General features: G+C 40.9%; 1 protein-coding gene and 1 long non-coding RNA gene across 25 annotated transcripts; one reads left to right on the forward strand and one right to left on the reverse strand.

The window, feature by feature from the left end:
* Positions 1-45,070: 45,070 nt before the first annotated feature.
* On the reverse strand, positions 45,071-59,927 carry ARRDC4 (arrestin domain containing 4). Of its 3 annotated transcripts, none has more exons than XM_072797541.1 (8): positions 59,897-59,927; positions 53,528-53,594; positions 53,153-53,300; positions 51,097-51,199; positions 49,832-50,088; positions 48,962-49,124; positions 48,250-48,404; positions 45,071-47,869 (listed from the first exon to the last, which is right to left on the reverse strand). In XM_072797541.1, the coding sequence occupies exons 1-8, from the start codon at positions 59,910-59,912 to the stop codon at positions 47,813-47,815; spliced, it is 966 nt and encodes a 321-aa protein (XP_072653642.1). In that variant the 5' UTR covers positions 59,913-59,927; the 3' UTR covers positions 45,071-47,812. The 3 variants fall into 3 exon arrangements, with proteins under 3 accessions (XP_072653642.1, XP_072653635.1, XP_072653648.1); XM_072797534.1 differs by lacking the exon at positions 59,897-59,927 and adding an exon at positions 57,998-58,302; XM_072797547.1 differs by lacking the exon at positions 59,897-59,927 and adding an exon at positions 54,399-54,690.
* On the forward strand, positions 58,620-116,883 carry LOC140616803 (uncharacterized). 22 transcript variants are annotated; one of them, XR_012017185.1, is made up of 10 exons: positions 58,620-59,139; positions 59,617-59,752; positions 69,735-69,914; positions 72,416-72,904; positions 76,893-76,948; positions 79,244-86,108; positions 86,498-86,591; positions 88,234-88,318; positions 103,377-103,412; positions 106,402-106,805. It is a non-coding gene; the product is annotated as an uncharacterized lncRNA (long non-coding RNA). The 22 variants fall into 22 exon arrangements; XR_012017146.1 differs by lacking the exons at positions 79,244-86,108; positions 86,498-86,591; positions 103,377-103,412; positions 106,402-106,805 and adding exons at positions 63,309-63,497; positions 64,353-64,452; positions 64,592-64,676; positions 92,252-94,242 and having other exon boundaries at positions 58,655-59,139; XR_012017196.1 differs by lacking the exons at positions 103,377-103,412; positions 106,402-106,805 and adding an exon at positions 116,007-116,883.
* Positions 116,884-144,179: the final 27,296 nt, after the last annotated feature.

Raw genomic sequence — 144,179 nt, forward strand, 5'->3', positions numbered from 1 at the left:
TGTGACTTTGGCTGGAAGCACACAAGGCAAAGCGTGGCAGTAAAGGCACAAGCCCCAACTTTTTCCAGCCTCCAGAGGAGGCTGTTCCTTCCTAGAAGCTGGTCAGAGATCAGAAGATGTTGAGAAGAGATCAGGCGAAGTGAGAGAGTGAGTCATGTGGATACTGGGGAGAGTATTCCAGGGCACGAGAATGCAAGTGCAAAGGCACTGTAGTGGGGACATGTTTGACATATTCAAGGAACACAGAGAAGCCAGTGTGGTTGAAATGGAGAGCAAGAAGAGAAAGGTAGGAGATGAAATCAGAGAAGTGGGTGATCAGGTCTCATAGAGCCTTAGAGACAAAAGCAAGAACTTTGGCTCCTGCTCTGAGTAGGAATGGGAGCGATTGGAAGAAGCCATTCCTAGATAAATGGCATGATGTGACCTGCCTTTTCAAAGGACCACCCTCTGAGTGCAGGGAAAGGGCAGAGGCAAGGAGACAAGTTTGGATGCTGTTGCAGTAATGAAGGTGAAAGAGGCTAGTGCCTGGGGCTGGGGTGGCCGCTGTGGAGTGGTGAGAAGTGGTCAGGTTCTGGAGATATTTTGAGGGGAGAGACAACAGGTTTGCTGGTTGATTGGCTATGAGATAGGAGACAAAGACACAAACCAAGGGTAGCTCCCAGACTTTCTCCTGAACAACCGCAACAGTGAGGTTGGCATTTCTTTAGGTGAAGAAGAATGAAAGGAACAGGTTTGGTAGCTAGCAGAAGACATTGGTTTTTGGATACGTGAATTCAAGATGCTTGTTAAACAGCAACGCAGAGATGTTGAATAGATGATTATATGTGCCAGTGGCGTTGAGTATTGAGGTCTGGGATGGAGACAGACCTTGACAGCATTTAAATGCTGTTTAAGACCATGAGACTAGCCCAGGTCACCAAGGGATTGAGTGGGAACAGAAGAGGAAAGATGTCTGAGGACTCATCCTGAGAAAGTAGGTAATTAATTCACTTGGTTGATGAGGAGAATCTGGGAGAGGAGATGGAGAAGGGATAGCAGGTGAGAGAAAGGGATCTAAAAGGGAAATGTGCCCTGGAATCGAGTAAAGGTGCACATCTATAAAAGAGAGATTTGTGCTACTGATTGAGAGATGAAGAAACCTAGAGACCAAGACCTGCCCATTGGAGACTATTAGCTGGTGGAAGTGACTGGTAACATGGATGGAGTGGTGGGGGAGAGAGTAGGGAGAAGGGAGGAATTGAAGACAGGGTGTGCAGCCATGTCAGGTTGTACAGGTGAAGTACTTGGGTGGGTTGAGAAAGGGGAGAGTTTGTTGAATTGACTCTTCTTTTTTTAAGATTTATTTATTTGAGAAAGAAAGAGTAGGGGGAGGGGCAGAGGGAGAGAAACTCAAGCCGACTCTGTGGAGCATTGAGTTTGAAGGGCTCAATCCCATGACACTGAGATTATGACCTGAGCCAAAATCAAGATTTGGATGCTTAACCAGCAAGGCACCCCCTGAAGTAGCTTCTTTTTAATGGGAAGTATGACTATGTGTGCAATGCTGTAGGCTCCATCCTGGAGGGAAGTACACATTGATAATGTAGGAGAGACACCCTAGACCAGGCACACATTGAGCTAACTAGCAGGCTCCACATTTAATGAGAAAAGAGCATGGGTGCTGGTCTAAATGGAGAAAACCTCATCTCCAGGGTGAGGTATAGGGGCTAGAATAGCTTATAGGTTTATGAAATAAATGTATTGATTTTTAATCCCTCTGAGGATTAAAAAAAATGTTGGATTTGGAGTCCCTGGGTGGCTTGGCTGTTAAGTGCCCAACTCTTAGTTTTGGCTCAGGCCACCATCTCAAGGTCATGAGATGGATCCCAACAGGCTCTGTGCTTAGTGTGGAGTTTGCTTGAGATTTGTTCTCTCTCCCTCTGTCTCTCCCCTTCTCTCTCTAGCTTTCAAATAAATTAATTAAAGAAACTAGGATTCATGCTTTGTAATTTATAGTAGAATAAATTCCAGATGTATAAAAATTAAGTGCTAAAGAGTGAAATTCTAACAGTATTTTTTTTAAAAGATTTTATTTATTTATTCATGAGAGACACACACACACACAGAGAGGCAGAGACACAGGCAGAGGGAGAAGCAGACTCCATGCAGGGAGCCCGATGTGGGACTCAATCCCAGGTCTGCAGGATCACGCCCTGGGCTGAAGGTGGGGCTAAACCGCTGAGCCACCCAGGCTGCCCAAATTCTAACAGTATTAAAAGAAAGAAATTTTCAATGTAACTGGACTGAAAAGCTTTTTGGAATTCGACATAAAAATGACAATCACAAAATTAAAATGTTGGTTATTTCAACCTCACACAAAAAGAAAAATTCCTTATAGCTAAAAGTGATCAAAAACTTCAAAAATACAGAGGGAAATGTATATAATTCGAAGACTGATGAATAGCTAATTTCCAAAACATATGGAGATTTATAAACAATAAGACAAAGATGAATAACCCAAAGGGAAAAATACCCAAAGGTATTATAAATTGGCATGACTTGGATGGAAGACAGCTTGGGAGTATCTTTCAAAATTAAAAAAAATTCATATACCCTTTGTCCTGGAAATTCCATTAGAGATTTTTTTTTAACAGTTAAGCCCTATACATGTAAAATGATGTTTATCTGGCATATTTGTGGGAGGATTCCTTTTAATAACAAAATTTAGAGGAACCTCAAAGATGGGCTATCAGTAGGAAACAGGTGTTACGAATTTATGCAACAGCTATGCAAGGGAATACTATGTAGTTATTAAAAAAGAATAAGGAAGCTTTTAGGTACTTAAATCTCTAAAATACATCGTTAGATTAAAAAAAAACAAAAACAAAAAACCAAAGAAAAACAAGATATGGTAGCTCCTGGGTGGCTGAGTAGGCTAAGCTGCTGACTCTTGCTTTCAGCTCAGGTCATGATCCCAGGGTCCTGGGATGGAGCCCCCTAGTGGCTCTCTACTCGACGCGGATCCTGCTTGAGATTCTCTCTCTCTTTCTCCCTCTTCCTCTGCCCCTTCCCCACCCCTAGCTCCACACAACGTGCTCTTTCTCTCTAAAAAACAAAACAAAACAAGATTTGAAACAGTTATACTATATCCCATTCTTTGTTGTGGGAGCAGCATAGGAGCAAAAATAAACAACCAGCCTGATGGGAAATGTGTCAACAGTGAGGAATCTCTGAAGCCATAAAGCACAAAGGGCAGGATTAGCTACAATTTTTTTTTTAAGTTTATTTATTTATGATTGGCACACAGTGAGAGAGAGAGGCAGAGACACAGGCAGAGGGAGAAGCAGGCTCCATGCCCCGGGAGCCCGACGTGGGACTCGATCCCGGGTCTCCAGGATCGCGCCCTGGGCCAAAGGCAGGCGCCAAACCGCTGCGCCACCCAGGGATCCCGGATTAGCTACAATTTACAGAAAAACTGAGGACACACAAGTCCTAGCAAGTGGAAGAGAAGCCATCCTGCAGAACCTCAGACTAATTCCAATCTTAGAATTCAAGAGATAGTGAGAAGAATTAAGTACTACATAGATAATAGGTACTTAATTGAACAGTTATGGAAGAGCTGTTCCAACCTCCCATTTTTAGAGAGGCCAACATAGGTGTCTGTTTAACAATAAGCCAGGGTTAAGACTCTTTTATCTTGGAGTGCTGATAGGAATTGAATAGAACTTTTTTAACTGGATGAAGGTTATTAATCAGCAAGCTACAGCAAATATCCTATGCACTGATAAGATAGTAGAAGTTTTCTTATTAACATGAGAAATGTCACAAGTCCCAATATCTGGTCTACTCTGGGACATGGTACTAAGCCCTGGCTGATATAATAAGTCAAATTTTAAAGAGACAGCTATTAGATGCCGAAAACAGATAAGACTATCATTAATTACAGATTGGTTATAACTTCTTGAAAAACACTTTTTGTGCGGGATGAGCACTGGCTGTTATGCTATATGTTGGCGAATTTAACTCCAATAAAAAAAAATTAAAAAAAAAAACACTTTTTGTATTTAGCTGTTAAGGTACTCTCTTGTTAGAGAGAGTCCGAACATGTTTTCAGTTTTAAGTTCTGTGCTGTTTCTAAGGAAAGTATTTACGCATGGTGTTGGAACAAATGAGAAAATACAATTAGACATCTATTATACAATGCACATCTCTTTCTCCTCTCTTTCATGCATATACACAAACACAAACATAAACATATTGATGGATTAAATGTCTGATTATGAAATAATCAGTATTTGGAAGTATACTTCTACAATCATCATTTATCTCATTTTTTTCAGACAGGGAAAAAGTGGGAGACTGACTATAAAAATACTGAAAAGTTCTGTACTCTCAAAAATCTATTGAATAAAATAAATGACAGCAGTGGTCTGGGGAGAGTTAGGGCTATTGGTTGGTTGCAACTGATTAATGTCCATGCTAGATAAGTAATGTTTACAAATCAATAAAATGTTGGACAATCTAGTAGATAAGTGGACAAAGGGTATGAGTGGGAGACACAGAAAAAAGACAAATGTTAAACTATGATATTTTGCTCAGCCTCAGTGGTAATCCAGAAAATGTACATTACTGCAATAAGGCTTTAAGAATATTTTATTTTATTTATTTATTTTTAAAGATTTTATTTATTTATTCATGAGAGACACAGATAGAGAGAGAGGCAGAGACACCGGCAGAAGGAGAAGCAGGCTCCATGCAGGGAGCCTGATGTGGGACTCGAACACGGGACTCCAGGATCAAGCCCTGAGCCGAAGGCAGGCACCAAACTGCTGAGCCACTCAGGGGTCCCCTTAAGAATATTTTAAACACATTTTGCAGATTAAATACATCCATCAGTAATGATGTGGGTAATTGGCTCTTTGATAAATCACTGGTAGCAGTATGAAATAATAGGAGTATCTTTGGGAAGAAATTTGAGATATTTAAGTATGTTCAAGTACATATGCTGTTTGACCAAGTGATTCTATTTCTAGAGAGCTAACCTATATAAACATTCATACATGTTCTGCAAAATATATACAATATCTCTTTTTATTATTTGATTAATTAATTTACAAAAATGTAAACAACTTAAATGCTCATTAATAGAGAATGATTATAAAAATTATATTTTGTGTATACCATGGGCAAATCCAAAGTTAATGCTCTTTTTTTAAAAACATTTATTTATTTCTTTGAAGGAGAGAGTTCACACACAAGTGGGGGAGGGGCAGAGGAAGAGAATCCTAAGCAGACTCCCACTGAGCATGGAGCTAGACCTGGGGTTGATCTCATGACTCTGAGATCATGACCTGAACTGAAACTGAGAGTTGGACACTTAACTGACTGAGCCACCCAAGCACCCTGCAAAGTTCATGCTCTTAAACATCATATATACTGCCTCTCATTCTACACTGTTTTTGTACATCCCCAATAATGTCTTCTTAATGTACTTAATAAAACAGTATTTAATGAATTAATCAATTAATTCATCCATCCATTTATCATTTCTTCCATTATTTTTACAATTATGCATTTGGGCTGACTAGGAACCATGCAGTCTGCTATGCTCTAAGGAACAATAAGATTTTTAAAAAAATATGGTCCTTGCCCTCAAAAGAAGTTCAAGTGCAGGCATGTTATAAGAGCTTACTATCACTTCAGTTGTCATGTTGTTCCTGTTCCAAAATGCTAGTTATAAAGAATTTCCACTGGAAATATCTTTCCTAGACAACTTCTGCAGAGTGGATGAATTAAATTCTGTGGGGTTTTCCCCCCCTAATTAGCAGTATAACCTTGCATAGGTTGCTAAACCTGTCCTGAGTTCTTCATCTGTGAAATGGGGTGATAATACCAACTTCGTAGTATTTTGGGAAGGATGATGTGAGCAGTGAACATGGCATGTAAAAGAAATTAAATAAATGAATAATAAATGTTTGCTACTTGAAGTGCTACCACCAAGGAATTTATATTCCAGACAGTAAGAAGGCAGGTAGGGAAGCAACTTCAGAATTGTGTAAGAAATTACCATGAAAGAGATGAGTATACGTAGAAGTGACATTAAACATGTTTAGCAATTTCATTGACTTGGGCAACAACCAGTCTGTGCACGTGCATTTCCATCGTGACCAGCAATGCTGATGCAGGGCTCTGGAATCCCCTTGATGGTCCAAACATCAACCTTTTAGCAGCTGGATCAAGGGCAGGTGAGATGGGGAGGCTTCCAGAGGGAGAGACCAGGGAAGTCATGGCTATGGAAGCATTCTGGTGGTCTCTTCAGGAGGTTTAGCACAGTAGCTATTTTTAGCAGATACAGAAGTATTTTAATAATCTAACCACTAGAGAAGAATATTACTAGTTAATGCCAGCTCCGTGGGAAAACAGAAGAGGGATATGGACACTGGGTGCAATCAGAGAACACTTCCTGGAGGAGGAAATTCACTATAAAATAAAACTTGTGGAAGTAGTGAATGAATTCAAAAGGCATCACCAAATTTTTCTCCTCCAAGTCTAATAAAAGGAACAAAGAAGTAAGAAAAATCATGAAGTTTTAACCAACAGTAACCAAATGAATAAAGGAGTTGAGCTAGAACTTGAACCCAAAATCCGATGGCTAAGGAGGGCAGCAGAGATCTCTGGGGGCTGTTCCCAATGGCCTCTCCAGCCCTTGGAATCCACGGTGCTGAGCTGGCCAAGACCCAAGCAGTCTCACTGTGTACCCAGATCCTCAAAGAAGAGGATTTATACATTTCCTTTAGATGAGAGAAAAGTATAAATGGTTGCTGGAGAATAAAAGGGGTGGTGGAGGGGGAACAGGAAGCATGAGCAAGATGGCTCACCTTGGCCAAAAAGTGGGCATGGCAGCTGCACAAGGAGATATTCCCAATGGGAATGGGACTACCCCACCTAGATGACGTGAGTTCTGGGCAAGAATATTTCACAGATGTTTGGAAGAAGACCAGAGTGGAGGCATTCTTCTAAAAAAAAAAAAGAAGAAAAGGGAAAAGCAGAGAGCATCCATGGAGCATTCCCTGCTCGCTAACATTTTCTCAGTGTGGAGGAAACTAGTAGGTGGAATGGGAGGTACCCACTCATCTGTAAATCACAGCTCAGTGGGAAGATAGTAACCCACACATTACCAGAGCAAATAAATGCCTGATCATAACTGGACAAACATAAGTCAGATGGAAAATACATTATGGTGAGCATATCAATCTGCTTGAGGTCTTTCAGGTGAAAAAGTACTTTGTGTGGGAGTGGGGTATACAAAAAAAAAAAAAAAAACCCCACAAAAACCACCATGATATGAAAAAAGCAAGAAGATGCCAAACTAGAAGAAAATATGGAATGGAAGACAATTTTTAGCAATAGCTTTATGCTATCCAGTGCAATTTAGTTAGAATAAAAAGTTGAGTTTTTTTCCAGATGAAAAAACAGTTACAAATACCCACCATTTGCTTCAACGTGGATGGAACTGGAGGGCATTATGCTGAGTGAAATAAGTCAATCGGAGAAGGACAAACATTATATGTTCTCATTCATTTGGGGAATATAAATAATAGTGAAAGGGAATAGAAGGGAAGGGAGAAGAAATGGGTAGGAAATATCAGAAAGGGAGACAGAACATGAAGACTCCTAACTCTGGGAAACGAACTAGGGGTGGTGGAAGGGGAGGAGGGCGGGGGGTGGGGGTGAATGGGTGACGGGCACTGAAGGGGGCACTTGATGGGATGAGCACTGGGTGTTATTCTGTATGTTGGCAAATTGAACACCAATAAAAAATAAATTTATTATTAAAAAATAAAATAAAAAACAAATAAACAAACAAAAAACAGTTAAATAAAAAAGATAACTTCCAGATCTAAGAACACAAGCCAAAACAGTTATTATATGAGCTCAAATAGAAATTAGATTTTAAGAATGAAACTAGAAGCTTCAGACTAGGAGAAAACACTTGCAAATCACCGATCTGATAAAAGACTTGTACCGAGAATATGTAAAGAATACTCAAAACTCAATAGTAAGAAAACAAACAGTTCCATTTTAAATGGGCTACAGATTTACCTAAATAAAATGAAAACCTATATTCACACAAAAGTCTACACATGAATGTTTATAGTAGCTTTATTTGTAATTGCCCGCAACTGGAAAAACCCAGATGTCCCTCAACTGGGGAGTAGATAAACACACTTGCACGGCCATAAAATTCAATAGCACTCATAAATAAAAAGGAACAAATGACTGGTACATGCAAAGTGAATCTCCAATATATTAGGCTAAAAATGAAAGAAGACCAAGTTTTTTTGGTCATCATACTATATAATTCCATTTCTATAACATTCTGGAAAAAGCAAAACTATAGAGATGGAAAGCAGATCAGTGATTACCAGGGCCTGTGGACGAGGATTAAAATAACTATCAAGAGACATGGATACATTTGGAGGATTATGGGATGTTCCATAACTTGATTGTGGTGATGGTTATATTACTGTTTATCAACATGCAGAATTATACATTAAAAAGGGTAAATTTATGGTATGTAAATTATATCTTAATAAGAAAATGGAAAGAACTTTAAAAGGTAAATAAATTAAGGGCCCCTGGGTGGCAGAGTTCTTAGATATCCGACTTTTGATTTTGGCTCAAGTCATCATCTCGTGACAGTTGTGGGATCGAACCCCAAGTCAGGCCCCACACTCTGTGCAGAGGCGGCCTCAAATTCTTTCTCCCTCTTCCTCTGCCCCTCCCCCCTCACACACAAAGAAACAAAATCTTTAAAAAAAAAAAAAAGTAAATAAATTAGGAACACCAAAGAACAGTGAGGAGTCTGAAAATTAACTTAGTGATGTGGAGAAAAGACGTAATATAATAACAGAGAATGCAGATCATTAAGAGAATAAAATGTTGGGAGAGGCTTTCAGTTTGTGGTTCTGCATGTGAGGAGCTCAGAAGTCACCACTCTATCCTAACAAGTGAAAAACCAAACCAGCTGAAAAACTGACAACTCTTCTTAGATGTGTAAGAGAAGTGAGGTCATAGGGCAAACTGCTCCCCCCGCAAACTGAAGAGACCAATAGGCAAATACAGAGAATCACAACTTACTGGAGCAGAAATGCATGAGCAGAAAGCATGACAGGAACCAGTGCTGGGTAGGAAGCTTGAACTTTCATTAACAATTGCTGGAGGCTCAGTGTGGACAAGTCAGGGAGTTAAAAATCCCAGGGGGATGCAGTCACAGGGTGGTCTTCATGTTCCTGTGACTTTTTCCTCTGGGAGTTTGAACCTTTGTGAGGTTCTCACAGTGAAAAAAAAATTATTTATTTGAGAGAGAAAGAGCAAGCATGAGCAGAGGGAGAGGCAGAGAGGGAAGCAGAGCAAGAGAGACTCTCTCAAGCAGGCTCCCTGCTGAGCGTGGAGCCAGACCTGGGGCTCAATCCCAGGATTCTGAGATCATGACCTCAGCCAAAACCAAGAGTCAGACATTCAAACAGCTGAGCCACACGGGTGCCCCTCACAGTGAATATTGGGGAAAAAAATCCTCCCCCCCCGCCCATGCTTCTGGCAAGGAGGGAGAAAGTAACCATTTAAAATATGCCAGAACATCTGTTCTTGTTAACAAGAACAAGGTCTGCTTTCAGGAGGAACTAGTTAGTTAACCAGAGCCTAACATGCTGGTATTTCATCAGAGCTTACCCGACCTGGAGGAGTGGAGTACCTGATTCCAGACCACTATACCCATCTTGTGCCGCCTAAGGAAGGGGGCACTGAGAAATATTTGTGAAGTCCACGGTGTATAGGTACAGACTCGCTACAAGACTGAGACTTAATCAGAGGACTTAGAACACTTCGCCTCCCCCAACATCTCATCACCCTGTTACTAAAGGCTTGTTGCCAGGAGTTCCTTTTACCTGGTGCATCATGTCTGGCTATCAAGACACAAATACAAGACATACCAGGAAGCAAAAAGTATACACACAGTTTGAAGAGACGGAACAAGCACCAGAACCATGCATGGCAGGGATGTTGGACTTAATATACTGGCTATTTTTTTTTTAATTTTTTAAAAAAGATGTTACTTATTTATTCACGAGAGACATAGGGGGAGACGCAGAGACACAGGCAGAGGGAGAATCAGGCTCTCTGTGGGGAGCCTGATGTGGGACTCGATCCCAGGACACTGGGATCACGACCTGAGCCAAAGGCAGATGCTCAACCACTGAGCCACCCAGGCATCCCTAGACTGGGAATTTAAAACTACTATGATTAATACGCTAAGGACTTTAATGGATAAAGTAGACAGCATATGGGAACAGAGAGGCGTTGTGCATAGAGAGATGAAAATCCTAAGAAAGAAACAAAAGAGAAATGCTAGAGATAAAAACCACTGTAAGATGAAGAATGCCTTTGATGAGTTTAACAGTCTGAATGTGGCTGAAGAATGTTTGAGATTGAGAATCTATCAATAGACATCTCCAAAACTGAAAAGCAAAAAAGCAAGAAGCCAAAAGCCAAAACACCATACCAGAACCAACAACAAAAAAATTCCCCAAAGACAGAAAAAATATACAACAGAATATGCAAGATGTATAGGATGACTGCAAAAGGTATAACATAAATGTAATGAGAAAACCAGAAAGATAGATGGAAAGAAAGAAGAAAGAAAGAAAGAAAGAAAGAAAGAAAGAAAGAAAGAAAGAAAGAAAGGAAGGAAGGAAGGAAGAAGAAAGGAGCCAGATAAATACTTGATACAACAAAGACTGAGAATTCCCCCCAAATTAATATGACACAGCAAATTATAGATCCCAGAAGCTTATAGAAGATCAAGAGGAATAAATGCCCCCCAAAACCCTAATAAATTAACAGCGAAAAACTCAAACTATACCAAAACATATTGTATTCAAACTACAGAAAATAAAAGATTAAAAAAATCCAGAAAAATAAAAAATAAAGAAGCCAAAAAATAGGTGTTTTGTTTTTGTTTTTGTTTTTGTTTTTGTTTTTACCTACAGAGGAAAAAAGGTAAGAATTACATCGGATCTCTCAGAAACCATGCGAACAAGAAGAATATGTAATAAAATATTCAAAGTGTTAAGAGGAGGGACGGCTGGCTGACTCAGTGGTTGAACATCTGCCTTCGACCTCAGATCCTGGGGTCCTGGATTGAGTCCCACATCAGGCTCCCCGCAAGGAGCCTGCTTCTCCCTCTGCCTGTGTCTGCCTCTTTGTGTCTCTCATGAATAAATAAATCTTTAAAAAAATAAATCAAGTGTTAAGAGGAAAACCCCCCACCAACTCACAGTTACGTGCCCTGCAACATTCCCTTTCAAAATCCAAGAAATAAAGACTTCTTCAGACAAAAATTGAGAGAAGCTATTGCCAGTAGACCTGTTTTGCAAGAAATGTTAAAGGCAGTTCTTTAAAGAAAAGAAAAGCAATTTAGGTCAGGTTCCTGGTGGTAAGGTCTAAGGGAAGGGGTGGCAGGTGCTACGTCCAGCCAAGGAGGTGGTGAGAAGCCCCTGTAGCAGCCCAAGAAGTAGGTTAAGGAGATGGATGAGGAAGGTAAGGCATTGAAGCAGAAGGAGAAAGAGGAGCAGAAGAAAGTTGAGGAGTGAAAGCAAAGGCCATGGGGATGGTCTCCCCTCCCCCGGCCACAGGTGGATTTAAGAAGTCTGGCAGAAAGAAAACCATTCCTTGTGTCCAAATCGATGTTGATCTATAATCCCACTCCCGTTTAAACCTCTGGATTCTCTGTCATACCATCTGTTGCCACCCGTAGCTAGAATGAAGTGATGTTTTAGATCCTGTTATACATGTAAGAATTAACTTTTGTAAAAAAAAAATTAATCAATCATACAAAAAAGAAGAAATAGAAGTCAGAAATCCAGGTCTACATAAAGAAAAGCATCAATAGAGGAAGAAGTAAAAGTGAAATAAAAAATTATGCTTATGCATGCTTACATAGAAGTGAATTGAATTACAGCTGTAATTCAAGGGACAGAATGGAGGAATTAGGAATATTTTGGTATTATAAGGTACTCACACTACCCCTGAAGCAGTATAGTGTTATTTGGAAGTAGATTTGGATTAGCTATCACTGTATGTTGCAAACTCTAGAGCAATCCTTTAAAAAAATACAATTGATAGGCTAAGAAAAGAGAGAAAACTGAATCATATAAAATTATCACTTCAAACTCCAAAAAGTCAGAGGAGTGGAAGACAAAAATAGGAGCAAAGATCAAGGCAACAAATTGAAAACAGTGAAAAACATGGTAGATATTCATTCAACTATATCAGTCATTACTTTAAACCTGAATGGTCTAAATATACCAATTAAAAAACAGAGACTGGGGCAACCCCGGTGGCTCAGCGGTTTAGCGCCACCTTCAGCCCAGGCTGTGATCCTGGAGACCCGGGTTTGAGTCCCACGTTGGGTTCCCTGCATGGAGCCTGCTTCTCCTTCTGCTGTGTCTCTGCCTCTGTCTCTCTCTCTCTCTCTCTCTCATAAATAAATAAAATCTTTAAAAAAAATGGAGACTGTAAGGTGCATCAGGAAACAAGACCCAACTATATATTTTCTACGAGGAATCCACTTTAAATATGAGGAATCCACTTTAAATATGAGGATGCACATAGATTAAAAAGTTCATGGGTGGAGGAAATTTTACTATGCTCACACTATCCAAAAGAAAGCCAGAGTAGCGATATTAATTTCAGACAGAACAGACTTCACAGCAAGAAAAGTTATCAGCAGTAAAGAACAATGCTGCTTAATGCTAAGAGGGATCAATTCTCCAAGAAGGCATAATCTTAACATGTATGCACCCAATCACAGAACATTGAAATATGTCCGAGAAAATGATAGAATTTCAAGGATAAGGAGATGAATCTAATGTTTTAGTTAGAGACTATTGAAAAGATGTTTCTCTATATCCTGTGTCACCAGGAAATCTCACGTTAAAACTATAATGAGATCACTAAACCCATGTTAGAATGGTCAAAATTCAGATCATGGACAGCACCATATATTGGTAAGGATGTGGACCAACAGAAGCTCTTGTTCATTGCTGGTGGGAGTGCAAAATGGAACGGTCACTTTGGGAGATAGTTTGGGGGTTCATATAAAGCTGAACATGCTCTTTCTTACCATAGGATCCAGAAATCTCAGTAATTTGCCCAAAGGATTTGAAAAGTTATGTTCACACAGAGACCTGCATGAGGACATTTCCAGCAACTTTCTTCATCATTGCCAAAATTTGGAAGTAACCAAGATGTCCTTATGTAGGTGAATAGATAAATAAAGTGGCACATCCACGCAATAGAATATTAATCAGCACAACAATTGGGTGAGCTGTCAAGACATGAAAAAGTATAAAGAAACTTTCAATTCCTGTTACTAAGTGAAAGAAGCCAATTTTAAAAGGCTGCATACTATATGATTCCAACTATATGACTTTCTGGAAAAGGCAAAAACACTGACTCATACAGAGTCAGTAAAACAAGGCAAAACAAAACCAAAACAAAAAACAAACACAACCAGTAGTTGCCAGGAATTAGAAGGGAAGAAGGATGGATAGAGATAGCACAGAAGATCTTTAGGTCAGTGAAAGAACTCTGCATGATACATGGTGGATACATGTTATTATAAATTTGATCAAACCCAAAGAATGTAGAACACCCTAATTTAATCTATGGACTCTGTGTGATAATCATGCTTAATGTAGTTTCATTAGTTGTAACAAATACCAACAAATGGTGGAGGAGACTATCTATGCATGTTTGAGGGAAGGTATATGGAACTTCTCTGTACCTTCCTCTCAATTTTTCTGTGATCCTAAAACTATTCTAAAAAAAAATTCTTTTAAAAATAAGCAAATATATAAATGAGTGAATGAATAGATAAACCTTTAAACTAATACATTAATATAGAAATGATTCAACTAGGATTAATTCATGCCTGGCAAATGGAAAAAATATATATATATACAAGATAGCATGTAATACAAGAAAAATTTCCCAAAATAAACAACAAATAACTACATATATATGTATATATATATTTAAAGCTCTAGAACTCTTAATACCAAGACCTATTCTATTTGAGCGTTTGAGCTTTATAAATAGGTTTTTATCATGAACCCAAGCAAAGAGTAAAAAAGTAAGTCTTTTTTACAAAGAAAAAAAAGTTAGCCGGGCTCAGATTTTTCTATAATTATATTCTGTGCTAGAAAAATGTGGAGCCCTAAGGCAAAAAGAGTCCCCCAAAGGGTTATGCATCACCAAGTTGCCATCCAAATCTAAAGGTAATAAGGAGATGCTTCAAACATGAAAGAACTCAGAGAATATATACTAACCATTTTGAAAATTAAAAACAACAATGGCATGAAAATCCTGTTTGAGTGGTGTCCAGCTAAGAGGTTAAAAAAGGGGTAAGAGATCATAATGGAGAAAATAAATGTAGGTAGTGAACACAGAATCAATGTAAATTCATCATCAATAATTTTAAGAATTGTGGGTACAGATCATGTTGGAACCATTATCCATCTGAAAATTATTTTAAAAGTGATTTAGAATAACAAAAATTTGTAAGTGGCAGGGAGAATCTTAACACACATGCGAATAGTCCCAGTCTAAAAATCAAGGAGTGAAGATGATTTTTTTAAATTGGCTCCTACTTTTACTTATTTCTTCCTTCAATCTCCATTTCTTATTTTAGAGGTTTTTTGGAATTCACACTTTTAATGGGAAAGAGACATTTATTTCCAGGAAAGTGTTCCTTTAGTTACTCTTTTTATTTTCAAACTCAACTTGAACTCAAACAAAATTAAACATAATAATTTTAACAAATATAGAATCTAGAGAATGTTCCCATGTTCGTTACAGTATTTCTGACTAGCTAAAGATCCTTCTTGCTCTGTGTCCACATAGAAGGATGCCTGTTATAATAATTATTACAACAACAAGGGTAATCATAGTTAACATTTGGTGTATGTCAAGCAAAATTCCAGGTGTTCTAACATAGACTGGCCCCTGTATTCTTGATCCTGCATTTCGGATGAGGAAACCAAGACATGAGTGTGCCCAGCCCACGAACATACCATTGGACCAGGAGTCAGCGAGAAGCAGCCAGACTGGCTTCTAAGTCCTGCTCTTTGCCACCAAGTTGAATGATTTCCCTAGGATTCGTGGTGACCAGTTCTAGAAGGGATTTTTTATACTTTCATCTTTGTATGTACTTTCTCCTATATTGTTTGAATTCTTCTTAATAATGACAATGAGTTTAAATTTAAAGAGAATATTTTTTCCAGGCACCTGCATGGCTCAGTTGGTTAAGCATGGGACTCTTGATTTTGGCTCAGATCGTGATATCAAGGCCTGCATGAGGTTCCACCCTGGGCATGGAGCCTGCTTAGGATTTCCTCTCTCCCTCTGTCCCTCCACCCCCTCTAGTAAATAAATAAATAAATAAATAAATAAATAAATAAATAATCAATGAAAGAATATTTTTTCTTTAACATTTTTATAAAGAGTTGGAAAACAGTTTGATGCAGGCAGGACATAAACTGGGAAGTAGAAATGTAGATGGTTTTGTTTCTTTGAATTTGCCTACATCTATAATTTTTATTTTTTTGAGTATTGAAGAAAATTGAATAATTTAATTCAAAATGAGACTGGATCCCTCTTAGGCAGACAAATCAAATAGTCTTTCTAATTTTTATATTGATGGTACTTGATCCCTTGCCCATGAATATTTTTCCAAAATTCACTTCTTGGAAAAACACTCATTTCTGACTTTTCCCAAAGTGCTCTGGAATCAACCAACAAAGAGAGTACTACTTTTAAAGAGAATGGGTGCCAATAATTACAACAAAATAAAATCAGAAGAGAAATATGCCTATGAGAAAAAAGGCATTATTTTTAAGTAATTGTGTTTGGAAGAATTAATGTACGGCCTTTATAAACTTCACTATGGAGATTTTTAAGTAAGATTCTGTCCCCAGCTCTCTGTTCTCTGTCAATCTTACTGAGAAAATTTATAAGGTGTCAAACACTACCGTGGAACAGGACACACAGTGAGCCTTCATTGAACCTGCACAATTACAGTTGTTATTCTCATGAGACAGAAGAAGAACCTGAGAATCCGAGTGGTCAAGTGCCAGACCTCAGGCCAAGTCTACTGGGTCTCATCAGAATGGTGTGGCTGAAAACAATCACTTAATATGTCCTGCGTACGCTTCTTCATTTAAAAACATCATTAACTTCTGTCAGAAGAGTCTATAATATATGTTTGCTGATCTTATCCTATATATTCAAACAAATAATAAACTTATACAAATACAATATATTATGGTCATAAGAAAATGGCTGGATGGATTCTCAAGAAATTTGGGGAGTCTTTGAGGCATGTGTTTACTTAAAATATAGGCACTCTAGGGAGCAGGAATGTGATTAATTGGGGAGCATGAGAATCATTTTGGAGCAGCTTCAGCTGCTGGTTGAAAAGAGCTTATCAAATTTGTGGATTGCATTTTGAGACCATATAACTCGAAAGCTTTTGGAACATAACAACATTTCTTTTAGATTTCTTGAAGGGCTCATCCCTCCAGCTCTGTTGATGCTAAGGCACACCAGGAACCCCATGTGACCCCTGAGCTGGGCCATGTTGGACATGGCAGAAGAAATAGGCGGTGATTTCACAGCCAAGCCTGTACAGGAAGTCAAGGGCACAGACTCCACCAGGAGCAGGCACAGTTTGGAGGCCCAGCTGTGTGGCAGCTGAGATTTAGCTGCTTAATGATTCAACTGGGCATACTGGGGAGGCCAGCTGGAAATGGCAATAGGAGTAGCTAATACAGTGGGGGCTCAGTATTGGGGTCCAGGCCTCCATGCCGTTCCCCTTACAAGCGTGGACGCCTCCAATCCTGACATCAGACCAATGAGGTAAATGTAATTATCCAGTTATCCCCCCTGAGCAAACAGAGATGATGGAACACTTTTCCCAAGGTGATAGCGAGTGGCAGAGGCAGCAGGCAAACCAAGGCTGGCGCAAGGGTGTGGTCTGTAGTGTTAATCGCATACTTTTGAATGCCTGCTCCACCACTGCCCAAATGTATGGCCTTATCAATGACCTTAACTTTTCTATCACTTAGTTTTCTTGTCCATAAAATGGGCAAAATGATAGTATCATTGTTGCTGTTGTTTTTTAAGATTTTATTTATTTATTTGACACAGAGAGAGAGAGAGCACAAGCAGGGGGAGCTGCAGGCAGAGAGAGAAGCGGGCTCCTCACTGAGCAGGGAGCCTGATGTGAGACTCGATCTCAGGACCCTGGGATCATGACCCGAGGCAAATGCAGATACTTAACTAACTGAGCCACCCCAGTGCCCCTGACAGGACCATTGTTGTTGGGCTGTTTGAGGGTAAAATGAATAAATAGCAATAAACCCCTACATGATGGCTGGCACATGTACAAGCCCATAGGATGTTAGCTATTATTACTATGCCATGATATTTCATGGTGCCCCTTATGCTCTGCTTCTTTGAACATTCCACACAGTGGCGAGAAGATACTAGACGCTCAGGAAAAGAGAAGATTTGATTGAGTTTTCAAATTCTTCTTTTTTAAGAAAGTTTTTAAATTCCACTTAGTTAACATGCAGGGCAATACTAGTTTCAGGTATACAATACAGTGATTAAGTTTTCAAATCCTATACTGATTTTTTCAATTATGCAGGGCCTTAATTTAAGATCCCATTATTAAAAAAAACACCAGTCACTTCCTTACATGTCTCTGACACCAATACCCAGATGATGAATGGCAAAGCTCAGAGCAGGTATGTGGTTGGCAAGCAGCAAATGACCCGTTGGCCATGATGATAGGATTTCCTCGGAATTGGAAATGGCAGCGTGCTTGATGACTAACCTGGTCCCTCCCCACTCTGTCATGAGTACAACGCCTGGGATGCTCTTCTGTCTACACCACTAGTTGTGTTGCATAGTCAAGGCTTCTTGGTCTTCTCTTGGAAGTTACTAAAGACTCATGACATAGGGAACATTTCCTGCTAAGCAGGGGTGTGTGTGGGCCACAAGTATCAGGAGCATGTCTTTGTTGAGCTAACCTGACAAGTCAGGTAACTTTTTGGTTTGGCAAACAATTACCACAGTGGTTGTTTTTGTTCTTGCTTTTCCCAGAACAAAAGAGGATTTCTTCAGATAAAGCGCCTCAGATTCCTTGCTGTCTTGCTATCTCCATTTCTTTACCAAATTGACCAAAGGGTGAAGTTTTTCTTGTGTCCTCTGGATCTGGTCGATATGACTTGCAAATATTTCTTCCTCATTACCTGCTTGCTTTTCACACACACGAAATCAGGTTTTGGGGGAAGAAATGGCCTTCTTTCACTAAGCGGTAAGGACAGAGATGAAAAGATAAGGTCAGTATTACAGGGGAAAAATACTACAGGAGGTTTGTGAGCTAATACAAAAATATATGTATTGTTCTCTGCCCCCTGGTTCTTGATACTGAGCTTCTAAATCCCTTGGTATTTTCTAGGTGATAGGAATACCTTTTGATGACTCTTGGTGGGCTCCTGGATAGCTTCAGGTTGAGGGCTGGTCACCAGAAATACCAAGCCATGCTTAGAAGCTTGGGATTGTATGTAGGAGGGAACCTTCTATGCTCTGAGAAGGGGGTGGGAACACTAGAGATTGAATTAATGATCAATCATACCCATATGATGAAACTTCCATAAAAGTACCCACAGTATGGGATTCCGAGAGCTTCTGGGTTCATGACCACATCCATCTACCTGGATGTGGACGATGCCTTTGTTGGCTAATTAGCAATAGGCCTTGTGAGCAGATCATTCCCTCCTACATACTAGTTGAATCCACCTTTGTGGGTGAGTAATAGATGTGGTTGGATCCTGTGCAATTATAAGTTAATGAGTGCCATGCATCATGCTGTTTGGGTAGTTTCTTCCCCAAGGCAGTAGGCATCCTTAATCTAGAAACTTGATTCCTTAATCTAGAAACATCCAAACCTATGTGTGAATTCTTGCAGTCCAAAGCCCCATCGACTGTGGCTTGTGGCCAGGTGGGCCTGAGTAGATTTGCTACCTTTATCACCCAGAATATTCCCATAGTACACTGACTGGCCTTCTTTCTTCTTTGCCTCTTTAAACCTACCTGCTACAATTCAGTCTCAATGACACCCTAAATGGTAAATCTGACCACACCTGCCTCTGTGCTGACCTGTCTTTCCACCTCACCAGCTCCATATTTCTTCACTTCATGGGCTATGTTTCTGTAAAACCGAGCTACCTACTTACCCCAAGTTTTCATATCTATTTTTAACCTTGCCTCTTCCTGGAATGCTCATCTCCCTGGCCATCCCCAGGCTAGATCATATTCATCATTCAGGTATGAGTAAGGACTCAGGTGTTACGTGCTCCAGGAAGCTTTCCTGAAGCACCGGGGTTAACCTGTATCACCCTGGGTATTGTTCTATGGTAGTACCCATCTCCAGATTCTGTGCTTATGCCCATCTTCTAGATCAAACTGTAAAATCCCCTTGGGCAGGCCCTTTGTCATATTAATTCTGAAGTGCCCACTCCTCAACTGAGGACCTGATGCTTAGTAGACATTCAATGAATGTTTGCTGAACCGAACTGGTTTCTGACTCCCATACATTCTGATTATATCCTTGTCAACAAATCTCTCCCTACTGCTTGCACAGCTTTTGGCTTTATGATAAGGTCAAATGGGACAGGACCTGGGTCTAGGCTTAATTTCCCTCTAGAACACAGCATCTATGCTAAGCATAACATGAGGTGAGTAACTTTCTTGTCTTTTGAGAGTGCGAGCAAAATACTTGAACTTTGTTTCCTCTGGTTGTCTGGGCGCTGACAGATGGTTCTCTGTTGCTCTATGCAGATGTCCTGTGGTCTCCTGGGCTTTCTGGCACACACCAGGCACAGGACACATAGAGCCTTTTAGAGGTTCCCCTGGGCCATGGTAAATAGCCTTTGAGTGTGGACAGCAGCAGAAGTGGTTCCGAGACTGTGCCTGAGTAGGAACATTTTAATAGGGATCCTTTGTCCCTCTCCTTATTCCTCACTTCCCCTTTCTCCTTCTGTTATAGGATTTCTGCCTGATGGAGATTGAAGGGATGGTGGCACATCCAGCTATTATTGGATGTGCAGACCTTATTAGAAAGAGGACATTGGATAGTTTCTGGATGTGAACAGCAACCCCCCCCACCCCCCACTATTATCAGCCCAAAGGATGCCCTGGAAACTAACAAAGAAGCCATGCCTGCGGCCTTATGATGCTCACTCATAAATACACATGCATCACGTGCACACACACAACCCTTTTTATTCTTGGCAACCCGACCCATCTCCTTGAGGATAAATGATGGGGGGTTGATGCCCTCTCATGACTAGCCCTTTAGACAAGTAAGAGAATTGTTTTCATCTTCATTGGCTCCTTTATTGTAGGAAAGAGGTGAAGCCTGTCATAGGTCAGAGAGAACTGGGCATGGGGTTAATTTCCTGAGTGGCGAGGCACCTGGGTGGCTCAGTGGCTGAGCATTTGCCTTTGGCTCAGGTCATGAGTCTAGGGTTCTGGGATTGAGTCCAATATCAGGGTCCCCGCAGGGAGCCTGATTCTCCTTCTGTCTATGTCTCTATCTCTTCCTCTGTGTCTCTCATGAATAAATAAAATTAAAAAAATAATTTCCCGAGTGGCTCTTATATAAGGAGTGTGTGGCTATCTCATCTTGAAGTTTCTTTAGTCTTTGAGTAAGAGATGATTAGCTGGGAGAGGAGGGGCAGTCAGGAGAGCAGAAGTGATGGACATTTTAAGGTGAAGTAGAGCCTCTTAATGGAACTTTGTGGAGTTCCAGAAATAGTCTAATGGATATTCTTAGGCTGGGTAATAGTGGAGTTGGTTGGAATAGACCAATATATTATGGGTTTGGATCATTTGTTCCAAGACTTTCTTCATGTTCATACTGGGTATTCCAGGAAAAAGCCAAAGGAAAGTGCTGTTTTATTTCACTTCCATTCAGGGGGCAGGGACTGGACCTGGTAAGGATTTTAAAATCCACAGCCTTAGACACGAATGACCCTTTGGAACCGGGCCCAGCCATGTCGACGTGCTTGCACACACGGCATCCCTGTGTGTGTGATTTGTCCATGGACCGTGGCCACTAGGTGATTTTTTTTTTTTTTTAACAAGATGATGAGCTGGATTCATCTGGCAAATGCCATCTGTGGCTCTGATCCATTGGAGCCTTCACTGAGAAAGAAAAAACTTAGCTCTTATCACAAACATACCATTTAGAGTAGCTGGTGCTTCTCTTCTCCCTCTCCTGTGATTTTGTTAAAGACTGTTTTTAATCAAAAGTAAGGAGCTCTAAATTAGAGAGGCCTTTTCTGCCATAACAAAATTCTCAGAAGCCACTTCTGCTAGAGCAGTTCTTCTTGGGAGTTTTTCAGCCGCCTCCCCCCGGGTTTCATGTAGAGCAATGAGTGTGTCGGCGCTGCCCAGTGTGGCCCTGGGCTGAGTGTCCTCCCCAGTCCCACCAAGGCGGAGCGATCACCCATTAAATCCTATTCCACTTCCTAAATAGCCCGTGTGGAAATCGATGGTGGGCTCTTTGGGGGAACGGCAGAAATTGGCTTCTAAGTCACAGCAAATGGTGTGTGTCACGGCACAAAGGTGACCGCCAGTCCTCCCCCACCCGGTGAAGGCGCAGGGGACCTGGCCTCCTTCCCAGAAGACTGGTTGGAAAGTTCCCCCGTGTTCCAGCGCTCAGAGCATGAGGGGAATTCTCGGAAAGCCGTGCAGCACAATGACAGGCTGGCAAATTCTTCAACCTGAGCTTTGAGAAACTAGGGCCATCGCGCAGAGCCCAGTGGGGTCCTGGATCTGAGGAATGCTGCGGGGCCGGGAAGCAGCTGCTGGGCGGCGCCTGCGGGGCTCAGCGGTGGAGCGGCTGCCCTTGGCTTGGGTGGTGATCCCGGGGTCCTGGGATCGAGTCCCCACTCCCGTATCCGGCTCTCCTACGGAGCCTGTTTCTCCCTCTGCCTGTGTCTCTGCCTCTCTCTGTGTGTCCCATGAATAAATACGCAGTTTTTTTTTTTTTTTTTTTTTTTTTTTAAAGCAAGCAAGCAGTTTCTGCTGAAAGTGAGCACCCATGTTCTGTGCAGTTTGTAATCTGGCTCTGCAGAGCATTCCAGGAGAGGGTGGCAGGACTGAACGGGGTCAGTGGGCCGGCAGGAATTGTTTAACCACCCAAGGTTATGGTGCTCCCAGTTATTTCCGTGGTGTTCATTTAAAAAAGAAAGAAAGAAAGAGAGAGAGAGAGAGAGAGAGAAAGAAAGAAAGAAGAAAGAAAGAGGAAGAAAGAAAGAAGAAAGAAAGAAAGAAAGAAAGAAAGAAAGAAAGAAAGAAAGAAAGAAAGAAAGAAAAAGAAAGAATCCACTTTAATTCTTTTTTGCCTTAGGAAATGAAGAGCCATGAACATTTTTCAAGTGCCTGCTTGAGGCCCAGAACTGTGCTAAGCGCTAGGGAAGGGAGGAGGATTTGAGCAGTCTCAGCCCCAGACATGGGGCACAGGGACCTATGGGTGTGCTCACGGTGCCATCAGGGCCACCATAGAGGGGCGTCCTACTTGGGCTAAGTGGGGACCCAGATGCTTAGAGACCCACCAGAAGGGCAGGTGGGAAGGAAGGGACATTGCTATTGACTCAGTCATCATCTCCCAGGGCTTCCCAGCAGTCCTTCTAGCGTCGGATGGCCAAGCTGGAAGAACTAAGCTGCGTGTGTTCTGATGTCAAGTGAGAGCTAAGTGGCCAGGATCTCAGGCCCAAGTGATGGGATGAGGCGGGCCAGCTTCAGGTTCTGGCCCTGGAGAGAGGAGACCTCAGTTAGGAGACACAGGTCCCCTGGGGCAGACCCGGAGCCGAGCAGTCCTCACTCTCATGTCTCTCTTTACTACCCTCTGACTCCTTCACCCAGTGAGGAAGAGTCCAGCACTGGTCCAGACAATAGTTCTCGGCTTGGGCTCAGAGAAGGAAAGTCAACCCCCCAGCAGGCTTGGTGAAGGCTGCTCTTGGTGGGAGGCCATCAGGATAGAGAGGGGACCTGCTGGGTGGTGAGGCTGGTGGAGCACGCCCTGTCCCCAGGACTTCACATGCCTGATCACATCACACACATGTGTATTTGCTCTGTTCCTCAGCCTCCCCCCAGGCTCATACAGTGAAGAAAAAGAAGCAAAGGATGTGTCATGGGAACACTGGAGGCCAACTGCATATCTAGCAGTAGGTGCTGGTTAAACAAATTCTTGTACATTCTTAGTCCAGACTACTACTCTGCCATCAAAATTATGTTGATGAAGAGCCTTCTAGATTCCAGCACAGGGACTGACAGACGCATAATGATTGAACACATGACTAGGTTCCTAATAGGATCTCAATGATTTCTCACCTCCTAGTTTAAATGAACAAAATATGAAAATATTAATTTATCTCTGAGAGTGGGATTGTTGGCTTTTTTTTTATACTTTCTGAATTTGATATGCACAACTGAGGTTATGTCATTTTTAAAAAAAATATCTATTTGAGACAGAGTGTGTGCATGGTGTGTACATGGTGGAGGAGCAGGGGCTGAGGGAGAGGGAGAAGCTCAAACAGACTCTGTGTTGAGAGTAGAGCCTTATGCAGAGCTCGATCCCAGGATCATGACCTGAGCTGAAACAAGAGCTGGATGCTTTTTTTTTTTTTTTTTTTTTTTTTTTAAGATTCTATTTACTTATTCATGAGAGACACAGAGAGAGACAGAGACACAGGTAGAGAGAGAAGTAGGATTCCCTCAGGGAGCCTGATATAGGACTTGATCCCAGGACCCTGGGATCACGGCCCGAACCGGAGGCAGATCCTCAACCACTGAGCAACCAGGTGCCCCAAGAGCTGGACACTTTATTGACTGAACCACTCAGACATCCTGGAGATTATATCATATTTTGAAAATAAACAGATCCTCCAAGCCAAGCAGCAAAGAATACTTTGGTCTTGTGGATAATCACTAGGGGTTAGATCTCCCACAGAGCAAGGATCTGTGTCTTTCCTCCTTCCCCTCAATGCCCCCCAGTCCTCCACCACTGCCTTTTCATTACTCCCTCACTAGACCTGAAACCAGAGGAAGGACCACATGCCGAAACACAAGCCAACTGGGAGTGAACTTGTACTGAAATTGTCTGGGGCCCTTTCCGTGCTTATTCCCAGTCTTTCTGGCAGGGGGCTCAGCTCTTTAAGAGCTCATCCAGCCCACAACTGTTTAGCAATCTAAATCCAGGGACAGCTCTGGTCATGGGCAGTTTCCTTGCCCTCATCTCCACCTCTTCTTCCATTTACTAAATAGCATCTCTTTGGGGTTCCCTCTCCTGTTGTCTACATGGTCAGGGAGGGAGGGGGAAGCCAAACTAATGTCAGCTGAGCCTCCACTATCTCATACAATCCTCACAAAAACTGTGTGGGGATTCTATAGAAAAGGAGAGGAGTCAAGCTCAGAGAGGTTAAGTAATTTGTACAAAGTCACACAGCAGTTAAGGAGCCCAGCATGGCCGAGCTCATGTTTTTTCCTATGACGTTATCCCACCACTTTAGAGGAGCACAAAAAAAGTCAAGTCCTTTTATTCAGACCCAGCTTTTTATTCCACTAACTTTAGTAAGATATCCAGACATAGAAACTCTCCAGAATTTGAAGATTCATCGGGTTTAAGGAGGATTGTTGCTATTTGGGGTTCTAACAATTTTTATTTTTCACGGACAACAAAAAAAGCACTTAAAAATCCCAAGACTTCGTTTTCTTCTGATCTTCACCTTGCTTGGAGACCTCACCAGCTGGACATGTTCCATGAGAGGTCAGGGATCATCTTCACAGCAGAAATTCTGTAAGCTGACCTGAGTTACAGGAGCACAGGGACCTACTTCTGTCTCAGGGGAAAGCTGCTTGAGTGATGGCCTTCCTGCTTCGCTCTGGGCTCTAATCTTCATTTCCTTTTGCCCACTGCTCTCTACTATGGTCCTCCCCATCTCAAAACTTTGTACTTGCTCTTCTTGCCAAGAGTGCTCTCCCAGCCAGCCCTCCCATGGCTGGCTTCTCATCATTGTGCCCATTTTGGCTGACATGCCATCCTTTCTCAGAGGTCTTCCCTGGTCCTTATCTATAGGAGACCACATTCAAAGAGCCACTGTCTCTCTCAGCCTCCTGCACATTTTCTTTTAATTACCAACTACAATTTGCATTCTTTCATTTAATTGTTTGTTCATTTGTTTATTATCTGAAGAAGCCATAGTTCGTGATTGTTTTTGTCTCTATAGCAACTAGAGCAGCACCTGTCATGTACAAGGCACTCAATAAATGTCTTCCTGACTTTCTTTTTTTTTTTTTTTTTTTTTTTTGAGTAGGCTCCATGCCCAGCATGGAGCCCAATGAAGGGCCTGAACTCACAACCCTGAGATCAAGACCTGTGCTGAGATCAAGAGTCAGATGCTTAACCGACTGAGCTACCTAGGTGCCCCAATACATATTTTCAAGTGAGTAACTGGGATCCAGAAGCCAGTGGGAATAACTTTGTGCCTACAAAGGCAGCCTCCAGGCAGAAATGGTGATATATGGGTTGAGGCAGCGAGATGAGAGATAATGAAACCATAACACCCTTATCAAGAAGCTTAGAAACAAGGTCACCTTTTATGTATCCAGAAACACCCACTCATTTCTTCTACACCTTGTCTTCCATCCCATCTGAGATCTGACACTGAGAGGCTTCTCTCTGCTACCCCTAGACCTCAGGATCACTTTTTTATTTTCTGTATAACACCATGGCACCAACAGATTTGTTTTATACTGGAATCCATTTCTAACACACTCTTTTTTATTTTTTAAAAAAGATTTTATTTATTTATTCATGAGTCACACACACAGAGAGAGAGAGAGAGAGAAAGAGAGAGGCAGAGACACAGGCAGAGGGAGAAGCAGGCTTCATGCAGGAAGCCCGATATGGGACTCGATCCCAGGTCTCCAGGATCACACCCTGGGCCGAAGGCAGCACTAAACTACTGAGCCACCCGGGCTACCCATCTAACACACTCTTTTATCTCCTGCCATTTAGTGTTTTCTTTGTTAAATACTTAACTTCTTCCCAAATATCAGATCCTTGGGAGGTTGGTGCAGGTTTCCTGACTTGACATCAACCCCTTCTGCTGTGAAAGTCGAGCTGATCCGCTTTCCACGATGAGACAAGAAATTATTTAAGCTGGAGGGTGGCCCAGTGACAATCTCTGTGCCATGTCCCATAGAGAAAACTGAAGCTGAAAGCTGGTAACAGGTGACAGGAAGACCTGCAGATAGAAAGTGACCTGAATTCTGAGAAACCAATAGAGAAGGGGAAGTCTGGGACAAGCTGGTGTTCCTCTAAAACCTGCTTATTGTGTGAAATAATACACTAGGGAACTAGTGTGATACCCAGAAATAAGCAAGTGCAGCGCACCCAAACAACGACACTCCAGAGATCTGTAAAGGCATCAGGAAAACACATAGGCAATGTGGCAGATGTGGACAGAACCCAGTCTTGGCAGACTAAGTTTTTCCTGCTTGTTTCATTGTCACTGTTATAGTTCTTGTGGACCTATTAAACTCTTATCGAGAAATCAGAAATCTTTTTTTTTTTTTTTTGAGAAATCAGAAATCTATTGAATGTCTTCTATTTGAAAACTTGCCTCTGAGCATCAACAACACCAGCCACCATCTGATAGACGCCTCTTTAGGCTGTGGTAATGCTGTAGTGAAAAGCCAGACATAGCTCTGTCTTCATGGAGACATGACCTTCATCCAAGGACAGAGGTCCTCCAGGTCTGAAGTCTGTAACTGAGGCTCCTCTGTACAGGATAGTGGAGTTCCAATACACTGCAGTTTGCAAAGGGGAGCATGACATCTTAAAGTTCTAATGCTTATATTCTAATGCTTATGTTCATCTCAGCAAAAGATCTCTACAGAGGCATTTTATTCCCCCCAATAAAGTCATCACATCATGAGGCTCTTTGGTATAAATATTGGATTAGGATCTCACTAAAAACAAGATCTCAAATGGAACAAGACATGAGCATTCTCTAGCTTCAGACCTTACTGCAACTACCTCTCCTTTTTGATTTCTTACACTTTGCTTACCAGAAGTCTATGCTGAATCTAAGAGTTTCCTTCATAGATTTTAAGAGTAAGAGAATTTTTTATTTTTTAAAGGTTTTTTAAAAGATTTTATTTGGGGATCCCTGGGTGGCGCAGCGCTTTAGCGCCTGCCTTTGGCCCAGTGTGCGATCCTGGAGTCCCGGGATCGAGTCCCACGTCAGGCTCCCGGCATGGAACCTGCTTCTCCCTCCTCCTGTGTCTCTGCCTCTCTCTCTCTCTCTCTCTCTCTCTCTATGTCTATCATAAATAAATAAATAAATCTTTAAAAAATATTTTATTTATTTATTCACGAGAGACACACGGAGAGAGGCAGAGACATAGGCAGAGGGAAAAGCAGGCTCCCTGTGGGGAGCCCGATGTGGGACTCGATCCCAGGACCCAAGGATCATGACTTGAGCCAAAGACAGATGCTCAACTGCCACCCATGTGTCCCTAAGAGATTTTTAAATGCAAGGACTGAAGAGCCATATAAATTTTTCCTTTGACAGTTTCCACTATTACCAACAGCATTTTTGGGTTTCAGAGAGATATTTATTTGGACACTAAAAAAGGAATGTGAACCAGGAGAGAAGAAAATGGTGTAGTAGAGCAAGCGGAGGAGATGCACAGGGAAACCTGAACTCTAATCCTGGCATCTTGCTGGCGTGATTCAGGATGGTGCCACCTCTCTGGGTCTTTGCCTTGTCTGAAGTGAGAGGTGCTCTCTGGGGTAGTGTGCTGAGGTCACTAGGTTCTATGAGCCTGGGAAGGGCAAAAATGTTTCACACACAGTCTTTGATGTTGTCTAGATGATAAGCAGCAGATCTTCACCAGACAATCCATTTAATTCAAAAAATAAAATGGCTTTAAGAGTTAAAAGTATCACAATAATGATAATATTTGCCAAAAGTTTATAATGTGCTGGGCAGCATTGGCACAGAGTCTTTTCTTTAAATTCCATGACTCCCCAACAGCAAAAGTAGATTCTGACCTTTCTATTTTTACACGCCGGTGGAGGCTGAGGCTCAGAAAAATGACAGCAATGACCAGAAGTAATAAAGCTGGAAATTGGCAAAACTAAGCTCAATCCCAGGTGTCATGCTGCAGCTGTTGGATCCCGAAAAATGGAGACTGTTGGGAACAGTTTGTTTTCTTCCATGGATGGTCTCTGTAGGTGATTGAAGGATGGGGGGAGTTTTCACATGCAGAAACAGCTTCATGGACCCATCCCACAAGAAGACATTTACTGGAGGCAACCTGAGGCGCTACCTTGCAGCTGACCCCCAGGCATCCATAACCACTCCCCTCTAGGACCTGGTGATTTGACAAAGGCGCCCAGACATCAGCCTGTAGCCAAGTGACTCATCTGTGTCTGCCTGTCAATGCCATTGTACTCAAACATTCTGGTGGCCTGATTTAATTGTCTTTTCATGTCTCAAGGGACATGCTTTTGCGATACAATGTAAGATATTTTTAAAAAATCAGATATTGCTGAAACTGGATAGCATTTGGGAAAAGCCAGGGATCTCTGGATTTGGGAAGATCCAGGGTTCTCTGGATCCCAGCCCTGATGGCAAATGATTAAGTGGAAGTAAAGCCCTGAGAAGAGATTCTCTAGGAGAATCAAAAGCCTTAAAACATAGGAGTGGCTTTTAGAGATCATCCAGTGCTGCAGCCATTAAGAGTTCAAACTTGAAAAAAAAAAAAAGTTCAAACTTGTACTAAATCATTCATTCATTCATCAAACATTTTCCATGCTCTGTGGTAGGCTCTAGGGAGTCAAAGATGAATAAAAGTAGTTGCCTACTTTTATAAGCGGAGATAACCACTTATTAGTACACTCTCCTTAGGTTTTTCTGGAACACAAGTTTACAAGTTGTGTTGCATGGTGCATCTCTTTCTTTGGAATCAGAATATCAACCTTGAGTTTAAATCAGGGCCTCAGCTTTCTTTCTAGTCTGAACTTCAATTTTCTCTTCTGTGAATTGGACATAATCATTTCTACTTTATTGTTACCATTTTGAGGATTAAGTGAGACTCTTTGTGTGGATATACAGTTAACACTTGAACAATATGGGGGTTGGGGAGTAGAAAGTTTACATATCATTTTGACTCCCCCAAAACTCAACTCCTAATAGCCTACTGTACATCAGAACCACAACCAATAACATAGTCATTTAACATGTATTTTATATGTTTTATGTATCATATGCTGTATTTTTACAATAAAGTAAGTTAGAGAAATGAAAATGTTATTCGGAAAATCATAAAGACACAACACATTTATGGTATTATACTGCATTTATTGAGAAAAGTCCACATATAAGTGGACCTGCACAGTTCCAACCCATATTGAAGTGTCAACTATAATTTGTCAATGATTTAATGTAAAGGATGACAAATAAATTGGATGTGTTTTGGGGCTCCATGAACAGATTTCCTTCTTCCTTCCATATTCCAGGATCTTACTTAACAGCCTTAGAGGCAACTGGTGTTTTTTGTTTGTTTGTTTGTTTTTTAAGTCGGTTAGTTGAAATCATCCCTTGCCTTTGTTCCTAAAATGAGGCAAACTCCATTTTTATTATTTTCTCCAAATTATCAAGCTTGGGAATTTTTACATGAGTTACATGATGACAAGCGTTTAGTGTTACTCAAACTTAAAATGGCATTTCAAGGATGAGACAAGGGGGATTTTTTTTTCAGATTTTATTTATTTATTTTAGAGAGAAAGCATGAGTAGTGGCGGTGGGTATGGTAGAAAGAGAGGAAGAGAAAATCTCCAGCAGACTCTGAGCTAGGCAAGGAGCTCAATCCCATGACCCTGAGGTCACAACCTGAGCCAAAATCAAGAGTCAGATGCCTAACTGACTAAGCCACCCAGCTTCCTGTAGGGGAATTTTGAAAACTTCATCAGTGTAAGAAACAAGCAAGGGATCTTGAGGATTATGGACAGAAGCCTTCATGAACACCTTCATGACTAGTTCTCCTCACTATTGCCCCAAACAGGTACAGACTTGTGTGAGAAAGCCACAGACTGACTTAGATTTCCTGACAAGTGCTGAATGGCTTCCCATGTATTATCAAGGTCTTACCCAGTTTCTAGTGCCAACAGTAGGAATTTAGCAAGTCCTTCTGCTTATGAGAAGCAAAAGGTCAGATGGGCTTGGTCTAACTGGCTTGCACTCTGCCAATGAACATATTTGGGAAAGGCTGGCCATGGACCAAGCTGTGCTATTTGTCCCAGAGCTGATCTCCTGACCTCTCTGTACCCTGAATCCTCACTGAGTGCTCCTTTTGTCTTTCTCATCCCCTTTTCCAGTCCTCCCTTCCTTATCTTTCACCTTGTCTTACTTTGAATAGATGACCCATCAATGCCCCTCACACTCCTGACTTAACCACTTTGGCCACCTATATTGATTTTTTTGCATCCAAGTAGTCTTTAAACCTGCAAAGCCCAAGTTCTATGTCTAGAGTTCTTTCTACATTGGCAGAAGTGGTCTAAGGCAGAGTTTCTTAAAATTCCTGGACCTGCTGGGATGCCTTGGTGCCTCAGTCAGCTAAGCCTCTGATTCTTGACTTCGGCTCAGGTCATGATCTCAGGGTCTTAAGATCAAGTCCTGAGTCCTCAGGATGGGGAGTCTGCTGGAGCTTCTCTCTCTCTTTCTCCCTCTGCCCCTCCTCATACTCTTTCTCTTTCTGTCTTTCTCTCAAGTAAATAAATCAATCTTAAAAAAAATCCTGGACTTGCCAGAGACCCCCTTTTGGCAGGCCTGAGTCCGAAGACTCATGGGGTATCCAGGAATCTCTCCTTCCAACATGTACCCTGGGGTATTGTGATGATCAAGTTTGAGAAATAGCTAGAATCCCCATGGGCATGGGAAGAGTTGATAATTGTGTTATATTTGACTTCTTCAAATACATTTGCATTTTATGTTAACAAACTCCAAACTGCTGCATGGCTGGTTGCATGGGTGATTTGATCAGCAAGTAGTGGCCTTAATGGAATGATAAGAAATGCTGTGCATATAAGTTTGGGAAAGGTCTCTGGATGCTGACACTTCCCAGGCTTTCACCAGGTCTTATGAAACATATTTTGGGGCTCTCACAGCCATAAGGATGCATTTTCAATGGTGGCAAATTAGTCATCTTGGAATATAGAAGAGGAGAGATTTATGTTCAAGTGTCTTGTACCTTGTTCATATAAAAAGATAAAAAGAGGGATCCCTGGGTGGCTCAGCGGTTTAGCACCTGACTTCAGCCCAGGGCGTGATCCTGGAGTCCTGGGATCAAGTCCCACATCGGGCTCCCTGCATGGACCCTGCTTCTCCCTCTGCCTGTGTCTCTGCCTCTCTGTCTCTGTCTCTGTGTCTCTCATGAATAAATAAATAAACTCTTTTAAAAAATAAAGACAAAAAGAGTGGAACATGTCAAAATAATTAAGCTTAATAACAGTAGGGACTTCCACATGCTCCACTTACACACAGTGCCTGTCATGCAGGAAACTCAATAGAGCAAATGCAATGAGTGAATAAACAAATGAATAGCCACTGCATTCAGGGAATGTGACTGTGGCAGTGTTCTTTACTTCTATCTGCCTCTCTGTCTTCCCAGCTACGTGATGTTGGGAAGAACTTAGCTGGGATCAGAAGAGTGGAGTGTAAACTTCAGTCCACCGTCTATGGGACAGACATTATCTATGGGAGTCCTGGGCTTCACGTATAAAGGGGAGGGGTGTCTCTAGGACATTTTGGGGGCTAACTGAAACAATGGATTCCAAAGGATTTGTCACCTCCTAGCTCTTGAATAGATGTGAAGGATTATTATATGTTTTCTCTAGTTAAATCAGGACAATTCGCTACCCCATGGCACCCCATCATTACTTCTCAGTTACATATTCCAGAGGGGCATCTTTTAGAAGGAATCAGTGCCTAAGATCTGAGAGGTACTGGTGCATATTTGCTTCTTTTTCATAGAATATGGACATTTAGTCTATTGCAACCCCAGAGAAAAACAAAAGGTAAAGTCCAGTATTAGTGGTAGAAACAGCCAGAGAGGATGATGTGCTCTGTGACTTTGGACAAATTCCCAGATATCTCTAGGCCATGGTGTCCTTCCCTATAGAATGGGCCAATTCATTTCAATCATCTGCCCTTTACCTCCTATGTCTTCTGGGAAGCCCCCTGCCAGGAGATGAAAGGTAGGTCTGTCTAATGCACTGGGGATATTGGGGAAAGGCCCAAGAGTGTAATCGAAGCAAAATGAAGGTTAGGGCCCTTTAGATCCCTTTCCACTATGCACACATGGAAAGGTAAACAGCCATGACAAAGAAAGGAGTCCTGTAAGAAAGCAACAGTGGCCTTATCTATTTTTTCCTCTCTGCTAGAGTGATCTTCCTTGGGCCTCTTACCCATGTCATACATATATTTTTCTTCTTTCCCACCTTTATTTATATACCCATTCAATAGATATTTATTGAGAAGGCTGAGTTTTCCTGGCTTTCTCAACTGCACAATGGCATCCCTGAGCTTTGTGATTTCTTGTTGCTAAACTTTCATTATCTTGAGCCAAAAAGCAGTTGTTCTTGTTTCTCTGCTTAGCTCTTCACAAGAACAGACTGTTCAAAGCTTCTCAGTCATTACTGCTCTGACAAATGGCTTGTCTTTATTCTCCAGAGGACTGACCTCCCTGTGTGCGACTAGTCCAGTCTGCTTGGGGTGGCTTTAGCCCCTCAGCCTCTGGCTGGCCAACCTTTTTCCAGGCCCATGCCCAGGCAGCATGCAAGACTTGGGCTCTACCAGCTGGTCTCTTATCTTTGCACGCATGTCCTTCTTGCTCAGACCCGTGAGCCCCTGGGAGATGGTGTAGTGACATGGAAAGAGTAAAGGCTATGGAAATCATGAAAACAGGGCTTTACATGGAACTACATTTGAGAACTTTATGCAACTTCCCCAGTTCTCTGAATCTTGGCTTCCTCGTGTTTGAAAAGATAATGATGATAATCACTTTGCAGAACTGTTTTTAGGCTAAAATGAAACCAATGTAAATGGTTTGCTCAAAGAATGAGTTTATATTTGCTCATGAAATCTCCAGTTAGGTGTCCTCCCTGATTCCTGTTCTTGTACATCTAATTTCTACCCAAATTTTAAAGTTGGGGTTTTGTCAAATCAATAAGAAAAAGACACAGTTAGTAAAAATGGGCAAAGAGTGGAATAAGTGACTTCGCAGAAGATAAAACCCAAATGGCGGATAAACATATGAAATGTTGTTGGACCTTTCTAGTAGCTATGGAAATGAGCGCTAAAAAAATGGGAAATCACAGCATAAAATGAAAACTGGGCAAGTATTAAGTATTAATGAGAATAGAGGGGAACCCTGGGTGGTGCAGCAGTTTATCGCCTGCCTTTGGCCCAGGGCGTGATCCTGGAGACCCGGGATCGAATCCCACGTCGGGCTCCCGGTGCATGGAGCCTGCTTCTCCCTCTGCCTATGTCTCTGCCTCTCTCTCTCTCTCTCTCTCTCTCTGTGACTATCATAAATAAATAAAAATTGAAAAAAATTTAAAAAATGAGAATGGAGAAAACAAGGAGTCTCAAAGGATTGGAATTTCCAATAGATCATTATGTATTCCTACAACAAGCATGCATTTGTTCCTACAATAAAATACGGTGAACCTGGTCTACATATGTTAACATGGATAAGTCCTGAGAACATAACAAAGAATGATAAAGACGACAAAGAACACAAAGAAGTATAGAATAGTGTGACCGCATTAATGTATAATATCAACATACACAACACAACCTTACTCTATATTGTTTCTGAGGAGGAGATGGAGTAAGATTATGAAAACATGTACAAGATAGAGTCACACACATTGGTACTATGGACTTCTCTAGGAAAGGGTAGGGGATAAGCCATCAAAGACTTGCAATAGGGTCTTTCACTTTGTCTAATGTGTTAGGTTTCTATATGTAGAAATATCTAAAGTAGATAAAGTGAAATGTGGGTGGTGAAAAACTGGATGATAAGTAGGAACGTATGTACTTTATTCTCATTTCCTAAACTAGAAATACCTTATAGTTTTCAAAATGAAAAATAACATAACATTTTCATGACTGACACAGTGAGTTACCAAATGGAAATTCAGGTTTGCCAAGCACCGCTCTACCCAATGGATTGACCTATGCCCAGATGTTTATTTCCTAAGGTTTCCAGCAATAAGATCAGAGAGAATGGAGTGGGGGATTTTTAATCTACACAGAATCATACCTGAAGTGATCCTAAAAATCTAGGTACATTGTTAAGAACATTTAAAAAGCTTCAGTCTTCTCTACAGATACTCTGCTTCATGTAAGGTGACTGTGTGCTCCCTTTTTCTCATTTTCTACTCAACACTGACTGATATCATATCACTGCTGATAGTGCCTTGACCTTCAATGCTGAGTGCTAAAGTCATTTATAGAAACATGAAATACAGCTCTCCCCAAGGTCCTCCCCCCAGACCCCACTTCTCTCCTGCGTGGTATTGCTGTGGGTGCTAAGTGGGAGCCACCAGGATCCCATATGGTGGGCTAGGGACACTAGACCCTCCAGAATTTCTATGGGAGAAGAAGAGACGGTTAGTCTTGGGGTTATTGGGTAGTGAGGGCAGTTCAGGGAAGAGAGGAAGAAGGATCTGGATGTTCAATCTCTCTGGATTCAAATTTAACTCATCTCATCATTGAAGCAAATGATTGACGTAACTGTTCCAGATTCATCTAAGATTTATTGAACATCCATTATGGCTCCATATTTTATGGGATCTATGCTTTGCAAATGTTACCCCAATATATCTCTAAACAACCACTGAGATTGTATTATTATTTCCATTGTTCAGATAAGGAGACTGAGGCCCAGAGAAGGTTATATATTTGGGGACCCAGGAATTAAATCCTAGTCTGATAATGTTTGGTGTTGCCTCTCGTTTGGATAATTCTCCAACTGGATCTGTTTTCTCTGTTGAAGAACAAGCTCTTATTTCTCTTTCCAGGAAATATTCTTTGGTTACCTGTACACATATATTTTGAGAAGAGCATTGCATTTTTCCCTACAATGTCCCACCTGATAACTTCAGTGGACCCAAGTGAAGAGAGAATCCCTTTTGATCATTTCACCACCGTTTGCAAGTGGAGTAGGCAACTGATCCTAAGTCAGAGTCAAGCTTTATGTTGCCCACAAGGAATGTTCTATTCAGGGGCTAGCAGGAGAAAGCCATTAGAAGATTACTTTTGAAAGAGAATAACAAGTTTATGTTTGTTTGAAAATATGTGGTAGCTTATTATGGATTTATTATTATTAAAATGGTTTGTAATATTTTTCAGGGATCTGAGATAAAAAATACTTCTGTTTCATGTTGTCTTTCATTAGGGGTCTGTCCATCCATAGCTGAGTAACTCAGATTCTTCTCCGAGTCTTGCCTCTGAGTGCCCATCGTGAAGACATCAGTTATCATTGAGAACTGGCCATGTCCAGTCATACAGCCCTATGTTTAGTGCAAGAAATACCTGGTTGGACCTCTGGGAAAGAAGTGGAAGACCTCCTGTTTCTTACATTGCTTGAGCAGTTCATGCCCAGATGGCTGGGACAGGGGAGAGCTGTCCCAGCAGGAAGGATGCCACAGACGGTAGTCCCCAATTACAAATATGGAGGATTAGAAGGTGTCATTGGGAATCACCAGAAAATTTTCCATCATCCCCTTCCCATGCCTTTGGGGCCAAGAAGCTCCTGCCTAATCATGCTTTTAAAGAAATCTAGGAAGAGACTCGAGGGAATGATAAGGGTTGAGGATATTGAAGGCATTCAGCTTCTCAACACCAAACTGGTATCTTACATTGCCTTTTGTGCTGTAAAAGCCAAATGAGAGGCTTTTAAATTATTTCTGTTGCCTAGGAAAGAGAAATATTATCCGTGATGACAAAATCATCAAATTTTATTATGCACAAGTCAGTGCTATATATATCAGAGTTTTGCTTTAAAGGATATCATTTAGAAAAATGGGACAGCTTTTCATTGGCTTGCAAGTTTCTATTGTCAAAACATATTACCAGGAAAATACAATATGTTGTAAAATGATGAGGAACTGCAACTCAGCCCTATTTTGACTTTATTTATAAAAAACAAATTAATAGCAAATGAATAAAACTTTTAAACCATTATCTGAGTAATAATACTAAACAAAACAACTAATAAAGCAGCCGCATTCAAACAGCTATTTAAGAAAACTCAATGATATTTCATTCATTGTCAAACTTGGCATTTGGGCAGAATAAAGACCAAAGTAAATATTTATTGATTCATGTGAGAACACTGAAAATTCCTCCTTTATAAGTAGAATAAGCAAATAAACCATGATTTATAAAAACCCTGGCTAACTAAATCAGCTAATGGGTCTATTCAAAAAATTCTTATCATGTAAACTGTGAACTGACAATTATAATTGAAAATTACCAGTTTCTCTATGAATTTAATATACATATAGTTAACCACCTGCTTGACTGTTATACAGAGCCATTTAAACGTGCAAATGGATGTACAAATGTTTAAAGGCTTTTGAACCAAACACATTAATTGCCAGTCTGTGTTAATGGAAACAGGCAGAATGGATGCTTGCCTCTCTCTGTAATAAATATAAAAATTCCCTGGGCTTCTGAGTCTGTGCTGAGCACAAATGGAAGCCTTTTATAGGAGAAGCCTAGAAAAGATGGGGCCCCCAAACCCCAATGAAATAGGTGAAAAGGAGGCAGGAAGAAGTTACACCTGCCAGATTTATTGCGAGTGCCACGATCCTAACATGGTCCTGTCAAAGCTGGGGAACTGGTTGCTTCCTGGCTGAGCCCTGACCACTGCAGGATGGGCTGTGAGAACCAAGAGAAAGTACAAAGCAAGCCCGTAGGCACATCAGTGCCCTGTTCCATCATGATCCTGTGCTTTCCTTTAATGGCCGGGGAACCCCTGGGCCTGCCCTCCCCAGGTAATTACCCATGAGCTCAGAAGCACTTCCTCTCATGAAGGCTGTATGAGTCCTCTGTTTCCTGTCTACCTGTGGGGTTTGGGTGTTCATGGAAACCTGGCATATACTCCTCTGCCCAGTCTCTCATTCAAAGGAGTCACCGGTTGTCTGGGCCAGGTGACTTCTCTGGGAGCTGGGCATTAGGTCCCTCCTGCTGTCACACTCTGACACACCCTGCCTTTCTGTGACTCTGCCCATCTCACTGCAAATGGAGGGGACTCAGCTTGACTCTGAGCCAGAGCTCTCGGGTGGATGCAGATATGTGGGAAACAATTGGGGAGCCTTTGGGGTGGAAGAGACTCATGCCGAGGTTAAGAGGCTGCTGGGGAAGGCACATCTGGCCCAATCTCAGAGCTTTAGTCCTCAGACTCAGGTTGTCAGAAGATTCTGAGAAGGGTGCCTCTCTGGACCTTGCCAGCAGCACAGTCCCAAGGTTCCTCACCTGGGTCTTAGGGAGTGGGAATTGGGCAAATAAAAAATAAAAAGAGTAGTTTCACTAAAACCTTGGCCATAGATTGGGGTGCAAGAAGCCACGTTTGTGGGACTTTTAAAAATTATGAAATAATAGAAATCCTTCTCCACTTGGTAAAAATCAACCTCATCTGGATCTATGAAGCCTTTGGGGCATTAGAGATGATGTCAGGGTGTAGTGGGGATGGGCTTACTAAGGAAGCCTTCTAGAAAGTTCTTGGGAATAGGAGAGGAAGTTGGCAAGAAGTTGAGTGGGTGATTCGGGGTTGCTATTTTTAATGGGATCCAACTTACCCCCACAGACTGATGGCACTTGGGAACACACAAGTGAGGTGAGGTATAAATAAGGTGTTACATGTCAGCCATTTGAAAATTTGTTCCAGTGCCAGCTGATCAAACCCCAAGAAGACATCCTGCTCAATGCCGTCCCTCCCCTCAGCTTTGATCCATTTGCTCAGTGCCACCACTGCCTGGCATTTGGTTTTACTTCCTGGCTTGTTTCTCCATGGCTTTTGGATGGTCTCAAAGCATCAATGCCAATCTCAAAGGACAAAGACTGTTCACCAGTGAAGATATTAAGAAGACTGTGCCATAGGCTCTGAGGGAAGGTTCAAGAGAGGAGCCCCAGATGTCCTGTGAGCGAAGTTGTGTTGTCATGCTGTGTCGCTGTTCCTGGTGTGCATGCACATACCATCTAGTCCTGGTCATTACCCTGTGTGGTCCTTATACAGTGAGGAGCCAAGGTGAAGCTGGGCCCAGGTCACTGGAGGACCCAGGTCTTGAGGAAGCTACAAGAGGAAGAGAGGGATCCTGCAGCTCTTGGGAAATGAGGTCCTCATTTCTTTGAAGGCAAGAAAGGGAGAGAGAGAGAGAGACACACACACACACACACACACACACACACATAGATGACAGAGAAAGATAGCAGATGGAGAGGCCACCACTATGACCTGGCAGGAAATTGTGTACAGAGATCTTCTAAAGAGATGTGACCTGTGGTCCACAACCAGTCTCTGGGCCCTGGACTGGCTGCAGGCAGGCTGAGCCACCATGGCAGAATGAGGAAGGAGAGGCCACAGGGATGGGGGACAGGTGGAGACTGGACCCGCTTGTAGGGCTGGCCTCCTCACGAGACCCAGTCCAAACGCCAGTGGCCAAAGGGGTCTGGGCATTCCAGACCCCATGCATGTGTCCTTGTTCATTTCAGGGAAACACTTCTCATGGGGAGTCTTGGGTGACAGCAGGAGGATTTTGGTGCTAGAGCCTCAGACACAAGTGACAGTAACTCCATGAAGGCCTACAGCTGGTGTGCTTGGGGTTTGAAGAGCAGAGCAGGCTTTTGCCCTTGATGAGGAGGTGGTAAGGGTAGGGTGACCAGCTCTACCAATCTGTCTGGGAAGGGACCACAGGGCATGGGCAAATATGACAATTTGGTTCCCCTGGATGAGGGCAGGTAATAATCACTGAGCAGGGCACCAAGGCCCTGGCTAGGTAGGAGGAAGTGAGTCTCCGTCTCTGGGATTATCTGGGTTTAAGCATATAAATTTCCTTCACAAAAATCAGGTAAAAAATAAATTCTCCCAAAGCACAAACAAACACCAACACAGACACTTTTCCTCTTAGTGAATTTATCTGGTATATAGGAACTCTCATTTTTGCTGAGAGCAGCCGCTTCTGATTTACTCTTCAGTTTAAAGAATTTCTTGCGCCTTTCTCTTCCTGGAGAATCGTGGTGTTAGAGCTGAGGTTCTAGGTCTCAACTAGGAAGGCAGCTGTCTGGGGAAGGACCCTGTCCCAGGATCTGGCCAGTGCTATGTGTGGGTCACACGACCAGTGAGAGGTGATGGCTGAGCAAGGCAGGTGCTTACGTGCCTGACTCAGACCAGACTTGAAACAACGAGCCATAGTCCAGCTCACACCAGCATCTACCTTGGAGCCAGCTGGGGCACTTATCTTGGAACCAGGCAGGCTCATTCTTCTAAAGGGTCAAAGACCTGCTATCTATAGCCAGGTGAAGCTGGAGAAAGATGAAGGTTAACATGCAGGTTGTCAGACTCCCACCAACTCAGCTCTTCTCTGTGACACTTCTGTATTGTGATCAGAAGCACACACAAGACCACCAGAGAGCCCCTTGTTCAATGTGGACATTCTTTAAAACATCTCCCCCTGGCAGCAGGAATTATTCTTATTTTCATTTGTCAGGGGATTGTTATGGGGCTGGTTGTTCAAAGATGGCCTCAAGCACAATGCAGTTCATTGTCTTAAAAACTCCACTATCATGTGGTAGGATCCCACCACTCTCTTAGGGGAACAGCTCTTGGTGTCTGCAGCCAGCCTTGTGTGTTGAAGATAAGTTATCTACTGACATCATTACTGAGGTTTTCTGTAATGTCAGATAAGATAAAGGGAGGTATTTGTTGCTACAATTTTCCCCAGCACCAGCATTGTGTGTTTACCCAAAAGAGCCAGATGTTGAATTAAGGATGGAATAACAAACACTGAGATTTGCTTTTAAATCCACCTCTGTGGAAGTGGGTTCTATTAAGAGGTTTACAGGGAGGTTTTGACTTTAGCCTCTCCCAAAAAATATAAAGAAAATGAGAGACTTGCTTAATACCTGTAAATACACATACACAGACTTCTTAAATTTGTTTTGATTTAGGCAGGACAAGAACATTATAAAGGTGGTTAGGTAATTAAGCGGTTTTTCCACAATCTTAGTTCTCTTGGGACTGTAAAACCTGGTTTGCAATGATGCTGTCAGGCAGTGAATATTCGGCATACTTTCTTGTATGGACTCTTATGGACATCTAGAATTTTCATAATCATGCCATGAACTCCTATGGTTCAACATTAGGGTTTTGCTTTCAACTTGCTGGACTGTAGTGACTCAGGGGCTACATAAAATATGGAATTGTTTTGCTGAAAGCCTCTCTCACTCTTATCTAGTTACTCCCCATGGATATTTCAGCTTCCCAAAGACTCATCCTCTGAGTTCTTCGAAAAGTGGGATGAATTGGTGATGACCGTGTGCCCTCTCTTGAGTCCCCAAGAGTACAATACTCCCCAAGAGTATAAACAAGGCAAGTTTTCATGAACTGCCTGGCCTGGGGGGTAAAGTCCCCAGTTACGACACAGAGCATCTGTGTACGTGTGTGTGTGTGCACACGCGCCTGTTTGCATACTGTATTTTGAAATAAGCTAATTAACTACAGATCATAAACCTTTATACTTTATTTGAATAAACTCAGTAAACCAGTCCAGGCAAGTCTGAATATTTGCAGTGATAGAAAATACAAATAAGCTATCCTATAGTGAGTGAGGGCTTAATCATGCAGACTCTCAGATGGATTTTGGCATCTTAAATTAAAAGACAAAATAGAATAAACCAATCAACCTAGCATCTTCATGTTAGAGCAAATTTGTGTATGTAAAGGACACAGTAAATACTATGTCTGAGTAGTGTCACTGTTACTTTGGTTTGGAAGACATTATGTCCTTTAGTCATTAAAAAGACATGGGGAGGGAGAATAGGGGAGTGAGTGTAAAGACCATTGTAGCATGCAGTAACTTTTTATAAAAGAAAAGATAAATTCCTGGCATATACTGCCTTCAGTTTAGTGATTTGATAATTATTAAAAAATAAAATAAATAAAATATAATAATATAACATAATATAATAGATATATTAAAATATATAAAGAGGCGTTTGGGTGGCTCAGTTGGTTAAGTGTCTTGATTCTTGATATCCACTCAGGTTGTGATCTCAGGATCATGGGATCAAGCCCCTGAGTGGGGGGGGTGGGTCTGTGCTCAGTGGGGAGTCTGCTTAAGATTCTCTCCCTGTGCCCCATCCCCCCACCTCTCACTCATGTGTGTTCTCTCTCTAAAAAAATGTGTGTGTGGAGGGGGCAGCCCTTGTGGCTCAGCGGTTTAGCGCCACCTTCAGCCCAGGGCGTGGTCCTGGAGACCTGGGATCAAGTCCCACATCGGGCTCCCTGCATGGAGCCTGCTTCTCCCTCTGCCTGTGTCTTTGCCTCTCTCTGTGTGTGTGTGTGTGTGTGTCTCTCGTGAATAAATAAAATCTTTAAGAAAATGTGTGTGTGTATATACACATACACATATGTGTTTATATATATACATATTCATATATGTTATAGTATATATATAGTATATATATATATATACATGTATATGTTTATATGTATATATATATAAATATATATATATATATAACAAAGATAATAAAAACAATTATTTCCCTGAAACCTCTACTAGTGTTGTACTATTGTTATTGTTTGGGGGAAGACAGTTGGAAGAAGTTGGCAGAAAATGGCTTCTCTTCTAGCAAATTCTTGTGGATGCAGGAACCCATTGTCTGTTTCTACCTTTTGTAATAGAACTGACGTCCTTCCTTGACTAAAATAGACCTAGGTCTGAAGGTAAAGAGTGTAGACAAAAGGTGAGAAATAGAGGTGTCTATGTGCATGCATGTGTACACACACGTGTGTGGATGTTCACATGTGTTGGGGGGAGGACAATCACCAAGCACAAGGGAAGTGCCTATTGTTTTACTTGTTTCCACTGGCAGATGCTGCCTAAAGCATGTCTCTTCCAGTCCATGTAAGACATCTTGGTTTTCTGAAAATGTGAGCAGGGATGAAATCTCCCATCTGTGAATACAGCAACAGCTCCGCATGAATTCAGTTACCGTGATGTTCTGGAAGTTGGCGCTGGTCATCACTTTTTATCTGCTTTCATCCCTTTCACAGTGTATTTGTTTTCCTGCTTCCTTTCCTCCTTGACAGATTCATGTCTTTTCCTAGGGAAAAGCTTCTTAGGTTAGTGTTTAATGACTTCTGTAAGAGTTCTCCTGTCTAGAAAAATCTAATTGTCTTAAAAAGTGAGTCTACTTTATAATATTGTATCGTTAAGTATGCATTTTACAGTTAATTTTTTCTCAGCTTTCAGTGGGCTTTTCACCTCAGATATTAAGAAGCGGGACTAGAGGGACACCTTGGTGGCTCAGTGGTTGAGCGTCTGCCTTTGGCTTATGGCATGATCCTGGGGTCTTGGGATCGAGTCCTGCAACAGGCTCCCCACAGGGAGCCTGCTTCTCCCTCTGCCTATGTCTCTGCCTCTCTGTGTCTCTCATGGATAAATAAAGTCTTAAAACTGAGGGGGGTACTTGGCGGGATGAGCACTGGGTGTTATGCTATATGTTGGCAAATTGAACTCCAATTAAAAAAAAAATATATATATATATATAAAATAAAAAATTTTTAAAAAAGCAGGCTAGAAAGGATTGATGCAGGGACAGGAATAAGTAAAAAAAAAAAAAAAAAAAAAAAAAAAAAAAAAAAAAAAACCCTTAAGATTTAACTAAAAAAATACGCAGGGCAAATGCAGTTTCTTTCCTGCATAATTTGTATTAAAATTTACCAGCTGCTAATAATTTAAATAGCCCAAGATGTTTCTCATTGGCTTATAGTTTCATCACAGGTATATTCTGTTCATGTATAATGTAGTAGCTTTCTATATAAAGTATTCAATTCCTTGGCAAACTAAGAATGAACCCCTAAAAGTTTGTGTGAACCTGCATTTGTGTATTTTTGTCCATCAGAGGTAGTTCTCAAAATCAAAGCCAAAACATTTCCAAGGTGACACTTTTTCTTTGCAAATTGCAAAATGAAGTTTCAAAGCCAGTAATAGCCAAGTGGTTTCTTTCAACACATCTGAGCTGAAACACAAAGGCATCAATGCAACTCCCATTGATATTAAAGGTGATAGCCTGAGTGAAAAAGCCAATGACAAAATTATAGAGATGGAGATGTGATTAATCAGGGAGGCGGGAAGGGGAGGGTGTCCATGCACAGGTGTAGCCCAAGGGAGTTTCTTTGTGGTGATCGGAGTTTTTGTCTTGATTGTGGTGATGATGGTATGAACCTAGACACGATAAAATGTCATAGGATTATACACAAAAATATATGCAAGAACAATGACTGCATTCAAAAACTGGCCAAATCCAAGCAAGTCTTGAATTCCAGTGAATCGTAGGTAATGTGTGTCAATGTTGGTGTTGATTTGGGTCATGTTATTATAGTTATGTAAGATGTTACCTTTGGGGGAGACCAGATGATAGGGATGCAGGATTTCTCTGTACTATGATTACAGCTTATAGGTCTGTAATTATTTCAAAATATGAAGTTAGGAACAAATCCCTCTGCCGAAGAAAAGATTCCAGCTACTAATTAAACATATTTATGAAGCAATTTAGTCAAAGACTGCTATCCTTTCAGGAGGCAGGACTTTCAGACAGAAATGCAGAAGATTCTTGATTTAGCCTATTCTTAGTATCCAGTTCTGCAAGTCTTACACACTGTGTAACTTAAAGTATTACTGTTTCTGTGGCTTCTATTAAAGTAGTAGAATCAGGAAATTTTAGAGTGAGCAGAGATCTTACAGAGAATGTAGGTCAGACTTTCAGGTTACACCTCTGGGTTTTAGTATCCTCGTTTGTAATAGGAGGGCTTTGTCCTAGAAGCTTTGTTAATGTCCTGCCTAGTTCTAAATTTTAGAACCCACCACTTCACAACAGAAACTACAGAAACTTTAGTGAACTATTTAAGTTTTGCCTCAATATTTACTGCATGAGACAAACGTCTCAGTGTCGATTGCCAGTGCAGATCCACAAACTATTTAATGCTATCTCACATAATATAAACACTTGGAGAGTAAATAGGTAGGGCTCTACCACTTAGCTCAATCTGAGAATTTTCCGGGAGAATCTGAGTAGTTTTCTTGCGATGATATACCATTATATATTCCTTGTACAAGACTTATGGCTTTTATCCATTTGAAACGGGAGGTTTACTTGGGTCAGTGTCTTCCAGTACGGGCCCACTGACAGCTCTTCAGATCCACTAAAACTAATCCCGGGGAAACATGTGGCCCATAAAACACAAAAATTTCGGAAGTTTTAAAAAGTAGCCATTGTCATTTGGGAATAAATGAAGGTATAGCTCCTTCAACAACCAAGATAGCTTAGGCATATTTACTCATGTTACCACTTTTCTTCATGGAACTCTAAAGACTGATTTCCTTGGGGAAGCTGAGCCCACAGTAAAACCAGGCTCAGATGCCCCTCAGGGCCATCCAACCCAGTGACAGGATCCATATACAAAAGGATCTTAATTTAACAGCAATTACATTTTGTCTTACAGTACTGATTTCCCCTAAGTCTGTAACAATTTAAGTTATAGTCTTATAAAAACAAAGCAGAAACAAAACCAGCACCTCACAGCATTAGTGTCATCATTTTATTAACAAAAGGAACCCATGGGGTTCAAACCAGAGTACAAAATACAATCTTTATTTTTTTTCCTGTGGGTTAAACTGTTACATTTTTAATAATAAAAATAAAAAAGCTTTCATAGTTAACTTATCAAAAACAAAACCCCTGCCTATTGAGTTTCTTATTGTGCAAAACAAAAACATAAAAATTAAAGTTCCACCCATGGAAAGATTTTGTGTGCCAAAAGATGCACATTTTCAATTTCAAAATTTTTGCATCAAAAAGAAAATTCTAAGGCCACAGTTTCTTTGCAAACTAAACAACAGAATAACAAGCAAATAGCAGCTAAATTTTTATCTTCATTCCCAAGAATTCTGTTGCAATGTAGAATTTTCTACATTCATAGAATAATTTCTTGATTACAAAAAGGTATGCAGTTTCAACCTACTGCTTAAGGTTAGATATACTGATACCAATTCGATAAGGCAAATCATACCTTTTAGCTACTCTTTTAAGTGCTACAAAATCAGCTTTGCTTTAGAATTTTGTGAGCACAGTTCATGATGTCTCCATTACAGGTGATAAAACAATCCTAGGAAGGCTTCCACTGAGCAGTTGGAAGCGAACTACTTGGCTTTCCACAGGGGGCCAAATAACTAAACTTTCTTCCTTCACACCATTTTACTTTGTTTCTTTCACTTTATTTTGGTATCATGGAGATGGACAATGTCTTGACAAGGCGTGTAAACTACAACTCAGAAGTCAAGAAACAGCCAAAGATGTTTTTTTTTAGAGTAAAAACAAAACTGTTTAGATAGCACTTAAAAACACATAACATGTATAAAAATACACACACACAAGAAGCAAAATTTAAAAAAGGCACTAAGAACCAAAGCAAGGAATAAAGTTTTGTGACTATTTCAGTACCACAATTACTGGTGTAACAGATTTGCACTGTGATTTTAAATAGTGGCTTACAATGAAAAAATTGCTTAAGATGCTTGCGTGATTACAAAGAGAGGTATGTCTGGAAAGGGGAGTAGTATACAATTACCTAATGCATGTAGAAAAAAATCCCTGATCATATGGCCAGCTAACTTCTAAATACAAAACCTAAGCTTAGAAGAATTTTTGTATTTGTGACTGAATATACTGATTAAAAAAAAAAAATGACTTGCTCTGGTGAATGAAGTATGGCATTCTTCATGGGAAGCACCAGGGTTTCTTGGTAGAAGCTGCAGGACATGGAGAAAACCAAAGTACTCGGCAGGTCCAAAATTTCTATCATGGGAATCCTTACCTCCCTTCCACTTAGTGCCAGCAGTCAGGGAACCAACAGATGAAAAGAAAACCAAGTGAACATGGGACCGTGAACAGAAGGGAGAGAGGGGACAGTAAAAACACTGCTCAGACTTCTAGCAGCAACACAATCTTGTTGGTCGGAATATCCTGAGATTAAACGATAATAAAATATTGCACCAAAACAATAAAGCAAAAAAAAAAAAAAATCACAGTTTAAAAAGAATTACTAAAGGCTTGGAATTGGAGTAACAATGCAGAGCACAGTGACTGCCACTGGTAGCCTTCAGTCTCTTGGCAGGAATTCAGTTTGTCCTTTTTAAAACACATAGTTATTTGTACCCTCTTTTGATTTTGCATTTGTTTGGAAATACCCTTTGGTAGACATATACTGACTTTCATCTAATACTAACCTTATAGGTTTTTCCCTTGGTTCACCAAGGGGTTGGAGGAGAGCGCTACTGCCGATTAGCAGAAACCCCACATAAGGCTTATCAGGCCCAGAGTTGTAAAAGGATTCTGATAACCCCATTAGAGGTAGGTTAAGAAAGGCTTTTGTTGTTTTGTGGGTTTTTTTTTTTTGGGGGGGGGGTATTTTTTTCTGTGTAGTTACCAAGGCAGCCTGAGGATGCAATCTTTTTTTTTTTTTTCTTCCCTTTCTTTTTCTACTATGATCCTTGGAAAATAAAACATGGGGAAAATCAAACACATATCCAAAGTATTTAAAGGGTAAGAAGTACAGCCTTCAACAAAACGTGTTCTCACACTGAAATTTATCGCTCCCCTCTGAACTGACATGCCTTGCAAGGAACGCTTTCTTGGTTTCATAATACTGTACAGCCAATTTATAAAGTGAAACTGTATACTTCATTAGGACCTCATAAAAGGTTCTTTCAAGGACTTTAGTCCTACGGGACATGGTAAGAAACCATGAAGATGCTCAGGGGTCAGGGTCACACTTCATATTTAGAGTGGGCCTTTCTCCTAGTTGTACACGCATCTGTGTTGCTAACTTCTTCAAAATCAAGGCTCCCAAGGAGTCCATATTTCCTTAAAGCTTAGGGTAACTTCTGTTCCACCTGGAGAAACCTTTTTAAAGTGACACTCGTGTAGTGTTTTCACTCTCCACACAGACTCTGGTCCCTAAGGTCAGGTGCAGGCACCCTTCACTTACTCCATCGCCATCAGGACTTCCGGGGCATTCTCTTCATCTGACTTTTCATGTCTTCTTCACTGCATTATTTAAAAAGGACATGTGACCTTATCATAAACTGTGCAATGATCTTCTTGGCCCACTGGAAAGTTCACATATTCTTTAATTTCTATCATCTTCAATCTTGATGTTCATTTATGTTCTTACACTAATCTTCTCTCTTTTCCAAAAAGGCAGGGGTTGGGGGGGAAAGAACCCATATTCTAATTTGATGATGAACACAGTGATTTCTGAAATTTGTTCAGAGAATGAAGGACACAGGCTGGGTCTCTTCTACATCAGTAGGATGTGGATCAATCTGCAAAAAAAAAGAGCACATTGGGATTACTATTCCAACACTGTATAAATAATCTTAGTATCTACTTCTAATTATATAGTGGTTAGAAGCCAAGTTGCTATAAGCCTATTAATAAGAAGTCCCAAGGGGTCATTTAAGTGCCCTGTACTCCATGGCCACAGAAAACACTTTAAAGGCGATCCGTGGCACTCTATGTGCATGCTGTAGTTTTACAAGGAAAATATTACAGAATGAGGTAATTGGATCAGTGCTGGTCTATCATCACCAGAAAATCTCTTTAAAAATGTATCCCTTACCAGTTAGGAATCAGCAGCAGATACTTACAAAGGATTCTCTCCAGAAGGCAAACTAAAAATCTCCATTTCTTTTGTTTTGCTTACCTCTGAATAAAGAGGCGGAGGCTGGAACCTAAATTCCTGTATGCAGGCAAACACTGGGCAACATGCTTCCCCCTCACCTTCGGGGGGTTGAGGGTAAGGAGGCACATGTCGACAGAATTCCTCCTCTGACACGACATCTGCGTAATTTGGTGGTGCTGCGGTGAAAACAAGAGTTGGGTCCTCAGAAGTCCGTGCAAAAATCAATTACATCCATCTTCTGAATTCTCACCAAAACAAGAAATTCAGCTAAATCTGCAAACAACGTTTTCTCTTTCCCTCTAATGAGCAAAGTTTTATTTCCATCATGACTGAACATATTTGACTCTGGTTTTGTGAAATCACTACTGACATTTAACATATGCTGCTCTTGAGAAGTGTATGTTATAGTGCAGGTAGAAAAAAATCATTGAAATGTGGCTACAGAAAATACTGTATCCTGCTTCCGACTATTTTTCATTGTCTTACTGTTAAAGAAATGGGAATCGAGAGATGAAAACTTTATTCTGGCTCTGCCATCAGCTGCTCTGTGCCCTATCCAGCCAGGCTCTCAAAGTCTCTTCCAGGAATGCTATTTTATAATTTTCAGTACTCAAAAGAGTCAGGATAGCTGTAGCGGCAGGAGTAAGTGCCATCATCCGAGCACGCCTGGTCTTACCCGGCTCTTGGCCCTACATGTAAAACTTCACGCTGAAAGAACCTCGGAACTCCGTACCTTCAGGCTGCTCTGGCAGAGTCAGTGTCAGCCAGCTCATATCCATACTGAACTGGCTGGCAATGCTGGAGTTTCTGCTGCCAAAACCGTTAAATGGAATTGTGCCAATCACCAAGGGCAGCTCGAGCATCAATTTTTTAGCACCAGGAATGTGAATATACACCTAAAAGGTAAAAAAAGAAAAGAGAAGAAAAGAAAAGAAGGAAAGAAGAGACAAAAATGTAAGTTAAACTTCCAATTTGTTTTTTCACAGAAACAAATGTCTTTGTTGCCTGCCACCACTTCCCCAATACAACTGTAAATGATCCTGACCAAATAAAATGAAAGCAAACCAAGTGAAGAGCAGAGGAAATACAGTGACTGCTCTGTTATCGGGAGCCACAACCTCAACATACTGCATGTCAGTGAGCATGGCTTGCATAATCATTACAAAAAAATTAAGCATATCTTTTCAATATAACAAACACTTCTTTAATGAGTGTTATTTAATTAAATTTCTTAGGGGGACAGTTTTTGATTAAGAATAAAGGCCAATCCTATATGCTTCCACAGTCTGCTATAATGCTGACATAAAATGACATGGTCCTAGGTCTTAGACGCACATATTCGTGGGAACATGGCACAGTTACAGCTCCATTCTACATACTTTTCACATTAAGAAGATCTCCAGTTGGGGCACCTGGGTGGCTCAGTGGTTGTGCATCTATTTGCCTTTGGCTTAGCTTGTGATCCTGAGGTCCTGGGATCAAGTCCCACATCAGGCTCCCCACAGAGAGCCTGCTTCTCTCTCTATGTCTCTGCCTTTCTGTGTCTCTCACAAATAAATAAATAAAATCTTAAAAAAAAAAAAAGAAGATGATCTCTGCTTACAGCTAAGGAGTAGTCTACTCTGATAATGCAGCAATCCAGGATGGATGGGGTAACAGGTGGAATTTTTAGAGTCTTCCCATTCCACGTGTCAGTGCCTCCAGAAGCGATGTGGTTCCCTCGCACGTTGGCAACCATGTGCCGGACACTCTTTGTTCTCCCACTCGCCAAATACGTCTGGGTTTGGAAAATAGCAGCTTTGGGAACAATCAACCGAGAGGAACAATTCTCTATCTCTGCATAGATTGGAATGGCTTCTCCTAAAAAGAAAACAAGAACATTATCAGAGGCATTTCTGAATGTTCTCACAACCGTGGAAGAGAGCCTCTAACACATAAAAGCAAATGTCGCAATGTGACTATCAAATTGAGAACTTTGATGGAATACTTCTACTGTGAATCTGTGTCAGACATCTGTGAATTCACTGCAGGTCACAGTAGATACTATTTTCTAATTTTTGTGTTATTTGCTTTTCTAATGTAACAATATTAGGTTGCCAATTATGAAGATGTGTAAATGACAAGTATCTATAAAAAATTAAGACATACAAATAAATGACCCAGTACTATTTTAAGTATCACTAACAAACTCATTAGTGCCCAAATTAAAATGGCCCCCACAAGAGAACAAAGATGTTGTCTTTAAAAAGGAACTGATGTTAAAGCATTAATGAAACAATGAAGAGAGCAGCTGAGTTTCACATCTGCCTTACACGTTCACCATTATACCGTTTGGTACCAGATATACCAGATACATTTCCACTGAGCTGGAACCCTGGAGTGGGTGCCAAATCCACAAACGGTTGTTCCAATATCAATCTGACTGTTCAGGCTGTTACTGTTCTACACTCTTACCCCCTATACTTGCATACATATTCACAGACCAGGGTCAGAATGCCCAACAGGAAGTGTGTGCTACAATAGTGCTCTTCTGAGCAATGCTGCTCCAGCCATTCTTCTGCAATGTCAAGTAAAACACTAGCATTTTCCCACTCTTCCAGTTTTAGTCTTTGTTACTAAAGTGAAAGGACCAAAGTCAGGAAACACCAGGAGTTTTACTGGAATTTACTCATCCACTGAAAAGTACTTATGTGTCCCATTATTTATATGCAAAACAGAAAATGGTATTATCTATGTTTTAAGAGAATATGTACTTCATGAGTTACAAAACACACACTATTTATTTAAAACATACTATTTAAAATCACTTAAAAGTAGCTAATAAAATGCGTGACTCCTTCCATTTGGACTTTCAAACATTTTGCTTACCATTACAGTATCCTTTTCTTTCAATTTTGGCACTCAGTGAGACAGGACCAGACGTGAAAAACCAACAGCCAACCATTTTCTCTTGAGTTTTCAATACAGGGGTCTTGAAAATTTCAAATAATAACATGGCTTTAATTAGACTAGAACTCACAGAACTTAAAATTACATCATTCTTTATTAAATAGTTTTCTTCCAGAAAACAAATCAACTTTTTTTTTATCCTATGACATATTTTTATCATGATATGATATATTAGGCAAAATACTTGCTAAAACACAAAGCATTGAAAAAAAATCATTCTCTTTTCAGGAAAACTAAGATGAACTGTCTGACTCAAATTAGGTAGCACCATCCTATTTTATCATTATATTGCTGGGAAATGTTATACTTTCCCTTAAAGTAATAGTAAAAAATTGCAGTAGTAACTATTAACATGACAGAGTTTTTTTTCTTTTTAAGACTTTACCTGTAGGTTAGGTAAAAGAAAAAATGATATAAAATCCATCAGAATCTTCTATTTGTTTTGTCATCTAAAATGTAAAAGCAACAAATAGCCTTTTTTCTTGAATTCAAAAATGCATGACTAGGCAGAAATTTCAAGAGTCCTTAACTTAGAATGGTTTTGGCGTTTGTTTGATGGCAGCACAACATACCCAATGTAATGGACCCACAGATTATTGAACAGACCTCCCCCAACCTTCTATTCTACGGCATCAAGAGAAAAATTCAAAAGCTCAGTTTAAAAGATGCACAAATGAATGGCTCATTGCAAAACCCAAGCTGCAATATTTTTTTACCTATAAAAAGAGTATTAAAGGATTAGTCATTTCTCTTTTTGGCAAAAAAATAAAATCTCCTTAAATCATTTGCCTTAGTTTAGAAAGAGCCAGCTTCCTAATTCTAAGTAGTTTTTAAAAATATAAGACAGTATTGTCAATTTGCAAAAACAAAACAAAACAAAAAACAACCCCCCCCCCCAAAAAAAAAACAAAAAACAAGGTGTTAGGTGGATGGTAAGTAACTTACAGCTATAACTGTCAGGTGGGTGCTGGCCATTTTAGGATGTTGGCCACAAGGGGCCACACCACCAGGGCATAACTGTTATACTGCCACCCCTCTAAAAGTGAACATTAGAGTGAAGTCCATTCCATTTTGGAATGGAAATAGAGTGAAACACCTTCAAACTCCTGTTTTTTCCCCTTATCTTTAAAAACACTGGCTAGAAAAAAGAAACCCTCAATACTAAACATACATCTTTGGAACACCAGTATCATGATGGAAAGTTTAAATTATCCCAGTATTTTCTATGAAGTTAAAAAAAAAAATCATTCATTCATATTTAAATGAAGAACCATTAGGTCCTCATAGCTATCATGAAAGTACAAGGTATAATTTTATATTATTTTGATAATATGGGTTTAGATAAAAGAATCTAGCTCATTAGCTCCCATCTTGCCTATTCTGTTGTTACTTATAGCCTAATCTTTCTTATCAGCCTACAGTATTTCTGGTGATTATTAGAAGTTCAATGCTTTAATGTGGCCAAATCTGTCATAAGGAAATGATAAGAGAAAGGCTCTCCACAGCAGCTGCACACACTTACTTAATGTTAGAAAATGACATGCAAAATGGAAGGATACATAGCATAATGGCCTGAGCCTCAATAACAGGCTGAGCATGATTAATACTCTTCCATAATTACTGTTCCTCAACCTGCTATTATTGAAGAGTTTAGAATACTACAGCCCTGTGAATGTGGCTGCTCTGGTAAAAGTAACCACTCTCTGTGTGCATTATTATTATTAAGCCTTATTAATGCATTTCAAGCCTGTATAACTTTTTGGCAAAAGCAGCCCTGAACAACGGAGACATAATCAATAGTATTAACACACACAATTTGTAATTTGCCCAACCAAGAATCACACATTTATAGTGAGGACCCATGGGTTAGAAGATTGTATCAGAAAGTGACAGGACAGACCAGCACTATGCTGGCTTGATGCATACGACACTACTGGAAGGGAGGGGAGGAGAAAAAGGAAGAGGAAAAACTTACTAATAATGCTGGTGTGTTGACATCAATGTGACTGATGACCTGGAGCTCCCGCTTCACGCTCTGATCAGGTACCTTGGGTCGTTCCAAAATGGCTCTCACACAGTACTGAATACTTCCATATTTCCCGGTGAATGAGGTTACTAAAGGTCTGAAACGAACCAAATTTAGAAGTTTATTTTTCAGTTAAACACAGCTGGGAAAAAACCCTAAAATGTTGGTTTGAGTTAAATAAAAAGAACGTGAACAGGATAAGTCTATTGAGAGGTTATTCAAGATAAACGGGCATCACTGAGCATCAGAATACACTTGGTACCCTTGCATCTAGAACATACAGCAGAGAAAGAAAAATTGCAAAAGTAATATGGTTTCACTTACTCAGATGGAAGTTGAAAGCTAAATGGAAATTCATGTTTTCCAGGCTGTAGTAAGAGGATGCCTTCACCTAAAAAAGTAAATACATTTAAGGTTAGTATTAGATCAAGAATTTTCACAGCCTAAGTCATGTTCTTTTAAAAGGAGGTTTCCCTGGCTATAGCATCCAGGGTACTCCAAAAAGTACAGTAATCTTTAAGATTTAGAACATTTAAATTTCAATTGGTTTCTTCCAAGTTAAATCCATTTCAAATCATATAATGCATACAGTTTCTATCTTTAAAGAGACCAACCACACAAATAATTATCATAAAGTGTCAGAGCCCAGAGTTCTCATGTACATATATATGCACATGTATATACTGTATTTGTATACAAGAGCACATATATGTATACATACACACATATATACACACCCAACGTGTATGTACATATACACATACACACTTGTTCAACCTACTCCAGCATAAGTATACTCACATTATATTATTATAAACACAAACCAATACCATTATACTAACATTATAGCATATTACTGTACTAATATGGGATACCAAAATTAAATTGGATCTAAAACTCAAAACATCTCTTTATTTTGGATATGCCACAAAAATCAGATTCTGTATTTTTTGGGCAAAAATAGAAAAAAGATGAAAAATTTACTTGGAATATTGCGATTATTGAGTATAATACCAAACTGCCAAACCAACAGGACAACTTACGAGATAAGAGTCATGCATTTACACTTAAGCTCTACCAATTAAATGGTGATTAGTTAATTGGTGGTTAAGTTAGGATACAGAGTGGGGTCTGCCAAGCAAGGCCATGACTCCTCCCTCCTGCTCTGGGTCTGGGTCAGCCAGCTCCATTTTACCTCATACAGAGACTTAGCCCTGCTTGTCAGAAGGCCAAGATGAAGGGTGTGGATGGACCAGAGGCACTGCTGGGCCCCATGAACACACAGACGATCGGCATCATTCAGATCCAAAGCCAACTCCAGGGCTGTCATTTGGTTAGACAGCTCTGCAGAGATACTTATCAACTTCCCCTTCATTTTATGCTCATCAATTCAAGTTTAGAACTAAACTCCCTCATCAAGGGTGGCACGATTCAGAAGAAGGAAGTGCAGCACAGATGAGAAATTTCTTCGAGATTTGCTTGGTCAGGATACTAAAAATGGAGATTTCTACTGTAGCCATACATTTAAAAAAAAAAAAAAGAAAGAAAAAGAAAAAAAGACACTTAAAGGGCTAGTGAAATGGAATTTTTTTCACTTAATTATTAGAAACAAGGTAACATCTCTACCTTGCACTTTCAGAAAACAGATATGCATTATTGGCCCATTTAGTCTTTTGAATCCATCCCCAATTTTCAGCATATAAGCTATTAGGGGGGAAAAGTAAAATATTTACCACAGAGGGTCATTCAAATAGAAATACAACACAGGTGGGTGACTTGGAGGCAAAATGAACAAGTGACAGGGGCAGGAGGCCACGTTAAACCACAGCCACAGCAATGGAGGCAGTCCCCTGGGCTTGGGTGCGCCCCAAGCTGCCCTCCCTGTAAGACCCAGCACTGTTAGAGCAGTGCTATCATGTAAAAGGCTCAAGGCAACTCTCGTCCTCCTGAGAGAGCTGGGCCGGAGTTCTCATGTGTAATCCTTAGAGACTAACTGAACATAGGACAACCAGGGTACTCCACAATGTTTAAAAATGCGGACTTCATCTGAGTTCAAACTTTACAGGGCTTCGATGGCAGGCACTGTGGATACAAAGATGAGTAACGTCAATCCTCAAACAGACCGTGGGAGGAGAGGAGGCTACAGACTCCAGCACACAAGCACAGAATGCTGGAGCCCGTGGAGGGGATGGTTCCTGCCCTGGACCTGAGAGCCGGTAGGGGCGTGCGTAGGAGAGGGTTGTAGGTTAGGACAGCATGAGGCTGGGCACAATGGGCACATGTGGAGAACACGGTTACTTGGGAAACTAAGAGAAGGTAAGAGATAAAGTTCTCTCCTCACAAAGAACATAAATTAACATAAGAACTATAACATTCAAAATGAGACTTTCACTCCGTGCATAAATAGGAACAAAAATTAAGAAAGCTGATAAACAGAGGTTGGAATCAAATCTTAGTTTTCTTCCTTTCTCTCATTACTATTTTTTTTTTTTTTAATAAAAAGTTTCACAAGCTGAATCATGTGCCCATTTCTGCTTCTGCTCTCATGGCTCATTACTTCTGCCTTATATACTAAGGACTAGAATGTTCCAGAGAGGTGCTCCATTCACTAATGATCTTAGAGCCCAAGCTCCTAATTCAGGGCACTTGGGAGCTAAGAACATTATTACAGAGTCAGAGACTTGGGCTCAGGAAGGATGAAGGACTCTCATAAAGCTATACTGCTCGTGGGTGACCAAGTGAAAACAACACTCTGTCTTGTCTTTCTACCATAATTCCTCAATGGAAGAGGAAGAGGAAGAAGGAGGAGGAGAAGGAGAAGAAGGAGAAGGAGAAGGAGAAGGAGAAGAAGAAGGAGAAGGAGAAGGAGAAGGAGAAGGAGAAGGAGAAGGAGGAGAAGAAGGGGAGAAGGAGGAGGAGGAGGGGGAGGAGGAGGAGGAGGAGGAAAGAAGAAGATCAATCACAATGAGAGCAAGTAGTTAGATTAGATGAAGAGTGCCAAACAATTATCTGGGGAAATTTCCTGAAAACAGATCTCATAGACCCATTTCCCAAAAATCTGGATTTCTAAAAATCTCTTGAGGTGATTGGAATTCACCCAGGTTTGGGAAATAAAAGAACCTGAGAATCCACAACTATGTAAAGTTGCTAACTTCTTCCAAACTACAGATGTTAAGAGTGACATTTGTTCTTTTTTCCATCAATGAGATCACCTAAAACTATGATTTTTAAATAAAACATAATTTTTGCCAATATTAGTTATAGTACCTTTTAAAAAAACAAGTTAAAAATTTTCAAGTCGCCTAGGCTTAGACATTGTATCCCATCAGGATGAAAAAGCAAAATCTAACTTGTCAATCAAAACAGTACTTATCAGACTAGATTTTACCAAAGCAATTTTTTATTGCTAATCCCAGGTCCAACTGCTATTAATCTCATTTCTGTTTACTCAGTAGTTATGGGCTCAGAGATAGAGTCCAAAGTCCCAGACAAAGAAAAAAAAAAAAAAAAAAACCACCACCACCAACACTTTACTTCTCTCTTCTGTACCCTTGACTCCAGCCCGCCATGTTGACAATCTGTGCTGTCCTTGACCATGGGGGGAGGCATGTGTGGGCTGCTACTGGAAACCAGACTGAGGAAAGGGTCACCCAACGCACTGCTACTTGTGAATCCAAAAGAAGGTTTTGGTTCCAAATATATTTCTTTCTCACTAGAATACTTGGGATCACTGGATTCTCGCATATCTTGAGGATTCAACTGTGAAAAGTCTATTTCCCCATGGCAGGACCAAGCAATATTGCACATACTATTCGCTTTGCATAAGACACAGCAAAGGTTAAAACATTGATATGCTGCCTTCTACTCTTCAAGGGAGGGGAACTTCTATCATTATCTCGTTTTAGAGACAAAACCTGAAGCTGATAAGGCAGAAAGGTATAAAGTAGCTTCCACCAGCTTCATGAAGATCAAGACTAGTATTTTCATCATTAAGAAAATCAATTTTTCCCTTCTTATTATACATAATTATATAAAATCCTGTATTTTTATATACAGTGTACCTATAGATGAAACAACTATGTCATGGGTTCCCACATGAGCACTTGGAAAAACCCGACACGATTAACTGGACTTCGCAAGAGTGGACAGGAAGGGTACTCATTCCTCCAGAAACTTGAAATGCCCAGGTACCCCAACGTCTCCAAAGGCCTACTTGGGGGGAGCGGGGGCGGGGTAGGAGAGGAAATACGTTGCAAGGAAACAAAAAGCAGCAGAGAATAAAAGACAAAATATAGGGCAGAGGCAGAACTCTTAAGTGACTCTGCTCCCAGACGAGGAAAACCAAGTGTGATGGTCAAGAATCACTTCCTCTGAATTCCTACGGCTCAGGGACTACTTCCCCCTTCCCAAGATCGAGGTTCTGCTAATTCATCATGAACCAACGTCCAGGATGGGAAGAACGGGAGGCCCAGAAAACACCTGGACGGATCGGGCTCTCCATCCCTCAGGCCAGCAGGGACAGCACCTCTATCCTTAGAGCCTAGGTTTCTGACCGCTCATCACAGGTTCCCTTGGCAACGGTTCCCTCCCGCGCTGGTCCTGGAAGGTCCCGGGACGCCGGGCAGGGCCCCGGGGCTCTCCAGGGGGAGGGGGCGGGCATTGTTACCCGCCCGCCCCGGCCGCCAGGCCGAGCTCCCGCCGCCCCCGAGCGGAGCCCGCGCCCCCTCCCGCGCAGCCGGCGAGCATCCCGCCGGCGCGCCCTCCCGGGTCCGGCCCGGCCCGGCCCTCGCTCACCGGCCGGGGGCTCGCGCAGGCTCAGGCGCACGTTCAGGTACTCCACCTCCGAGGCGGCGGCCGGGGCCGCGGCGCCCGGGCTCGGGCCCCACGCGGCAGTGGCTCGGCCGTGGGCCTCCAGGCGCAGCGAGCGCACGGCCACCGGCTCGGCCGCCTCCAGCAGCACGTGGCCCGCCACCGTCTCGCCGCTCGAGTAGCAGCCCTTGCGCTCGTCCTCGAACACCAGACCCAGGCTCTTGACGCGGCCCTCGGAGCCCACGGCCGCCGCGGCCCCCGCCTCGCCGCCCATCCCGCCGGGCGATGCGGCCGCGCCGGGGCGGTCGGCGGCTGCCCGGAGCCGGCGTGGCGAGCTGACCGGCGCCGCTGTCACTGGCGCCCGCCGCACGCCGAGGGCCGCCGCGGCCGCCGTGCGGTGCCCGGTGGAGCCCCGGCGCGCCGTGGGGCCTACCGCTTTAACAAACCCAGGTGGGACTGGAAAGGGGCCGGGACAGCCCACCCCCGGCGCGCGCCCATTGGCCGGCTGTGCGACCCGCCTCGTGCCGATTGGTTGTAAAGGGCTACTGAGTCATTTCATAGGCGCTCCCACGCACCGGATGGCGCAGGTAGGCAGTGCGTGATCAGGCCGCGGTGACCAATCGGGACACGCAGGCGTACACGTGCACAGGCCGCTTATTGGCTGGGGCAAGGCACAGTCCTGGGGCCCTGGCCAATAGGGAGGCGGTGCGCGCATGTGGACAGATAGTGGGAAACAATATTTGTTAGGGAGGGGGCGGAACCGGGAATCTCCGGCTCGCGGAGTGTCGGCCGTTCCCCTGGTTACGAACGGGGGCGGGGTTTCTGGCCGAGGGGCGGCTCTTTGGCCAGGTCGTGGGGTTCGCCCTGGAATATGAAGTAGTGACTGCCAACGCGCTTGTATGTATGATTTCATCTGCAGTATTCGTGGGGAAATAGATGCCCTGCAAAATGGGACTCAGCTATAATTCTCTTGTGCGTTTTGGGGGGCGGCTGTCTGGAAACCTTAATGGGTACCTTGGCAACCACTAACCTCCAGGTTCCCCAGCCCCGCCTCTTGGGGGTTTCGGAATTCCCAGGCTGAATGGGAGCTGCAGACTGGAGGGATGAAGGCTGTGATTCTCAATCCGGTACGACCCCCCCACCCCCACCCCCACCCCCACCCCCACCCCCAACCGAGGTGTTCACCACGGCTCACAGTCTTTCCAAGCTGGGAATAGCCCAGAACACTGACTCTACCTGTTGTAAACAAGGTCATGAATCAGATTGTTTCTAAATAATATATGCTCTCCAAGTTTCTGCTCCACCCAAAAGGATTTCCTGACCTCCCTTGTCATAATCCCGGAAGACTTCCAGTCTCCTTGATGACTTGTTCTCCACACCTCCACCCCCTTTCGCCTGTCCTCATTTTCATTTTGTTCTTTAATATTCCATTCCTTTTCTATTCTGTTTTTTTTTTTTTTATACCATCGTAGCTAACGTTATCTGGCCATTTTCTAACCCTTTTAAGTCCCTTCCTTATTAAAATTCCAAGTTTGTGAGCAGTTATCACGGAATGATTGCTCTTGAATTGAGATTTTTTAAAATTTTATTTGTTTATCCATTAGACATACAGAGAGAGGCAGAGACATACGCAGAGGGAGAAGTAGGCCCCCTGCGGCGAGCCAGATATGGGACTAGATCCCAGGATCCCAGGATCGGGACCGGAGCCAAAGGCAGATGCTCAACCACTGAGCCACCCAGGTACCCCTCATATTGAGATTTAAAACCTTTCATGAAGTAGCTATTTCCCCTCCCCCCCTTTTTAAGGATCCCAAATGAAAGGTTGCTTTACTGCCTTCTTTTAGTTTAAATTACTAACGTGGAACTTTACTAAAGCTTTACAACCTCCAAGTGTCTTCATCACTTCTGAAAGGAAGTGGAAAGGGCCACAAATATCTGCATACGTTTCTGATATAGCTCTTATTTTCTCATCACTTTATCTCGAAGAGTCTCCATGTGCTATGACTTGGCCACTTTTCTTTATAACGCGACCTCACCTTGTGTACTTACTTGGATAATTTTCATCACTATCATTGGAGTGCACTGTCTGCATTGCTGTACCTTTGTTACCTAACACAGACTGTAGGACACAATCAGCACTTGACTTGATAACCTTGACTTGATTGAATCCCAACCTATACAGTATTATTTGGCTCTGCAATAAATGAATGGTACTCTGTTTCTTACTCTACTATATCTTTATCCTCTCCAAGCAGATGTTCTTCTCTATCTCCACTGCCCCCTTCCAAATTAAGTGTATGAGAAAGGGTAATGCCCCCCCTCACTATGCCCAAAAGGCAGAATTGCACATATGTAGGTATTCTGTGTTAAGAAAGATCAGGCTCTCTTTGCTACAGGTAGCAGAATGTACGGCCAAACATTGGCTTAAACAGTAAGCGTATTTCTTGTTTACTTAACTGGAAGTCCAATGGCAGGTGCTGTCAGGGTTGGTTCATTGGACTCCACTACCAGACTCAGTTCCTTTCCTGGTAGCATTGGTTACCACAGCTCTAATTACTCTTTTTTTAAAGTCATTTTTTTAAAAGATTTTATTTATTTATTCATGAGACACACATACACACACACACACACACACAGACACACACAGATGCAGAGACACAGGCAGAGGGAGAAGCAGGCTCCATGCAGGGAGCCTGACATGGGACTCGATCCAGGGTCTCCAGGATCACACCCCAGGCTGAAGGTGGCGCTAAACCGCTGGGCCACCGGGGCTGCCCAGCTCTAATTATCTCAAAATAGAATTTAAATAATAAAGTAGAGGGAGTCCATGCTCACCAAAGGAAAAAAAAAAAGTGATTTTTTTTTCTTTTCTTCCTCTCTCCTCTCAGAAAGAAAATATATTTCCTACATGCCCCCAAATAGACTTCTTATATGGTGTTGGCGCAAACTGACTCAATCTGTGCACCCATAGGTCATTAATGGGCAAAAAGAAAGGAGACCTACAGTTCGCTCAGATCGGTGATTTTTCTCTGGGGGCTAAACAAAATCATAGCTCTGTAGCAAATGGCTGTTATGTGGTCAATCTAGAGCCGTTCGACTGGCTTAAGTGGGCCTGGCCATATTTGCTATAGAGCAGAGCTCTCTCAGCCAAACCTTGAAAAAGGAGGATATTAAAACAAAAACTATTCTGCGACTAAGCACCTGATAATTATATGGTGACCCACTTCATTCACAGATAAAATCCCATTTTTATTGTGCATACATTTTTATGAGTATCCAAGTTCCGCTAGCATTAATATGGCAGCATATACCATATTAAAAAATAAAGAATCTAATCTGACAATCTTCATCATTTAATTTGTGTGTTTAGACCATCACATACAATGTAATCTCTGATATAGTTGGTGTCAGGTGTATCATGTTATTATTTGCTTGATTTGTGCCTCTGTTTCAGTTTTGCTCTTTCTTTATTCTGAAGTTCTTTCTTTTTTTTTCTTAAAGATTTTATTTATTCATGAGAGAGAGCTAGAGAGGAAGCACTAGCAGACAGAGGGGCAGAGGGAGAGGGAGAAGCAGACTCCCCATTGAGCAGGATGCCCGATGTGGGGGTTGGTCCCAGGACCCTGGGATCATGATCTGAGCCAAAGGCAGACACTTAGCCGACTGAGCCACCCAGGCACCCCTTTATTCTGAAGTTCTAAGTTCCCGTGGGAACATTCTAGGTTGAAGAATTTTCTTTAGCATTTGTTTTGGAGAAGGCCTGCTACAAGGAATTCTTTTAGTTTTCTTCTTCATTACTAAAAGACATGTGTGCTGCATATAGAATCCTGAGTGGAAGGTTCTTTTCTCTTTGCACTTGACATGTTTCATTGTCTTAGGAGAACTTTGGTTTCTAGTGAGAAACCAAGCCATCCTTCAAATTGTTGTTCCTATATATGTAACAGGTTATTTTTTCTGTTTGCTTTCAATATTTTTATCTTTGGTTTTCATAAATTTGAATATAATGTGGATGGGTTTGGTTTTCTTTGAATTCATTTTGTGTGGAGTTCTTGCCACACAAGAACTGTTTATGTTTATGTGTTGCACCAAATTTATGTTTTCTGTTATTATGTCTTCAGATTTTTTTCACACCAATCTCTTTCTCCCCTCCTTTTGAGACTTAAATATGAATATTAGATTTTTTTAAAGATTTTATTTATTTATTCATGAGAGACACAGAGAGAGAGAGAGAAAGAGAGAGGCAGAGACACAGGCAGAGGGAGAAGTAGGCTCCATGCAGGGAGCCCATGTGGGATGTGATTCCGGAATTCCAGGATCACGCCCTGGGCTGAAGGCAGGCGCTAAGCCACTGAGCCACCCAGGGATCCCCAAATATTAGATCTTTTTGATATTGTCCCATAGGAACTTGTGACTCTAAGTTTTTCACTTTTTCCCCCCTCTCTCTGATGTAGAAATTGGGTAAATTCTATTGATCTGTTTGCAAATTCACAGACTCTTTGCTCTGTCACCTTCATTGTATTATTCAGATCATCCAGTGAACTTTTATTTCAGATATTTTATTTTTCAGCTCTAAAATACTCATTTAAAGGAATAGTTTCTGTTTCCCTGATGAGAACATCTATCTTTCCATTCATAAGGAATGTCTGTCTCTTTGTTGTTTAAAGATCAAAAAGATAATAGTTGTTTAAAGATCTTTGAAAAAAATAATACCTGGGTAATTTTGAACTTAACATCTGACTACTCCTTTGAGAATCAGGCACACTTTCTAGTTTTTCATATGTTTAGAAATCTTAGATTATATCTTAGACACTTTGAATATTACATTATATTAAAATCCTCTGGAGAATGTCAACTGTTTTCATTTAAGGGACAGTGAACTTGGGTGTGTTCAGACTGTTGAAGACTCACATTCTCTGGGCAGTGGCTCCAATGTCAATTCAGTTCTCAGATCCTTTGCTGTTTGGCTCTGGATCTTTTATCCATGTGAGGAGCTCAGAATGAGCCCAAGACTTCTGTCAGTTCATACACAGAATTAAGGGATACTCATCTCCATTTCTTTCCTCTCCAGTATTTGTCCCATTTTTTTTTTTATGGCTTCCAGGGGCCCCTTTCTTCAATCCTCTGGATAGAAATTTGCTATTTCCCTAGAAGTTTCAGCCACAGATCTTGACAAGTTGTACAACTGGGATCACTCTCAAGGCAAAACAGTAAGGAAAAGAGAAAAAGGTGTGGATGCCCCTAAACTTCAGGGGTCTCTTCCATTTCCTACAGCCAGCAAGGCAAATTTTCTGCTTAGGTTTTAGGTAATGCCAATATGACCATCTCACTGCAGCTCCAGGACCAGAGCCACTCTTGGGGCGGGCAGAAGAAAAAAGGGAGAAAAAAGAAAAAAAGAAATCTAGGTGAATCCATACTGATACAAGTAAATGATTACATAAATAAAGAGATGGAGAAGAGTCATATCCTCCTTATAGCTGAATTCCCAGTAAGTGAATTTCTCTCCTTGACTTTGCACCAGACTTAGTGATTTGTTTCCAACCCAGAAAACAGATTAGCCAGATTGACATTATCAGTGACCATTACGTTGGTAACATCGTCCTCTTATAGGATGTCATGAAAACAGCACATCCCTCCCTTTGATATTCTTCCCCCAAACCCGTAACTCCAGTCTAAGCAGGAGCAAAAGATCAGGGAAACTCAAGGTCAAGACATTCTACAGAATATCTGATCAGCATTCCTCAAAACTCTAAAGGCCGTAAAGACAAGACAAGACTGAGAAACTCCCAGACATGATACTAAATGCAATATGGTACCTTGGATCGTATCCCAGGACAGAAAAGGACACTAGTAAATCCACATGAAGTTTGGCATTGTGGAATAGTAATGTACATGCAATAACACATGACAATTGTACCAATGAATAGTTGCTGAGTCTTAAAAAATAGATTGTGATAATGTAAGTTGGTAACAATGGGGTAAAGTGAGTAAGGGGTGCATGAGAATGCTAGACTATCTTTGCAGATTTTCTGGAAGTTTGAAATTATTCCAAAATAGCAACAGTGATTTTTCCCCCATAGTCTCCTGCTTGCAGGAACCCTTGTTCTTGGTTCTCTGACTACAAGATAGGGGAGCCCTATGATATTTTTGCTGCCCATGGCTGCTTTATACTTCTACAGTGGGGTCATCCTTGGTTCCAAGTAGGGAGGTAAAAGAAAACCCTCCAGAAACTCAAGGTGGCTTGCTTTTTAAGTTTTGACTTCCCTTCCTAAGGCAGTGCTCAGATACTTGCTATTCTTCTTTTCTTCCTCCTTCCTCCTCCCCCCTTTTTTTTAATTTTCAGAGTTTTAGTTATAAACACTGGCAAAGAAGTGTTCTCCTGTGTGACTCTTCATTTTCCAGCATTAGAATTCATTTTTCCTGATCCTTCAGATCTTAAAAAGGTAATTAAAATGCTGCATAAGTACCAACATACATTCCTTATCTTTTTGAAGAGTAGACTCATTCCTCTTGTTTTTGCCTCACTGTTTTTATATGGTAACTCTAATTTGTGCTCACTCATACCTTGATTTTTATTTGGAGGCTGCACCTATATGCTTGCTGATGTTTGAAACTCATGTGCTACCTGAGTTGGAAATCAAGATCAAAGCAAAGATCTCTAGGAAAAGTAAGGACCTCACCTTACCGAACATTCACTGAATATCAACATAGGGGCTCAACATGTGTAATCCCTTTAACCTTAAAACATTTCCTGTGAGGGGGCATTTTGGGATAGAGATTCAAGCTTACAGACAGGGAACCAAAGTTCAGAAAATGGAGTGCCTTGGTTCACTTTCCATTGTCACTAAGTGACAGGGCCAAGGTCAAACCCAAGGCATTCCATTTGTAACATTACTCTTCAGTATCATGTTAGGGGGAGAAGAGAAAGGAGGGAAGGGAAGAAGGATGGAAGAGAAAGGAAGAAGGAAAAATGATTAACTTATTTTGATATGAGGAAAGAAGAGTCGTTCACCACTGCCAGGTGGGGTTCCCTACCAGCACAGTTTGCATGATATTGACGTTGAGGGGTTCCCCTCTATGTTACCATACTCTCCTGGAAATGATTAGCACTGTGCTGCAGTATCTGTTTCTCCACCAGCCTAAAGTGATCCTCTACCTTCTTCCAAAAATGATTGGTGGCAGCTGGAGAGGAAATAACTGAAATGAACTTTTTTTGTTTTTTTCTGGAAGGAAAGTTTGAAGGGAGAAAGCATATGGGGAAATAGACAACTGACCTAGGACTAGGAAACAACAACAAAACAAGCCCAAAATATGACCAATAAAGGAAATGCCATGGACAAATTTGTTTGATCCTCCCATTTGTGGAGAGAAAGAAGTTCCCGTAAGAACACCAGACTTGGGGCACCTGGGTGGCTCGGTTGGTTAAGCATCTGCCTTCAGCTCAGGTCATGATTCTGAGATCCTGGGATCCTGGGATCCCGGGATCCTGGGATGGATCTAGCCCTGAATTGGATTCCCTGCTCAGTGGGGAGCCTGTTTCTCCCTCTCCCTCTGCTGCTCCCCCAGCTTGTGCTCTCACTTTCTCTATTAAATAAATAAATAAAATCTTTTTTTTTTTTTTTAAGGAACACTGAACTTTTTGCTACAGATAAATTATTTTGGATAGCAGAAAGGTCCTGCCTTCTTCCTGCAGGGTTCTTGCATAGGTAATGTAGTTGAATGGTGATAGCGATAGAAATGAGCAGAGAAAGGAGGTGTTTCCTGCAAATGAACTGATGGTAGATTATAGTTCCATTACTGAAACTGAACAGGCAAACATAAAACCAAGACAAGTAAGATAAGTAACAATTAAGGATCTTAAATAAACATAGTTAGATCCATATTGAATGCAGAATCGATAGGAAGAGCTCATCTGTGACCAAACATCATCTGTTCTATCTAGTTGTCCTTTACAACTATCCTTTTACCCCACAGGGGTCTGCTCTTAACAAAATGCCACGTATGGATTTCATAAGACACCTTCTTGCAAATATTTGGGGGCTTATGAGGATTTCTAATTGATTTCAAAAATAAAATTACCAGTGTAAATTATAAAGCGTTATTACACTGTAAATGATAAAAACTCTAAAAACATCACTTTATGAATCAAAACTGTTTTCCAGTGGACTCCAGCAGAAAGCATGTGAGTGGAGTAGAGTTCCATGCTCCTGTTTTGATCCCATTCAGACCTTTCCTCTCTGGTCTGAAGCCATAGTCACTATTCCCAGCTTAGTATTTACTTTTGCAAGCATATGTGCGTTTATATAGTTTTATATGTTTGTTTTACACAGGTATGCACAAGCACATAAAATCATACTCTAGTTATGGGCTCTGTACCTGGGTTTTCTTCATTTCCAACTATGTTGAAGCCTGTTTAATCAGGACGTAAAGGTCTGCCTCAGAGTTTTTATGAATAACCTAAGATTTCATGGTGTGACTACACCATTGTTTGTATAATCACAGCCCACTAATAGGCATTTATGTTCCCTTTGCTTTGGAACTCTTAATAGTAATTTTGCACACACCCTTCTGTAAGTCTCTGCGTAATTATTTCCCCTAAGGTAGAAACCCGACAGTGTTATTGCTGGGTCAAAGGACATGTCATTTTAAATTTAAGTAGATATTGCCAAACTACCCTCCCAAAAGATTGTACCCTCATCATCAGTGCATGGAATCACTTTTTATCTTGCCAACATTGGATAAAAAAAGCCTAAAATTTTTGCCAATCAGTTGGGTGGAAAGTGGTATTTCATTGGGGCTTAAATGTACCTTTTTATGAATATGAGTGAGAGTGAACATATTTTCATTCTATTCTGTTCTACAAAATGGCAGTTCATCTTTCTTGCTTTTTTTTTTTTTGAAGGTTCTCCCTTTACCATGATTATGAAAACTTTACCTATATTTTCTCCTTTTGTTAATTATTTTACCTTAAGCTCCTTAAATCTGAGTATGTTGTAAAGAAAAGTATTCATTTCTCCCCAAAGAGATAGCTAATTCCTCCAACATAATTTATTGTAATTTATTATTTCCTTTTCCCACTATATGGAATATTCATTTTATCACATAATGAATTGACATAAATCCATCGGTCTTTTTTTTTTTTTTTTAATTACTCTCCCTTGTACTGACCCATTGTCCCTGCATCAAAACGTTTTTGTTCATTTTAGGTTTTTCTAGAGTAATTTTTTATTATTAGTGGAGCACATAATACCTCATTTCTATTCTCTTCACATTTTACTTTGGCTATTTTTATGTATTTTATCTTTCTGAAGATATGTAAGACTAACTTTTCAGGTTTCCATAAAAAAATCTAGATATTTAATTGGAATAATGTTGGAAAAAGTTTGAATTTATCAGTTAAGTTGTAGAGAATTAGAATTATAAATATTAAGTTTTCACATCCAAGAGCTTATGTGTTCTTCAATAAAATTTTATCTTTTTCTTCATGTGGGTCTTGCAGATTTCTAGTGCAGTTTATTCAATATGCTATTTTGACATAAATGGGACTTTTCTTTCCTCCTGTACATTTTCATATTGGCTTCTGCTAGCGTATCGGAAGACTATTGCTTGTACCTGCTCCTGCACCTCCGCACTCAGTGGACTCTCTCCATCTGTTAGATTCCAAGGCTCATGAAGCCCTCTCAGGTTTTTTTCAAGGGTCAAGTAGATCCCAGGCAAACGGGGTAACTAAAGCATAACAGTATAAACATGATAAATCCTTTCATGTATTCCAAGTGTCAACTTCTCTGTGTCCTTTGGACCACTTAGGTTACAAGGGAGCACAGTATCAGGCAAGGCAGGGAAGACTTCCAGCTCCCCACATCACAGTCAAGATGGCTAGACCCCTTGGCCTTTGGCATTGGCTCCAGGGCTACAAGCTGCTGAGTGGGGCATATTATGTGATGGATGTTCAGAGGCACGTGGAATGCAGATTTTCTGCCTCATTGTGAAGGCCACAGGGGCAAAGCTTACTACTACTACTACTATTACTACTAGCACTTCCTCAGTAAAATTGAGGAAGGGACTAAGTTCTCTGGGCTTTACATGTTAAATGCCTTCTTTGCTGTCTGTGCATTTCTTGTGTTAAATGGAGCATTCCTTGAGGTGCCTAGTATACAATAGGCGTCCAGTGAGTCGGGGCCCTCGTTGTTCATAAGATGATGGTGGTGGAGACAGGGTTTGAGTATGAAAAGCCTGCTTCTGAGCCCTGGCTCTGCTGCTTCCTGAAGGCATGACCATGGACAAGCTATTTGCATTTCTTAAGCTTCAGTTTCCTCAAAGTTGGTCTAGTCACAATTAAGATCCAGGGAGAACATGTAGGTGTTCTCTGTGAACTACCTTATTTCATGCAACAGTAGCCAATGATTTCATTTCTGTCATTTCTTGCTTCTAGGGGAAAGAAAAAAGGTCCCGTTAAGATGCTGAGAAGTATGTTTTATTAGCTCAGAATAAAATCACATTTGTGGGCAGCCCCAGTGGCGCAGCGGTTTAGTGCTGCCTGCAGCCCGGGGCATGATCCCGGAGACCCTGGATCGAGTCCCACGTCAGGCTCTCTGCATGGAGCCTGCGTCTCTGTCTCTGTCTCTGTCTCTCTCTCTCTCTCTCTCTGCATCTCTATGAATAAAAAAAATTAAAAAAGGAAATCTTAAAAAAATAAATAAAAAATAAATAAAATCACATTTGTAATTGTAATCTTTAGAGGGAGCTTCAAATGTCACTTGTGCCCTGTGAAGAATTTTAGAATTTTGAATGACTGGATTTGTGTGTGTTTTATTTTTTTATTTAAAAAATATTTTATTATTATATAATATATAAATTATTATTTATTTATTTGAGAGAATGAGAGAGAGCATGAGAGAGAGAGAGAGAGAGAGAACACAAGCAGGGGAGAGGGGCAGATGGAGAAGCAGACAGACCCCCATGGAGCAGGGAGCTTGATGCAGGACTCTATTCCAGGACCCTGGGATCATGACCTTAGCTGGAGGCAGATGCTCAACCAACTGGGCCACCCAGGTGCCCTTGTATGTGTTTTAAACATGTTCTCAACTAGGCCATTTCCCACAAATATATGGAATAAGGATCCCAGGTAGTAATCCAAGCTGTGTGCTCAAATTGTAGTGTCTAATTGCTCTCACAAACCTGAGCATCACAGGACACTGCTTTTCAATGGAATAATGAGACCAGCTTACAACCTTGATTTTGTACCTCAAGCCACACCATCATGGATTACTTTGGGAAACAATGAAGAACTCTCAGTTGCATTGGGCCCAATATACTTTGAGTCTCATTAGCAGATTTGAAATAATCCATTTCATATATTCATTGCACTTAGGCTAGCATGGAGAGAGGTAGTCCAATTATTGTTAATAAAGAAAGTTAATTGATTATCACAAATTTTGAGTTGGGGTCAGGTTTTTTCAAAGAGGAAGAAGGGCAGGAAGAGAGTGAGGGGGGATATTAAGCAGGCTAAAAGCTCAGCACAGAGCCCAATGTGGTGCTTGATATCATGATCCTGAGATCCTGAGGTTGTAACCTGGGCTGAAATCAAGAGTCAGATGCTCAACCCACTGAGCCACCCAGGTGGCCCTAGTGTCAGAAGTTTTTTAAAATCGGACATGGTGGGTTGGGGTGTGAGATTAATGTTTCCTTGAAGGAAACCTTATTTGCTGAGGCACTGTTTCTACAGATTCTGCAACCAAACAGTGGCTGATACATACCTTCTAGAGGACAAGCCAGACACTAACCAGCCACCAAGGTGTGGCAACCATGTATCTCTCTATCCTTGAAAACCAAAAATGAAGAGTGTGTTGTAAAGCCATTTGAAGTAATGAATGTTTCCAAGTGGAGCTTCAAGACTGCCAATTAGGTAATTCATCACATTTGTTGCCAATACCCACAAGCTTTAAATTTGCTGCTTAGTGATTTTCAAAGATGTAACTTACTTTATGAGTTGACTGGAAAAATCCACCCCTTCAAATGTATATGAAAATGATATGCACACATGGATCAGAGGTTGACTTCCAGGCAAGTAGCTTGGAGATACTTATGTTTACTAAACACCAAGTGGCTCACCTGAGTTTTCACACCCACAAGTGGTGAAAGGCTCTGTGAGTGAGGTCAGAGGCAATGTCCCCACCCTGTTTGTGAAAGACCTTTGTCATTGATGGAGGAGGGATGACAGAGGTGAAGATTCACAGTTTATTGGCAGGTGTTTCTTAACCTTGGATTTTATATGTGTGTGTGTGTGTGTGTGTGTGTGTGTGTGTGTACATATGTTCCAGGTTTTGTGCTTAGGACAGAAACAGGATTGTATCCGAGAGAAAGGATATGAATAGAAGACATTCATCTCATACTGCCCAGGTTTGGGCACACCTGCTTCCTGTACACCGAAGCAGCTGAGAGGGACAGGGGAGAGCAGAGTAGTGATCACTGCTTACCCCAGACTCAGTTCCGGACAAAAGCCCCCTAGATCAGTGATTCTAAACTCAGGATGCACTTTAGAATCACCTAGAGAGCTTTAAAGAAATACAAATACTTGTGGGAAGGGGGCATCTGGATGGCTCAGTTGATGAGGTGTCTGGCTCTTGGTTTTGGCTCAGGTCATGATCTCAGGGTCCTGGAATTGAGCCCCAGGTTGAGCCCTGTATTTGGCTCCTGCTGGACTTAGAGTCTGCTTGTCCCTCTCCCTCTGCTCCTCCCTCCGAGTACTCTCTGTCTCTCTCTCTGGAATAAATAAAATCTTAAAAAAAAACGTGGGTGCTTGGACTCCACTCAGATCAATTGAATCACAGCCTTTGACCTGGTCACTAGTGTTTATTATGAGCTCCCTGGTTATTTCCAGCTTAAATAGCACATCTGGTGTAAGACCATTCATTCTTTCAAAGATGCGTTAGTTCTCATTGATCCCCACCAATGGGAAGCAACCCGGTTATCATCTTATTTATTTAGTCAATGGTTTGGTGAAGGTCTTAAGTTATAGATCCAAGGAAAAAATAAAAATGTATGGAAGGTGCCAGGTGTGGGTTCTTAATTTGAGGTCCACAAGATATAGGAGTTCCATAACCCCCTTAAACTGTATGCCAAGCTTTGAGCATATGTATGTCTCTATATTTGACAGGTGGGGAGATAGGGAGAAAGGGTTCATTCCCTTTAGAGGATTCTCAAAGGAAGCCACAGACAGCAAATATTTTAACTGCTGACAAAGCACCTTCATGAAATTCATGCCTACACAAAGGCATACACACACAGGTTTTTTTTTTTTAAAGATTTTATTTATTTATTCATGAGAGAGACACACACAGAGAGAGGCAGAGACATAGGCAGAAGGAGAAGGAGGCTCCATGTAGGGAGCCTGATGTGGGACTCGATCCAGTGTCTCTAGGATCAGGCCCTGGGCTGGAGGCAGTGCTAAACCGCTGAGCCACCCAGGCTGCCCCACACACAGTTTTGAAGAAAGAAAGCCTACAAGTGGGAGGGTCCCCCACACTTTTACTTTTCTCCTATTCCCACTCTCTAACTTCCCTGGTCACCAGTTCCTGGTGCCTGCGACAGCTCCCACTGAACAATTCCGACCCAGAGAAAATCACCTTTCCTTGGTATACCTTAGCATGGCTGAGTGAGTGCAATCTTCTCAAACCTACAAATGATGAAGTAGAACAAGTAATCAAGATGATCAAACAATGAAGGAAATCATAGCAGGTCACATGGAGAGTCTCTGTCTCTGTCTCTCTCTCTTAAAAATTTCAGATGGAGAGTCTTAATTCTTACTGTGCTCATGCTCCAAATTTCTGTTCCACTCCCCATATATCTTAACTGGCTTCCCCCCAAACCTCCATCTCCACTTGGCCCAGGACCCTCTTACTTTTGGCTACATGGGAACATTCTTATGAGCCAAAAGTCCCTGGCAGATCAGTAAGAAGCTTATCATTTCTGAAATGTGGGATATGCTTCATGCCTTCCGCACCTTTCAACTTCAGTCTGTTTTCAAAGCAAAAATGGAGTGAGTTCAAAAATAGGTTTGAACTCACATGCTAAATTCTACCAGTTGATAAGGGAATCCTAGCAGAACTTCTTGAATGGAAATGTGCATTTGAATCCCAAGGCTATCTTGCTCAAGTGCAGATTCTGATACCCCCTGAGAACCACTGTACATGGCAAGATCCAAAAGGATTCTGTTGAGGATGACTCTGAGGTTGGGACCCTTTGGCTCTGTCTGCTGCAGAGCTGGAGATTTGACAGAGCCCGTGACTCCTCCTGTTTCAGATGATCAGCCTGCTCCCTGCTAGAGCACTCTGCAGTTGCTGCAATGTGCCATCCCAGTGGGCTCTGTGATTTCCCTAACATTGCTGATCTCATTCTTTCCTTTAGTCCAGGAAGATGACCTTATCCCTACAATCAAGAACAGCTCACATTCCAGTGCTGCCTTCAGTCTGCTGGAGAGCCGATCTTGGCAGCTCCTTGCAAGCTCACTGCCTTCTGCTGATTGGATGGGTTTGAAGAGGAATTGCTGCTCCAGTTCATGCAGGATGACCAGAGACCTGGTGCTCCATGAGCATCAGTCTGTGGCCCTTCCCAGCTGTCTTGTTTCTTGCTCCCACCCAGGCACCTGCTTTTGTTCTCTGCTGAGTCTGAAGCCCAGTCCTGAAACCTAGATGTATTCTCACCTTCCATCTCTCGAGGTCTGCCTCTGATTCTGCTGATCTAACCCCGATGGAGTATGAAGGTGAGATGCTGACTGCAGGTGATGATGAACTTAGACACTGAGACACAACATTTTGCCCTATTTTCCCAGATTCCTGCCCCTGGGACTGATGCCAATCCCTCCTGCACCAGCATTAGCTCTGCTGCTTCGATTTGGTGAGTCAGACGTCCCTGGGTCTTGCTATTCCAGCCCTGGAAGCTGCTAGCATGTTCATTTATTGCTATTATTAGTAGTACTAGTAATAATAAAAAAGCAGGAATGATTAGCATTTATTCAGTGCCCCGTGTTGTAAGCTCTGGACTAAGCATACCACATTTGTTGTTACATTTAATTCTCAAAAGAACCCTATGAGATAGTTTCTATTTTTGTCACAATCACTCCAAAGGGGAAGCCGAGGCCCAGAAGGATTAAGTAACTTGCCCAAGGTCACTCAGATAGTAAGAGTGGAGTGAAATTGAAACTCACAGTTTTCAGACTAAAAGGCGGTACTTCTAACCACTCTGACATACTGTCTCTGCTGCAAGTGCCAAGCCAGTCCCTGATTGACAACTGCTAGAACTTCAACCTAAAAACAAAACAAAACAGAACAAAACAAAACAAAACAAAAAAAAAAAAAAAAAGGAAAAAAAGACCCAAAACTCAAAACGCTAATGAGTTTCTTTTAGAAGCTGCCTAATGTCATCGGATCCTGCAGCATTTGCTTCTGCGTCTGATTCTGCAGCATTTGTCTCTGGGCTCTGTGTAAGCAAAGTTCTCAAAAGTTTGTGGGCACACTTTCTGCATATAGATGACTATTCACAGTTTAAATACCCGAGGAGGGAGTTGATACCTTCTGTCATCCCCGATTGGTGTAGGGAATTAGTAAGGAAACATGACCAGCCGTCAGTGGAAATCATTAAGTATTTCATGCCCAGAGTGATTGTAAAACTATAGTACAATAGATGAGCTAATAGAACCGGGGCCTGCAGCTGCCATATGTCAACGGGAGGCAGGAGCCATGAGACAGTTGCCTTCCTAGCCTGAATATGAATATTTGGTCCAATTGCCAAGCACTTTGGCCTCTCCTGGCACGTGAGAGGCCTGGCATAAAGCAGCACTGCCACATGGAAATGCTGCTAAACAATTCAGCCCTTACGGAAAAATCACATTCCAGAGTGGTTTCTACAGTGTTTATTGCTGCTGCTTTGCATTTGTATTACATTTGTCCTTAAGGATGTTTAAGGACTTTTTCAAAGGGTTTTCTGCATGCTAGTCATCATCTGAGGGATCTCACGGTACTGTTTATGGCATCTTCTGGTTCCTGCTTTGGCAAGGGACACTTACTTCCTAAGCAGACCATGCAGGCCTGTGCTGAGTGCTGCCAAGAACCCTCTGGCTGCGTTCTCCGGGGGTCAGCAATAGAAACAAACTCTGGCTGATTATAGTAGGAAAGGAGGGTGCTTATTGGAAAGTACTATGGTAGTTTCCAAAAGGAAAATCTGAGGAAGGAGACACAGGGCAAGAGAGGACGTAGACAAACTCAAGAAATCTCGACATCAGGAACTAAAGCGCTGCCATTTCACATTGCTCATTGTTGGGATGAAACCATTTCTTCTTCCTCTTGAGTCAGTCAGTCAAGATTCCTGGGGCGGGGAGCAGTTGACCTTCCTTCTTTCAGTCAAGGGACCATTTTGTTGTGGTAGCTGTTTGCCAAAGTGGCCTTGGTTAACCCACTCCTCTTAATTATCTCCCTCTTGTTATCCATGCCCCCTCCTTCTTAAGTAGGCTCTGTGCCCAATATGGGACTTGAACTCATGATTGCAAGATCAAGAGCCCATGCTCTACAGACTGAACCAGCCAAATGTTTCCCTACCCCTTTGACTAATGTGACTTTGCAGGATGTTCCATCCAGGGGCAGGTGTTTATGTCTCCACCCTTGAACCTGAGCTGGCCCAGTAGACCTGCTTTAGGCAAGAGTAGGTGGCAGGCCATTTCTGAAGCTAGGCTCAATGGTCTCAGGAGCTTCTGCTCCCTTTCTTGGAAGCCTGGCTAGCATGATGGAGGATGAGAAGTATGGAGTGGAAGCGAGTTGTCCTAGCTGAGGTCATCTTAGCCAGTGTATTTACTATCTACTACCATGAATCAGATTATTTCCCAAACTAGCGGCTTAAAACAACAATGGCTGTTGATTCTGAAGTCAGGAATCCAGTTGCAGCTTAGATGGGAGGTCCTGGCTTAAGGTTTCAGATAAGGTGTAAGCTAAGCCAGTAATCTTCTGAGGCTGGAAGATTCACTTCCAAGGTGACTCCCTCCTCATGGCTGGTAACTTGGTATTGCTTATTGGCTGGAGGCGTCAGTTACCCCCCAGCAGGGCCTCTCTCCAGAGGCAACAAAATGGATCCCCCCTGCCCCTCCCCACCTCAGAGCAAGCAATCGAGGAGGGCAAGCTGGAAGTGGCAGTGCCTTTGAGGACCTAGCCTCAGAAGTCTTCTACCTTTGCTGCCCTGCCACATTCTGCTTGTTAGCAATGAGTCAATATGTTTGGCCCATATTCAAGGGAAGGAGAATTAGATTTCACCTTTTGAAAGGGAGAACATGAAAGAATGTTTGGACACATCCTAAGACCACCACAAAGAGCGAGCCTCCAGTGACCCCTCCAACTAACTATAGATGCATAGGTAAGCCTCCAGCATCAGCCTGGCCAGCCCATATCCACAGAACTTCCCACCCAACTTGCAGAACCATCAACCAAATCAGTGCACATTTTAAATCTCTAGGTTTGGGCATGGTTTGTTATTTAGCAGTAGTTAATTTTTTTTTTTTTTTTAGATTTTATTTATTTATTCATGAGAGACACACAGACAGAGAGGCAGAGACATAGGCAGAGGAGAAGCAGCAGGCTCCCTGCAGGGAGCCCAATGTGGGACTCGATCCCAGGATTCCGGGATCACAACCTGAGCCAAAGGCAGACACTCAACCTCAGAGTCACCCAGGAGTCCCAGCAGTAGTTAATTAATATCCTTACCGTGACCATATGCAGTGAGGGAAGGCTAATTTTTCCAAAGGAGGGTCAGGATGTTGCCAGACACAGAAGTCTGCTGAAATATTTGTCTTTACAGAAACTTGATGGTTCTTTTTTTTTTTTTTTAAGTTTTTAAAAATTTATTTGAGAGAGAGAGAAACAGAGCATGCACACACAAAGGAGGCAGAGAAGGGTAGAGGGAAAGGGAGAGAATCCCAAGCAGACTCTAGACTGAATGTGGAGCACTTAACCAGCTGAGCGACCCAGGGTCCCCAAACCTTGGTAGTTCTATAAAGCATGGCAAGGTAGATGTTATACAGTGAAACAATCATAGTAGTAGAAGCATTTCAAGATCCAGAGTTATCCCAGATTCTAAGCTTCCAGAACATAAATGTGATGTCTACCTTGAGTAGCCCTGCAAAGTAGAGCAGTGTAGATGCTCAGTGACTCGCTCTTGATACAGGAAGAGGATGACCCTGGAGGTCCTTCCAAAGAGTTAACCATCTGAGCATGCATTTAAAAGCACAGTAGGAGTTTCTGAATTACTCAATAGTAATTACTGAATTCTTCAGAGGGCTTTGAATATGCAACACATTGAAGGTATGGAATAATGGCATAATTTAGAAACTAGTAGTGTGGAATTCCTATCACCCGAGGAAGCACTGGTGGAGAACAAGTATAAAGAGGTAGGAAAGGGACAGAACGTCACAAGCTTTCCCCATAGTTGGTCATTCATCTTCGTGTTCCCAGGACAGTGCGAGTTGATGCTTGCTGCCTGGGTGTAATTATTGAAGGGCTCCCTTTCACTGTCAAAAAAAGTCCTGGTTTGAGCAATAAGTTTTATGGTCAGCGTGATCCTGTGCTGTGATGAGAAGAACCAGTGTCCACCGGTCAATCAGTGACTGGGCTTTTTGCTCCACAATGAAACCATTAAGAGACACCACTTTTTTTGAGTTGAGAATACATTTGCAAAAATATAAGAATCAAGGAAATTATTTCTAGTGAGTAATTGCCAAGGCAAGACTTTTGAGAACACCTTCTTAATCCTGTTTTCCATAAGATTATATTTTAGTGTTTTACATGGCTCCCTGTTAGGAATATGAACTTCATTTTAAATATGAACTGACAATTTTCTTTTACAGTATGCACAAATTAAAGATTTTTATGACACCACCATTGTTTGGAAAAGTTGTGTAAGGTAAGTACATTTTTTTCCTGATCAGAGAAGATAGTCACAAAAGAAACCTCATTGTTTTTTCTTTTTCTATGTACTATTTAATTCTGAAAGTGATACAGAGATTTATAATAAAAATTATTATTCAATCCTCTCCCAATTTTCAATCAATCCCTGAGTGAGCTAATGGATTTTCTTACCTACAAAGTTATCAAGATATTGTCTTATATTCTATATTTTTATTTATAATATTGTTATGTTTGGGCTTTTAAACGTGGGTATTATTGGGTATGATATAAGAACTAATTTTGTATTTTTATTAAATGCTTTTAATCACTAATTTGAAATAGCTATCTATATTTCCATAAATATATGCTTAATTTTGGGATTTATCTTGTGTCCCATTAATCTACATACATATTTTTGCATTTATACACCACTATTTCAACTTCTATGACTTTTTATTATGTTTTAATATTTGATAAAACAACATCTCTTATTGTTCTTGTCAAAAAATCCTTATTGGTTTTCATGCATTTTTTTTTTTCTTTCAGATGATTTTAGAATCAGGTCATTGGGTTCCTGTTTTAAAAATTCCTGTGGGGCACAGGGGATTTTTAGGGTAGTGAAACTATTCTATGTGATAATGTACTGATGGACATTATACATTATATTATGAATTCATGAACACCAAAACAAAAATAAACTGTACAACATAAAAAGTCAATGTAAACTGTGGACTTCAGTTAATAATGATGTATCAATATTGGTTCATCATTTGTAATAAGTATACCATATCCATGAAAGATGGTAATACTAGGAAATGGAGGGCAGGAGAAAGGAATGTATGGGAACCCTCTACTTTCTACTCGATTTTTCTGTAGTCATAAATTTCTCTAAAAAATGAAGTCCATTAATTCAAAAAAATTCTATTAGAATTTTAGTTGGAGGCTGCAAATTTGTGGAGAATTGCCATCTTTAAAATATAGTCTTGGCATCCTAGAACATTAGTTCAGGTCTTCCTTGATGTCCTTCATTAGCATTTTATTGTTTTCTTCAAGTACATTTTTTTGTGTTTTCATTTTATTTATTCCTAGGTATTTTACAATTTTGTTGTAATAGTGAAAAATATATCTCATTTCTACTATGTATTCCTATGGATGGCTATCTCTGTGATTTAAGAAAGATGATGATTTTTAGTGTAATTGAAAGTAGTTTATGAATATATACCATGTTGTTAATTAACTTCATTAATCACTAATTCTGAATTGTTCCAAAATCAAAACTCTTTCTAAAAATGGTTATTGTGAATTTTCTTTTTATGCCATATCTAGTGTTGCATTAAACACGTATGTAGGTGTGTGTGCTAAAGACAAATATTTTCTACATTGAATGCAAAGAACTTTTAAGTGTGGCTTTCCAGGGACTTTAAAGATTTTTAACTCTGAGAATAGCAGTTTTGTGATGAGCTACAAGAGAATTTACATTATTTATTTGTCAACTGTGGTATTGCTTATGCACTTCCTTTCAGTCCACAGTTACTAAACAGGGTACAATTACAGTTCTGGCATTCATGATTCAACTCAAAATCACATTGCTACATAGACAACGAAGTGATTATATAACAATACTTTTGAATATGTGAGAGGAATTTCAACCCACTTCCTGAATGGTAAATAAATCTCTCACATATGCAGGTATATTAGTCATATATTTAGGTTATGTTTTTTGTCATTAAATCAAAGATTTTCATTTCTCTTCTTTATCTTGGTCAGATGTTTTTATAGTTATTACCTATTTCTAAGTTTCCTATACAATTTTTATACTTATAGTTACTTAAAGTATATTTTAAAATTTAGATTGATACATTATCCCCAAGTTTCAGAGTAAAATTAAAGCAGAGAATAAAGATATAAGGGTAGGTAGAATCCAATCTAATATGATTCCATTTTTATCCCTTTTGCTAGCTTATTGATTTTAAAAAATACATTTTTACTTATGCAGTCTATTTTCAAGTGATAGTGTACCAACTGACTTACAGTTAAGGACACTTAAGCTAATATCTCCCTGTAGTTTTTGTGTTATTGTTGTAATATATTTTACTTTTACATATGTTATAAACATTACAGTACATTGTTACCATTTTTACTTTAAATAATCAATTATTGAGACACTTGACTGGCTTAGTCAGTAGGGGGATGCAACTCTTGATCTCAGGGTCATGAGTTCAGGACCCACATTGGGCATGGAGGCTACTTAAAAAAAAAAGAAAGAAATAAACAAATAACCAACTGTCTTTCTTTTTTTTTTTTTTAAAAGGCTTTATTTATCTATTCATGAGAAACACAGAGAGAGAAAGGCAGAGACACAAGCAGAGGGAGAAGCAGGCTCCCCGCAGGGAGCCTGATGTGGAACCCAATCCCAGGATTCCAGGATCACCTGAGCCAAAGCCAGACGCTCAACCACTGAGCCACCCAGGCGCCCCCCAATTATCTTTTAAACAAAGAAAAACAACTGTTTACCCATGTAGTCATAGTTTATAGTGTTTTCATTCCTTTGTATAGATTCCTTTGTATATAGATCTATATTTCCAAATGGTATTATTTTCTCCTCTCTAGAATGACTTCCTTTAGCATATTTTATAGTGTCTGCTGCTAATGTATTCTTTAGTTACTGCAACCCTGAGAAAGTTCTTATTTTGACTTCTGTTTTTGAAATGTTTTTTCACTGGATTAGAACTCTAAGTTGCCAGTGTTTTCTTTTACGACTTTACAGATGTTGCTTCACTGTCATAATACCTACATTGTTTCCAAGGAGAAATATGTTGTCATCCTGACCTTTGTGCCTCTGTATATCACACGTCATTTCCCTCTGATTAATTTTAATATTTTTCTCTTTATCAGTGTTTGAGAAGTTGACTATGATGTAGGTTTCATTGAGCTTCTTGGATTAATGAGTTTTGAATTTATGTCACGTTTGTAAAATTTTCAACCATTATTCTTTTAAAAAAATTTTAAAGATTTTATTTATGGGGCACCTGGGTGCCCCACTTGGGGTTTGGTCTCATGACCCCAAGATCATGACCTGAGCTGAAACTAAGAGTGAGTTGCTTTAACTGAGCCACTCAGGCGCCCCTCAAATATTTTTTTCTACCCATCCCTATTGCCCTACAATTAAACGTAGGCTGACTGAAATTATCCCATGGCTTCCTGGGGCTTTGTTCATTTTTCAATCTTTCTTTTTTACTTTGTTTTGTTTTGGATAGTTTCTCTTTTTTTATGTCTTCATGTTCACTAATCTTTCCCCCACAATCTCTAACCTGCAGTTAATGCCATCTAGTGTATCTTTTAGCTTATACATTGTAGTTCTCACCTTTGGATCTTTGATTTGGATCTTCTTTATGTCTTCTGTGTCTGTGTTACTTTTTGAGCACATGAAATACAGTATAATAAATGTTTTAATGTCTTTGCTAATTTTAATATCCATATTAGTTCTGGGTTAGTTTTAGTTGAGGTTTTTTTTTTTTCACATTACAGGTTGTACTTACTTTGCTTCTCTTTGCATGCATGGCAAATTTATTAGATATCAGACACTATAAATTTTACATTTTTTGGGTGCTGGATATTTTTGTATTCTAAAAGATCTTGAACTTTGTTCTGGGATGCAATTATTTAGAGGGAATTTGATTGTCACATCTTTATGATTTGTTAGGAGGGACTGAAGCAGTGCTCAGTCTATGGCTAATTATTCCCCATTACAGAGGCAAAGCCTTCTGAGCAGTCTGCCTAATGCCTTTTGAATCAGGAGGTTTTCCAATTTGGCCAGTGGGAACAAGCATCATTTCCAGTCTTCTATGAATCAGAGCTCTGTTACCTCTACTACTTCCAGGTGATTCTTTCCTCAACCTTAGGTAGTTTCTTTGCACACATGCACTGACTAGTACTAAGCTGAATGCTTGAGGGAGGACCTCAGCAGATTCCCACAGTTGTATCTCTGACCTGCTCTCTTCTCTCTATTAAGCCATTCTTTTTTTTTTTTTTTTTTGTGTGTGTGTGTGTGTGTGTGTGAGTACTTAGCTTTCCTTTATTAAGCCATTCTATAGGCACTAGCCACCTTGGTCTCCCCAGACTCTTAACGTTGTCTCTTCAAATCAGGAAGTCTGCCTGTTTCTTCCTTAGCTCTATTTCTTTGCTCTATGAATCAGAAACACTCTTCAGGCAGTAAGCTGCAGAAATCACAGGGCTTTCATTGCTGGTGAGAGTATCAATTTATGCATACATTTTGTAAAAGAATTTGTCATTCATTTTTAAAATTGAAGGTGTGTGTAATCTACAACTTAGGGATACGCTTGAAATACCTAAATGTGTTCAAGTATTCATAGCAGCAATGCTTATAATAGCAAAGTTTTAAAAACAAGCAAAGGCTCATTGGTAGGAAAATGAATGAATTGTGATATATTCATACCATAGAATCCTGGGTAGCAATGAAAATGAGTTCAGGGCAGCTTATATATCTCAATATGGACAAGTCTTATCACAGTGTTAAATGAAAAAAGAAAGTTGCAGTAAAAACACAGCATCATACCATTCGTTATAAGCTCAGAGGCATATAAAATATATTGTCTAGGGATTCATACACTTCGACAAGCTTGAATTCAAACAAGTGTATGAATCCCGATTCATACACTTTGACGAGTTTGTTTGAATTCAAACAAGAAAGTGATGCATACAAATTTTGGAAGACTAGTCACTCCTGAGAGATAATGGAAGAGAGGGAGGGGAACAGGCATAGAGAGGAAGAGGGTATAACATATCAGGTTGGGGCAGGCTTCAAAAATATTGCTAATGTTCTGTTAACTTTTGTGGAAGGTTTATGAGTATTTTACAACTATTTTTATACCTTATACCTTTATATTATTTACTTGTTAGCATGTATTAAATATTTCATAATAATAATAAGTTAAATAAATTTTGCATTCACACTAGCTATATAGGTAACAGAATTTTAATTGTTTAAGCTAATCTTGTTCAGCCTTCTAAAAGAGCTGTCCTTAAAGCTATAATTTATTCAAATGCATTATAAACTAATTGAATTTTAAGATGGTGTTTGGACGTCTCCAGTTCTTGAATGATTGTGTCTTTTGAAAAGCTACCTTATGAACAACCAATTAAAATATTTAATTGAAAATATTAAACTTACATTGACAGAAAGTATAAACACAATCAACTTCCTTTAAAATGTCTGTTTGGAATAATTAACATGTCTTTTGAAAATGAAAATTACAATCTTTATTGGTTTAAAGATAAATTCCTAGCAGTAAAATTAAAATACAGTTATAATTCAAACTGTGTTGTATTCATTGGTTTTGTTTTTAACTCTAACATTACATTAAAAAATATATATATAGTAATGCCTATGTTGCTAGAACTGCCAAAATGCCAAAAAGTATACTCATATAATAATAACATGTAAAATCAAACAAATTTGATGTGTATGCATTTGTGTGTATTGGATGTAACATCCTCCCAAAGCGAACATCTTTAGGGGTAAAAGCAGTATCATGATGAATCCAAGAAGTCATGGCTTTGAGTCTGCAGTTAGGTATGCTCCACCCCGGGGCCTTTGCACATATCATTGTCTTTGGAATATTCTTTCCCCAGGTATCCTTATGGCTACTGTCCTCACTTTATTCAGATCTCTGCTCACCTTGTCAGTGAGATCTCCCTTGTCACACATCTAAAATGTCACCCCTAGTAGTTCATATCTCCTTATCTGCCTTTATTTTTTCCCCATAGCACTTATTGTTGTCTAACATACTGTTTATTTTATGTAATTTTTTTCACTGTTTGTCTCCAAATAAAATTGTCACAAAAGACTCCATTGTTAATCCTTATATATCATCGTGTCACATTAGTAAATTTTGTACATATTTTATTAAGTAAACAAATAAATATATGCTTTTAAAGGTTTAGAGGTGGTATGGACAATTTTCAGAAACCATATGAAAGGTGACTTACCCTGAAAAAATAGTGATAATTTGGCCAATTCCAATAAGTGTAAATTATAGCTAAGACAGTTATCTTTAAAAGGAAGAAGTCTTTAATGATATTGGAAATAAAGTATCTTTACTCTGTACATGACTAGGGCTCTAGTTAGTGTGACTGTATTCACATGGGAAAACTCTTTCCAACTTTACGTACCTGTCTATGCCCTTGCTTCTTATAATGTAAGAAGACTGGGATTCTTCAAATCACATTGCTTTCCTGCCAGCTGCCTCTGTGATAAGTTTTTGTCAAATGGATCCTGGAGAGAGTCTGCAGAGCTGATGGAGGGAGACCTGACTGGGTTCCTGTGGCTTTTGTATCTGGTTCCTTTTCTTGCCCTGGTAGTTCCAGCTAATTAAAGTTTATGTAATTTTTCTTACATGTGCAGAATCAGCTTCATGGCATTTCCAGGTCACCAGCAGGCCAGCACCTCCTCTTGAGATGTCTGGGTCCAGGTGCACAAGACACACACACACACACACACACACACACACACACAATGCAACTTATACAGTCTTGAGTATTTCCTTCTGTGGTGTTTAAGGAAGCCTAAATCTCTGTAGGATTCTTTTTAATTCCTTGGACCCTCTCTTTCATATACATTCTTCATTCTCTAGGCCCTGTGGCTTTGCTACATGACTCTGTACTACTCTACCTTGCTGACTCAATGTGAAGTTCAGCAGTTCTTTGCCTTCCCCTCAAAGAGGGTAGAGGATGGAAGAGGGGTTTACGTTAGAAGTTTACATTAAAGATTTCTGTTCCCAGAAGTTCCTTTCCATTTGTCTCATCCATGGAGGTTTTTGCTTTATGTTTTTTAAAAAAGCAGTATTGTTCAGGGCATAGAGATGCATGCTTCGTATATGATCTTGGTGGATTATACCTCTTATCTATATTAAAAGCATTTCTTTCAAATTCTTTGTTGGTCCTCAGACTTTTGTCTCCATTCCTATTCTTTGCCCTACCTCTGCCCCTCACTGTCTGATGAGGTGAGGGGCGGGGAGGGGCTGATATGTTGAGGCTGTGGTTCCCAGGCTCCTTTGTTGGCTCATTTTCAGATGGGTTTGGCCAGTGAGAAGCCCTGGAGGGGGATAAAACTGGAGAAACAGAAAAGCTAGGATACTTATCACCCCTTCCTTTCTGACTCCTGTCTCGACTGCACTTCCTTGTGAATCTACCCTCTGCCAGCTAGTGATGCTGGCACCCCCAGGTACTAGAGACATTGCCTCTCTCCTGGTATAACCACACTCTCTCCCTTTACTGATATCTCAGCACCTCCACACCTAAAATAACACCTGTAGGGGTACACAGGTGGCTCAGTGGTTGTGCATCTGTCTTTGGCTCAGGTTGTGATCCTGGGGTCCTGGGATCAAGTCCTGCATTGAGCTCCCCACAGGGAGCCTGCTTCTCCCTCTGCCTATGTCTCTGCCTCTCTCTGTGTCTCTCATGAGTAAATAAATAAAAATCTTCTAAAAAAATAGTTCTCTGCCCCACATTCCTGCTATTGAAGATCTTTAAAAGTGGTTTCTGTTTCCCTGGTTAGACCTGAGTAAAACACCGTTTCATGCTTTCTAATTTGTCTGGTATGGATGTTGCTTTGTTTTTTTCTTTTTGTTCCTATTTACCTGGCATATCTTACCATCCATAGCACATATTCCTGTGTTATGGCTCTTCTTGGTTTAGTGCTTTTGTTTTTGAACAGCATAGAGCTGGATTTTACTTTTTTTTTTTTTTTTTCTTAATCGGAAAGAATTGTTTACTCTTAAAAGGCGAAGTTAACCCTTTAGCATTTATATTGATTACTATCTTTTTTATTTGATTTGATTACTATCTTATTTTATAGCCCTATAATTACTGTATTTATATTGTTCCTTTAGTCCTTTCTTGATTTTTGACTGGTTGATCAAATTTTATTTGTTCTATTTTACCTGTAACAATTTGGAATTTCTAATCTTGTTTTTAGGCATTGAGATAATTTTTTTTTAGATTTTAGTTTTTAGAGTAGTTTTAGGGTCACAGCAAAATCGAGAGAAAAATACAGATATTTTCCATATACCCCTGCCTCCACACATACATAGCTTCCCCATTATCAACATCCCACACCAGGGAGGTGCATTTATCACAATAGATGAACTTACATTGACACATCATAGTCACCAAAACTCCATAGCTCATACTAGGGTTCACTTTTGGTGTTGTATATTCTGAGTTTGGGGAATTGTGTAATGACGTGTATCCACCATCACATTATCATAGAGAATAGTTTCACTGCCCTAAAAATCCTTTGTTTTTCACCTAATCTTCCTTTCCCCTCTGACCACTGGTCTTTTTCCTATTTTCACAGTTTTGCCATTTTCAGAATGTCATATAGTTAAACATACAGTATGTAATATTTTCAGATTGGCTTCTTTTCACCTAGCAATATGCATTTACATTTCTTTCACTTGTTCTTATGGCTTAATAGCTTATTTAATTTTAGTTCTAGAAAATATTTCATTGTCTGGATGTGCCACAGTTTATTTATCCATTCACCTACTGAAGAATATCTTGGTTACTTCCAAATTTGGGCAATTATGAATAAAGCTGCTATAAACATCCATGTGCAGATTTTTGTGTGGACATAGTTTTCAACTCCTTTGGCCAAATACCAAGGAGTATGATTGCTGGATGTTATAGTAAGAACATGTTTAGTTTTGTGAGAAACCATCAAATTGTCTTCCAAAGTGACTGTAGCATTTTGTACTCCTACCAGAAATGAATGAAACTTCCTTTTGCTCCAACATCCTCACCAGCATTTGGTGTTGTCAGTGTTCTAGATCTTGGCCACTCTCAAAGGTGTATAGAAATATTTTATTGTTTTAATTTTCTCTTCCCTAATGACATATGATGTTGGACATTTTTCCATATGCTCATTTTCCATATCTATATATTCATTGGTTCTTTTTTAAAAAGATTTTATTTATTTAGTCATGAGAGATACAGAGAGAGGAAGAGAGGCAGAGACACAGGCAGAGGGAGAAGCAGGGTCCATGCCTGGAGCCTGACGTGGGACTCGATCCTGGGTCTCCAGGATCAGGCCCTGGGCTGAAGGCTGCACTAAATTGCTGAGCCACCTGGGCTGCCCCATTGGTTCATTTTTTAAGGTATTTGGCCCATTTTAAAATCAGGTTGTTTGTGTTCTTATTGTTGAGTTTTAAGAGTTCTTTGTATTTTTGAAAAATCTTCTATCAGATGTGTGTTTTATAAATATTTTCTCCCAGCATGTGACTTGTCTTCTCATTCTCTGGGGCACTGTCTTTCATAGAGCAGTTTTTAATTTTAATGGAATCCAACTTATTTCTTTCATGGATTGTGCCCTTGGTACTATATCTAAAAAGTCATCACCATACTCATTTGTCTAGATTTTCTCCCATGTTTTGCCTAGGACTTTTATAGTTTTGTGTTTTACATTTAAATCTATGATCTATTTTAAGCTAATTTTGGTGAAGGGTGTAAAGTTAGTGTCTAGATTAGTCTTCTTCTTTTTTTTAAGGTGAATATCCAGTTGCTCCATCACCATTTGTTGAAAAGACTATCGTTTCTCTTTTGTATTGTTTCTACTTCTTTGACAAAGATCATATACTTATGTGAGTATGTTTCTGGACTCTCTATTCTGTTCCATTGATTTATTTGTCTTTTCTTTTGCCAATGCCAAATACTAGATTTATAGTAAGTCTTGAAGTTGGATAATGTTAGTTCTTCAAAATTAAGCTGTCTATTCTGGGTCTTTTGCCTCTCAGTATAAACTTTAGAATCAGTTTTTCAATATCCACAAAGTAATTTGCTGATATTTTGATTGAGATTATGTAGAATCTGTAATTAGAGTTGGGAAGAATTAACATCTTGACAATGTTGAGCCTTCCTATCCATGAACCTGGAATATCTTTCCATTCATTTGGGTATTCCTTGATTTTGTTCATCAGAGTTTTGTAATTTTTCTAATATAGCTCTTGTACATATTTTGTTAGATTTATACCTAAGTATTTCATTTTGGGGAGGTGTTATTAAAATGGTATTGTAATTTTAATTTTAAATTCCTTTTTATTCATTGTGGGTATATAGGAAAGTGGTGGATATTATATATTAACATATCCTACAACTTTGATATAATACCTTATAGTTTCTAGAATTTAAGATCAATTTTAAAAAGTATAACATGCATATAGAAAATTGCTTAGATCAAAAGTGTGCAGCATGATTTTTCAAAAAAGGTAGCACACTGTGTATCAGCATCATAGAATATTCCTTATTCTTTTTTCAGCCATATTTCCTTTCCAAAAGGTACTCCTAAATTTTTATATTCTTGAGCCTATGTTTTACTGTCACATTAATATCTATAATCTCTGATGAGAATAAAACCTTTACATTTCTAAAAATTTCAATTTGTCTTCCTCTGCTTCCTAAGACCCAGGTTTGATAATATTTGTAATTCTAAAAATCATTATTTTAGCTCCAGATTTTTAAAAAATGCTTTAAAATTTTTTTATTTTTAAAATCTAATTTTCTATTTTAGAAACTTAAAATTTTTATTTATTTGTCTTCTTTATAAAAGTATCTGTTCTGAGCAGTTGCATTAAACTCTAGAAATGCATTGTCACCCTTGTTTTGATATAGTCCTAGGGTTTACTAGTTGCCTTTACCTCTAGTATTTTTTATATCCAAGGTTTTTCTCTTTTTTTGGATATGTACATATAATTTTTAATTGGCTAGAATATATAATGGAGTAATATCCTTTTCCAGAAAAGAAAAATCTGGGAATATATTTTCTGAATCCTTATACAACAGAAGAAATATTTAGTTGGTCTTTATGTGCAAATGATAATATGGCTGGCTAAAAGATTTAAGGTTCACAACATTTTCTTCAGAACACTGTAGATATTTCTTCATTGTGTTTTTAGTCTTTAGCATCTTACAATAAATTAAGCATGTTTGTTTCCCTATCTTTTTAAATAAAATTATTTTATCTTTCTAAAGGTTCTGAGTAGTATTTTTTAGAATTAACTTTTAAATTCAGAATTAATAGCAGGATATATCTAGTAATATGCGACTCCATTCAGTACTTCCTTTTGGCATTTAGGTGGCACTTTAGTTATAAAAACTCAAGTTGTTTTCGAAGAATTCATATTTCATTTGTCTTTTGCTTTACATTGCCAAATTGGACTTTTATTTTTTCATTTCATAGTATTTTTTATTTTATTTATTTATTTGTATTATTATTATTTTTTACAGAGTGTGCAGGTGCAAGCAGGGGGAGATGCAGAAGGAGAAGGAGAGAAAATCCCAGGAAGAGTCCATGCTGAGCATAAAGCCCAATGTAAGTTTTGATCCCATGACTCTGAGATCATGACCTCAGCTTAAATCAGGAGTTGGATGGATAAGCAACTGAGCCACCCATGTGCCCCTCAAATTGGGCTTTTAAATTACTATTTGGAGGTTAACTGTACATTTTATTATTCTGTGCCTCACTATTATTCTATGCCCTACTTTATATTGTGCTAATTGTATTTTTGTCTATGAATTTTTTTTTTTACTTTGTTTATTATACGTCTTTACCAGCCTGCTCTTATATGAATGCCAGATTGCCTTCAGTCTCAGATGGAATATTCAGACTTTTGGCCATTTTCTTCTCTTCCCTTAAAGTCAATGCTGTTTCTTTTGGGGACCATTTGTTTTGCTTTTATGCAGTGACTTCTCACCTGGATCCTGGCCAATAATTTGATAATTATTGGTAATTTTTTAAGCCAGATTTAATGAAATCCTCTTTGCTCCATTTTAACCACACCCAGCTAGCTGGGACAAATCAGCCTAGTATATATGATTAAAATGATGAGGCAGCAAGGCCTATCTGATGATCATGCTTTGACATTTTGGAAATACATTAAGACTGACCTATTATTACTAATACCTATCATGTGGCAACAGGATCTTTACTAGGTGCTTTAGTATCACTCAGCACTACATACAAAAGATATCCAATTTGCAGTCTTGGTCTTACCCATTACTGAGCCTAGGAAATCAAAGCTGACTGGGTCAGGAATCTGAAGCAGACCAGTCATCTGGTATATCCAAGAATTATTCTCCTGCCTCAAATGTTGAGTTCTTAATTCAGCTGTGCTGTATTTTATTCTGCTTGAATGGGGCTTTCAACCTGGGACTGACCATGACTGACCCAAGGTGACTTTCTTGAGAGGCTTCAAAGCTATCGCAGTAATTCCAGCAGCTGCCTGGGGTCATGTCCTAATCCAGAGTGCTTGAGCAGAAAACTCCTTCTATTAGCATTGATTCTCTGTCCAGAAGCTTCAGACACTCTGACCTGGTGGTTTGGGCTGGTTCATTGGACATTGAATAGAACTTTTACACACAGTAGTTTGCTTACTAACTACTTTACTGAGGGGTCAAATTCTACTTCTACATCACAGACTCAACCTTTGCCCCACAAAATCCTAGGTACTTTGGTGGCCCATGGCTAAGGTAGAAGCAAGTCTCTCGATTAAGGCAATTTTATGGCAGTATTCAGGGGGTGTTAGTGTTGTCAAAGATTATCTCTCTTTTCTTAAATCTACAATAAGAATGGGCTACCTTCTAAAGAAAATAAAAGGGTAAGGTTATTTTGAACTATTATCATCAAGGATTAAATCTCTACCTAGAATGGAATGAAAAGACACTTAAAAGATGATGTAGCAGTTGAAGGAAGCAGTTTTGCAGATTGAGAATCAGTAACTTGGGATGCCTGCCTGCCTGTCACTTCTCTCCAGAGACTCCCAGGCCTGTCTTTCTAAAGCAAATTATTAGAACTGGATAAATTGAAGCCCTTCATCATTAGTTGAGGGTAGAAATTTAATGTGCTATAAACAGTTTTAGTGACTATGGGGTTTGCTACCTATGTTTCAGTGGTAGAAATGTTTAAATATTTAAATTCTTGACTTTGATAAATCCATTAATAATGTATAGTCTATTGACATTTCTGAAGGTCTGTTCCACCCCAAATCATAGTATCTGCTGAATAATTAATACTTAAAGCTTTTTATTCTTCTCCTGCTCCCCTGCTAGTGTCACTCTATTTTGGACTATGGTTGGTTGCAGTAGGAAGAATATGAATTTGGTCAACTTTCACATTTGAATCTCAAGGCTAGAGTGATGAATTTGGTCAAGTCACTTCAGAATTCCAAGCTTCTGGAACTGACAGTGAGGATAATAGTATGAAGGAATAATGAAGGAAGTAATACCTCTAATAATGAAGGAAGTAATACCTACTTCACAGGGTCAGGATTAAGAGTAGGGTCTGGAATTACATTGCTTGAGTTTGGATCCCTACCGAATGCCTAGCTGTGTCACTTGTTAATGGCACTAATCTCTCCCCAGCTCATGTATAAATTTCCTCATGTATAAATTGAAAACAATAATGATATCTTCTTCATAGGGTTATGATGAAACATAGGTGCATTAGGCTTTATTTTTGAGTTTAACACATTATAAATATCCTGTAAATTTTAATATTTTAGGATTCTTATAATTATAGAACTAAAACAGTTATTGGCTTTTCTTGTCTTTCTCACTCTCATACTTCATTTTGTTCTTTATTTGTTCTGTGCAGACTGGGCATAATCACATCCAAATTATCTATTGTTTTTCTGTCCACCCCACATGTTGTTGGGGAATCCAGAAATAACCGAAACCGCTGCCAAGCAGGCAGGCAAGGGGCATCTGAGAATCTGGAACAGGGCAGTTTACTGGCTGTATTGTGATTGGAAAATTTGCCAAAGAAATAGCATTTATTGCATTTTTATCCGATTTTTATTTCATGTCCTTCAAAAATATTTTATTCTTTTTTTAAAGGTGTGGTGTATTTTTCTATATGCTGTATAGTTTATTTATCTTATTGTTATTGTGAGTAGTTGTTCTCTTTGGAATATAGCTCTCAAGTAGATTATCCTTGCATAGAAAGATGCTACTGATTTTCTATACATTGATTTTCAGCCCAGAAACTGTTATTTTTTTTATTCTACTAGTTTATGGGTTGTTTGATCTACTGCATATTTATTATTTTGTAGACCAAGGGTGTGCAGACTTTTTTTGGAGAAGACAGATGGCAAATATTCTTGTCTTCGAGGGTCATGCAATCACTAATAACTCTGTGATTGTAGATCAAAAGCAGTCATAGGCAATATGTAGACCAATGGGCGTGGCTGGATTTGGATTATAATAGGCTTGATTTAGCCCAGGGGCTGATACACATAATCATTTTATTTATAAATAAAACATTTTGTTATTATAGATATATCTTAATCCTTTGCTTCTTTTTTGTATATTTTATGGACTAAGATTTCTAGTGTGGAATTCTAGTATGGTATTTTCATCACTATTTTTCTAGTGATGCCAATAAGTGGTAACTCTTTTTTTTTTTTAAGATTTTATTTATTTATCCAGGAGAGAGACAGAGAGAGAGGCAGAGACACAGGCAGAGGGAGAAGCAGGCTCTCCATGGAGATCTGGATGTGGACTCGATCCTGGAACTCCAGGATCATGACCTGAGCCGAAGGCAGACACTCAACCATTGAGCCACTCAGGCATACCAATTGGGAACTCTTGACTATTTCCTGACTTTATGGGGATTCATTAGAAAGTTCGATACTAAAAATGACATCATCTTTGGATTAAGAAAGTTTCTCACTTTGCCAAAATCTTGATACTAAATAAATGTTTATATTTACAACTTTCCTGCATCTGTTGAGATAATCATATCATTTTGTTCTTTAGGTTGATTGACTTTATATTTTGAAATATCTTTGCCTTAGTAATATAAATCCAACTCATTAATGATGTGTTAGTTTTATATAGTATTGATTTGACTCGACACTATTTTGTTATAGTTGCATTTATGCTTGTAAGTGATTTGGGCGTTTAGTTGTCTTTTGCACTGGCCTTGACTGGTTTGAGAATAGGGTTATAATAACATTAAAAAGAAAAAGTTGAAGAACTTTATCTATTTCTTTATTCTGAAAAAAGTTTGTAATAAATAGAGAGTTTGGGCTCTGTGTAGTAAAGATTATCTTGTGAAATTGGTTGAGGAGAGAGAGGTTTTAGACTGCTGATTCAGATTTACTTAATGGCTGCTGGCTTTTTCAGAATGTATTTGTTTTTTGAGCCATTTGGTGATTAAAATATTTTGGGGAAATTTGGCATTTCATCATTATTCTTATTTATTTATTTATTTATTTATTTATTTATTTATTTATTTATTTGACAGAGAGAGAGCACAAGCAGGAGCAGCAGGCAGAGGAAGAGGGAGAAGCAGGCTCCCCACTGAGTTGAGAGCCCAAGTAGGACTTGATCCCAGGACCGTGGGACCATGACCTGAGCCAAAGGCAGAGGATCAAGTGACTGAGCCACCCAAGCACCCCTCATCATTATTTTCAAATGGATTGATACAAAATTATTTATAGTATTAACATAATAACTTATCTATAGCCATGGGTACACCCAGCTGGCTCACTCGGTAGAACGTGCAACTCTTGATCTCAAGGGTTGTGAGTTCAAGCCCCACATCTGGAGTAGAGATTGCATAAAAAAATTAAAATTAAAAAAAAATTATCTCTAGGTGTTTACTTTCCATTTCTGGTTATGCTAATTTGTGGCTTCTCATTTCTCTTGATCAGTCTTGCTAGAGATTTATAAATAATACTCACTTTTTCAGGGAACTAGTACTTGATTTTGTTGTTGTTGTTGTTCTTCTTTTTTTAAAAGAAAGCAGTTTTACTCTTTGTCTAGACCCTTTCCACTACCTTATTTGGACTTGTTTTTCCTCCTCCTTTAATATCTGCTTTGGTTGGATATTTCGTTCACTTATTTTCAGTCTTTTAAAATACTTATTTTTTTTTAAAGATTTTATCTATTTATTCATGAGAGACACACAGAGAGAGGCAGAGACCTAGACAGAGGGAGAAGCGGGCTGCCTTCAGGGAGCCTGATGTGGGACTCCATCCTGGGACTCTAGGATCATGCCCTGAGCCTAAGGCAGCTGTTCAACTGCTGAGCCACCCAGGCATTCCTTTCATTACGTTTATTAAGGGGCACCAGGGTGGCGCTGACTCTTGATTTCAGCTCAGGTCATAATCCCAGGGTCATTAGATCTAGCCCTGTGTCCGGCTCTGTGCTGGGTGCAGAACCTGCTTAAAGATTCTCTCTCTCCTTCTGCCTTTGCACCTGCCCCATCTCCCCTACTAAAAAATAAAATAAAATAAAATATTTCCTAAGGCTGCAGCATTTCCTCAAAGCATTCATTTAGCTGTATCCTACAAGTTTGATATTTGCTATCATTTAGTTATAAATATTTAATGAGCCTTGTAATTTAGGAATGGGTTTTTTAGTCCCCATTATGTGGTGGTATTTTAGGACTTTTGCAATAAGTTTTAATATTATTGCATCGTGATTAATATCTTCATTGTATCAATTTGGAACCATGTTGAGACTTTCTATGTAATTCTGTGTAAGTTAAAAGAATCTGTCCTATGTTTCGTGTATTCTTTGGGGGTGCTAGGTTGGTGTGGGGTCAAGGATCTGGGAATTCAGGTGCTGGCAGGTTGAAAGATGCTGTGGGTGTGGGTGCATCAAGGAGGCAAGCCTGTGTATGTTTGTCAGTAGTCTTTAGCTTTCTCATTTGTCAACCTATCAAACTTTATGATGCAGATTTCTGTAGTACACCGTATTGCATTTTTACATTCTATACCTTGGCATCAGGTATGTATTTTACTTAAGGACAATTTACAAATCAAAACAGAAACTTGCAATAAACTCCCTTTACAGTTTGTGGTTATAAGAAGCCTCAAATTCCCTAAGGCTTGATTGATAAAACATGGCATTTTTCCTATTCCTACAATAATGTTTAGCAAACTTTATGACAGAGGGAAACAGCTGGTAAAGTGGGTTCATAGAAAGGTGAAGGTAATATAGCCATAAAAAACAAGAGGATAATGATTTTAAAAAGGATATTAGTTGTAACAACACCATTAACCTTTTGCTTCAAATTATTGAATGTGTGGTCTTTTTTAGAGGTCTAATCAAGGGTTTTCAGTGACTGCAGTGTGGGAAAAAAGAAGAAACAATATAGAATTTGCTGTAATTTTTTCCCTTCAAATTATTCTTTTCCCTAATCCATTAAGAAATAAAGATGATCGCTGGGCTTGGACTTATATTGAGAATTGATAATTTGCTTCATAGTGGAGAAAATATTAAAGGATATATAGATAGATATAGATAGAGAAGACTTATAGGATATTTTATATGTGTGTGTATGCATATTATCTACATAGACCAGAATTCAAATACCTGGTGGCAAGAACAGACACCATTGCTGAGAGGGGAAGGCATTTTTATGAAGTTTAAGCATAGAACAATATTTCCTATCCTAGGTTTATAAATCCATTTGGGATTTCGAATGCCATTTGGGTAATAGTTTAATTTAGTTTAAATTAGAATCAGTCTCCTTTTAGACTTTGTTAGACTTTGTGATTTTACAGCTGACGAAGGTTGCATGCTTGCTGCAAAGGTGAAATTAATTGCAGAGTGAACAGATCAATGAAAGCTAGATAATGTAAACATTAGTGGAGCTAATTTAGATGGAAAACTATAACAGAATTTTTGTTGAGGGAAGGGAGAATTATTGAGACTAGGGGCTCTTAAGTTGGTGTCGAGGGTCTTGGACTAGAGAGGTTTTGTGAACCTCTCCAGATAGTAGGCACAATTTTGTAAGAAGATACCTGTGTGAATTGTTTTGGGAGAAGGTCTACAGAGTTCAGCAACTTCTCAAGGTTATGGGGGTTATAGGTCTCTAACCACCATAAAGGTTAAGAACAAATGATCTAGAATGTTTTTTCTGTATTTACCTTGTTGCCTGGTAACTGCTACATTTTCTGCTTCTAGAAGTTTTTGTAGCTAAACTTTTGAGATTTGGTGCTTCTCAGGTCTTTCCTCTTCTGGAAGAGGCTGTTATATGTCTTCTTTGGTCACCTTCCTGCCTTCTTGAACTTACAGGGAATTTCCTTTCCAAACCGACTTTCGGGATACATGGTCCAACATGTGAGGAACACTTGGAAGTTTGAGAAGATGCAGGAGGATGGGACAGTGAGGCGGTCTGGTCCATCTTGGAAAATGTATGGCAAGGCTCATCTAGATGCATGAGTTCCTGAGCTTTGTGTGTATAAAATATGATCCAAATACAGTTGGCCTATTGTTAAGGCCTTTGCTCATTTTTTAAAACTTAATGCAAATACTGCATCTCAAACCCTATTTGTTTTATATGCGATTCCTATTTAACTCTTATGTTTCTCTTTGTCTATTTTTTTTTGTCCCATTTTTGTGACCTGATTTTAGGCTAGATAGTTTTCAACTTTAGGATGTTCTTGTTCTTTTTGTTCTGGGTTTCATTGAGAACCTGGGGAAAGGTACAGAACTTTTCCTCAGAGATGGACTCCTTCATATATTTGGGGCATATAATTGGAGAGCTTCCCTAAATCCTTTAAAAGGCATGGTTCCCAGAGGAAGAACTCTCGGTTTTGGCTCAGCACATTTCTTGCTGGTTATACTGCCTGTGATGTGGATAACTCCAGCCCGGGGTTCCATAGTGATCTTTTTCAAAGGCCAGTGTGATGGTTTTGCACCCTTGCTGAAAACCTTCTAGTGGCTTCCCAGTGCTTACAGGCTAAACTACTACATAAAACCCATGTGGCTGAATGCTTCTCATGGCCATCTTACTGTTTACCTCCCCAGCTGTCCCCTACCTCACTCCGTACACTCCAAGGCACACCCTGCCTCTTACTTGCCTCTATGATGCACAAACCCTGCCCAGTGTTTTTCTGAAACTGCCATTCTGTTCTGGTCCTGGAATTTGTCCTCTCAGCATGGCTGGCTACCCCTTGAGTATGCTTGGTGATCACCCACCCACCCTTCAGGATCCATCCATCTCTTCGTGAGTGAGGCCACTCTGACACCCGCCCTGCCCACTCACACCTGTGGTATGGTGGCAGTTGGTTCTTGGGTACCACCATGGGTCCTTGTCATTGTTGTTCTCAGTACACTGTGGTTCATTAATTTGTTTACGTGTTTATATGGTTACTATAGTCAGAAACTAATTTTTTATTAGTATCTATAGCCCAGTTCCTAGTAGATTTCCTTTCAGTCGACTTCCTGATCGAATTTTAGCTTTGTTGAATGAATGTTCCTCTGGGTTTGCTAGGTCCCATGGAGAATTTATTAGCAGGAAAGATTACAAAATTTGAAGAGTGAGTCATTGGTGGATAGCGTACAACCACTCTGATCCAAGACAGTTTATCCAGAGAACAATTATTCATCTCCCTCTTTTTCTCTCTCTCTATAATTTTTTGGAGTAGTATTGTGTGAAAAGAACATCTTATTGTTTCTGAAAGAACTAATTTCAAATTCTGGATCTTCTGTTTATTATTAGGTGACCTTAGTGGAAGCCCATTGTTCTACTTAATACTTACCCTCTTCATCTCCAAATTGGGATATTAAATATATCTTTTCTTTTTATGTCATAAGAAAGCTGTTAGTATGGAAATCATACCTGTATGCATAAACTGCTTTGGGTAATGTGACATAGAAGTGTTAGGAGCATTAGTGAATCACGTGCTGCTGAGCTTATGGAAACATTACATTAATTTGAAAGTGAATGCCAAGTGAGAGTGATCAAACAGGAATAGAAAAGAAGCATCTTCGTCCCCACTTTCTCTTCTTGTACACATTGCAGGCATCACCAGTGGATAACAGAACTCTGTCCGGAAGGCCACACTGTTTCAGACTCCTCCTCGTGAAGTCATTAACCAGAGTTGGTAACAAATCAGGCAGTCATTAATTGGATTAAGCTATTAATTAGAGTTGGCTCAAGAGATAAAATGTAGGTGCTATTTTTAATGCTAGAGTGTGTGGCCTATGAAAGAAACAATGAGTAGGAAAGAACAGTGTTAATGATTACAAGTCCACGGACAAATGCACATTTCACTGCCAACAGCAACTTTGTCTTTCCATTGTCTTGTTCATAATGGTAGGGTTTTGCTTGGGCACATGGTTCCTCAAAATCAAAATGGGATATTCTGTTCTATTCTTTGCAGCAGGATGTGGCCATGGAGCATGAGTTTTGGCCAATTGGATGGAAGTTGCAGTGTTGAGTGGCAGTTTCTGGGAACTGTTCTCAGGGGGCGGTTGGTGCCAGCTCTGTGCTCCTTCTCCTTGTCTCTTTCCACATTCTGCTGCTGGCATGTGGACTTACCCTGAGGAGTGGTGACAAAGCAGAGTCAACTGGAAGAGCTCATGTCCCTTGAGGTTATTACCAAGTAGGTCCTGTGGACTAGCCCCAGACTAAACTTCTCTTTTGTTTAAGATGCTGTTAAATAGTCATTGAAATCTGCTGAGAGTCTGCCCTTCCCCATAACGGTTTATTTAACCGTTTGTTTATTTAATTCCCCCCATTAGGAGTTCTTAGCACATTAGGATAGGAAGGCAAAACATATTTACTGTAGGGATAGTAAGGTGAACAGAAAGACTTTTGTGCACTAACCAGGTTGGAAACCACATGTTGTGTTGATGTCCATTGGGACAGTTGCCCAAGTGGCAGCAGGAATGTGATGATGTAATTGAGCTATGGATTGGGAAGTTGGGATGTTGGATTTTGCTTTGGGCCCCCTATAAGTTGTCTGAAAATTTTCTAGGTACATAGGACCCCAGTTTTCTATTAAAAATGATGTGTACCGGGGTGCCTGGCTGGCTCAGTTGGTTAACCATCTGACTCTTGGTTTTGGCTCAGGTCATGATCTCAGGGTCATGGGATCGAGCCCCACATCAGGCTCCATGCTCAGTGCAGAGTCTGCCTGAGATTCTCTCCTTTCCCCTTCCCTGCCTCCCCGTCTTCTCCTCTCCACACCCACCTGCCCTGTGAGGTCTCTCTTTCTAAAATAAATAAAAGCTTTAAGAAATAAAAGAAAATAAAAATTATATGTACATCTGAAGAAAAATGGGGAGAGGTTCATGCCAATGTGGGAGGTGGAAGGTATGAGGGTGTGGGGTGGGGTCAAAGCCAGGAGGAACCATTCCGAAACCAAGATACATTGCCACCAATGCTGGGGACTGACCTATTAGCTGGCAGAGGCCCGGTGAGGGGATTTGTTAACAAGGGACGGCAGATACATGATACCTTTGTATTGTGACATTTCCATATTCATACACATAGTCCACATGCCTCATAAATTTTCAACGGTGAATAGTTTTCTGCATTTGGTACGTGCTGCTCGCTTTAAGTTTCTGTCACAGAGCTCCACTTTCGCCCTTGTCTTTTATATATTCTGTTTACGTTTGAATATCTATATTTATACTGACTACAGTAAAAAAAAAAAGTATATAATAGTCATTCAACATCAAGAACAGCTTTTTATCTGCTTTGTCAGAACATCATTTAAACAGCTACATTCTCTTAATGCACAGTAGTTAAATAAACTCCAAGATTCTTATCCTGCAATAACCCATTAAATCATCTTAAATACTATGTCATAATGACAACTTGATGCAACCAGATGTGATATTTGGGGATTTGAAAGAAATACTTTTCTGAAGACACAGCCTCTTGATTTTACGTTCTTGAGGCCGTTTGCACAGCTGTTAAATCTCACCGTTCCACTTTCTGTGGCTGTATATCACTTCTGTTGTGCCTCACGCATGGCATTTCTAAAGTGCAAACGAAATGTTCCCCAGGACATTGTGATATCCTCTTTTGAGAAATCTGCATTGACCATGATTTAATACTCAACGTATGATTTTCTCGCTCTGGAAATGCTCAAATAACTGTGATCCCATTGTGACATGAGAGCATTAATATCAGGCCTTGCAAGATGCCCCATGGTCTGGGTATCTTGGTCAGTCAGTAGAGACCAGAAGTCCAGTATTCATCACACCCAGGCAAGATAGAAGACACAGGGCTTGATTACTGCACAGCTGAAAACTACAAATCCACATTTGGGTTAGGAATTACCTAACAAATTTTTTTTAACACCATCAAAATAGTAACCCGAGAACTCCAGTTTCAGCCCTGCAATGAATTATTTATAAAAGGTGTAAGCTTCATAGTATTTGAAGTTTCCATGTCACATGGGATCAGAAGTGAACTTTTGAACTTCTGATTTTATCAGCTGATATAAAAGTTGGCACAATTCAAAGTTGGGTATATGATGAACCATCAAAGAGAGAGAACCCATTTGACAACCATGTTATACATCGTGTGCAGGGAAAGATAATGCCACCATCAAGCAGGAATCCTAGAAATTAGGTCATAACAGGCAGTGCAAGTGGGCCCTAATGAACCCAGATTCATATCTGTGGTGAAATTATATACTGGGTAATGTCCTCGGAAAAGCTGCCATATTTTAGTCTGGAAAGAAGCCCATTGCTGATACAACAAATCAATTGATAAGAAGTGTCTTTATTGCACTCAATAAAAAAACAGCGCAACCCCAAATAAACATACACGGCTCATAAAACAAATTGCTCACCTAAAATGAATTACACTCTAAGTTTTTTTTAAAGTAAATTACACAGAATATTCAGTGATGTTTCCATCCGCTAAAGAGTAAGATTATAAACAGCACTAAAAGTAAATGTTTCCACGTTTCTTTTTAGTCTTTTTTGTTGTTGTTGTTCAATCTACAGGATTACCAAGAGCAAAATGTAAAAGAAAAAAAAAGTGGTAGAAATGGCCTGTTTTGTGAAATATAGGAAAAAATATACCATCTGTGATTTAGCACAGTTCTCAATATCCCATCTGTGATCTAAGCACGGTTCTTAACAAAGGCTGCATCCATTGTAGTTCAATATGATTTTTAAAAAAGTTTTTCTAAGAAGACTACTGTGGTAAGACACTAGTATTTTTGGTATGGAGTTCCTTCTGAATGAAACTATTTGTAACTATTGTAAGAATTTGTCGTTTTTGTTGCATGCAGGGGCTTACAGATTTGAAAAGCTAATAAACCAGAGCCACCTTCTATCACCTTGTTCCCGGAAAACTTTATAAAAGAAATGAATTTTGAATCCTGTGTGATGCGTTTTTGTTTCTTCATGAATTGCTTAAACAAACATCGTTACCAAGAATCTTTTTTTTATATATTTATTTTATTTTAGAGAAAGAGAGCATGTGCGAGTGGTGGAGGTGCAGAGGGAGAGGGAGAGAAAATATTAGGCCAGCTCTACACTCAGCATGGCTCGATCTCTGAGGTCAAGACCTGAGCTGAAATCAAGAGTCAGACGCTGGTGTCCCTATTACCAAGAATCTTGTTAGATGGATTTCCATGTATGAGGGAGTCTAAAAGTATTAAATGGTGTTATTATACTGTTTTAGTCAATGTAGTTTGGTTCAGAAATTAATTAGAAGATGGCTCATCCCACAGTGACCACCAGTCTTTTCTCAGGATGCTGCTGCCACCTACCCATTTCCCCCGATGAACTCATTTGGTGATATAAAGCCACATATGGGCACCTCCCATCACGATCAAATAACATAAAAGCAAAGTTTCTCAACGTTGGCATTATTAACACTTTCAGATGGATAATCCTGTGTTGGGAGGCTGTCCTGTGCATTGTAGGATGTTGAGCAGCATCCCTGGCCTCTGCCCCCTATACCCCAGTAGAACTCCACTCCCCCAGTGGTGAGGACCACAAATGTCTCCAGAAATTGCCTAATGTCTTCTAGGTGGGAAAATATCACTGTTGGGTGAGACCACTCATATAAAAGGAATCATTAAATTTTAATATTAGCAATTGTTGGAAACTTTTTTTCTCTCTCTTTGTAGGGTAATAGTCAATGATTTGTACTTTGCTACTTACAGTAAAGAAAAATGGGATGGGGACTAATACTGATTATAGGAAGGAAAAAAAAAGTGGGAAGTGGTTTAGGAGAAGCTAGGCTGCAGGAAATGTTTTGTAATGTATGAAGATCAAACAGAGGGAGGACAACACCATTGTCATTCAACATAGCCCAGTTCTCCATCCACCTAAGATTGTTCTTCAACTAACCAGGTTGTCTCAAACCACCATCCTTTCTTCATGCTGGGTCCTTGACGTGTGTATGGGGATGGGGGGTGGTTTCCAGCCCTCCTTGATCTGGAAAAATCCTCTTCATTTTGCAAAACCAGGCTCCCCTGTCTTCTCCATTTTTTTCTTTCAAAGTCTCCTAAGTCCTGCTGGTAAAACACAAATTTTCTCTTTCTGTTTTCCATGTTGTGGACTTCTATTAATTTCAATTTAGTGCTTTTCATATTCTGCTCAGTATTTCAGCTAAGTGGTTAGGTACCTGCCTTTTTAAAGATATCATAAACCCTTTGAAGCTAGGCTATCATCATTGCTGCCTGTAACATCTACTCTAGAGATTGCATTTAACTGTGATTGAGAGAAATCTGGCTTAAAGAAATGTAAGTATGGAGCTTGTTTCCCTTTTAGTGTAAGAAGCCTAGAAGTAGGCAGCTGAAGCCACTGACTCAGCAACTTGACAAGGAGTCTAATCTCCAAACTTCTCTGGGCATTTCCTTCTTGGTTGCAAAATGGCGGCCACTCAGCCAGGCTTCATCTCTGTGTTCTGGGGAGGCAAGCATAGGGTTCTGCAGAGACCAACACACTTCCCTTATATCTCTTAGAACTGACTCACATGGTGGTTCCTAAGTGTAGCAGAGGTGGTTGGGTGTGGTGGCGGTGGTGAAGTTTTATAGCCTCTTGTAGAAACTGGCAAAGGAAAGCAGGTTGGAAAAGGTTTCAAGTTAGTCACCCTCCAATGGCAGACAACACACTAAGTGCTTGTAGTTAGACTGTGCTCCGGCAAGAACTCTTCCTCGTAAGGCCTTTGGCACAGGAAAAATAGTCATCAGCATTTTAAGAAATTTTTAAAAATTAAGAAACTTAAGTCAGAGTGAGGGGGCACCTGGGTGGCTCAGTCAGTGAAGCGTCTGCCTTCAGCTCAGGTCATGATCTCAGGGTCCTGGGATTGAGTCCCTCATCGGGCTCCCTGCTCAGTGGGGAGTCTGCTTCTCCTTCTGCCCCTCACCCTCCTCACGTTCTCTCTCTCACTTTCTCTCAAATAAATAAAAATTTTTTTAAAAAAAGTCAGACTGAGAGGAGTGTGGGGCACAAGGAAGGAAGAGTGTTATTTAATCATGTTGTGCAGAGAGGTGCCGGAGCCAGGACTTTGAAGGCAGAAAGAAATTTGGATGGCTGACATGAGCTGTGGTATCACAGTGGGATTGAGATAAAGGGGTCACATGTTAAAATGTGGTTTTAAAATTGATCTGCCAGATAAATGATTTCTTTTTCAGACCCACCTGAAGACTCACATGAAGACGTATCTGAGATGTAGTCTACCTTTTCCCCTTTGGCCTTACTGCTTCCTTAAGTGGCCTCTGTAAAGCCCAAAAATTTGTGTGTTGGGCTGTGTGCTTGTATTTTTTTTCTCCCCCAAATATGAATATTGAAATATTTAACCTGAAACCACAGTGTTACATAGAAAACATTCATTTTATTTTCTTCTTCTGTAAGTGTGACAGTTTTAACCAAGAGTGGCCACATTGATTTCTTTTCTTTCCCTAAGTCTGTCTCTTCAGTAGAGGCTGAGGTGGGGGTTGCATTAAACAAAATAACACATTCTGTTCTGATATTTACTAGGACGAACCTCAGCCTCCCCTTCTCTGGGCTTCACTCACAGGAGAGCTCACTAGAACATTTCCCTGCGGCAGGAGATCTGCAGATCCAACCCCCTCCCCCCCCAGCCCCCCTTCTCTAGAGATTTCCTTCACTTCATCTGGTCTTGGGTATGATAAATGACACAGGGCTCTTGGTGGCCTATATGCAAACTCAGAGAAAGAAAAAAATGAGGGGTAGAAAAAATAGTATTTCCCTTTTTAAATCTAAAATAATAAACTCATAAAAAATAAATAAAATAAATTCAATTGATTCCTGGGGCTTTTCCCATGAAACTGTCTCCTATTAGAAAGGAGACAAGATGATAAATTATGGGGGAAGAATTTTGCAAAGGTTTGTCATTGGTTGGTAATAATAGTAGTGAGGGCTAAGATGGATCGCAGCTGGCTGGCTCTCAATTCATTGAGTCCAATTGCCCGCCATTGGCAGCTGCGTCAATGTTCGTGATGTTTCTATTACGTGCAGTTTGTCCCCAACCATCCCAATGAACAATTAACGCTGGGACATCTTTGCATTTGGCTAAACTACAGATTTATGTTTGTACTTCCTACAAGCTCCTGAGAAAAATAATTATTGCTTTGTTTGTGTGGCCTTTTATTTATTTATTTATTTTGTGCTTTATTATTCACTTTTAGGTGTCCTGATACTCACTTGGGTGCTGTTGCTTTAAGGTATAAATTATACTGTAGAATTCTTGGGTTTCCATTGGAAAGCAAGCTAATGTTTCTCTTATCCTTAATTTTATTGGCTTAAAAATTATTTTGTATTATGAAAGCAATGCAACAACATTTTTAAAAAGTATGCTGAAAAAAAAAAAAAAAAAAAAAAAAAAAAAAAAAAAAAAAAAAAAAAAAAAAAAAAAAAAAGTATGCTGAAGAAGAAAAAAAAACTATTCATGGGCACAGACAGGGGTGCAGAAGGCTGTGTGTTGTAGTACTGATGGCAAGAGTGAAAATCTGAGAACAAACTAAATGTCCATCAATAAGGAAACCATTACATAAATGTTGCCACGAACATGAACATGTTGCAACTATTAATAAATAAGGTAGATTTTTGTGTACTGATAGAGAAAGCTTATTTTTCAAGACCAATCTTTAATTGAAAAAAGAAAAGTTGGGGGGCATCTGTGTGGCTCAGTAGTTGAGCGTCTACCTTTGGCTCAGGTTGTCATCCCAGGATCGAATCCCACATCGGGCTCCCCTCAGGGAGCCTGCTTCTCCCTCTGTCCCTGTCTCTGCCTCTCTCTCTGTGTCTCTCATGAGTAAATAAATAAAATCTTAAAAACAATAATTACCATAACTAACATTTGGCGAGCATTTATCATAAAACTGTTAGACATTGTTCTAAAGCAGTTTGTATGAATTAACCTGTTTAATCCCCATAGATCTGTGAGTTAGGCTATATGGTTACCATTTTACTGAGAAGGAGACTGAGGGACAGAGATGCTAAGGAAACTGTTGACACTCACACAGTGGTGGACCTGGGATACAAATCCAGAGAGATGGCTCCAGAGTCTCCATGGTGGTTTTTACCACACTGCCCCAATGATAATGGATCCTTAATTGCAGAAACACATGATACTGTGTGTCCATCTGAGTCTGAATTTTGCACAAAGGAGGTCATACCATACCTGCTACTCTGCACCTTACTTTTTCTCCTTTAAAAAAAAAAGTGTTTTTTTTTTCATAGCTTATTCAAAAGACCCTTATTCTTTAACATATTTCAGAGTTTTCTATTGTGGGGATACAATTCTATTCATAAATGCTACAGTCATTTTCTGTTTCTTTTTTGGTGCTGTTTTTCACTTGTATTGCTTTATGTTTTCTCCCTCTTCTGGGGTCAGTTTTGTACCTTGTATTTCTAGAAAATGCTTTATTTCCTTCTTTTCTGGTATTTCTTTCCTTTCAGTTCTTACCTTTATTATCCTCCTCTATTATGTGGATATATTTTATTGTTGTTTTCTTTTTTTTTTAAGATTTTATTATTTATTCTTGAGAGACACAGAGAGAGGCAGAGAGGGAGAAGCAGGTTCCCTGAGGTGAGCATGATGGGGGACTTGATCCCAGGACCCTGGGATCATGACCTAGGCCAAAGGCAGACACTCAACCACTGAGCCACCCAGGCGTCCCTATTATTGTTTTTCTTAACTTTTGAAATTGGATTCTTAAGTAATCCTTTGTTACTTATTTCATTATGGAAGTTTTTAGCGCCATGAATCTAGACAAGCACATTTTTTTCCTCTGATATTCTGCTTTTAAAAACATCCATGAATAATTAAAGATATTGTTTAAAACTTCCTAGTTGGTTGACTTTTTCCTTTCTAATTCACACTTATATTTTCTGCCTTGTATTACACCTCTTGTTCCTGCCCTGCATGTCCTGGTTGTTGATTATTACTTCTTCATATTTTATATTATCAAGGTTGATAGCTTTTCTACTCCTATTTCCCAGAGTAATTTAGTTTTAATTGTTTATTTAAATAAATGTAATGCCCATACACAGCATTTTGTGTCCCGAATTTAGAACTAAACACGATAATTTTGTTCATTATCATTTTCGATGAAGCATGGGTACTATTTTAGGTATCTCATAAGGAACTTGGCGGTTCCTTCAACACTGGATGTTTAGATTGTTTCTCATTTTCCTTTCTTGCATGTTATACTGCAATCACTGTTTTTAAGGATTTATCTTCAACCTCGCATTCTCCATTATTTCCAAAGTGAGAGCTCTCACTAGGTGGGATTGTGAGTTGAGTGGTCCTTTGGAAGCCTCAGGGATAATTTATACCTCTCTGCCTCGGGCATCCCTGACTTTTGCAGGAATCGTGCTAGACTGCCCCCTTATGGCAGCCACTTTAACTACAGGTGCATTTCCATTCCCCGGTTACTTCTCCCACTGGGTAACAGAACTGCCCCTGGAATTCAGTGACAGACAGCTCTCCTGGCAGTGAGACAGGTTTCTCCTTATTTCTAGAACCTTTTTTTTTTTTTTCTTGGTGTTCAGCATATTCCCTGTACTGAATCTCAGAACCGTTCCCCAAATTGTTCCCGAGAGTTGAGATGGACTGCATTGCTTTAAAGAAATGTAGAATTTGGATTCTTTCGGAATCCACTCTGGAATCATTTTTTCCACAAAGTAATTTGCATGTCCCTCTCTGTATGAAAACCTACTTGCTATGTTTTACGTTCACACAAAACCCTGCAAATATTTTCATCAAGTTGCTACCTCAGATATAACATGGTACCTTCGTGCTTTAAAAAAGGCTTTCTTGGGGCGCCCAGGGTTCTCAGTTGGTGAAGCATCTGCTTTCGGCTCAGGTCATGATCCCGGGGTCCTGGGATAGAGCCCTGCATCAGGGCCCCTGCTCAGCAGGGAGTCTGCTTCTCCCTTTCTCTCTGCCCCTCTTCCCCCCTCATGCTCTCTCTCTCAAATAAAAAAGTCTTTAAAAACAATAAAATTAAAAAAATATTAAAAAGGCTTTCTTAGCCAAAACGAAGGCTTTCTTATCTATTTTCAGTAAGAAGGGGCAGCTGGGTTGGGGCTGCCTTGACATGCCCACAAGTGAGGTTAGGGAACAATCTATTGCTATGGAATAACTTTTTTCCTGCATTGGTGTTGGACACAAGATGACCCAGACTGAGCTCATTCTCTTGTCCCCAGATGGCTTCAAGCCAGTCCACGGGGCCCTGCCCTTGGCGCTTCCTGCTACCTTACCTTCTACGCACTGCCAATTCTATCTGCCTCATAATGCTCAATATCCAGCAGCACCCTGCCTGGCCCCAGCTGCCACAGGATCTCCCCCGGACTCCTGCACCGGCCTCCAACTGCTCTTCTCCTTTCAAACCTACCCTTTCAGACCCTTACTTGGCACAGCAGTCCGGGGAATTTTTCTACGTGAAAATTTTTTTACTTAAAAGCCTTCTGGGGATCCCTGGGTGGCGCAGCGGTTTGGCGCTGCCTTTGGCCCAGGGCGCGATCCTGGAGACCCTGGATCGAATCCCACGTCGGGCTCCCGATGCATGGAGCCTGCTTCTCCCTCTGCCTGTGTCTCTGCCTCCCTCTCTCTCTCTCTCTCTGTGACTATCATAAATAAATAAAAATAAAAATTAAAAAAAAAAAATAAAAGCCTTCTGTAGTTACTACAACTCTTGTTCTTAGGTTCTAATTCATTAACAGGACAGGTTATGCTCTCTGTCCTGCCCGTGGATTTTTGTGCATGCTCTTTCCTCTTCTGGAATAGTCTTCTCTCCCTTCTCTGTGTGGCTAAATCCAACCCATCCTTAGTCTTGACTTTAGATTTTACTTCTCCAGAGAAATCTCCCTGTATTTTCCAAGTTCCCTGGATTTATGGCTCCTATGGTTCCCTGTCCTGCACTTGTCACATTGCTTACTTTCCGGCTGATGAGCCCCTAAAGTGAGGGGTATTTTGGTCTCGTGTGCTCTATCAACTAGAAATTTTATCTGACTGTTAGTAACAGAGACAAACAGAATAAGATAAAAGGGTATTTTGTCTCACATATCATAGCCCTGAGAAAAGTATCTCAGAGCTGGTGTGGGGGTTCCACATGCCCACTGGAGAACCGTGTTCCCTCTATTGCTTCCACATCCTTAGTCCTTGTCTCTCATACTTGAGGGCACCTCATGGCCCAATATGGCTGGCGGAGCTCTTGCCATTACAGCCACGATCCAGACAGGAAAAAAGAAGAAGAGAAGGACAAAGAAAGTCTGCACACATATTTGTCTCTCCTTGAAAGAGTTTTTTCATAATCCTTCCTAATAATGTCTGCTTCCGTCTCATTAGTCAGAACTTCATTACATGGTGATACCTAGCTACAAGGTCAGTTGCGAATTTGTCTTTACCTGGGTATAATGTCACCCCAACTAAATCTGGGGTTCTATTCCTGGGAGAGAAGATGGGAATGGGTATTTTCAAACAACCAGTACCTTCTGCTTTGCCATTAGAGTATCTCAAGGTCTACCTATTTGGGTTCCCAGTAGATGTTTATGAAAGAGTGAATGTGCCTCACTCCAACCAAAAGAGGAGACAGCACTGGACATAGAGGGTAAAAGAATTGAATAGTTAAGATAACAAATGTTATCCTACCCAGTCAATAGAAACCATCTCTCTTAGAACGATGAGCATGACTCACCTGTACATGACATGGTGACATCTGATTCCTTGAGCTGCTCTTTGCTCTGGATCCAGCACATGGAAGCAGGTAAGTGTGGCAAAGAGATTCCTGGACTTGGAGTCAAAGTTAGGGTTCTAGGCTTTGCTCTGTAACGAACAAGCTAGCTGGCTGTTCTCATCACTTTTCCCTTCTCTTCCTTTTTAAAAAATTTTATTTATGTATTGGGATGGGGGAGGAGAGAATCTTTAAGCATACTCTCCCCTGAGTGTGCAGCCTCCAAGGGGGGCTCAGTCTCATGACCCATGAGATCATGATCTGAGCCAAAACCAAGAATCAGATGCTTAACAAACTGAGCCACGCAGGTGCCCTGTCACTTACCTTTCTGAATCATTTTCTTCATTTGTAAATTAGGGCCTGTGCCATCTCTTCTGCTTGCCTGCTTAGGGTGGGGGGAGCCTAAAAATAAAGTGCACAAAGCAAACAGAATGTATCTAGTTGGATTCGCTGCTAATCAATAAAAACCTGCAGGACTTGATATGGATGGCTCTGCTTTCCTCACTGTCTTCTTATCTTTGCAAGGAGCCTGCATGGAACAGAGCCCCAGCTTTAGCCTTGCACCCCATGCTCTGAGACCATCTTGAGGCCAAGGCAGGAAGGGCAGAAGCAGGTAGTTTGTTTTTGTTTTTGTTTCTTTTGGCTGGCATAACCAAACCGGCTTGGTTTTTTAAATGATGTTAAATTGCCCAGCTTATGAAGACAACAGATACTTATTTGAAAATGAAGGTGGGGAACAGAAAATGTAGAAGACAAATCCCTCATATCTGGGTACCACAGGACTTCTGTGTGTCTCTCTCTCTTTCTGCTACTAATGTACATGAAGCAGAGTTGTGCCATCGATTTCTCAGCAAAGTAGAAAACCACAGAGGCATTGTACAAATGCACGGGTGTGTTTTCTGTTTAATCTTTGTAGCAACATTTGAAGGTAGGGACCTACGTTATTCCCATTTTATAGATGAGAGAACTGTGGGCTAAGTGAAGAGGGTAGGGTGGGAAGGACCAGCTTCCAGGCATTATGGTGTGCTCCTTGGTTAGAAGGTGAATTCTCTGTGGGAGATGCAGGGACATCCACTTCCTCTTTGCACTCTTCATGATAGGCATGCAAAGTACGTGTGCTGATCATAATAGCAAAACAATCTTCCAGAAACACAAATCTAGGGCCATTGTTAGCCTCAACAGTTACTTGTGCAAATTACAAATAGATGATCCCTCTGGGTGTAAGCGTTAGGCACAAGGAAAACGCATCCTCCCTAGACCTCGCTTAGAGCTTGTGGTTTTGGCCTAGGCGCCCACTTGCTCCTTGTTAGGTATCTTGTTCAGTGCACACACTGCACACCACTACCCCTTGGAAGTCCTTGGTCATGAGCTCCAGGCTCCAGACCCTTGGTGCCTGAATACAGTGGCCCCATCTCCCCTATCCCTGACACTGGAAAGGAGTAGCAAGGGTGGGTCCCATTGACATGGAGGCATAATGACCAACACCAGATACATTCAAGTTTGTATTTCATTGGCAGCAACAGAAAGCAATCTCTGAAGTTCCCAAGCACCTGAAGGGGGTGGAAAAGAAGCAACTCTGTGGATAAAATAGCCAGTTGAAATAGCCAGAGACAGGCTTCTTTTCTTTCTGGGGATTCCCAGAGTGGCCTTGCTTAAACATGCCCTTTCTTGTACCTTGAGAATAACTGCAGGGAAAATAATTTTATTTGTCCCTCATTATTTTTATGTGGCTAATAAATCACATATAATTCTGGCACTTCTTCCTAACAGCAATTAGAATAAACAATAAGAATCATTTCAGCTGCTTGACAATTAGGGTTCTAATGAGTGAAATGGAAGTCGTGTGATGAGGATTTGGACAATTCATTAATTGGAAACATGAGCACTTAAAAAAAAACCTAATGAAGTCTTTAGCTAAATTATTCAAAACACAATGAAAAATTGGATGGGAGGGACAGATGCCAAAAATAGGCCATATTCTTCATATTAGATGGGAAAAAAAAAAAACCCGTGATGAGACAAATCCTAAAATGGATATAAGAATCAAGAGTCAGGATGGTGTGAAACCTTCCCATCACTGAATGGTACTGGCTCTACCACATATTCATATAAAGGAGGCACACTTTCCATCCTTCATCACTTGGCCTGACTATATCCCCACTGGTTAAGTATTTCTCAGCCAAGAAAGATCAGAGAGGTTGGGCCACTTGCCCAGAGCTACCCAGCCAACCGACCCAAACGCCTATCTCTCTACCTGTCCCCCTTGCCGTTTCCAAGGGCCAAGGCAAATTTTTCCTGAGGTGGACATTTTAGAAATGGTAGAAAGCAACACAGGATGTGCAGGCACAGAGGTATTATTCTATCTCCTTTTCTCCTTCCTTTGAACATAAGTATAATTTCCTACGTAAAATGCACAAATTTTATCCAAGTCTATAATCCGTGAATATGTGAACGTATGTGCATACGTGTAGCCACTGCTCAAATTAAGAACTAGAACATTTTCATCATCTCAGAAACATCCACTGTGCCCCCCTCCAAGTGATTGGCACCCCAGAGGCAACCGTTGATCCACTTTTTATCACAGTAGGAAAGCTGGTTTGTTCTAGAGCTTCATACAAATGGAATCGTAGAGCATTTAGTGTTTGGTATCTGGCTCCTTTCACTCCACATAAAGCCATGCTGTAGCACGTTATCAGCAGATCATCCCTTTTGATTGCTGTGAGTGATTCCGGGCTATGAATATATGATAATTTGTTTATCCATTCTGCTGCTCATAGACATTTGGATTATTTCCAGCTTTGGGCTACATGAATGTGGCTCTGAGCATTCTCGCTCACCCACGTTTTGTGGACATCGGTGCTCCTCCCTACCAGGGGAATTCCTAGGTCACAGGGTGGGCTATGTTTAATTTCACTAGAAAGTGCCATGATTTTTTAGCTAATTCCTTTTTTCCCCATCTTTCTACATTAGCACTTCATAAATGTTAATTGTTCAGCTCAGACTTTACCCACAGGCAAGAGCCACAAAATTTAGAGCAATCTCATGTCTTTGGGTTCCCTGGTGACCAGTTCCTCAAATCTCACTTTAAGGAAAAACTGCTAAGTCCATCAGAGTCTTGTGTTCAAGTTTTGCCTGTACATCTGTTAGATGTTGAGTGTCACAATTTTTTTTTTTTTAAATGCCGGGGGGGTTTTGCTCAGCAAATAAAAATGAGAAGGCGGAAAGAGCCCAGGGCAGAAAGAGCCCAGGGAGGCAGAAAGTTCCTGCGGGAAGCGCGCCGGCCCGGCCTCAGGCTGCCTGGCTGCGCGGCGCCACCTAGCGTCGGCCGGGCTCCGTGCAGGGCTCGCTCAGCGCCCGCCGCCTCCCCGCGCATGAAATCCCCCGGCGCCCTGGACATCTTTTGCCAAAAACCGGAGAGCTCTTCTCAGCATCCTTGGCTTTCATCTTGCATACTTTCTGAGCCTTCTGGAAAGGGCCCCTACAGGCGTCTGGCTCCTTGATTCCGAGCCCTCGCTGTAGCCTGCGGCTCCGAGAGCATGACGACCATGGACAGCAGCCAGAGCTGCGCTAAAATGCAAGCCTGTCGCCCTCTGTCCTTTGCACTGTGCCTCCCGGGGCCCTCCTGGACATCTCTGGTGGGATGGAGTCTCATTTTAAAAGGCCTTTGGGGAACCCGGGGGAAGGGGGATACTGACACTGAGAACTTACTTCTCTTGGAATAGGTGTGCCAGGTTGTGGGGTATTTTAAAGGGTGAAGGATTTATAGGATCTGAAGGAAACCAGAGTATATGTGGGCTATTTTATATTTAATGTTCCAACCGGCCTCTGAGGCAGCTATCATTAACCCACTTCATAAATGGGGAAAGAGAGATTCAGAAAGGTTAAGTATTTTTTCCAAGGTCACACAGCCTTTCCAGAAAGAACCAGGTCTCAAACTCACCCCTAGCTCTTTCCTTCTAGGACAACAGCACTTTTTCTTTTTCTTCCCCTCTCCTCTTTACTGCCTCCCCCTTCTCCTTCACATTTTGTCCTGCCCTCCTGAGATGCTCATAAAATGTCGCTTCTCCTGCTTTAGATGCTGCACGTTGCATGGCTGGGAGGAACTCCAGCTGGCCCTTACAGACCACTGCCTGGTTCCTCACCAGCTGTCCTGAGTCTCCTTGAGAGGCTCAGTGCAATCGTGGGTGTGCCCAGATTTCCACAACCTCCCCTGTGACCTTTGGCTCTTTGCTTGTATGAGAAAGAATCCCTCTGGGATCTGAGATGTGATTGTGCTTTAGCTCCCCTTGCCCAGGAAATGATGCTTGTAGTGAGAGACAAGCAGAAAAACAAAAATCCAGGGCAGGAAGAGTCCTTGAAGTTTATTTAGTTCTGGTGTTGCAGGTTACTGAGGGAGGAGGCGAGTGCCCTAGGGACTGATCCAATGAGATTTGGTGGTGTGGGTAGCCAAGTCAAGGTGGGCTACTATGTTCTAGGCTGCCCAGGAGTCGTGCCTCTGTGGAGAGAGGCATGCAGGGTGTCTACGGGGAGTGGATAGAAAGATAGGCACAGACAAGAATGAAGCTTGGGGAATGGTCACCTGTCCAGGTATGCCCCTGACCAGTCAGTGCAGAGGTGCTCCACTACGGGTTGAATTGTGACCTCCCCCCACCCCATTCATCTGTTCAAGTCCTAACTACCACAAACTCTGGAGGTGACCTATTTGGAAATAGAGTTTTCCAGAGGTAGTAGGGATATAATGAGCTCCTCAGGGTGGGCCCTAATCCAATAGGATCAGCATTATAAAAAGAGGAGAGTTGGAGAGACAGCTCCCCTGGGAGGAACACCGTATGAGGATGGAGGCAGAAAGGAGAGTGACAATACAGCAAGCCAAGGGAGACTACAAATTGCCAGGAGCCCACCAGAAGTGAAGAGAGAGGCCTGGAGCACACCTTCCCTCACAGCCACTAGAAGGAACTGGCACTGCTGACATCTTGATCTCAGCCTCTCAGCCTCCAGAATCATGAGACGTTAAATTTCTATTGTTTAAGACTCCCCCCAACACCCCCTGCCCCCAGTGTGATACTCTGTATAGCAGTCCTAGGAAATGAATGCCTGCTTCATCACTGAGCTCATGGCGGGGGGGCAAGCTCACGTATGAAGATCCTTGCACCGTTGTTACATACGTCTTTGTAGGTGAGGGGTTGTGTTCTGCATTTGCTAAAGATTGCAATCTCTTTCCTCAAAGCCTGGGTCTTCCCACTTAGTCATGACTACTATGTGACTATTAGAAGTGTTAAAACTCTTCGGGGGCCTGGTTGGTTCAGCCAGTTAAGCGTCTGACTCTTGATTTTGACTCAGGTCATGACCTCAGGGTCATGAGCTTAAGCTCTGTGTTGGGCTACGGGCTGGGTGTGGAGCCTGCTTGAGATGTGAGACTGTCTCTCCTTCTTCTGCCCCCCTTAACCCCTCCTCACCTACTCTACCTCTCTAAAAAAAAAAAGAAGGAAAGAAGGAAGGAAGGGAGGAAGGAAGGAAGGAAGGAAGGGAGGGAGGGAGGAAGGAAGAAATGTTTAATTCTTGTCCCCCAAACCATTTCAGGTTGAGGGGGAAAACCTGATAACCCCTAATTGCAGGGCCAGGGCTATGGAGAGGGAAGCAGCACTCTCAGATGCCAACTCTCCACTGGCACTGCTCCAGGACTCCTTGCCCCCTTATACTCTGTTCCCTAGTCTCTTTTGCCTTTCCCTGGTCTAGACCTTGTACATTTGTACCTGGAGCCAAAGAGAGGAAAATCAGCCTGCAGGATGTCTAGAAACTGCTATGTGATTGCAGGAACTGCTGTCACCAGACCTGAGATGATTACAGGAAAGATTTTCCTGGACAATGCCTTCATTCCCCTGAGGTTTCTCCATTGGGGTGACTGGGTGTAGGACCGGTGTCATGATTTTCATTTTTACTAATTCTCAGATGATGGTTTTGAGACAATCCAGGGAATCCATTGGCACACATGTTCTGGCTTCATGAGCTCAAGCTGGCTTTGAAAGGGTGCTGGGAGGGCTGGAAGGGCTGCAGCTTCCCTCAGGGGTGGCCAGCATGGGCAGAGCATGAAGAACAGTTATTTTTCACATAGCAGGGCTACACCAAATGATAGATTTTTTTTAACTCTCAATGAAAAATCTTCTCTCATAGGAATCTCAGATGAGACACCTGGCTTTGCACCATTGAATTAGAGTTGCCAGATTTAGTAAATAAAAAGGCAGGTCGCCCGGTGAAATTTGATTTTTGGATCAACAATGAGTAATTTCTTAGTGTAAGTATGTCCCAAACATTGCCTGAAACATATTTACCTAAAATTATTACTCTTTATCTGAAACGGGTTTAACTGGCTATCCTGTGCTTTATCTGGCAACTCTATCTGGATCCCATGTAAGGCAATTACCTCGAGTGATTACTGGTATTTTTAAGAGCACACGATAGTATGATCAGGTATGGAGGGTTGTGGCTAGTGAAAGTTTTGACATCTGTCACTCCTTTAAGATTCATATCCAAAAATAGCCATTAATCTCAGTAGATCAAGTGCCTCTAATTGTGCAGACAAGCATGTTTCACCTAGAAGAATTCAAGCCAGGCTATACGAGCTATAGCAGAGCTACATTTGTTGCCTTAACGAGAAGGGAATGGTATAGCAAGCAGCCTTTCTGTTTGGAATTTCAATATGGTTCAGCCTTGAAGACAAGTCTTTCATGACTTGGAGTTGTTTCCTTAAGGCTTTCTTCAAGGTTTGGTGTTCAGAGATTGTCTTTGAACATAAACAAAATGTTCATTAAAAAGAATTTGTTTTCAAGAACAGCCCAAGCAATGTGGCTGAGAGGAACATCCTCCTGACAGATGTGATATGGGCTGGTGTCCTTGGCAACTCTACTGGGCAAGGGGGAAGCCAGGGTTTTGTTTTTGGGAGTGCTCCTAACTGTCCATCCAACCATGTGTCCATTCTTCCATCCATCTGCCAAACCCCTTGGTTAGGCACAGATTGAGAAGAGAGAAAATAATACAGTTCGATTCTTGAAGGAGCTCACAGTCTTTAGGGAGACGAGCATGTAACTAGGCAATTCTAATAAATCGTGACCTTGTTATGATAGAGGTGGGCACATCAGATGATGGAAGTACTCTGATGTGGGATTTAATTGAAGTGCAGGAGAGGAAAGAAAAATAAAATTTCTGGAGGAACTGTTGCCTCAGTAAGTCAGGAGGATGAGGAGGAGGTACGTAGTGAGTATAGCGAGTGGTATATTTCGAAGATTGTAGCAAGAATCATTGGTCATTATCTGGGTGGAGACGATGGAGGGAAGGCAAAGAGAAGAATCAAAGGTGAGTCCTAGATTTCTGGCTCTGGCTCTGGACCTCCTTAGGCTGGGACCTTCAAGGCAGTCACTTTTAGAAGCGAGGCACTAGACCACAATTAATGTTGGGAAAGCTTCAAAATGTGCTTTCTCTGTGAGCTTGATAGATCTCGCACTAATCAATGAGAAAGAGTCACCTCTACTTTCTGGCAACCAAGACACAGGAGTGTGTGTGGAGTAGCAGACTGAATTATTAAATATGCACATGTCCGATTTCACCCTAAATTTCAAAGATTTCCTTTTCTTTCCTGATAACTTGGAATCCCTAGTATCAGAAGTAGCACATATCCAGGAGATCATGGGCAAAATAGAATGGATGTAGGAAAGAGAAGTCAGTTGTGCGGTCCGGCTGGGTATGGGGGGTGCTGGTGCCAGTGAGCTGCCCAGAGAACGTGACGCATCAAATTTGGCAGAATGCCCTGAAAAATTGGACTGCGTCACTGGGTGGCACACTGCAACAAAATGGGTGGTACTGAGTTCCATAGGTTGTATTTTTGGGCAAAATGTACTAGATGAGCTTACAGATTGTATTTTCCATGTCGTTATGACTAATGTTTGCAATTACTAATAGTTGGGGACAGTTCCCATTGGAACAGACGTCTTCAGTATTTTTTTTAATACAAAAATTAGTCATGTAGAGTCCCTGGGACTTGGTGTTTTATTAAGTGTCTCTCTCTTTCTCTTTCTCTCTCTTCAGAGGAAAGCTTTGTTGCTGTGCTCGCCTAAAAGATTTTTAAGTGGGATGTGCATTCAAAGCGAAGTGGACCGGTTTCTGCTCAGAATTCAAACAAATGCCTTTTTTCTGGTCAAAATGATGAAAGGATCTGAAAGACAACTCTTTGATCAACTATCAGATGATACTTTTGTTCTACACCAGTGCAGCTTGCAGAATGTTTATTTGGCAATAGAAAAAAGGTCACCATTTTAAGGCAGTTCAGAAACCAAATGTTCCCATAATATGGCAGCTTTCTCACAAAGCACCCCTTGGCTTTGCTGCTTTGGAATCTGTGCTTTTGACAAGCTCAAGCTCTCTTAGATGTGTGGTGTGTGGGGGGAGGGCTGCGTCGGTGTTTGGAGGTCTGTGAATTGCAAAAAAAACGGAGGTCTCCACTGCAAGGGAACTATTTCTATCACAAGGTGAGTTCTTTAAATAAGAAAAGGAGGTGGCAGGGGGAGCGTCTCTGGGCTAGGTGCGACATATGTAGAAACAGAACAGCGTGTGCACATAAATTTGAATCAGGTTGTGTTTTTTTACCATCCAATCCTTTCTTTTAAGCAGCATTTGCACACCCCCTCCTGAAACAGAAACCTCTAATTAGCTTCTGCAGAATGTGTCTCTTTACTGCCACCTGTTGTTCAGGAGAATGTGAGGGCTTGGTTGGGGGCCCTGGGAGCCGGTCTGAACTCCTGAGGGGCCTCTCCCTTCCACATGGCCAATGTCACCGGAAGGAACCCTGAGGCACAGATGATGGAGGTGATGTAAACTACGTTCATCCAGAGCTAGCCGACAGAGCTGAAAACTACATATTTTCTTGACTCAGAGCAAGCTGCACACTTAGTTGCTAATCGTTATTGATTTAGAATCTTAAAAAGCCATGCTTCCCATTTCAATAGAAGCAATGAAAAGTATCTTAGAAGTGGAAATTGCCTCTTCAAATGATATTAAGGAAAAAGAAAGTGAATGGAAGGAATCCAAGGGTGGGATTGTGCTCAACTATCTCAGCCTTCGGTATGCTAATTACAAATACTGGGGAAAGTTGAAACTAATCACAGCCACAGGTCAAAGCTCCAGTCACCGCAAGTTAACCCAAGTGGCCCACTGTATACATTATATTTATTTTTTGTTCTCTTGGGTAAAGTAAATGTGTCTGGTTTTGTTCATTAAAGCCTCAGATTGGGCTTATTTGGTTAACATCTGTTAGGATGAGGGTCTTACTCTTAATTGGTACCATCTGGAAAGGAGGAGGAACACACAGAGGATCATCATAATGGATTGAAGACCCAGCCCTTTCATATCTTGCAAATATATTTGTTTTTATTTGTTAAGCTAGTATTCTATACATACATACATACATACATACATGCATACACGTACATAGACAGGTGCATATGCATACATACATACACACACATACCTATATATATAAATATATATAAAATGTTTGCTCATGGGAGAGACTGTAATTTTATAATTTTAGCACCCACCAACATAACGAAAAATGATTGGGATATGAGAGTCATGTTGGTGAAAGTAGCAGTGTGTGTGTGTGTGTGTGTGTGTGTATGTGTGTGTGTGTGTTTATGTCTAGGAATGCTGAGCATCTTCCTTCTCTGGGATTTCTTCTCTTTGCAGCTCCCGAGTGCTTACTCCGGGCATCTTCTTCCCTCTTCTTCTGGCTCTGGTTTCCATAGCCGCGGTGGGGAAGGTCCTCCTCACTTGCTCACAGATGCCATTCTACACTCAAAGCCACAATGCCACGGGCCATATTAGTATTTCTGTGCTTTAGATCTCTCTTTATGCAATTTGAGAGCTCATTAATAAGTACCATTTTGTGTGATTGAAACACAGAAAGGGAGTCCTGGCATTAAAAATAAAAACTGAGAAGAATTGAGTTAGGAACACAATGCACTTCTTTTTTTCTCCTTATGTCAATTATAGTCTGTGGATAAGTAGAGACCCAGACACCCCACTGCTCAGCCCCCACCAAAACCTCTGCAGGAAGCAGAAATTCGAGTAGACTCTTAGGACTGATTTCCAGATGCATCTTGGTTATGGAAGGATTTCTTCTGACATTCTAATTTTATCCCATTTAATTCTTGCCATGTTTCTGGGAAGCTTACTAGTGTGTGTGTTGTGGTGGGGAGGGGTGATAAGTTTTTGACGTCTGGCTGAAGAAGTCTTTTCACAGGGATTTGGAGGGGGGGGGTCCCACCTCTTCAAAGTTTCTCCTGCAGGGGACTATGCTTCTGTTACCCTAGAAAACTCTGGCTGAAATGGGAAGTTACTTCTCTAAACTCCAACTTCTCATACTTTTGGGTAAAGGGAGTCAAGTTAACAAGTGCCAGGATAGGCCATGGAGCTGGACTCTGACATGATGATACACATGACAGCTTCACTGGATGCTTCCTTCCTCACATTGTGGTTGGTTTGTTTCCAGGTTTTAAAAGAGTGGCAGGACACTTCCCTCTGTTATCGACTGCTGCCTTTTATTTTATTTTTATTTATTTATGATAGTCACAGAGAGAGAGAGAGGGAAGCAGAGACACAGGCAGAGGGAGAAGCAGGCTCCATGCATCGGGAGCCCGACGTGGGATTCGATCCCGGGTCTCCAGGATCGCGCCCTGGGCCAAAGGCAGGCACCAAACCGCTGCGCCACCCAGGGATCCCGACTGCTGCCTTTTCACAGACCAACCTTGACATAGGCAAGAAGTCAGACTGTGTGTCCCTGCTTGCCTGCTTAGAAGAGAAACATGTGTATTTGATAAGAGGTTTGATGTTATATGTGCCTCCAGTATATTCAGTAATATTTTTCTAGCCCTCAATTTTCTTCTTGTTATTTGACGGACACGTGTGTCTTAGAATACTCTCTCTATTTTCATCTATCTTCTCATACTCATAGATTTGATTAAGACTATATACCTTTACAGGGTCAAGTTATTGCATTTTCCAATGGACCAATCGTTGAATTGAATTATTTGGTTACTTTTTGGAGCCTCCAGTGATCCAAGGCCCAATAGTGTGATGATTTTTCAGGTCGGGCTTCAGGAGGCAAGATCTATGTAGGAGTCGATGCAGTTTCTTACCATCTGGGAGGCAGCCTCTAGCCATCCACGCATCCTAGTTCAGTGAAAGTGTTCCCAGACTCACGTGCTTGGGGGCCAGGCAGGTGCACATCCTGGTGCTTTAGGTCTGCTTCACATGTGCATGGGTGTCTTTGAGCAAATGTAGCTCCGTGCCTGGGAGTGGGCTCTGTAAATACTGAACATGGCAGCGGAATCACTGCAGTCATGGAGATTGCTAAGGAGGACTCCAGATTGGCAGCGTAGCCATTTGCTGGGTCCAGTTATAGCATTTCTAAAAGGAAACTGGACTTCCATAAGACAAGATGCTTGCATTTGACGTGAAGAATGTGTTTTTATAGACACAATTCTAGAATAATATAGTCATGGGACTGTGTTCTCAGAACACACAAATTGGAGAAGGCAGGGCATTTAAAAATGTTCGAGTATGCCTTTTAATCTATAGAGATAGACAAATCATTGATAAATGATTGACTTGCTTCTTAAGATAGTGTCACTTCTTCTGTTCCAAAGGTATGTATTTACATATATATTTATATATATGTATGTATTTATTTTTAAAGATTTTATTTATTTATTTGAGAGAGAGAGAGAGAGACAGTGTGAGAGAGCACAAGTGGAGGGAGGGACAGAGGAAGAGGGAGAAGCAGACCCCCAGCCCGCTAAGCATGGAACCCAACACAGGGCTTGATCCCAAGACCCTGGGATCATGACCTGAACCGAAGGCAGATGCCTAACTGACTGAGCCACCCCAGTGCCCCAAAGTTATTTCTAATTGTGGTTTCTTTCAATATTAGTGATGGTACCACCAAATAAGGGCTTGCATTTCAAGAATATAGCATAGGAAAAATTTAAAATTTATGACAGTATATTTAAAAATAAAAAAATCAATATATCACTAAAATCATGTGCTATATAGTTGAGAAGTCACTGACCAAGATGACGGAATTTTTATCACTTAAAGCTGCCAAGTCTCTGATCTTAAACACAGCTTACAACTCCTGTAGCTTAAAGTTATATGTTTCTTGGTTAAGTACAAAATTTTAGAGGGAGATTCACATTTCTGGATTTTTTTTTGTATAACATCATATTTATAACTATTTCAATTGTGTCTCTTTTGAATTTGCACAATACAAATTTGTATAAAATATAACTGCCCAGCACTTTTGAAAGTATAAATGTCTAAATAATTAAAAGCTAATGTTTTAACTCAGGGCTTAGTGGTTTGTAAAAAAAATTAAAGCTCTTATTAATTCATTTGAGAGAGAAAGAGAACTCAAGCATGAATAGGGAGGAGAGAGGCAGAAGGAGAAGCAGACTCCCCACTGAGCAGAGAACCCAATGGGTCTCCATCCCAGGACCCTGAGATCATGATCTGAGGCAAAGTGAGATGTTTAATTGACTGAGGCACTCAGGTGCCCCAACACTTTTTTATTGTGGTAAAAAATACACATAACATAAATTGGACTATTTTTAAGTGCAGAAATCAGAGGCATTAAGTGCATTCATGATGTTATGTGACCATCACCACTGTCCATCTCTAGAACTCTTCTCATCTTGCAAAACTGAAACTCTGTACCCGTTAAATAAGAACTCTCTATTTCCCCACTTACCTAGCTCCAGGCCACTACAATGCTACTTTCTGTCTCCAAATTTGACTAATCTGGTTACTGTTATGAGTGGAATCATACTATATTTGTCCTTCCATGACCGGCTTATTTCCCTTAGCATAGTACCCACAAGATTCATCCCTGTTGTAGCGTATGTCAGAATTTCCTTCCTTTTTAAGGCTAAGATTCCATTGTATGGATGTATCACATTTTGTTTATCCATTCATCTGCCATTGATCACTTGAGTTGCCTGCACTTTTTGACTATTATGAATAATGCTGCTATAAGCATGGGTGTGTGAATGTCTCTTTGAATCCCTGTTTTGAATTGTTTTGGATATATACCCTGATTTCCATTTTTGTGCTTCTCTACATTTTGTTCCTGGTGCTCACTCTGCTTGGAATATTCTTCCTCCCATTTACCACCACCACCATTCTGTTCATGTTTCAAGGGCTGACTTTAATGTCTGCTCTTTGGAATACCTTCTTGGAAATGCTCAGCAGAAATCAGGCTCCCTACTCTGTGTATCCCCATAACACTTTGTTCCCATGGGATGGTATGGATTGCAGAGAGAATGAGTGGGGGAATGGTGAACTCTGTCCACCATGTGGAGGTTGTTGACAATATTGGTTACCATGAAATCTCTTAGAGGCACTCCTGGTCTCTTTGTTATGATAGGACATGTTCATATAGAAGACACATGACAGTGTCCTATCTTCCTTGGTGAACATAATATTAGCACACCATGTCATTCTAGTTTGTAGTACCAGAGGTATATTTCCAGTGTATTTAAATTTGGCCAGATTTAGCTGAGTAATACTGTGTGCCATGTACTATAGGAAACACAAATTGTTTTTTGTTTTTTTTTTAATGATTTTATTTATTTGAGAGAAAGCAGGTGAGAGAGAGCACATGAACAGGGGGAGGGGCAGAGGGAGAGAGAACAGCAGACTCCCTGCTGAGCAGGGAGTCCAATGTGGGGCCTGATCCCATGACCCTGGCATCTTGATCTGAGCTGAAGGCAGACGCTTAACCAACTGAGCCACCCGGGCGCCCTGGGAAACACAAATCTTAAGGCAGTTTGCAATTGACTTTGTTACAAAGATGTTGCATGAAAGATTTAACTTCCTATCCTGGTGTCGGAATCATTCATGGTCCATAACAGGTGCTGCACATACTTTTGAATGAATTGATAAGTATTTTGGAATCTGTGGTATTTTCTAGTATCTAATAGTGAAATGCAACCACAAGTTTCTTTAAGTGAAGCTCCCGGTTAATGGAGGATTTCCATGTTGCCTTCTTGGTGGTTCTTCTTAGGGGAGGCTGCCCCAAAAGAGTTAGGGCATGGGGCAGAAGTAGCCCCTTTAACAAAAGGGTGGCCTTTGCTACTTGTTCTAGGCTTTTTGGCCAGAATTCTGTGCTTTCAACCTCTGCATTTCATAGTTGGACCCCCTTTCCAGATGGCTTCCAACAGGCTCATTGATAATTATCAGCCATCTGTCAGGTGGCCTTGGAACCTTAGCCATTTTGCTGGTGGCTTACAAAATGACAACAACCTCTACAACTGTCCCTCTCCTACTACCCATGATAGTTTCAGTATTCTACATATTCAAGATCGACCACACAAAACATTAATAACAATCATGAAGCTCTCAATAAGTAGGCCAATCAGTTGTTCAGCCGAAGGGACAAATTTGGTTGACCCCTAAGAAACTAAGTCGCCCTGCTCCCTGCCACCAACTGTAATGTAGGAGTGTGATTTAATGGGGAAACAATGGAAGGTTAAGGCAGAAACAGGCCAGTTAGATAATGATTTTCATCGAATTACTTTTGTTAACAAATTGAATGATAATGTTGGCAAATTGAACACCAATAAAAAATAAATTTATAAAAAATAAATAAATAAAACTGCTTCTGACAAACCCTAAAAAAATGAATGATAAATTCTGGTGATTGATATTGATGAGATAAAGCCATTTGATTCCATTTTGGTTTTGATTCAAGAGAATTTTATGGACTCTTCTCTATGTGCTTAGCAATGGACATTGGGGAAGAGTCAGGGGGCTTCCGCCATGCTTTAGGTTTCCTGAGCCAGTGAGGATTCATAAGGTCATCGAATGAGAAAATCACGGCAGCAACAGAACAGCTGCCAGATTTGTGTCACCTTACTACGTGCTGAGCACAGCGCAAAATTGTTTACATTATTGCACATCATCCTTCAAGAACTTTGAAGTAGATATTATTACTGTGATGATGATTATGATATCAGAGTTCATAGAGGAGAAGACAAGGCCCAGAGAGATTATTTCACTTGCCTCTGTTTGCACAGCACAGCTATAAAGTGGTGGACCCAGGATCCCAATGCCGGCTGTCTGTCTCCAAGGTCAGTGGCGTAAGCTCTCTCTTGAAGCTACTGCTTCTACTGATGGCCACCAGTCCTTCCCGGGTGCTGATTCCTCAAAACTGTGCTGCAAAAGAGGTGCCTTCATCATCTCCATCTTAGACATGAGGCAACAGATATCCAGAGAGTGTACTGATTAACCAAGGTCACATAGTCCATGGCAAGGTCAAGGTTTGAATTCTTTAGTTTGCATCTACAGTATCCATTTGTAGACATTATGCTATCCCCCTATGGTAATTGTAACAACCATTGTCTGTTTTTTTTTTTTTTAAGATTTTATTCATTTATTCATGAGAGACAGAGAGAGGCAGAGACATATAGGCAGAGGGAGAAGCAGTCTCCCTGCAGGGAGCCCGATGTGGGACTTGATCCCAGGACCCCAGGATCACGACCTGAGCCGAAGGCACGCTCTACCACTGAGCCACCCAGGCGTGCCCCATTGTCTGATATTCTGAGGGGAAGCACTGCATTTTTTGAAGAATTGACATGGTCTCTACTTTTTCGGAAATTCAGCCTCTTAGATGGGGCTCTGCCAACCTCTAGAGTAGGCATCTCTCCCCGTCCCCCCACCCTGGGGTGGCTTGACTGTGAGACAAACGAAACGTTACCTACTGGAACCCTTCCGAGAGCCCGGGGAGGGATCCTCGTGGTATCATGTGGATTCTGTTTTGTTTTTATAAAACATGGGAAAGTAGATAAGATGGCTGTGAAATGTGAAAGACAGTTTTGTACTTTTTTTCTTAAAGAGCCACCAACCACCAGTTTGCTAGTTGTATTCTCAGCGCATGAACACGGGCAAAGTGTGGGCCAATTCTTTTGCATTGCAAGAGAATTCCTTAGATATCACACTTGATGGGAGGGGCACTGGGTGTTATATGTTGGCAAATTGAATTTAAATAAAATATTTTAAAAAAAGAAATGCACATTCCCATCCCCAGATAATGATCTGATTATCTATGGGGAATTGGAAGCTTCTGGACTGGTATTTTCTTAAGCCCCAGGGAGTTTTAGTGGCAAATCTGGGCTGCAGCACCCTTCCATGCCAGGTCCATTCTAAAGCCCTGCAGCTAATTTTTATACTAGTGACTTCAGATTCTCTTTCTTCAAGGGCATCCCCAAGTTGTATGAGCCTCACAGCTTCTACCTGGATCTACCCTGGGTCACAACTTTTATTTTATTCATTTTAATTTTTATTTTTCTAAAAAATTGTATTTATTTATTCACGAGAGACACAGAGGCAGAGACATAGGCAGAGGGAGATGCAGGCTCCTCTCAGACAACCCGATGCAGGACTCGATCCCAAGACCCCCAGGATCACCACCTGAGCTGAAGGCAGACGCTCAACCACTGAGCCACCCAGGTGGCCCTGGTCACAACTTTTAAATGTGCTTGTTTCCCCAACACCAAAGCAGTGCTGGTTCCTATTGGGGCAGCTCAGTGTTTCACACAAATTTTATGATATTTCTAAAATATTGGAGCTTGACAGGAAACAACATGATGCTATGGTTTAGCTGTGCAGCAGAAAGGTAACCTCAAGGATCCATTCACCTGTGGCCCTGTGGCTTGTATTGCCCCAGGCTCATGGGCAGGCTGAAGCCTGGGAAGAGGGCTTTCTGAGAGTTTTGTTATGATTTCATGAGCCTGTCAGGGAAGAGCAGGTAAGATGTGGGCAGTAGCCTTTCAGCCTCCACCAAAGTGTCCAGGCCCACAAGTCGAATGGCTCCACCGGGCTCCATCCAGGAGTGCTGCCTGAGTCCCCAGGCCCAAGGATGCTCTCAGGAACCACAGAAACAGGGCTGGAAGGATTGAAGAGTAGCTTTGTTGCTGTACCTTTGGAGAGTATCTTCCCTAGGATGAAGACATTGGGACCAGAAGGAAATGTGGGGGGGTTAATGGTGGTGAAACAGGCACATCAGACCTATCAGCCTCCATGGGTCTTCTCTATTCTATAGCTTTTTGGTTATTTCTTATCACCAACACTTGAAAAAAAATGTTCTTTTCTTTTTTTTAAAGATTTTATTTATTTATTTATTTGAGAGAGAGAGAGAGGGTGCACAAGTGAGGAGGAAGGGCAGAGGGAGAGAGAGAAGCAGTCACCCCACTGAGCAGGGATTCCTGATGCTAGGCTGGATCCCAGGACCCTGGGATCATGACCTGAGCTGAAGGCAGATGCTTAACTGAGCCACCCAGGTGCCCCCCAATTTTTTTCCTTGAGAATCTGTTATTCAGAACTGCATGGGAAGAATTACCTGCAAGAATGTTCTGTGCAATATTTTTTTTATGCTAGTGAAAAGTAGATGCCATGAAGATCCCAGATTAGCAGAATACTACTTATATATGTGGTCATTAAAATAGCAGTCATTTAAATGACGACGGGGAAAGTTGCTAAATGACAAAGCAGAAGAATGCTTGTGATTATTGGGTTTTTTGGTTGGTTTGTAAGAGTTTGCAAATTACCATGCCCAGTTCAATCCTCTTTTTGTGAATTTTGTATAGAGAACGAACAGTGGAAATGTACGTTTCAGAATGTTAACACAGTTATCTTTTACACATGGTGGGATATTTAGTATTTATTTGTGGTTTTTCCTTTCTTCACAATAATATATATTGAATGAGTTCTACTTTGCCATCATGGAAGAAAAGTGCTAAATCAGCTACTTGGATGGGAGGTACCATTTGTTAGGATAGCATGGCCACTGTAATGTTGCCGGATTTAAGCAAGACCCTTCAGAGCATGTCAGTTGAGAGATTGAATATGCAAATTGCCAATGGCCAGGCCTTGAAGGAACACAGAATTCTGACCCACAACTTGTAGTAACAAGTCCAGGAAATCAAACCCCTGTAACAATGGGCCCCAAATACCCAGGACTTGGTCGGCAACTGATACCTTCCCTAATCTTTGTCCCTGCTTCCAGTTTAGGGCCAAGTGGAGAAAGCCAAAGATGCTTCCCTAACTGATAACATAGGACACCCCCTTTCTAGTTAGCCCATTCCCAGCTTCCACTCGGAGCACATCTGAAGCCTTTCCTTGTCCCCATCTCAATACTCCGCTCCTGCTCTGCCTGCGTTTGAGGCTCTGCCAAGCTCAGGTGATGGTGGCTGGCTCCCTTAATATAGTCAATTCAGAATAGATGGATAGTTTCTGCTTGCTCTCATTTGGGTGGTCTTTGTTTATTTCCCCCCAAAATTGGCCTTTTTGGAAAAACATGTGCTTTACAAAAATTATTCACCATGTATGTAGTGTTATGCTAGTTCTGCTATGAAAAATTCAGTTTCTGGTTGTAGAGAAATTTTTCCTCTCCAGCCAATCATGTAGTTTAAATGGCCCAGATTTATTTGAAGAGATGAGGGCCCAGCTCACAGTCAATGAAATAGACACCAAGCTTGAGATTATTAATAACATTTCTGGTTAGGGAAAAGTAGCATCAGGTGTAGACATCACTGGTTTTTGCAGATCTGTGGGATTCTGATGTTCCCTAACTTGCTAATCTCATTATCTTGTTCTCTAGTATGAAGTTCAGTTTACAGAAAAATTAAGTTTGATTAAGTGGCAAATGAACCAAAAAAAAAAAAAAAAAACCAACAAAACAACAAAACCAAAAAAACCTATAGAGTGCTTACTCTTGAACAGGGTGTGTGTTGTGAGGAGTCAAACTGGAATTTCCTCCTGGGTACATTGTGTAAATGGTCGTGCAGCAGTTGATTGGCTGGATAAAATTTCATTATTAATGAGAGTTACTTAGTATGTTAGGCAGCTTTTGTCTGAGAGAAAACTACAGCCAACTTCCGAACCTTTACAGGAGAAGAAGAATGCCAAACAATTTGGAAAAAAGTGTTGAAATCCTGCAGAAAGGATTGAGACACCATGTGAATATGAATGAGGGATTCTGGTTATCTAACAGGTTTTCAGAAGACATCTGTGGTGAAGTGCCCCAATATGAATAAAACAAGGGTAATTTGATTCTTGTGTTAATGGGCATGTATAGGTGGGAGTGGGATGACAGGGAGAAAAGTCACAAATCCAAGCCACTGAAAAGAAATTATGCTTCTATACAAATGCCAAACAATTGGCTTGTTTATCCAAAGTTGGACAATTTTGGTGTCAACATATGTCATTGATTCCAACAGCTACTTTGTATATGGTGGGTCCATAATATATGTGCAACAAATGTGTTAATTCAGTACAATAATCTGGAGATCAAGTGGTATTATAAGATGTCAGAAAGGTTTCCCCAAATTCAAACTGACTAATAAAATTTGCCGAGTAGAGTTTTTAAGTGAGCTGTTATTCATTATGAGTGAACACTGCATGCTTTTGCCATCCACTAACAAATGCTTACAAGTTTAGAATTGGGTGAGACAAAAACACATTCGTGTGAGTATAAGCATCCAAGAACAGTGGCGATTTATGTTGTTTTTCCACTGAATTTAAATGTTTAGCAAAGATTTTGTTGATGTTAAGGCTTATGACTTAAATCATTAGGTAGTAAAGGATGGAAGAAAGGTGGCTTTATCATCACAGAGCATTGCAGATGGACATTATAGGCACTTCTGTCCTTACAGTACTGAATCAGAAGGGGGATATTGTTTTTCTTAAAGATTTGATTATTTATTTTAAAAAGAGAGGTGGGTGAAGGGGCAGAGGGAGAAGGAGAGAATCTCAAGCAGACTCCACACTGAGCATGGAGCCTAATGCTGCCTCCATCCCATGACCTTGAGATTATGACCTAAGCCAAAATCAAGAGTTGGATGCTTAACCAACTGCGCCACACTGGCACCCCCAGAAGGAGTTTATTTAAGGGAAGAGCAGTTTCATTGGTAGGTTGTGTGGCATCACCATAGGTTCATTGGAAGATTCACCTTACCTATGACAAGGTACTTACCCATCTCCTTTGGCAGCTATCTCTGCTTATCTAAGCAATTGTAGCTTTTGCTTTTAGAGGGCAAGACAGTGATGACAAATAGTTTCCATCTTCCAGGCCAACTTGAAGCCACTGCAAGTGGTTACTTGGAACCCAGTATTTAGATTTGTAAGATTGCACCTGGGCTCAGAGATCCTACAAATGTAGGATCAGCAGATAGGAACTGCGAAGTGCTGTCTTGACTCTATGGCTTTCCTCTCAGAAGCCACTGAAACAATGTTTACACTTCAGTTCTTCAGCAGTTTAACTGTTTTAGTATCTACCAATTTGTAGAGTCTACACAGGGAAGGCATGTTTGGACAAGGTTGGAAGAAAACGTTCCATTGCTGGACTCTGCTCAGATGATGAAGGCTGGTCCAGTTCAAGGTTCTGCTGTGGGGAAGAAGGGATGCCCAGTCAACTGTCAGGGAGGTAGGAAAGCACTTGGAAGGAATAGCAGAAGGGCAGAAGAGAGAGTGTGTGGAGGCAAGTGCATGCCAGAGGACTTATGTGGCCCTTTTTATTTTTTTTTGCCAGTCCTGATTTCATGACCCTCTCTGACAACTGTTCTGAAATTCCCAGGCTTCCCAGTTCGAGGAGGGCAACTATATCTTTCTTCCGGCTCTGAAACTTTTTATTTCCCATTGTTCTCAGTGCAGCCAGACTAGATCTTTCTTTGTCACTCTTAAAGAAACAAAGGACTATCTGGGTAGCAAAAACTAGATACAGGTGCCTGGGAGGTGGCCTGGTGTGGATATCATTCTGGGAACTGTTAAAGGCGGAACTCTATGTATTGATTTTCAAGGAGAATTAGGTGGGTGAGATCGTCTTTCAAAGTTGGCTAAAAAATGAACTTGTCCTTTCTAAGGTCTAATTAAGATCCTCTGTCAGAAACCATAAAAAGAACTGTATATAATATCACTGGGGACAATGCGAACTGTTGGCCCTCTTTTCCAGTTAATAGGATGTCATGATTCAAAGAAGTTACTTTTTTTCTTAAATTCAAGGCTGGAAAATAAAAAAAAAAAAAAAAAGAAGCTCTTCTCATTACATTGTATCTGAGTAACTCTTCTTATATTTGCAACATATTTGGAATAAAATTCATGGATCAATATGGTTTCTGAGACAGGAGGTTACATTTCATGTTGATGAGATTCAAGTTCCCTTCTGTTATGGCATTATTAATGGATGCTACTTGCTCATCAACCAGTATATCCATTTTTTAGTTTCTAATCTAGAAGAGAATATTAGGAAATACTTCTGGGTTTAACTTTTCCCCCATCTTTCCTTTTTACCCCCCAATGAAAGATAACTGGACCAACAAATGGTTCCTGGTTACATATGGAGGCAATATGAGTCCATGAATGCTTGATGATAGAAAGCAGAGTTGTAATCTATTCCAAATGGACCATCATCTGGATATTTGAAATGTCATACTGTAAACAGTAATCCCTTGTCTTATAGGATGTTATGTAGGGCTGAATACAGATGAAAGCCTAAATTTATATCATGAAGCAGAGCATAAAATGAATGTTAACCTTCTAAGCACTTTTTTTTTCCAATGTCAGATTCTGTTAACTGCCTTTCTTTTAATGGTGGTGCACCTAAAATCTTTAATGCTCTAGCCATTTGATGATACTCCTCTCTTTCTCTCTCTTTCAAGGGGTAAGGAGTTTAGAATTCAGGGAATTTTGGAGCTTGTTTTTTTTAAAAAATAAACCTGATTTTATAAATCAGCTCCACTTTATTTTGTAAATTAGAAAACTAAGATCTAGGGAACCTATCTAATCACAGAGCTTGGTAGGTAGTTGATGATTCAGGAATTTAGTCTACAGACTCCTAGGATAGGGTAATTTACATGATTCTATGTTGCCTTTCAGTAAATACCTGTCTAATCCTGTAACGTTTCCATCCTCAGGAGAGGACTGATTTTAGCATCTCCTCATAACCAGAATAGATATTCAGAATTAACCATTTGGTAATGTAGGCTTTATTCATTCAATTTTCATTCATTCATTCATTCATTCAGATAATATTTATTTTTCTTAAGCTTTTATTTTTTTACTTTTTATTTTTTGAAGATTTTATTTATTTATTCATGACACACAGAGAGAGGCAGAGATATGGGCAGAGGGAGAAGCAGGCTCCCTACAAGGAGCCTAATGTAGGGCTCGATCCTAGGACCTCTGGAATCAAGACCTGAGCCCAAGGCAGATGCTCAACCACTGAGCCACCAAAGAGCCCCCCTTAAGCTTTTATTGTAAAAATATACATACTCGGCATAAAGAGTATCAACAGCCTCAAAATTCACATAAAGGAGTACAATTCTCCTTTTCTCCATCACATCACACTTCCCGGAGGAGTCATGAGAGCATACTCTATATCCTTTCAGATATTTTTTGATGTATAAAAATGTTATAGTACATAATATAGCATATATGTGTATGCTTGTTAAAAAATGGAAGCATACTCTATATATTTTCTGTAACTTTCCTTTTTAACTTTTTTCACATAATATCATAGACACATTGCCATATCTTTCATAATTTGCTCCTGTTATCAAGTGCATGTGTATATTTTAAAAATATTTTTATTTTCTTATTTTTTTAAAAGATTTTATTTATTTATTCATGAGAGACACACACAGAGAGAGAGAGAGAGAGAGGCAGAGGCACAGGCAGAGGGAGAAGCAGGCTCCATGCAAGGAGTCTGACGTGGGACTCTATCCCTGGTCTCCAGGATCAGGCCCTGGGCTGAAGGCGGCGCTAAACCACTGAGCCACCAGGGCTGCCCCTAAAAATATTTTTAGATATGTAGCAATCTATAGTCTGCGTGTTATGGATGGTTATCTAACCACTTCTCTATTGATGGGAATTTTACGTAGATCCTAATTTTTATGGTGGAAGGTAATGCTACAAGAAGAATACGTTTTTGCATGTGTGCAAACACATCTGTAGGATGCGTTCCTAAGAAGGGGGATTTTCTGGGTCCTTCCATTGATATTTACTGAGTAATTATAGTGCAAAATGCTATAAAATGATGGGATGGGCTATAACATGATAGGATGCAGTCCTTGCAGGTATATGGTTCCTGCTTTCATGAAGCTTGTAGTTCAGGTAGCAAGAAATATTTATAAATAGCAGATTTCAAGTAGAAAATCATGAGTGCTATTTGGAAAATATGGAGAAACTGCCACAGGAATGTAAAGACACCTTGCCTTTTTAATCCAGCCTGTGCTAAGTATCAGGTACCTGGATATGGGAGTCTCTGTGGAAATGCATTGAAAATTTCTCAGTAAGGTTACTTGAATGAGTTGAAACATGTGAGAATGCGGGAGGGGGCTTGTGTCTTGAAAGAGGTGTACAAATGTCCAGAAAACATAATTGGTTTTGAATTTTTAGGAAGTATCTATATTTGTAAAGGGGAGAATTTTTACGGTCCATTACATAAGACTGAAAGAACTTTGGTTTCAAAGGTCTTTCTTCATTATTTGCTATAACAAGGTTTTATTTTGACTTAAGGCTTACTTGCTTTAGGTTATGTGTGGGGTCAACTACAGGAAGCCTTTTCTTGAATCCAGACCATTTTGATAAATCACACATTCGAGGGCACCTGGATAGCTTGGTTGGTTAAGCAGCTCCCTTCTGCTCAGGTCATGATCTCAGGGTCCTGGAACTGAGTCCCGCATTGGGCTCCCTGCTCTGTGGGGAGTCTGCTTCTCCCTCTCCCGTTGCCTGCCACTCCCCAAGCTTATGCTCTCTCTCTCTCTCTCTCTCTGTCAAATACATACATACAATCTTAAAAAAATAAATCACACATTTGTCTTCAGTGTAGCAGAAGTTAAGAATGAGCACTTCTATATTTTTCTTTTTTCAGTTACGATCGCAACCCCATGGTTCTAGGGAAACTTCTCTTGAAACTTCAGCAGCCTTCATTAAAACATCATCCCATGTGGGAATCTTACAATAGCATGCATATTTATGTGTTTTAAAAGTCTATTCAAGCATAAAATTATTTATGTGGAGATGGAGGTTATAAGCCATGCGCTCTAACATCTTCATCTTTCCAGTCAGAAATTTGGTGGGGAAAAGTTCAGATTCTTATTATTTTGAGTATGATATTTGGCACAAATTCCTCCAGTAAAATTTTAGGCTCTTTTTTTTGCTCCATTTAGCTTCATGTCCTTGAAGTTACCTAATACATAATACAAGCTTAGCCCCCTCTTGGGACAATAAGTTCAAAGTATCTAGCAACACACAGTGAAAACCCACAGGATACAGGGGAAGGCAATCAGAAACCAGAGAAACTAACCCTAGGCAGAGTCAGAGGCAATTTTTGGAAGAAAACTTGGGGGAACCTTAAAACATTTTAATCATCTAAAGCATTTCTTAACTCCTAGTAAAAGACGACAACACACTAAGTCATTGGCAACTGGATCAGGAGTCAGGTCCTGATTCTTCCATTGCAAGGTACAACCTAGAGGCAGGATCAAGAGATTTGCATTCTGAGGAATGCAAAACAGCCAGCAGTGTTTAAATGTTCCCTTTGGTCTGTGATGTCTTCATCAGGCAATCAGGGAGGCTCCCCAGGAGCCTGACAGGCCTGGCTCTCCAAAGAGCTTCTTCAGGAAGCACCATGAGAGGATGCCATGCAAGTGTCCCCAAGGCCTATTTTGAGTGAGCTTTCTTACATAAGACCCTGCATCTCCCATAAGCAACACATAGGGAGGGAAAAACAATTTTGGCTTTCACAGCTGTCAGGACTTCAAACAAAAAACTGTTTGTAAAAGATGCAACCACTCCTCTTTTAAAAATTCAGCTTGGGTGATTGAAAGCTATGCTTGGAGTTTTCAGATAAGAATTTTAATAAGGATGAACACTTTAGTGAAACCCTCTGGAAAGGGGTAACTTGTTTGTTGATTGTCAGAAATATAAAAAAAATTGATGCAATTATTTTTCAAGTAAATTTTACCTATCATAGTGAAACATACCCTAGATATTTATTTAAATTGTGATTTCTTTATTATTGAAACTAGTAACTGAATCTGGGACACTTGGCTGCTTCAGATAGTAGAGCATGTGATTGTTGATCTCAGGGTTGTAAGTTCAAGCTCCATGTTGGGAGTGGAGCCTTCTTCAAACAAACAAACAAACAAACAAACAAACACTAGTAACTGAATCTAGTTGGCATGGTCATGGGTCAGGACACTGTGGGCTCAAAACCCAGTAGAATTTGGTTTCAGTATCATTTCTGCCATTCACCATGTTTAAAACTGGGCACAGATTATCTCACCTTTCTGTGCCTCAGTTTCCTTATCTGTAAAATGTGACCTATAATAAAATCTCTCACATAGGTTAGTAGGAGTAATAAATGAGATTATTTCTAGGATGTACTAAAAATTATTAATTGTCACAACTAATACTAGTCATAATTCATGTTGTGGTTTAAATATCAATTACATTAAAATATTATTTAGTATTAATTATGTTCCAGAATTAGAAGCTTTTAAGCCAGGAAGACCAATTATTGTTGTTTGGTTTTAATAAACTCCATTTCATCCATCTGTTTACAAAATAAAACTTAATTCTTATTCAGATCAATAAGTAACCATTGTACACATGAATACATTACTGACAGTAAAAGTAATTTAATTAATTAATTAAAAAAATATTTCACTTATTTATTTGAAAGAGAGAGAGAGTGCACAAGCAGGGGGATTGGCAGAGGGAGAGGGAGAAGCAGACTCCCCACTGAGCAGGGAGCCAGATGTGGGGCTCCATTCTAGGACCCTATGATCATGACCTGAGCTGAAGCTTAACTGACTGAGCCACTCAAGTGCCCACAAAGTAATTTAATTTAATACCTACATCATTTAATATCTTTCTGATGATGAAGATGATGAAGAGCCTGGCTCTTGGTCAGCACTTAATAAATACAGATTATTTTTATTGTCATAAATTGATGCTTTTTCTGGTCTGACTGCTTTTCAACTTCCCCTTGCCAATGTCCTTTATAAATGTCTATAAGCCATTACCATGTGACTACTTTGTCTACATATGTCTAGTTTGAGGACAGAAACTGTGTCTTCAGCACCTGAACGGATAATGGTTCCTGGTGGGCATGCAGCATCTAGCATAGTATTTGGCTCATAGGAAGTGCTCAGGTAATTGAATGTCCTTCTACTGTGAGGCTGTGTTGTTGACTCATTGGATTCCTCTTCAATTGGGGAATGTGGTGATCTACACTGACCATGAGTTTTGTGTCACATCAGGAGTTCCATTGTACATTTTATCCCTCTAGTTAAGAAACTAAGATTCTTGGAAGTTGGAGGGACAACACAATAGCATGAGGCCAGCAAAAGCTGTACCTACCAATGGCCTCATGGTGGTTGGATACACAAAAATACAAGAAGGTGGGCAGCAGGCACTGCCAGGCAGCTGAAGGGGATGCTGGGCAGGCTTTAATTGCTTATAATTGTGCCTCAGACTTACCGTGTCTGTTAATTAAAAGGTAAATTAATTAATCACTCATCGTTACACAATGATGAAGTATAGAGGTGGAAAATATAGAGACATTGAGGAAAAGTATGCTTTGTTTTAGAGAGGGAGTTGGATTAGTTTAATTGGGTGCTATTCCAAATCATAGAGAGAAAGGGAGTTGGTGACAGTCCAAACCTGGTAAATATACTTAGAGTTAGTGAAATTAAGAAATAAAGGAAATTAAGAGAAATTCAGATATGAAGGAAAGCCAGACGATGCCCAGTAGAAGCTAGGTACAACCAAACCACAGCCAAGAGAGGACGAGAAAGTTACTGTACAGGACTTTCAGATTTCAGACTCTCTTAGTCTGCAGTCACTGCAGTGGAGAACAGCACATTGAGGAGTGGAAGGGGAGTAGGTGAACCATGACACACATCCCACCCTGCACAGGTGGACCAGCAACCTTCCTCCCACCTAAGACCCCATCTTGTTTAGCACCACCCCAGCCATTGGGACGTTTGGCTGGATTCTGACAACAGAGATGGGCAAGTGTCTATGTAGATGGATCAGGAGAATCAAAGTGGGATGGAATGAAGGGAAGGGAAGCAGGTGGAAGAAAGAAAGCTTTTCCTTCCCTGGGACCAGCAAACAAGCTCAGAACCTGGCTGACTCTACTCTGAATTTCCTTTCCTTTCTTCATTCACTTGTCAGGCTACCAAAGGAAAGACAGCAGGGTGGCATCTTAGTTTCATCCTCTTTATGGTTATTTAAAGAATAGAGCTTTCCAGTTCCTGCTCTATCTCCAGCACCTTGTCTCCTGATTTCTTTGTGACCTTCCCTCTGCTGGACGCCTCTGAACACTCCCATGCCTCTCTTGCCTCTTCCAGCTGCCTCTGCCTTCTGCATCTCCTGCTGCCCTCAGCCCCTGCCCGGCCCCAGAGGAAGGAAGGCTGCTGTCACTGTGAAATACAAGACAGCCACCACCCAGCAGACTTTTTTTTTTTTTTTTTTAGCTTCAAGAATGTGTCTCTCTGGCCTTGGTAAGAGTGGGCAAAGGCTTTAGGAGATAGCGTGGAGAATGAGGACAGGAACAGTGACAGTTGTGGCAAGCCCACAAGTGCCAGCAGGAGGGAAATGTTAGCCTGCCATTTGTGGAAATTGCAGAGCATATGGAGAGCCTGTAATTGTCAGCAACCCAGATCGGGGCTATGCCATCCTGGCAGCTTTGCTGTGGTTTTAAGGAACCACTTCAGTAAGCAACCTTACCTGTGGATGTCAGAGGAACTGCCCCAAGTACTGGTCCTGGGTACGTTTCCATATTCCTAAATAAATATATCTGAGTATCATTATTAAAGGCTGCATTGTACTCCATAGTGTGAATATACCACCTAAGTTATCTAACAGAATATTGGCTTTAGGACATTTGGTTTGTTTCCATCTTTAAAAACCAATTCTAAACAATGCTATAGAGAACATCCTTTAATATAATTTTTGCATACTTTTCTCATTACTCTGTTAGCAATACAATTTGCTAAATCAAATAATACATGTATTTCCAAGACTTTTGATATATAATGCCAACTGGTCCTTAGACAATTTAAACTAATAACTATATCCTGCAGCCATGCAAAGTAGTATCTCATTTATACATGTAGATATATGCATATTTAGGTTTTAGCTTAGGAAATATTCTGAAAGATAAACACTACCATGTTGCAAATGGCTATTTCTGGGTACTAGGATTTTAGGAATATTTGAGGGAGGGAGGGGAGAGACATTATTTTCTATTTGTCTACAATGAACATTTACTACTTTTGTATTTAAAAGCATAATTCTATCATTCTCACTAAGGCTGGGTGTCTAGAAGTGAAAATAATATGCTTATGAATATTAATTGATTTTTATTTATTTTCTATGGACCCATAGACTGTCAGGGCTATAAGGAATCTTAAAGTTCATCTGGCCTCACCCCATCCATGTACTTACTGCTGTGGAAATTGAGTCTTCCAGAGATGGCTAGAGCTACCCCAAGGCAAAACCAGACCCTACAGTCCAAGAACATTTGTGACTGCTTGTTGACCAAGCATGTTTCCATAGTCTTCTGTGATTGAGCGGCTGCCTTTGGCTCAGGACATGATTCCGGGGTCCTGGGATCAAGTCCCACATCACGCTTCCTGCAGGGAGTCTGCTTCTTCCTCTGCCTGTGTCTCTGCCTCTCTCTCTCTATCTCTCTCTGTGTGTGTGTGTCTCTCATGAATAAATAAATAAAATCTTTAAAACGAAACAAAACAACCCAAAAAACTTACCAAAGCACTGCTCCAATGCTTTGGAGATCCAGAACAGAGTTCTTAGCTTTGTCTAATGAAAGATGTAGATTATGTCTGACTTAATAAGTGCCCATTTAAAACACTGGGTGATAAGAGTTGTAAAGAAAGCGTGAAAGAAGACTCAGAAGATGGACAACTGCTATATCACTGCTGGTGTCGCTTATTCTATCCTTTGCCTTTAAAAAAATGCTTTTTAATTTTCCGGTATCTCTCCTGTCTTTGTTACGTGTCCTTAAAACAAACAAACTTCAAATTGCCTACTTAGGGCAGTTATTTTAGACACTGAAAATTATCTCCACGTCTTCAGAATGCCCAAATAAGCTCGCTAATATTTAATGGGAATGGAGGTGGGTTAAGTTGATACTTTCCAGGAGGATAGACGTTTGAGCAGGGGCGTTCTGCTAACTGCTGCCACCACACAACATGTTGAGACTTCAAGCTATTTAAAGAAATTTGATAGGGATGTTAAAAATGGGAGAAACACCAATACCGAATTTCACAGTGCATGGAGTGGATAATCATTTGGGAAGTCCATGCCCTCAATCAGACTCTATTTTCATGCAAACTTTAAAAGCAACATTGGAGTCTATTGTATTGCTGTACTTCCATTTGACCAAAGAATATAGCAGGATCCTAGAAATATAAGTCTTTCCTTTTAGTGGGTTGTTAGCTGGACTATGAGAAGTCAGGCCACTGAGCATGTGACTTCAGTTCGATTCACCTATGACCTCAGAGGAATCCTGACTTTAGATGGGGAAGGTGGGTCCTGGAGGTTGTTGTGACTTTCCCCAACATGGCATACAACATGCCCACTTGGTGATGGGACAAGTTGTGTTTGGATGGGCATTGGCCTCCACCTTTCTGTATATATATATATATATATTTACATAATAAATAACAGTGTAATATAAATGGCATAATAAAAATCAATTAAAATAAATGAATATACGCACACACAGACACACAGAGATTTTTTTTTTTCTATATGGAGAGCTTCTCTTTATATAGTAGCTTCCTGAAAATGAATGTAATGTAATATAATAGGAGGAAAATACTCAGCGAAATCTTTCCTTTCTTGTAGTTGAAGAAGGTTGGAAAATCATGCTACTTAGATTAAGAAAAGAAAATTGTCATTTTTTGGAAAATTAAGTAGGAGGTCTGCTGGATCCTTAGCTATGAAACTCCCCGTTGTCACCCCCACTTGCTTTTGTTCGTCATCTTGTGCCTGATTGCATGTTATCACCTTCAAGAGAACAGCTGGGTCACCGTGAAAGGGTGTTAATCTCCCAGTGGCTTCCCTAACACCTATTGACAGCTCAAGTCAGGGTGGCCTACTTTGGCTTTGGTGAATCTGACTTGTCAAAATTCCTTTTCAACTTTATATTCATTTAAAAAATATGGCCTCTGCAATTTCCCCAGCGATATATATAATGATAACTATTTTGAACAACCCAGCAGAATTGCACGATAGCTCTCCCATTCCTGGGAGTCATTCTGCATGGCGGCAAACTCGCCTACCTGTATGCATCAGCCAAGCCTGGGGGTGGGGGGGTTCCTGTTTCTAGAAAGAAGCTAACATACAACTAATGACTTATAGACAGTCCTATGCATTGCACAGAGCAGTTCTGCTGATTTGAAGATTTTAGTGTTACTTCCTGTGCTTTTTAGCTGGTGTGGAGGGAGTACAGTCAGTTCCAAATTCTCTGTCATACTGCTGCCTAGCCTTCAGCCTGCCCTAGCCTGGGCCTGCCCTGGATGGGAATCAATCATTTGAACAGCAAACCCTGATTGGGTGTCTGCCCACTTAATGATCCTCTGGTGTAAGCAACTATACTGTAATAGGAATGGGATTTCAAGGCAAAAGCCAGCAAAGTCCGAGGAAAGCTGGGGCAAGTCAGTCATCCTATAAGAAAGCCAGAATGAAAAGGAGGGTTGTGGCCAGACTGAAGAGTCATGGTCTCTGTTCAGTGGCAGATGTTGTTGGTTTCAATAAAGAGAAGAAAGAACATCACACAGAACTTGCAATCTAGCTGATGAAACAAGGCTGGTAAGCACAGAATAATTTTAGACTTAAAAGAGAATAGTCTATGTTAAGCAGATTTAGTATTAATTTGTGCTTTGCATGCAATTAGAGCATGGGCCAGGTTCTAATTGGGTAGCTAGAATGAATTATGGACAAGGTAAGGGGAGGATCCATAGGGCTTAGTGTAGGACTGGAAGTAGGGGCAGGCTGAGGATGGCATGATAGATAGGAAGAGAGAACTTGAGTTAGGCTTGGGTATGAGGCAAGTTCTAGTGTGGGAAGAAGACTGCCCACTCTCAGAAGAGAAAATGTTCCTGCTAAATAATAATGGGGGGAAATAGGATAAGGCAGGGCCTGGAAGTCCAGATTGAAGCATTAAGAGGCCAGCATTTCCAGGAGAATGTCCAGGTAACCAGGTCCATGACATCCTCAGAAAGACAAAACGTTCCATGAGGTATCCAGTCTGGGAAACACCGCATGCTGTTTTCCCTCAGTGGAAATTCACTAGCAGTAACACACTTGAGGCTTGGAGAAATCCTGCAATAATGAAGCAGAGCAACCCATCCTTTCTAACACAAGAAGTCACCAAGCTCCCTTTGTTTTGAGACGGGGTCAAGATGGAAGGCAGACATTTAATAATATTTTGTGGAAGAAAGATTCTTTGGAAAGAACTTTGGAACACGTTACTACAGAGATGAAGGAGTCTTTTCTTTTTTCTTCTTTTCCTTTTAATGCTGGAGTGACACTATTAATGTGTCTTAGGAAGCTTGCCCCAACAATGATTGCAAAAAAGATCAGAAGAGGTACCATAGCAGCAAGAGCCAATAGAGGGACAGGGAGACCTGAGTTCAGATTTGTGGCTCACTGCCTGTGAGACAAGCCTCACAGGTTTGTATCGTTCAATTAAAATTTGGTTTTAAAGGTCTTGGCGCAAAGCCTACCACATGGCAAGCAGTATATAGAAGCTGCTGTCATTATCTTCACTTTTTCGTGACAAATTGGGACAGAGAGTTCAAGCAATCAAAATCTACCTTGCCTATGAGATTTTAGACTTTCCCAGAATTGCTCCTCCTTCCGTCCCCAGACAAAATCCCTCACGTTAATAGTCTCAGGGCGCCATCTTTCCTTTCCCAATGAATGAACTGTGAAAAGACTAAGCATCTCCCAGCAGAGGCAGAGCCCAGCAATATGTGGCCTGTTGCCTGTCAGATGATACAGTAGCTCCCAGTGAGGGGCCCAGCATGCACACCCCAGGAGAGAAAGTCTCACTGCATGTGACAAAGAAGTTGCTGAAGAGGTGCGGGAAGCACCATATGCTACTGGGCCTTTGTGTGTGTGTGTGTGTAGGGGGTGGGGTGGGCATGGGGGGATAAACAACAGCAGAAGCCTGGCACAAGGCTCAGGCTGGAACATCTTCACCAAGATGGCTCCGGTACTCGAATGGCGGCCTCCTGGACCCATGCACTTGTTTTCCTTCTTCATTTTGGAATAAAAAAATCTTTTTTTTCAATTAAGATTTTATTTATTTATTCATGACAGCCAGAGAGAAAGAGGCAAAGACACAGGAAGAGGGAGAAGCAGGCTCCCCATGAGGAGCCTGATGTGGGACTCAATCCCGGGACCCCTGGATCACGACCTGAGCCAAAGGCAGACACTCAATGACTGAGCCACCAGGTGCCCCTGAAAGAATGTTCTTAATTTTGGATCGAAGGAAGAGTAGCAAAGCACGCTCAGCTCAAACTAAAGTGAGGAAAGAGGGAAAGAAGAGGACCCATATACCCATGTTCATCCAAACAAGCTACACTTCCTTTTGAAATTGGGGAGAAGCCATACTGTATTATGGCCAGCTGTTGCCTACCAGGAGATCTCTTGATTTCCTTACCCAGATCCTGCAAAGTGCCAGGTAAGCACAATTCTCCCCAAGGGAACATTTGGGAGGCAAGAGGGAGAGGGCGGATTTGGTGAGTGCATTTGAAACTCCATCTGTTGTTCTTGAGATGTTTCATGAGTTCTGCTGCCACTGTAGAGTGAGCATGGGAGTGATCTTCCAAACAGGGATGATTCTGAGAGTGAAAGGCTGGTATTTAATCATTAATGTTGGGATAATGAGCTCACACTGGGTATCCCAGGCAAAACAAGGCAGATGGCCCCCATTGTGGTCTGAATTGTGTACCCCACACAAATTCATATATTGAAGGCCTAATACCCAGTTCCTCAAAATGTGACTGTATTTGCAGATAGGACTTTTAAAGGAGTGATTAAGTTAAAATGAGGCTTTTAAATTGGTCCATAACCCAATCTGACTGGTGTCTTGATAGGAAGAGAAAATTTGGACACACAAAAGAGAAATAAACACAAGGGGGTGCACACAGGGGTAAAGACCATGTGAAGATGGAGAGAAGGCAGCCATCCACAAGCTAAGGAGAGAGGCCTCAGAAGAAAACAATTTGGCCAACACACAGTTATTGGACTCTTGGCCTCTAGAACCATGAAAAAATTTCTTTCTTCTCTTTTCTTTTTTTTCTCTTTCTTTCTTTCTCTTTCTTTCTTTCTTTCTTTCTTTCTTTCTTTCTTTCTTTCTTTCTTTCTTCCTTCCTTCCTTCCTTCCTTCCTTCCTTCCTTCCTTCCTTCCTTCCTTCCTTCCTTCCTTTCTTTCTTTCTTTCTTTCTTTCTTTCTTTCTTTCTTTTTTAAAGATTTATTTGGCCATTTAAGGTGGGGAGGGCAGAGGGAGAAGGAGAAGAAGAGAAGAAGACTCCCTGCTGAGCACAGAGCCTGACGTGGGGCTCGATCTCAAGACCCCACGATCATGACCTGAGCCGAAATCAAGAGTCAGAGACTTAACCAACTGAGCCACCCAGGCATCCCAGTACATGTCTATTGTTTGAGCCACTCAGTCTGTGATACACTATTATGGCAGCCCTAGCCAACTAATAGTCACCTGTTTTCTCCAATTTCCTGCATCTGTAAAAATGTAGAGAATCATACCTGGCACCAGGATTAAACTAGACCATATGTAAGATGCCTAGTACCTTGCATTGTGCTCTCTATTAATGTATATACACCTGGATGCATGTAAGCCTACTTAAGGCCACATCCTGACAGTTCTTGGTTTTACCAGTTTCAGACAATGCATTGGGATCTTAATTATAAAAACAACAAATGTCTGTTAGTCCCCTGATGCCCTTGAAAATGATAGCCTGAAGGTTTTTTTTCATTTGGAACTTTAGGAAGAAAACAAAAGGATCAGTTGAGAATGACTAAACCCACACTCTGGACTGTGAACTAGAGACAAAATTTATTATAATATGGTTAAGTATGGTCCTGCATCACTGAAAATTTAGTGATGTGCACTGGCATTCTGATGGGCAGGCTTACCAGGTCTCAGTGGCAAGGGTACGGCCGTACCTCTGGGGGTGGGGACTCACCTGCATGACTCATCCCCTTGTGTTGCCCGCATTGCATTGACTCCCTTGTGGGGTCTCCTGTAGTTCTTAACCCCAGCTGCCTGTGGCCCAGTCTTCCCAGCTTGGACCCTGGGAAGGGGCCCAAGGCTTGGACCCTGCCTGCCTCGGGGCATCTGTTCAGGTCCCATTGGCCATGGCTCCTAGTCTGTGATTAAGCTCAGGATATTCCAAGAAGCCTGCTTCTTTCACACATTCTACTGGTGACTGAGGCTGGTTACTAGGGGTGAGGGTGGGGGTGGAGGTAGGGGAGATGTGGAGGAGGGCTTTCTCTCCCTTTGGGCTGGGCTTCTATGCAGCTTTGCCTTCTCACTTGGGTGCTCTGCTGCCTTAGGACCTGTGGCTTTTTTGGCATGGAACTTACAAGTGGGGCAGATGCCAACAGAGGAATCTTGGCATGTCCAGGATGTCATGCATCCAGTCAACAGGTTTCTGTTGGACCATCACATGGTGATCTCAGGGCAAGGGTTCTACAAAGCAGTGCTCAAAGAGCAGTAGGTGCCTGGCACATGGTGGCTTTTCCTTCCTGGTGGCTTTACTAGGAATTATCCCCAGTTACCTTTCACTCTTCTGAGGAATAAAGAAGGCCTTGCCTCTCCCTGTGGGATGTGAAAGGGAATCTGTGACAGATACAGAAACAAGAGGCCAGCTTCAATTAGCATTACTCCTCCAGCCTTGCCCCTGTCCAGGAGTCTTGAGGGGGCGGTAGGCTCAGTGAGGGGGAAAAAGCATAAGGCAATAGGTTGCTGAGGCCTGAACACCTGGCCCCAGGTCCAAGTTCCTCTTGCCTTGATTAGTTTTCCTCTCTGGGCTTCAATTCTTCTCACTTGGCTGAATCTCCAGCCTTGCCCCCTGCCCCCTCCCCCATTGTGATTTTCTTATTTTGCAGATTGGTTGTTTAGATGGTTGAATGTTTATTTGATACTTTTCCACTGAAATATGCTGAGGTCAAGAGATATGGCTCTGCCCCACAAGAGGCAGATTCCTATTTAGCGAGAAGTCTTGTTAAAAAGAACCAGTTCCATTCAGTCACTCAGCAGGTGTACAGGGCCTCCTGTTTGTCAGGAGCTCATTCATTTGTTTACTTATGCATTTATTTATCAATTTACTTCCCATCTTTTTTTTATGGTATACTAGGTAATGTGTCTAGGCTCTTGGGATATATCAAAACAAAACAAAAGTAAAGCTTTTACCCTTAGAGAAGAGAATAAGATGTTGCCATTTAGGAACAACCAAATACGACACATTAGAGCAGATCAGCGCTATGGGGGAAATGGAGCCAGGTAAGGAGGTAAGAAGCCCCAAAAAGCACGGTGGAATGCAAATTTATGTAAGCTAGTATGTGAGGGGTGCTCTGATTTGAAGAGAACACTCATGGGATGGTAGGATGGACCTAGTGGAGAGCTGGAGGAAGAATTTCTTTCTCTTTTTAAAAGGATTTTATTTATTTATTCATGAGAGACACAGAGAGAGGCAGAGACATAGACAAATGGAAAAGCGGGGAGCTCGATGCAGGACTCAATCCCAGGACTCCGGGATCACGACCTAAGCTGAAGACAGATGCTCAACTGCTGAGCCCCTTAGGTGCCCATGGAGGAAGAACTTTCTAAGTAGGGAACAGCAGGAGCTGAGTTTGTCCTTTTGGGACCCATGTGGAGCTCAGGGGGCTGGCCAGGGTGAGCAGGCAAGTGAGTGCTGGGAAGTGAGGCCCAGGATGATGGTGGCTGGCTCAGATAGGGCCTTGGGCAAGCAGAAGGACTTCGACTGTCACTGTCTGAGTTGAGGCAGAGTGACCTGATCTGACTTCCATTCAGGCTCACATTGATTTTCATATAAACAATGGAGGCCAGGGAAGAGGGTGTCCTA

The sequence above is a fragment of the Canis lupus genome, chromosome 2 (assembly GCF_048164855.1).
Source record: "Canis lupus baileyi chromosome 2, mCanLup2.hap1, whole genome shotgun sequence".
NCBI classification, from domain to species: Eukaryota; Metazoa; Chordata; class Mammalia; order Carnivora; family Canidae; genus Canis; species Canis lupus.

Bases quoted from the DNA above. Each gene is read 5' to 3' on its own strand.
- ARRDC4 (XM_072797534.1), bottom strand. From the start codon at position 58,286: ATGGGCGGCGAGGCGGGGGCCGCGGCGGCCGTGGGCTCCGAGGGCCGC. The intron at 51,200-53,152 runs GTAAGTTTTTCC...GAAATTTTCAAG, and splicing joins TCAACACACCAGCATTATTA to ACCCCTGTATTGAAAACTCA. The intron at 49,125-49,831 runs GTAAGCAGAGAT...TTTACCTTTTAG, and splicing joins GAGTAGACTACTCCTTAGCT to GTGTATATTCACATTCCTGG.